Source organism: Leucoraja erinacea, chromosome 12 (assembly GCF_028641065.1).
Source record: "Leucoraja erinacea ecotype New England chromosome 12, Leri_hhj_1, whole genome shotgun sequence".
In the NCBI taxonomy this organism is placed as follows: domain Eukaryota; kingdom Metazoa; phylum Chordata; class Chondrichthyes; order Rajiformes; family Rajidae; genus Leucoraja; species Leucoraja erinaceus.
This window is the reverse complement of record NC_073388.1, coordinates 42483201-42627379: the sequence shown is the minus strand read 5'-3', so window position 1 is coordinate 42627379 and position 144179 is coordinate 42483201. Positions and strand designations below refer to the sequence as shown.

The 144179-nt window shown below is 43.1% G+C and overlaps 2 protein-coding genes across 3 annotated transcripts; one reads left to right on the top strand and one right to left on the bottom strand.

The window, feature by feature from the left end:
* Positions 1–60293: 60293 nt before the first annotated feature.
* fam199x (family with sequence similarity 199, X-linked) lies at positions 60294–76600 on the bottom strand. Its single transcript, XM_055644010.1, has 7 exons — positions 76543–76600; positions 74645–74841; positions 68279–68507; positions 67174–67326; positions 64058–64219; positions 63189–63443; positions 60294–62253 (listed from the first exon to the last, which is right to left on the bottom strand). The coding sequence occupies exons 2-7, from the start codon at positions 74809–74811 to the stop codon at positions 62083–62085; spliced, it is 1137 nt and encodes a 378-aa protein (XP_055499985.1). The 5' UTR covers positions 74812–74841; positions 76543–76600; the 3' UTR covers positions 60294–62082.
* A 637-nt stretch (positions 76601–77237) lies between these two features.
* commd5 (COMM domain containing 5) lies at positions 77238–139625 on the top strand. 2 transcript variants are annotated; one of them, XM_055644007.1, is made up of 8 exons: positions 77238–77302; positions 90415–90524; positions 90976–91136; positions 92474–92502; positions 106791–106841; positions 112961–113056; positions 116989–117064; positions 138849–139625. In XM_055644007.1, the coding sequence occupies exons 2-8, from the start codon at positions 90416–90418 to the stop codon at positions 138948–138950; spliced, it is 624 nt and encodes a 207-aa protein (XP_055499982.1). In that variant the 5' UTR covers positions 77238–77302; position 90415; the 3' UTR covers positions 138951–139625. The 2 variants fall into 2 exon arrangements, with proteins under 2 accessions (XP_055499982.1, XP_055499984.1); XM_055644009.1 differs by lacking the exon at positions 77238–77302 and adding an exon at positions 83115–83184.
* Positions 139626–144179: the final 4554 nt, after the last annotated feature.

Below are 144179 nucleotides of genomic sequence, written 5' to 3'. Positions count from 1 at the left end.
ACAATTCTAACGCACGTATGGTTCATACAAATAGAACATAGAACAGTACAGAGGAACAGGTAATTCCGCCCACAACGTCCATGCAGACATGATGTCAAGGTAAACTAATCTCCTTTGCCTGCATGCGGTCCATATCACTCCATCCCTTGAATATCCATGTGCCTAACTAAAAGCCTCTTAATTGTTGCTATCATATCTGCCTCCACCACCACTGGCTGCGTGTTCCAAGCACCACTCTCTGGATAAAAAAGTTTCCTCGAGCATCTCCTTCAAACTTTACCCCTCTCATTTTAAAGCTATGCCCTCTATGGGGAAAAAAGCTTTGACCCCATCAAGCCAAAAGGCTTTGAACGTGCAAACTCCATACAGACAGTACTCGAGGTCAGGAATGAAACCTGGGTCTCTGGCGCCGTGAGGCAGTGGCTCTACTAGATGCGCCACTGTGCCACCAGATGAAATATGAATTAAAAGATGTTCATTACAGACTGAAGACTTTCCATATTTTTGACGTAAGTGGTGATGAAGTTGATTAAAATCTTATGAGAGTCTCTCTTTATACCCAACATCCAAAATGTTTCCATGACTGGGTGAATACAACATCTTCCTGATTGAAGGGATTTGATGTTGTTCAGAGGGGAACATTTGATTCTCCTGATGGATAACAATCAGTTTTCTAGTATCATACTGCATAGTAGTGCACCAAATCCTCATTCGGGACCCCAGCATTACACCACCTAACCAACAGTTGGTTGGAGAAAGTTTAGTTTGGTTTAGTTTAGCTTAGTGTAATGTCGTGTCACACGAACCTTTGTTGCGTGCTAACCATTCAACAGAAAGGCTATACATGATTACAATCGAGTCATCCACAGTGTACAGATATATGATAAAGGAAATACGTTCAGTGCAAGTCTTGTGTCGAAGAGTCACTGATCATAGAACAGGCCCTTTGGCTGAGTCCACATAGACAATCAACCACCCATTTATACAAATTCCATCTCAAGCCCATTTTGTTCTCCCACATTGTCTCTAATAACTCTTGCACACTTCCACAGATGCACCACGGAAAGCTGGTTGCATCATGGCTGAGTCTGGCGACAGCTCTGGCCAAGTCCACAAGAAATTGCTGAGAGTTGTGGATGTAGCCCAGTCCATCACACAGACCAGACTCTCTGTTGACTCCATGTACACCATGCGGACTCGGAAAAGTACCCAGCATAATTAAAGACTTTTCCCACAGCTCAGTCATTCCTTCTTCTCCTCACTCCCATCAGGCAGAAGATATAAAAGCATGACAGTGCACACCACCAGTCTCAGGAACAGCTCCTTCAACTCTTATCTGGCTTCTGAACGATCCTTCCATAAGTCAGGGTACTATCCAATTCACTTTTACCTCATGGTGGACATTGGAATTTGTCTATGGAACTGGTGTGCTACAATGCTGAGAACTATATTCTGTATATTTCCCTTTGTCCTACTATTGTACGAGTTTGGCTTGATTGTAACGATCTGTTTTAATTGGCCAGCAATCAAAACAAAGCTTTCTACATACCTGCATAACCTAAACTTAGCTTACCCCGAATCTTACCGATCCCAACATACGAGTGGTAATTTACACAGGTCGATTAACCTACCAACCCACATATCTTTGTGATGCGGGAGAAAACCAGAACACCTGGAGAAGCCCACAGTGAGAACTTGCAAACTCCACACAAACATTGGAGATTAGAGTGAAACACCAACTGCTGGAGGAGATCGGTTGATCAGGCAGCATCTGTGGAGGGAATGAACATGCTTTGGGTTGTCGCATCTACAATTCCTCGTATTGTCACTGAAGGTTTGAGGCTGCTGTACCACCGTACCTCAGCTGACCTAAGTATCCCACGATGCTCCATCGCAGAAGCTTTCTGGCTGATTTCTATTCCTCAGGCAATGTCAATAGAACTGATTAACTGATCGTTATCATGTTCCTGCTTCTGTGCACAAATTAATTGCTGTGTTTCGTGACTAAAGCAGTGACCAAAGTCCCAAAGATACTATGAATCATTTTAAGGTAGACAAAAATGTTGGAGAAACTCAGCGGGCGATATGGAGCAAAGGAAATAGGCAACGTTTCAGGCCGAGACCCTTCATCAGACTGATGTGAGGGGGGGGGGGGGAAGAAAGGGTGGAGACGGTGAGCTGAGGGAGAGCTGAGAAGGGGAGGAGAAAGTAGGGACTACCTGAAATTAGAGAAGTCAATGTTCATACCGCTGGGGTGTAAACTGCCCAAGAGAAATATGAGGTGCTGCTCCTCCAATTTACAGTGGTCCTCACTCTGGCCATGGAAGAGGCCCAGGACAGAAAGGTCGGATTCAGAATGGGAGGGGGAGTTGAAGTGCTGAGCCACCGGGAGATCAGGTAGGTTAATGCGAACCGAGCGGAGGTGTTGGGCGAAACGATCGCCAAGCCTACGCTTGGTCTCACCGATGTAGAGCAGCTGACACCTAGAGCAGCGGATGCAATAGATGAGGTTGGAGGAGGTGCAGGTGAACCTCTGCCACACCTGGAAAGACTGCTTGGGTCCTTGAATGGTGTCAAGGGGGGAGGTAAAGCGACAAGTGTAGCATTTCCTGTGGTTGCAAGGGAAAGTGCCAGCGAGGGGGTGGTCTGGGTGGGAAGGGATGAATTGACCAGGGAGTTACGAAGGGAGCGGTCTCTGCAGAAAGCAGACAGGAGAGAAGATGGGAAGATGTTGCCGGTTGTGAGATCCCTTTGGAGGTGGCGAAAATGTTGGAGGGTTTTCTGTTGTATATGACGGCTGGTAGGGTGGAAGGTGAGGACAAGGGGCACTCTGCCCTTGTTACAAGAGGGGGGATGGTGAGTGAGAGCACAGTTACAGGGTATAGAAGAGACCCTGGTGAGAGCCTCATCTATAGTACAAGAGGGAACCCTTGTTCCCTGAAGAATGAGAACATCTCCGATGCCCTGGTGTGGAACACATCATCCTGGGAGCAGATACGACGTAGACAGAGGAATTGGGAGTAGGGGATGGAGTACTTACAGGAAGCAGGGTGGAAAGAAGTGTAGTCCAGATAGCCATGGGAGTCAGAGGGTTTTTAATGGATGTCGGTCAGTAGTCTATCACCTGTGATGGAGATAGTGAGTTCTAGAAATGGTAGGGAAATATCGGAAATGGTCCAGGTGTATTTGAGTGCCGGATGGAAGTTAGTGGTGAAATGGATGAAATCGGTGAGTTGTGTGTGGGTGCAGGAGGTAGCACCAATGCAGTCATCGATGTACCCGGATGAAAGTTAGTGGTGAAATGGATGAAGTTGACTCCATTCAAGGGCTCAAGCAGTCTTTCCAGGTGTGGCAGAGGTTCACCTGCACCTCCTCCAACCTCATCTATTGCATTCGCTGTTCTGGGTGTCATCTGCTCTACATCCGTGAGACCAAGTGTAGGCTTGGCGATCGCTTCGCCCAACATCTCCGCTCAGTTCACGTTAAACTAATTGATCTCCCGGTGGCTCAGCACTTCAACTCCCCCTCCCATTCCGAATCTAACCTTTCTGTCCTGGGCCTCCTCCATGGCCAGAGTGAGGACCACTGTAAATTGGAGGAGCAGCACCTCATATTTTGCTTGGGCAGTTTACACCCCAGCGGTATGAACATTGACTTCTCTAATTTCAGGTAGTCCCAGCTTTCTCCTCCCCTTCTCAGCTCTCCTTCAGCCCACTGACTCCGCCTCTTCCTTTTTTCTTCCCTCCCCTCCCCCTCACCCTCACATCAGTCTGATGAAGGGTTTTGGCCCGAAACGTGGCCTATTTCCTTCGCTCCGTAGATGCCGCCTCACCCGCTGAGTTTCTCCAGCATTTTTGTCTACCTTCGATTTTCCAGCATCTGCAGTTCCTTCTTAAATATGAATCATTTTAAGATACCTTATGATTGGGAATGGTGCTATAGATAGGCAAGCCTGCCTTTCAGACTTCAGACTTTAGAGATACAGTGTAGAAACAGGCCATTCGGCCCACCGAGTCCGTGCTGACCTGTGATCTCCGTACACTAGCACTATCCTACACACTAGGGACAATTTACAATTTTACCAAGGCCAATTAACCTACAGACCTGCGCATCTTTGGGACGTGGGAGGAAATCGGAGCACCCACATTAAACCCACACGGTCACAGAGAGAATGTACAACCTTTGTATAGACAGCACCTGTAGTCAGGATCAAACCCGGGTCTCTGGCTCTGTGAGGCAGCAACTCTACCGCAGCACCACCACACCCCAGTTTTGCCTTGAAGATGTTGCTGAACAACAGATAGCTTTGTGTCAGAGCCCAGAAACTGAATGGGATCAAGTCGACTGTGACGGGTGAATGAAATGAGTCCTCATCCAGTGATGCATGTGACTATTTTAAAGCAGTGGTTTGCTTAATTGAAATTTCTATCACTCATCATTAATTCCACAGTTGCCTGACTGGGAAGAAGTGCTGTTTTACAACTGCAGTGCTTGATTAATCACAATAACTAAAAATCCTAACTGAAAATTCATTTAAAATTCCAAAGTCTGAAAATCAATAGACTCTGTTTAATGCTAAATATGCAGCTGAAAATGCAACCTGATATAAAAATGAGCCCTTTGTGGTAAAACTGTAATTCTCGAGAAATGGGTAGGAAGGAACTGCAGATACTAGTTTATACAGAAGACAGACACAAAAGGTAACTCAGCGGGTCAGGCAGCATCTCTGGAGAAATATAATAGATGACGTTTTGGGTTGGAACCCTTCAGACTGAAAGATACAGGGTGGGGGGATAAACTGGAGATGAGGAAAGGCCAGTGCAAGTCAGGACCAGCAACAGATGACCTCGGGAAGGGTGGCGTCTATTATCGCCCATTGTTGGCTTGGGAAGATCTGCTAATGAGAGGGATACAAGAAAAAAAAAACAGGAGTTTCCAGATAAATGTATTACATCCCAGCTATTTAGTCCAATCCGATTGCATCTCTTTCTCCTATGCTCTAATAGTCCTAGTTTTAAGATATTTTCTTACTTCTGTAATATCTGCAATAATAATGTCAGCATTTGGCATGGTTTCCTGGACTTATTCTCCCAAACCAAGGGATTTAATTTGCTTCAAGTTGCTGGAGTAACTCAGTGGGTCAGGCAGCATCTCTGGAGAAATGGAACAGGTGAAATGAAAAGAAACTGCAGATGCTGGTTTGTATCAAAGATGGACATATAGGCGACTGCTTTGTCAAACATGCGTTCAGACCTACAAAGCCTACTGCATCTCCCGATTGCAAACCAATTTAACCACCCTTCCTATACACACACTGACATTTCTGTCCTGGGCCTTCTCCATTGCCAGAGTGAGGCCACATGCAAATTGGAGGAACAGCATCTCATGTTTCATTGGGCAGCTTACAACCCAATGGTATGAACATTGAATTCTCCAATTTTAGATAACTTCTACAAACACCTCCCTTCTTACTCCCCTTTCTTCCCTCAACACTTCCCCTGAAACTTGACTAACCTCACACCAGTTCTTCTTATCAGGTAACCTCCTCACCTGAAGTCATCTATTCCCAGCCCTGATTTGTCCTAATTTTTTATCCTTCCAGTATTTTTCCTGCTCTCCCTACTACAATCAGTCTGAAGAAGGGTCCCAACCCGAAATGTCATGTATCCATATTACCCAGAGATGCTGCCTAACCCGCAGAGTTACTCCAGCATTTTGTATCTACCTATGGATAGGTGATATTTCGGGTCGGGACCCTACATTCTAAAGAAGGGTCCCGACCCAAAACGTCACCTTTTCATATTCTCTAGAGCTGCTGTCTAACCTGCTGAGTTACTCCTGCATTTTGTGTCTTCTTTTGTAAACCAATGTCTGCAGTGCCCAATTTCTATATTTCTCTAGCTTGTTGTATGTTTCAATTACTTCTTTATATTCAACATCGGCTTGGAACTGAAAAAGACTTGGCCTAACCGATAAAGCACTTTGCAATTTTAAGTTATTCTTTGTTTTTATATCTTAACAGTGTCAATGGTACTAGTTTAAAATTAACGTGGGGTCGCTATTTTCTGCAACCTGTCAACTGATGATTATGGATCAACAACAAAAAGATGTAAACAATAATGATGAGATGACACACTATTCTTAAAAGCACTTGCTAATATTGAAATTAAAGATTCATGTTGGGTTCATCTGTATCATTCCAATTTGCGAATATACTTTGTATGCATGTTTTGTGTGCAAACAGCTGATATTAGCTAAAGGTAGATTTTTGAAAAATAATTGTGATTCATTGATAAATGTAACATAGGGGTCAAAGCAAAACAGTTAACAAGCTAAATTACTAATATGTGCTTATTAAAGCACGGTGGCATAACAGTATTGCTGCCTTACAACACCAGAGACCCGACTTTCATTCTGACTACGGATGCTGTCTGTACGGTTGACACATTCTCCCTGTGTCCGTGTGGGTTTTCTCCGGGTTTCCTCCCACATTCCAAAGACATACAGGTTTGTAGGTTAATTAACTTAGGTAAAAATTGGAAAATGTCCCTAGTGTGTAGGATAGTGTTAGTTGGCGTGGACTCAGTGGGTAGAAGGGCATGTTTCCGCACAATATCTCTGAACTAAACTAAGCTTAGTTAAACTAAACTAAAGAAGATATTGTGAGCAATTTTGGGGTTCTGGGAATGAAATTAGGCTAGTTATATCATTCCAGACTAGCTTAAGTAGATTGCTCTCTTTCTCTCTCTCTCCCTTTTTCTGTTTGTCTGTCTCTCTCTCTCTCTCGCTGTCTCTCTCTCTGTCTCTCTCTCTCTCTCTGTCTCTCTCTCTCTCTCTCTCTCTCTCTCTCTCTCTCTCTCTCTCTCTCTCTCTCTCTCTCTCTCTCTCTCTCTCTCTCTCTCTCTCTCTCTCTCTCTCTCTCTCTCTCTCTCTCTCCCTCTCTCTCTCTCTCTCTCTCTCTCGCTCTCTCTCTCTCTCTCTCTCTCTCTCTCTCTCTCTCTCTCTCTCCCTCGCTCTCTTTTCTTCTCTCTTTCTCCATTCAGCTGCAGGTCCTTGTGTATAGGTATTTAAACTCCTGAACCAGGTGCAAAGAATGCGACAGGCTCCAAATGAATGGGGTAGGAAATAAGTAGTGCCAGAGACCTGAGTTCGATCCTGACCTTAGGTGCTGCCTGTACGGAGTTTACAATACATTCTGTCTGTGACCGTGTGGGTTTCCTCCGAATGTTCCAGTTTCCTCCCATTGGGAGTGAATAAGAAAGTGGGATAACACAAAACTAATGTGAACGGGTGATCAATGGTCAGCGTGGACTTAGTGGGCTTAAGGTCCTGTTTCCATGCTGTCTATCTATACTAAATATAACAGACTCTAAATGAATGGGGTAGATATATTAGTAAACGGGTTCTCTCTGTCGAGAGTGCGTACATTCTCCCCATGATCTGTATGGGTTTTACCCGGGAAGCTCCGGTTTCTCCCCGCACACTCCAAAGATATAAAGGTTTATAGGTTTGGCTTGGCATAAGTGTAAATTGTCCCTAGTGTGTTTAGGATAGTGTTAGCGTGCAGTGATCGATGGTCGGCACAAACTCGGTGGGCTGAAGGGCCTGTTTCCACGCTGTACCTCTAAATTAAACTGAACAAGAAAGGATAAAAACAATAATAACTGCTCCAATAGCCAGCGGAAATCTTTGAACAGGAGGGGGATTTGGGTTGTGAAAAGAAGTGTAAAATAAATGGAGATAAGTGTAAGCTCCACTAAGACGTACGTTGAACAAGGGCTGTTGATGAAGAATAGGCACTAGATGATCAGTTAATATGAGTTCATAAGGTGACACAAAGTAAAACGTAAGTGCGCTATTTGAATATTGCAGTTACACTGTTCTGTGGAAGCTAATTTTAACACTATTATTCCCAAACACTTGTGCCTGGCACCTTACGTGTGAGTCTGCATTATTCCAATGCTTCATTTACCCAGTTCAGATCGTAACTGCCAGCTCAGCAGGTGGGGTGTTTAAAATAATTATCTCTTCTGCAAACCTTTATCCCATGATAACAGCTCTGATTCCTTTGAGGTCTCCCTAATCCAGCTGCAGGGCAAACTAACATGTTGTAAATACATAAATAGACTTGGAATTGAAAGAGAACAATGATCATTGTGGCAATTTAGATGGTGTTCATGAATATTGCATTAGAGATTATTTTGCAGCAAAAAGCGTCTTTAATCAATTCATTGTGCAACATATCAAGGCTTTATTTATGGAGATGTAAATTAAAATTTTTATTTCTCTTTTTCAATTGATTACACAATTACAGATAATGGACCTGATTTTCCTCTCGCTAGCTTTGATTTTGTTCCGATGTTAGAAGCCTGACTTTCAACAGAACACAAAGGGGCTAATTTATTTCCCATTCTAGCACCACATTTCCAGTGAAATGGAAAACCTTACAACTTACTGCTGCTAGGCACCGTACATCTCACAGTCGAGAAGGAGAAGGAGAAGGAGAAGTGGGGAGGTTTATTTTTTAAATTATTTTTGTGGGTGGCACAGTGGCACAGCCGGCAGAGACAGAGACCCGGGTTTGATCCTGACTTTGGGTGATGCATGTGTGGGATTTGTGCCTTTTTCCTTGTGACCGCGTGGGTATCCACTGGCTCCTCCGATTTTCCTCCCACATCCCAAAAAAAGGTGCAAGGGCCGTAGTCAGGTAGATTGGAAGAATCTTTTACCTAGAGTAGACAAATCAAGAACCAGAGGGCATCGGTTTAAGATAAGAGGAGAAGGATTTCAAAGAAACCTGCTGGGGCACCTTTTTAACTCAGAAGGTGGTGGTTAAATTGAATCAGCTGCCAGAGGAGGAGGTTGAGGCTGGCACTATGGCAACATTTAAAGGATACTAGACGAAGTATCCTCAACGCGTGGTTGGGGGGGGGGGGGGGGGGGGGGGGGGAGGGTGGGGGGGGGGGGGGGGGGGGGGTGCGGAAAAACACAGGGGAGGGCTGGTTCCTCCGCCGATACACACACTCTCTCACTAGCTCTCCCCCTTTCTCCCCTCTCCCCTCTTCACTCTCACCTCTCTCTCCTCCATCACTGGCGGGAGGGTGGGGGTCACCCACACACACACAATCTGAACCCACACCCCCCCATCCCCCCATCTCTCCCACTGTGACAGGCCACCCTCCGCCTCATCTCCCCCATGTGGACACATTTATCTGTTTTGTAGTAAATGCCTACTATTTTCTGTGTGCTTAAGCAAAGCAAGAATTTCATTGTCCTATACAGGGGACACATGACAATAAATTCACTTGAACTTGAACTTGAAAACAAATTATACATCAATTACGCATAAAATGACCCAAGGAATTCCTTAGGCAGCACAATGGCACGGTGGTAGAGCTGCTGCCTTACAGCGGCAGAGACCCGGGTTCAATCCTGACTACAAGTGCTGTCTGTACTGGTTTTGTACATTCTCCCAGTGACCACGTGGGTTTTCTCTGGGCACTCGGGTTTCCTCCCACACTCCAAAGATGTGTAGGTTTGTAGGTTAATTGGCTTCATTAAAATTATAAAGTGTCCCTAGTGTGTAGAATAGTGTTAGTGTATGGGGTGATCACTGGATGGTGCAGACTCGGTAGCCTAAAGGGCCTGTTTCCGTACTGTACCTATAAAGACCAAAATAAAGAAAGAAAACTGCATATAAAAACAAGACATTAATGCAAAAAGATAATAAGAGAGGAACCAAGTCATAGTCGTGCAAGACTGATAGTGATCAGTTGACGAGGAAAGGTTTGGGTTGTGCAAGAAGATAGACAAAAAGTGCTGGAGTATCTCAATGAGTCGGGCAACATCTCTGGAGAAAAGGATTTGGTGATATTTTAGGTCAGAACTCTTCTTCAGACTGAAAGAGTCATCTATTCTCTGCACGATGATTTGGACGAGGGGATTGAAGGCAATGTGGCCAACTTTGCGGGTGACACGGAAATAGGTGGAGGGACAGGTAGTGTAGAGAAAGCAGAAATTCTGCAGAAGGACTTGGATAGGTTGGGAGAATGAGCAGAGAAGTGGCAGATAGGATATAGTGTAGCAAAGTGTGGAGTCATACATTTTGGTAGTAGGAATAAAGGCATAGACTATTTTCTAAATGGGGAGAGAATCCAGAAATCGGAAGCGCAAAGAGTCATAGGACTTGGGAGTGCTTTTGCAGGATTCCCAAAATGTTAATCTGCAAGTCGGATTGGTAATAAAGAAAGCAAACTAATACTAGTATTGATTTCAAGAGGCCTTGTATACAAAAACAGAGATGTAATGCTGAGACTAAAAGGCACTGGTAAGGCCGCATTTGAAATATTGTGAGCAATTTAGGGTACCATATCTGAGGAAGGATGTCCTGGCTCTGGAAAGGGTCCAGATGGGGTTTACAAGAATGATCCCAGGAATGAGTAGGTTAGCCGTTGATGAGTGTTTGTCGGCACTGGGCCTATACTCGCTGGAGTTCAGAAGAATGAGGGGGGACCTCATTGAAACATATAGAACAGTGAAAGACTTGGATAGAGTGAATGTGGAGAGATGTTTCCACTAGTGGGAGAGTCTAGGACTAGAGGTCATAGCCTCAAAATTAAAGGATGTTCTTTTAAGAAGGAAATGTGAAGAAATTTATTTTGTCAGAGAGTGGTGATGCTGTGGAATTCTTTGCCACAGAGGCTGTAGGGCCGTCAGCGGATATTTTAAAGGCAGAGATAGATAGATTCTTGATTAGTACAGGTGTCATGGGTTATGGGGAGAAGACAGGAAAATGGGGTTAGGAGGGAGAGATAGATCAGCCATGATTGATTGGCGAAGTAGACTGATGGGCCGAATGGCCTAGTTATACTCCTATCATTTACGAACTTATGGCCTATTCTCTTTCCTCAGAGATGCTGCCTAACCTGCTGAGTTACTCCAGTAATTTATATCTATCTTCAATATAAACCAGCATCTGCAGTTCCTCCTTACACATTAAGGTTGAGTAAGTTGGTTCAAAAATAAGCTGTTTATCAGAAAGTAACTGTTCTTTACCCTGAAGATTGACGCAAAATGCTGGACTAACTCAGTGGTACAGGCAGCATCTCTGGAGAGAAGGAATGATGATGTTTTGGGTCAAGACCCATCCCTTCTCTCCAGAGATGCTGCCTGTCCCGCTGAGTTACTCCAGCATTTTGTGTCAATCTTTGGTTTAAACCAGGATCTGCAGTTCCTTCCTGCACATCTCTTCTGTTCCTTACCCTGATGACGTGGGACTTCAGGCTTCTGTTCCTCCTGCAAGATGGTAACAGTGAGAAGATGGTTGGGGCATCTGATGATAGATGCCACTTTCTTGAGGCAGTGCCTTAAATCGATGCTTCAATGGTGGGGAGGACTGTGCCCATGATGGTATTATTTTCTCAAGAAAAGGCAAATCCACCCTGTTCATCCTTTCCGATATATATACGTTCACATTTCTGAATAGTTTCCAGACCTGAAACTAACCATTCCCTCCACAGATGCTGCCTGACCCTCTGAGTTACTCCAGCACTTTGAGTCTAACTTAGTCCCAAAGCAATCTCCCTTTCTTCACATAAGACACATTCTCTCCAAATTTCCAGAAATAACATTCCAGAATGGAAAGAGTTTTAGATTCCCCACCAGCAATAGTTTTTAAAAAAAAATTCAATTTTAAGCCCTTTCATGTGTTTTAGGCAGTTGTTTGCAGGGGTATCAGGGCCAGTGAGAGGCTGGAAATGATTAGGCCATCATTCAGAAGGTTGTCAAGAAGACACAAGTTCAGCGCCGCTTTCCAGTAATTTCACCAATAAAACTAGTAATCTATTGTAGAGATAATAATCACTGACATGGCAGAGCCTGTGATTGTTAAGTTCTTGCTAGACTCTCAACCAGGACATTCATCTGCTTTAAAACACTTCAGTTCTGAAACGCACAGACAAAACAACGCAGGCCAACATAACTCATTACTTTTCAGTTTACGTGCTATCGATTCTGAGCTATCTCCAAGCAGCTATTACTTGCTCTCATGAAAACATATTAGCTCTGCTTGTTCCCTCCTTTCAGCCCCCCCTCCAACCCCAGGGCTGTTGCTCAATAGGAACAACTAAAGACAGAAAATGGTGGGAATAGCCAACAGATCAAGCCGTATACATGGAGGGATAAATTGAGTTAACATTCCAACTCTAACTTCAGATTTAGTTTTATTATCGTCACATGTGGTGGCACAGTGGCGCAGCGGTAGAGTTGCTGCCTTACAGCGCCAGAGACCCGGGTTTGATCCTGGCCACAGGTGCTGTCTGTGTGGAGTTTGTACAATCTCCCTGTGACTTGCATGGGTTTTCTCCGGGTGCTCCAGTTTCCTCCCACATTCCAAAGACGTGCAGGTTTGTAGGTTAATTGGCTTATGTTATATTGTAAATTAACTCCAGTGTCTAGGATAGAGCTTGTGCATGGGGTGGTCGCTGTCGGCATGGACTCGGTGGGCCGAAGGGCCCTTTTTCACGCTGTATCTCTTTTTGTTTTCACTTAAATTTTTATTGATTTTTAAGAGATATTTTCAAAACAGTGCAACACCATCACCATAAATAAAACAAAGTAAGAAAAACAGCAATCAAAATAAAAAAATTAGTAGATGGGGGGGAAAAAAAAAGTAAATAAATTAAAAAAAATTGGAATAAGACCGTGTGGTTCACTTACCAAATTAAAAAAAGAAAAAAACATTACATTGATTAGTTATCTGGAGATAATTCAACATTCATACAAACATACCATCTAGTTCTATATAACGCAATCTTCCCATATCTAGCTCGGCATTTATCTAATTGGTGTCATGGCTCAAATAAACAGTCCATTTTTCCCAGGTCTTCTCAAATGAATTCTCCTTGACTCTCAAGGAATATGTCAATTTCTCCATATTAAAGATGTCTCGCACAATTTCTAACCACTGTTCCTGTTTTGGACTTTTTTCATTAAGCCACTGCCTGGTAATGGCCTTCTTACTTGCTGCAAGCAAAACTTTAATCAAATATGTATCTTCTATTTTTACACTATCTTTAATACGCCCCAGATACATCACAGGGCAGGTATTTGGGATTTTATAACCCAAGATATTATTTACAGCTGCATTAACATTTTCCCAGTATGGCCTTATCTTTACACAGTTCCAGAAAATATGCGAGTGGTCTGCCTCCGTACTCCCACACAGCCTCCAACAGTGTTGTTGGACAGCAAGTTGTCTGCTTTTTATTTTGGGTGTTATAAAAAAGCGAGATAGATTCTTCCAGCAAAATTCTCTCCATACTAGTGAGCTTGTGGATGAACATTGTGTTTCACACATTTGATACCATTCTTCTTCTGTTATTTGGATCTTTAATTCTGCTTCCCATTTTGTTTTTTATGTAGAGCGTTGATTCTCCCCCGCTTTCCACCAGAGCTTGGTAAAAAGCAGAGATGACCCGAGATCCCTTCTGTTTGTATGCATCCACAATCACCTTGATCACATTATTTGAAGTTTCATCTAGTTCTGGCCTTATCTCTTTTATAAAGTAGTCTCTTGATTGCAAGTATCTAAAAAAATCTTTGTTTTCAAGACCATACTTTGACTTTAAATCTTGGAAGCTCATAAACTCGCCATTTTCTGAAACTGTATACATTGCCGTTATGTCTTTTTGTGCCCATTCTTTGAATTTTGAATCATACGCCCCTGGCTTAAACTTTGAGTCATATGCGAACCACTTCAATGTGTGAACCCCTCTTTTTAATTTGTATTTTTCCACTATAACATTCCATATTTCTAACGTAAATGCTACTATTGGATCCATAGCATGTCTCAAAGCCCTTCTCAGATATTTGTCTCCCACCAAAATCTGGGTCTGGTAACCCTGTATCTCCCTTTCCATTTCTTTCCATCGAGATTCATAATCAGGTCTACACCAACAAGCCAGAGGTCTGAGTTGAGCTTCATAAAAGTATTTCTTCAGATTTGGTAAAGCCATTCCACCCTTGCTTTTCGGCAGTTGAAGTGTTGATAATTTTATTCTTGGTTTTTTGCTATTCCAAATGAATCTAGAGATCATTTTATCCCAGGCTATGAATTTATCTCAGGGAACATTAATTGGGAGAGATTGGAATAAATATAGTAGTTGTATCTCTAAGGTCTAAAATGCACTGAGAAAAATGTACAGTGAAAAGCTTTGATTGGCATGCTATCCAATCAAATCAGATAATACTATACCATGCTGACAGAAGATGATGTAGCTCCTTCATCTTACTGACATTGAGGAAGAGATTGCTGTCCTGAGACCATTTTACTAAGCCCTCTATCTCCTTCCTGTACATCTGATCATTATTTGTGATCCAGCCCACCACAGTGGCAAACCTAGATGGAGCAGGAGCTGAATGTTGCCGCACAACCGTGAGTGTACAGGGAGTAAAGTAGGAGACTGAGAGCTCATCCTTGCGGGACACCAATGTTGAGGATAATTGTGGAGGATGTGTTGTTATTTGGTTCTTTAACAAAAATGCCATTTTGATTTTGCTAAATTGGCAAATGGGTGAGGTGATTTGAGCCAATGAATGACTCTAGGTCTAATTCTATTGTGCAGGATCCATAATCCGTTGTGCAACACGGGGGCTTCGATCGCCAGCTGCGGGAGAAAATGAGGGAAGACTTTATTAATTAGACTTTATTAGACTTTATTGCCTTCCTTCACAGTGAGGAATGTGGGGAATCTGCTGTGGTGGATTTTTATGTTACCTTTTATGTAGTTGTGTGTCTTGTTGCTTTTTTTTAGTATGGCTGTATGGTAATATAAATATCACTGTACCTTAATTGGTACACGTGACAATAAAAGTCCTTTGAAATCTTAATCCTGATCCATGCAACCCTCACTCGCCCACTCTCCAACTTCCCAGGGCACTAGTCTAACCTCAAGTAAGGTCCTTTGTACAGCTCCATTCATCATGGTATGAATGTTTCTCCACCTCAGTACCTCCTATCAATCTACTCCTCTTGGGAGTCGCAAAGGTCCTTCTCAGATACATGACCAAAGAAAAGCCATGCCCCAATTCCAACCATTAGCTTTATGCAGCAATCACTAAACCAGGGGATTTCACTGTAACTAATGTTTGGTGCAGTAAATCTCCAAAGATCACCACCAAATCATTTATTTTTCCACAAAAGAAATGATAATGGTGTCTATTATGTTCAGGGCAATGATCTGTTTTTTTGTGGCACGCTATTTGGAAGGAAATCAGAAAGAGAGAAGAAGCAACAACAAATAATGAGTCGCATTTGTACAAAACATCTGACTATGCCTGAAGGTCCTCAGATACTTCCGGGCAATGAAGGACTTTTGATATTTCAAAGGTCAAGAGTCAAGAGACGTGTGTTTTAGTGTCATACGTCCAAGACAGAACAATGAAAATCATATTTGCAGCAGCACCAATATGTAAATATAGAATTCTTTAAACAATATATTAAATGAGCAAAGCAAGAAAAAATATTCACTGTGTGTGAGTGTATATATATATCTATATTACTAAAAGTCTGATCTTGACCACCTCCTGTTGTTCTGTATATTGATTTTAGAAAAAACGCTGCCACTTACGACTGTGATTTTTGGCCATCTTATTCAGAGTCCCCCTCCGCTGCGCAGGACAGGAGGATTTTTCTCATTGATGAAAAATAAAAGAGTTATTAGTGTTTAAAAAATGTTGAGATTCTCACTCCTGAAGGCCACGTCCCTTCTGGAGGGACTATAAAACCCGGTAGTGTTGAGTGCCTCAGTCAGTCTCTGCAAGATGGGGGAGCGAGTGGTTCACGTCTCTCAGTCTGAGCTGTGAATAACACTGAACACATGTCCACTAAACTGTGAGTGGTTTTACTGACCTGTCAGTGCCCTTAATGTGGTTTGAAAATATAGTTTGGAAATGCTAAAGCTGTGTTGCTTTTGGTTTGGAAATGTTAAAGCTGTGTTGCCTTTGGTTTGGAAATGCTAAAGCTGTGTTGCCTTTGGTTTGGAAATGCTAAAGCTGGGTTGCCTAATTAAAGTTGCCTTGCCTAATTAAAGTTGCCTTGCCTAATTAAAGTTGCATTGCCTAATTAAAGTTGCCGTGCCTAATTAAAGTTGCCTTGCCTAATTAAAGTTGCTTTTCCTAATTAAAGTTGCCGTGCCCAATTAAAGTTGCCTTGCTTCTATATAATTAACAGTCTAATCTTCCTGTTTGTGTTTTATATTGATTTTAGAAAAAACGCTACCACGTATGGCTGTGATTTTATGCCATCTTACTCAGAGTCCCCCTCCGCTCATCAGGTGCCAAAGATTTTTCCCATCGGTGAAAAATAAAAGAGTTATTAGTGTTTTAAAAATGTTGAGACTCTCTCCTGTCAATCACACCATGAAGGCCACGCCCCTTCTGGGGGGAGGGTGGAGTGACTATAAAACCCAGAAGTGCAGGCGTGGCTCAGTCTCTGCAAGATGGAGCAGGGAGAGGGCACGACTCGTTGTCTTTAGTGGCCTTGCACCCTGCTTGAAATGGTATGAAACTGCACTTGAATATGGTGGCCTTGCACCCTGCTTGAAGTGGTAAGAAACTGCACTTGAATTTGGTGGCCTTGCACCCTGCTTCAAATGGAATTTCAAGGAATAGCCGCGAGTCAACTGCCAGACCACCAGCCGTGAGTGAGTGAGCTGCCAGCACAACAGGCTTGAGTGACTGAGCCGCCAGCCCAAGAATCCATTCGGCCCACTGTCCTTACTAGCCCTCTGGAAACCAGTCCCTTCAGCCCACAACACCCATACTAGCCCTCCAGAAACCCCCCTCCCCCACTGGCCACCAATATTGGAATTGGTGGAGAGGTGGAATATTGCATTGGGGGAACCAGCCCCCCCATGTGATGCTGGGACCCAACGGGTCCCACTTAGTCTAGTATATACATGTGTATATATATGTGTGTATATATATATGCACACACATATATATATATATATATATACACACACACACACACACATATATATATATACACACATATACACATACATATATATATATATATATACACTGTGGACGGCTTGGTTTAGCTTAGTTTATTCATTTAGTTTAATTTACAGATACAGTGCCGAAACAGGCCCTTTGGCCCACCAAGTCCGTGGTGACCAGTGATCCCCCGCACACTAATTTACAATTAGCCTACAAACCTATACATCTTTGGAGTGTGGGAGGAAACCAGAGCACCTAAAGAAAACCCACGCTGGTCACGGGGAAAACGTACAAATTCCATACAGACAGCACCTGTAGTCAAGATCGAACCCAGGTCTCTGGCGCCGTAAGGCAGTAACTCTATCAGTGTGTCACCGTGCCGCCCCATCATGCATGGTTTTCCTGTTGACTGGTTAGCACATAATAAAAAGTCTTTCACTGTACCTAGGTACCGGTATAAACTAAAATGAACTAAAACGTGGCAACAACTGGGACTAGCTTAGACGGGGCATCTTATTCGGCATGGACAAATTGGGCCGAAGGACATGTTTCGATGCTGTATGACTTTATGACTCTATTTGCACACAATGAACTAAACACACAAAAAGACATAAAGTGCTGGAGTAGCTCTGTGGGTCAGGCAGCATCTCTGGGAGACGTATAGATGACGTTGCAAGCCGGATCCTTCTTCAGACTCACAATGTAAACCGGCCTCTGAGGTAAATAAGCTCCCATAGTTTTACTTTAATATTACAGGTCGGAATAACTAACCTAGCAGCTCTGGTGAAATATTACCATAAAACAACTTTGCAAATGCACTAAAATGCTAAAGGTCAGAGATGTACCACAAAAGAGCTAATGCAAAATGATGCCCAGATTTGATTCACAACAGTTTTTGAGCTAAATTAGTTAAGTCTATGTTTGCAAAGTACAATAGAATATCACCTCCTAGATGGAAAGACAACTTAAAACGAGATGGAATGAGCCCAGGTGTCCTTTAAAGCTCAGCAAGAAATCCTAGACTGAGAAAATCTCCAGTCGCTGAGATGTATTCAAGCAGAATTTAATTTTTAGAAGTATATAGTTAGGAATCCTACTTCTTTTCAAAGCAGATTACCGAACAACTCTCTTTTCTTTCAGCAACTTGTTAAACAAAAGCAACAGTTATTGAAAATAGGCGATAAATTTGAATGCAGATCACCATAAAAAGAACCCCCATTGTGGTTTTTATACTCTGGTACTGAAGCCAAATTTATCTGCACCTGCTAGATCTATACAAGGCATTTTTAATTCCAGCAATGAATATACAGCAACAGCCAGACACATTCAGATACATGAATGGAGACAAATTGCCCACTGAATGATAGCAGTAAGAAAATCATTAAATCATTGCCAATCAGATTGCAAGTTTCACTTGATTACAGCTTTGAATTTCCTCCCATGTTAATGGAAATGACACTTGTCTGAAAATCGGATTTTTTTCCCCCAACCTGAATTTAGTTCCCGAAGTAATTCTATAGATATGGCAGAGAACCATTTTCTGCGAGGTGCGACTATAATTTGAATGCTAATGTTAGGTTTAATGTTGAGCATTTACTCAGAACATTCTGATTCAGTCACCAATAAATAGGGAGAGAAAAGAGGTCATGTTCGGAACGTAGTATTGAAAGACAAATCTGTTAATTTCCTCATTTCTTGGTTTTGTGCAGATGCTGTTTCTAGTCAGATTAAACAATTAAGTCATGTTTCAAGGGCCCATCAGCTGTTTCAGTGCGGATAGATGGTTTCTATGATTTTAAACCATATTCTCTCTCAGAACAACGAAAGACAAAATCCTTTAGCAATGTAACAAAAGAGAATGGAGACACAAGGAACTGCAGATGCTGGTCTGCAAAAAAAGACACAAATTGCTGGAGCAACTCAGCAAGTCTGGCAGCACCTCTGGAGGGCATGAAGAGGTGATGTTTCGAGTCGGGTGACACAGTGGCGCAGCAGTAGAGTTGCTGCCTTGTAGCGCCAGAGATACAGAGGTGATCCAGGCTACTGTTGCTGTTTTGTGTGGAGTTTGTACGTTCTCTCTATGACCGCATTATTTTTCTCCGGGTGCTCCGGTTTCCTCCCACATTCCAAAGACATACAGGTTTGTAGGTTAGTTGTAAGTGGTAAATTGTCCCTGATGTACAGGATAGGGTTAGTGCACAGGGTGATCACTGGTTGGCACGGGCTTGGTGGGACAAAGGGTCTGTTTCCACGCTGTATCTCTAAAGTCTAAAGTGAAGTGTGTAGGATAGAACTAGTGTCAACGTGATCGTTGGCCATCGTGGACATGTTAGACCGCAAAGCTCGTTTGTATGCTTTATCTCCAAACCAAACTAAAGAACCTTCTTCAGACTGATAGTAGTTGGGGGGGGGAGAAAGCTGGAAGAGGGGTGGGGACAAGACAAAGTCTGGGAGGTGGCAGATTGATTCATGTAAGGGAGGGTTAAATTGGCAGAAGGCTGGACAAAGACCAAAGATTTAAAAAAAAAACAGAAGTTTGTGAATGCAGCATTTCTCCCACCACCTCCCCCTCCTCCCCATTGGCTTCCAGCTATATCCCACTCCCTGGCTTCACATTTCACGCCTCTTATCTTCTTATCTCACAGCCTTCTGGCTTCTTCCCATCTCTGGCCTTTATCCACCCATCTGTCCATCAAAAACACCCCTTCTGTATCCACCTATCACTTGCCAGGCTTTGTCCTGCCCCTACCTCTCTTCCAGCATTTTTTCCCCTAATACAATGTCTGAAGAAGGGTCCTGACCCAAAACATCACCTATCCATGTTCTCCAGAGATGTTGCCTGACCCGCTGAATTACTCCAGCACTTTGTGCAGTGCTAACTATTTTGGGTTATTGTTTTGATTTCTATATAAATCCATATTGATCTTGCAAAATTGCCTAATATTGGGTCAAATCAAATCTCTATAGGGTAAGGTATAACTTCCGGCATTCATGCATTATTTTGCATGATTTCCATAGTTCAGGAGTTGTCCAAGCATCTTTCTAGATCAATATTTTCACCAAAGAAGATTGTGCTTCGATAAAACTGTCTTAGTTATATATCAGTGAACAGTGTGTGTGTGTGTGTGTGTGTGTGTGTGTGTGTGTGTGGGTGTGTGTGTGTGTGTGTGTGTGTGTGTGTGTGTGTGTGTGTGTGTGTGTGTGTGAAATTTTTGTGTGTGTTTGTGTACATGTGTATGTGTGTACATGTCTGCGTGTGCCTTGCGTATGTGTGCCTGCATTCTTGTATCTGTGTGTGTGCATGATTATGTGGGCCTGTGGCTCTGTGTTTCTGTATGTGTGTGTGCATTCTTGTTCCTCCATGTGTGCATCTGCGCATGTTTATGTGTCTGGGTGTGTTTATGTGTGTGTGGTGTGTGTGTGTGTATATATATGCATGTGCATTTGCATGTGGGTGCATGTGTGTATATATGCATGCATGTGCGTGCTTGTGTGCATGTCTGTGTGTGTGCACGTGCGTGTATGCTTGTGTATGTGTGTGTCTGTGTGCATGAATGTATGTATGTGTGTGTTTGTGCGCATGTGTGTGCTTGTGTGTGCGTTCGTGTATATGTGCATGCGTGTTCACAAAGTGTGCACAGATGAAGACTGCTCATGGCCAAAGCAACTAAATGTTTCCTCATGAACTCGTTCAGAACAAGAGGATCGTTCATATATCAAGGAAGGGAACATTTTGCCTGAATGTCATCGCTTTAGTTCTCGACCCGAAACGTTGCCTATTCCCTTCACTCCATAGACGTTGCCTTACCCGCTGAGTTTCTCTAGCATTTTTGTCTACTTTCGCTTTAGTTAGCGTTACTTTCAGTTTTGGATGTGCACTGCATGCGGAAACAACCCAGCATGAGGCCAAGATTCAAAGAATCCTTTTAAAATGATGCACTTAAGATACACAATTTCATCTTCAAATCTCGTTGAAAAAAAAAAATCCAATTGTTTTGGCTGCAAACACTTTGAACATCATTAACCTGGAGTAATCTGTTTGATGTGACAGCTGATGGAAATGTAAATCAGATATGATTAAGTTACACAAAACTGTAAAAGCATAACTTCAAAATCAAATATTTAGCAACCAAGATGCCATATTTTGTAACAAATGCCCTATTTATTCGCACTTTGGTTGCGTTTTCCACAGCGTAATATTATCACGCTCCAGCTCTTTCCTGATAGTTCTATTTGTCTGCACTGCTGGAGCTGACTTTGAGACAGGTGATTCCGTGACCAAAAGAAATTATCTAACAGCAAATTGCCCCTTATACCACTTACCTGATGCTAACAACATCCTCAGCATTTACAATATGCGCAATCAACAAAGATAAAATTGCAATTTATTTATTTGTTTTGTCCTGCATTCAGGACCTGCATACATTCCTCACTGCACATGGGTGACAAATTGGCGAGGCTGACAGAAAATGCCTCATTCATTGGTGTCCTTTTGCTAATGCATTGTGTGTTAAGATGTAGTTGATGTCAATTTGCTCAGTCATAACATATTTAATGGCTCGTCTTTTCCCAGTTGGCTGAACACTAATTTTGATAATAGGCATATTATCACCAGAGAGATCCACTTAAAAGAAGGCAAAAAAAATCCATCCTCCCTACAATCAGCACCCCTCTCGATGACCTCCACCCGGATCACAACCCAGCGCAAAATACTGCAAATACCCAGCATAGTCATAGCAACCTGGTTTAACGTTAAAATAACAACCAGCTAATTGAGAACTAAGTATAAAATTAAAATAAATCAATGTGATTTAGCACATGGCAAAAATACAAAGACAATTCAGCACTTTGGGGATATTAAGGGTATTTTAGACACTCACCACCCTCTGTAAAATACTTGCACCGCACATTTAGTGGTATGTGTGTGTGTGTGTGTGTGTGTGTGTGTGTGTGTGTGTGTGTGTGTGTGTGTGTGTGTGTGTGTGTGTGTGTGTGTGTGTGTGTGTGTGTGTGTGTGTGTGTGTGTACGTGTGTGTGTGTGTACGTGTGTGTGTATGTGTACATATGTGCATGCATGTGTGTGTGTACTTATGTGTGTGAGAGTGTGCATGTGCATGTCTGTGTGTGTGTGTGTGTGCGCACGCACATACACCATTCACACTAGTTTAGATGGTTATGGGCCAAGCATGGGCATGTGGGACTAGTGTAGGTGGGGCATGTTGATCGGCATAGGTAAATTGGAATGAAGGGCATATTTCCACTCTTTATGGCTCTATGACACATCTCCTTTAAACTAAAGAAAGAGATTGGGCAAACTTGGATTGTTTTCTTTGGAATGCCAGAGGTTGGGGAGAGACCCGATAGAGTGAATAAAATTCTGAGAGGCATAGATAGGGTAGATAATCTGAACCTTTTTCCTCAGGATGTAAATGTCTAATACTGGAGGGCTTAGCTTTAAGGTGAGAGGGGGAACATTTCAAGGAGATATACAGGTCCATTTTATTATAAAGAGGGTAATTGCTCGGAAATGTGCTCCCAGGGGTGGTGGTGGTGGAGGCAGGTACAATAGTAGCATTGAAGAGACTTTTGGATTGCAAGGAATCATAAGATATGGATTATGTGCAGGCAGATAAAAGTTTGGCATCATGTTCGGCACTGACATTATGGGCCGATACGGACTATCATGTGAGTGAAAATGCTGTCCCTGAGATTCTTCTTAAACCTTTCCCCTCACACCATAAGGCTATACCCTCTAGTTTTAGAATCTACCTCGGGGGGGGGAAAAGAATGTGGGAAATTCACTTTACTCGGTACAATTTTCCCTGCAGTTTTCTAAGTAAACTGATTTAGTTTGCAGTACAACAGATCAGCTAATAGTCGGGGAGCACTGATTACAATCTCTTCTACACAGAATGGCCTGTAGACAATAATCCTTATTGATTGATCAAAAGCAATGAGAGCAGCACAATTATAAACCACGGCTATTGATATTTGGTGAGCAAAAGGTATAAAGTTAAATAGGTTTGTGTAGGAAGGAACTGTAGATGCTGGTTTTACACAGAAGATAGTCACAAAATGCAGAAGTAACTCAGCGGGTCAGGCAGCAGCGTCTCTGGAGAATAGCAATAGGTGACGTTCCTGGACCAAGAGTCAGAGGAGAGGGAAACTGGAGGTATGAAAAGGTACCAATAACAAATGAATGAAAGGTATGATAGGAACAAATCAAAGCCAGCACCGATGATCAAGGAAAGGTGGAACCCACAATGGTCCATTGTTGGCCGTGGAAAAGGTAATAACGAAGGGATATGAACAGTGAAACCAAGCAGGACGACAGTGAAACTAGTAGTAGGATGACTAGGGTGGGGGAGGGACAGAAGTGAGAGGGAATGCAAGGGTTACTTGAAATATGAGGGACTGTTCAGGCTGGTGAACGGGGCTGTGTTGTTGTACAAAACAAATATTTTTCATGTCAATTATCGCCTTATTTTCCCCTTCATGTATCCTCAATTCCCTCTTGGGTGAGATCCCATCGATGTTGCTCACAAACTCACCTTCATCTCATCGACCGATGCAATGTTGCCAATAAATTGAACAGGACAGCACTGTGATTAAAATGAAATGTTGGGTTGTGTTTGGCATGAACGGAATCTCATCCCAAGGGAAGTTAAGGATCCTTGAGGTAAATTAATCGGGGAGAGACTAGGTATGAAATGGCACACAGTCTTGTTCACTGGCCTGAATCTATTTAGTTTCGCTCTCTGAATATCAATAAACTAGTTTCATAATTGTGTACCTGTGATTGTGTGTTTTCAATCAATCAGTGAGGCTTATTGTCGATAAGGCATTCTGTGTACTTTAAACTGCAAGATCCGCACCTCTTATAGAAGTACATAATATTACCAGAAGCATAGATAGTGTAGACTGTCAGAATATGTTTCCAATGTTGGAAATGTCAAGCACTAGAGGGCAGGGCTTCAAGGTGAGAGTGGCAAAGTTTAAAGCGGATGCGCAGGGGATTATTTAAACACAGAAGAAGGTGGTGAATGCTTGGAATGTGCTGCCCGGGGTGGTGGTGGAGGCAGATATAATAGTGACATTTAAGAGGCTTTTAGATTGACAGGAAATGCAGGGAATGGAAGGATATGGATCACGTACAGGCAGAGGAGACTAGTTTGACATATAATGTTAGGCATGAACATTGTGGGCTGAAGAGCCTGTTCTTTAACTGTACTGTTCTATCTTCACATTTCATATTTTATAATACATATTTTAGACATTATGACATTTGAGACATATTGGATCTGAGGTAGCTCCAATGGGAGTTATCCCATCAGTCCTGCACCCCTGCCCCCTCTTCCTATTTCTGTGCACCCCTGTAATATATTCTTTAGGGAATGGGGGTCCCCTCTTCTACTATAGATGAGGCACTCACCAGGGTATCCTCCATATCCCGTAGCTCCGCTCTCACTCCCCATCCCCCCCACTCGTAACAAGGACAGAGTCCCCCTTGTCCTCACCTTCAACCCTACCAGCCATCACATACAACAGATAATCTTCCAACATTTTCGGCACCTCTAATGGGAAGATGGCCACATCTTCCCATCTCCTCCCCTTTCGGCTTTCCGCAGAGACCGCTCCCTCCGTAACTCCATGGTCAATTCGTCCCTTCCCAGCCAAACCACCCCCTCTCCTGGTATTTTCCGTTGCAACCGCAGGAAATGCTACACTTGTCAATTTACCTCCCCCCTCGACTCCATCCAAGGACCCAAGCAGCCTTTCCAGGTGAGGCAGAGGTTCACCTACACCTCCTCCAACCTCATCTATTGCATCCGCTGCTCTAGGTGTCAACTGCTCTTCATCGGTGAGACCAAGTGTAGGCTTGGCAATCGTTTCGCCGAACACCTCCGCTCGGTCCGCATTAACCAACCTGATCTCCCTGTGGCTCAGCACTTCAACTCGCCCTGCCATTCCAAATCTGATCTTCTTGTCCTGGGCCTCCTCTATGGCCAGAGTGAGCACCACCGGAAATTGGAGGAGCAGCCCCTCATATTCCGCTTGGGCTGTCGGCACCCCAGCGGCTTGAACATTGACTTTTCCAATTTCCGATAGCCCTTGCTGTCTCCTCACCTTCCCAGCTCTCCCTCAGCCCTCTGGCTCCTCCTCTTCCTCTCTCTTCCCGCCCCCCCCCCCCCCCCCCCCCCCCACCCTGCATCAGTCTGAAGAAGGGTTTCGGCCTCAAACGTTGCCTATTTCCTTCGCTCCATAGATGCTGTCGCACCCGCTGAGTTCTCCAGCACTTTTATCTACCTTCGATGTTCCAGCATCTGCAGTTCCTTCTTGAACAAAACTCTGTACCTTTCCCTTAACTCTACCTATTGTACGTGAGTGACTTAATGTGGAGTATTATCTGATCTGTTTGAATAGCATGCGAAACAAAGCTTTTCACTGTACCTTGGAACGCATGGCAATAACAAACCTAAATCTAAACCTGACCAAACAGGCAATGAACAACTTCACTGAAATATGTCCAGTTTTGCAATATGACATACTTTTCAACTTCACTTCAGAGATACAGCGACAATTTAATAATTTTACCAAAGCCAATTAACCTACAAACCTGCACGTCTTTGTAATGTGGGAAGAAATCGGAGCACCCAGTGGAAACCCATGTGGCCACAGGGAAAATGTACAAAGTCCAACAGACAGCGCCTGAAGTCAGGACCGAACCCAGGTCTTTGGTGTTGTAAAGCTGCAACTCTACTGCTACGCCACTGATATCTCTACTGATTTGATTACTCTAACCTGGTTATAGAACCATACAGCTTGGAAACGGGATCTTTAGATAACCATTACACATACTCATCTACACTAACCCATTTCATTCTCCCCATATTCCATTAACCCCCAGTAAATTTTACAACTCATGCACACTAGGGGCAACTTAAGCAGCCAATTAATCAACCAACCAACATGTTTTGGGGATCAGAGAAGAAACTGGAGCACCCACAGGAAACCCATGTGGTCACAAGGAGATTGTAAGGGGAAACGGTTTCGAGGGATTTTGAGGGGGATATTTGCACCTGGTGGCCGATTGGGAAAGGGGGAGATGCAGCGAGACCTGGGTGTCATAGTACACCAGTCATTGAAGGTAGGCATGCAGGTGCAGCAGGCAGTAAAGGAAAGCGAATGGTATGTTAGCTTTCATTGCAAAAGGATTTGAGTATAGGAGCAGGGAGGTTCTACTGCAGTTGTACAGGGTCTTGGTGAGACCACACCTGGAGTATTGCGTACAGTTTTGGTCTCCAAATCTGAGGAAGGACATTATTGCCATAGAGGGAGTGCAGAGACGGTTCACCAGACTGATTCCTGGGATGTCAGGACTGTCTTATGAAGAAAGACTGGATAGACTTGGTTTATACTCTCTAGAATTTAGAAGATTGAGAGGGGATCTTATAGAAATTTACAAAATTCTTAAGGGGTTGGACAGGCTAGATGCAGGAAGATTGTTCCCGATGTTAGGGAAGTCCAGGACAAGGGGTCACAGCTTAAGGATAAGGGGGAAATCCTTTAAAACTGAGATGAGAAGAACTTTTTTCACATAGAGAGTGGTGAATCTCTGGAACTCTCTGCAACAGAGGGTAGTCGAGGCCAGTTCATTGGCTATATTTAAGAGGGAGTTAGATGTGGCCCTTGTGGCTAAGGGGATGGAGAGAAGGCAGGTACGGGATACTGAGTTGGATGATCAGCCATGATCATATTGAATGGTGGTGCAGGCTCGAAGGGCCGAATGGCCTACTCATGCACCTAATTTCTATGTTTCTATGTATGTTTCTAAATGGTGATGACCTGGAATTCACTGCCCGAGAGAGTGTGGAGAGAGTCACTGACAGCATTTAATGAGTGTATACACTTGCACATGAGGACATAGAAGGCTACAAGCCAAGTACTGGATGATGGCATAAATACAGATAGATGTCTGTAAGATAGATTTGGGGGTCACGGTGAAATAGTTGTAGAGTTGATATCTTACAGCATCAGAGTCACGGGTTCGATCCTGACTACGGGCGCTGTCAGTACAGAATTTGTACATTCTGCCCATGTACTGTGTGGGTTTTCTCCAGGTGCTCCGGTTTTCTCCCATACTCCAAAAACGTACAGGTTTGTAGGCTAATTAGCTTAGATAAAATTGCAAATTGTCCCTGTTATGCAGGATAGTGGAAGTGTATGGGGATCGCTGGTCGGCGCGGACTCGGTGGGCCAAAGAACCTGTTTCCAAGCTGTATCTCTAAACTGAAGGTAGACTTTACAAATGCTGTAAGCTTACAGATACTTTTTTAGACTTTTTAGAGCTACAGTGTAGAAACAGGTCCTTCGGTCCATCGAGTCCACGCCGACCAACGATCGGCCCTTACAATAGCACTATCCTTCACACAAGGGACGATTTACAATTTTACTGATGACAAATAACCTGTATGTCTTTGGAGTATGGGAGGAAACCAGAGCACCTGGAGAAAATCCACATGCTCACAAGGAGAATGTGCAAACTACATACAGACGATACTTGTAGTAAGGATTGAACCCAGGTCTCTGGCGCTGTAAGGCAGTAACTCTAATGCTGCACCACCATGCCGCCCTGAATAGAACACAAAGCACTGGAATAACGCAGTGGGTCATTCAGAATATCTGGAGAAAAAGAATGGCATTGGCACTATTCTTCAGACTGCACTGGGCTGGGGGGGGGTGGGGGGGGGCTGGGGGGGGGGGGGGGGGGGGGGGGGGGGGGGAGGAGAGGCCGAGGAGAAAAGGCCAGAACAAATCAGGGCCGGCAAGAGATGACCAAGGAAGGGTGGAGCCCATAATGGCTGGGGAAGAGGTGATAACAAAGAGATACAGGGATGCGAGCAGTATAACTAGTCTCTGGAGTACATGGATAGGCAATATTTCAGGTCACGACCCTTCTTCAGACATTAAACAGGTGTTTAGCCAAGGGCTTCATAGTTTTTTCCAGCCTAAAACACAATTACATTAATAAACATTGTCTGTGGGACAAAACTATTCTCCCAGTTCCATCACAACCTGATTCCCTGTGGGTACTTAACATGAAAGTAAATGTGAAAGGTTAGAGAAATGTCTTGCAAATTGGATTCATCCATAAGTCCAAGACAAAATGAGGAGGCAGCTGTTATTTAAAGTGTAAATAGTTTGGTTATTTAAAATCGCACTTAAAGGTCTATTGTTATTTCAAAGTCCAAATGTATGCGTCAAGACTTTGATTATCAGTAATGGACCTTATATTGATTCAGCAGATACTGACTCCGTTACAGATGTAGCGTCTCATAAATTGCTTCTGGAAGAAAGTCATGACCTCATTTCTTGCATGAATAACGTTATCCATTATTGAAAGCGATTCAGAAAATAGTTTCCACCACTGTAAACTGGAGCTATTAAAAGTAATAGAATCACAGGTATTCCTGATGCGATTCAGAGAGAGGTTGCAAGGTGGTGCAACTGTGGCACAGTAGTAGAGTTGCCAGATACCCGGGTTCAATCCTGACTACGGGTGCTCTCCGTACGGAGTTTGTACGTTCGCCCTGTGACCACATGGATTGTGTCTGGGTGCTCTGGTTTCCTCCCACATTCCAAAGACGTGCGGGTTTGTAGGTTAATTGGCTATTGTAAATTCCCTTTAGTGTGTAGGATGCAAAACTGGGATAAGACAGAACGAGTTTGAATGGGTGATCGTTGGTCAGCGCGGACTCAGTGGGCCGAGATGCTTGTTTCCATGCTATATCTCTAAACTAACTACAAGATTCCAAAGATGTGTAGGTTTGTAGGTTAATTGCCCTTTGTAAATTGTCCCTAGCATGTAGGGAGTGGATGAGAAAGTGAGATAATGTAGACTAGTGTGAACGGGTGATCGATGAACGGTGTGGACTTGGGCTGCTGGGCTTGTTTCCATGCTTTTTTATGTGTTGTGCTTCTACTTTTCGTGTCAAAGAAATGCATAAAAATATTGTAAAGAGCAAATTGCTGTATATGGAAATAATTAAAAATTGTTTGATGTTTGGGATCGGTGAAACATTTTTCAAGGATACCAGCAATAATTGTAATTTTTTACAATTTTTTTGTAAAAATTGTGATTTTTTTTTTTAGGGAATTCAGGTGCTGTAGGTCTTATTTAATTTAATCGCCCAGCTTTCTCCACTTTCTTGGATGCAGTTCATCCATTATAATCGCTGGGCTGTTTTGACTGCTTGTCACTTAGACCAGACACAGTGTTTGTGGTATTGAATTCACAAGCATCAGTGCCCCTGCTCCGGCTAACACGATGTTTCAATGGATGTTTTGACCTCTGACAAGGAGCTTAACGCCTTCAGTAAAGCACCTGCAAGATCTTGCCTCGTTCTACTTTGCAATGTTCCTTCCAGTCAGCGCACAGGCACAGACCGCTTTGAGATGGAGCAATGAAACGCAAAGCTTTTCAGTCGAACTGGTCACATTTATTCCTCACTGCTAATGGCCTTTTATTCAAGTGGAAATTAAAAGCAAGGAACTACTGTTTGGTATTCGGTTATGTATTGGTTTTACTGATGTGCCACCGTCCAGCTTGTCTAAAAAAGCAGTCAGAAAATCAATCCTACCTGTAAACCTGTTTTTTTAAATATCTCTTGCTTCCATCCACTGCTCTGTACAAGAACCACCAAAGGATATTCCTGACATTGTACTAAACTATTTACTTTCACAATGGGTGGCAAGATGGCACAGCCAGTGGAGCTGTTGCCTCAGAGCTCCAGTGACCCGGGTTCCATCTTGACCTCTTGTGCTGTCTTTGCGGAGTTATGGAGGCATACAGCAGGGGGAAGCAGGCCATTCGGCCCACCAAGTCCATGTTGACCAGCGGGCATTAGTTTAGTTTTGAGATGCAGTCTGAAAACAGACTCTTTGGCCCACTGATCCTGCGCCGTCCAGCGATCCCTGTACATTAGCACTATCTTACACATTGAGGACAATTTACAATGTACAATTTTACAGAAGCCAATTAGTATGTATGTCTTTAGTGTGTGGGAGGAAACTGGAGCACGGGAGAAAACCAACGCGGTCCAAGTGAGAACGTAGAAACTCTGTGCTGACAGCACGCATAGTCATGATTGAACCCGGGTCTCTGGCGTTGGAAGGCAGTATCTCTACCGTGGTGCCGCCGTGCCACCCTCACCTGTTTATTGGGATTAGGTGAGGGAAAGGGAGTGTGTAAATGCTCACATTAGCGTGATTGAACTGCCTATGACAGCACTCTATAAACTGGAATACTTGAAACCTTTATCAGTAAACAGCTGTAATGGTCGCAGCTTAAGTAATTTCTTGATGTCACAATTGTTTTTTTTTTGTGCAGATCCTTTGCAACCAGAATAATTACAAGTGCCAGTCACATGATGCCATTTATCCACACTATTACATTAATTTCAATTATATGCACTACAATGTCACTTGTCTTTGAAAAGGACTTGATTTTAATTATCTTTGCTCAGAGAGCTGTGATTTTGAAAAATGCACTTGAGCGAGATTATGGAAAGTGATTTATTCCAAGAGTGAACAGTTTAAAGACCAATTTGTGAATAAATGGGTTGGCTTTTAATGCTAACATGAATGTACTGATTTCCATCTGAAAGGCTCTTAATTATCCCCAGATTCACTCATTACAAAGAGAAATTGTGTGTTATCTTTGCAACAAATTAACACACAGTCTTTCACTTTTGTTAAATAGGTGTTGTTTTTACTCCCAAATGGCGGCTTCTCACAGTGACTGCATGGTTGCATGTAATGTAGGGGCAGCTGTCCACCATGAGCATCCCTCCATTGATGCATGGACCACATCTTTACTCTTGTGTCTGTAGCGGTTGTATCAGATGATAGTAGTTCCTCCTCTGGGACCAGCATGCAAAGGGTCGCCACTCCAGCATCATCTTGGGTGTGCAACGATACTGAGAACTACTGTATATGCTGCCTCTGAGTTGTTCTGAAACTTTTCATACCCCATAAGTTTATCCCCATGTTTCTTTTCCCTGGGACCACGTGGGTTTTCTCCGAGTGTTCCTCCTGTTTCCTTCCACATTCCAAAGACAGGCAGATTTGTAGGTTAAATGGCTTCTTTAAATTATCCCTAGTGTGTTGGATAAAATTAGTATATGGGGTGATCGTTGATCGGCGTAGACCCAGTGGTTGCCCTAAGTTAACGATATTCCAAAGACGCTTCCTTGATTATGGTTTAATAACTGCGAAAAAACTTATACTTAAATTATGGAAAAAGATAACAGTTCCCGTAGTGAAGATATGGATCACAGAAATGACCGAGATACTACATTTAGAAAAAATAAGGCTTGTTTTGTCTGACTAATCAGATCAATTTTCCAAAATATGGTCTCCTTTCATTGAATTTCCTCAACACCATAATGGTTGAACACAAATTCAAAACCAACGCTAGGGTCGGGTGAGTGGGCATAGGGAAGGGAAGTGGGATATATCTCTGTTTTTTTTCCCCCACTTCTTCGTTAGTTCAGATGTTTTTCTTTCTTCTTTTTCGTATCTTTTTCGAAATTCTTTCTTTTCTTTTTCCTTTCTTCTTCCTTTCCCTTCTTTCCTTTTTTCTTTTTGTCCGATTTACTTATTAGTTTATAAAATGTTAAAAACTGAAGCTGTACGAAAATTGTATAATTGTTATGTCGATTACTTTGTCCTTGTACAATTGCTTCTAATAAAATAAATATTTTTTTAAAAAGACCCAGTGGTTGGAGGGTTTGTTTCTTCATTGTATCTCTAAAGTAAAGTCTAAAGAGAGGTTCGATCCTGGCTACGGATTAGTTTGTACATTCTCCCTGTGACCGTGTTGGCTTTAGAAACATAGAAAATAAGTGCAGGAGTAGGCTCGAGCCATTCAATATGATCATGGGTGATCATCCAAAATCAGTACCCAATTCCCTTGATTCCATTAGCCCGAAGAGCTCTATCTAACTCTCCCTTGAAAACTTCCAGTAAATTGGCCTCCTCTGCCTTCTGTGGCAGAGAATTTCACAGATTCACAACTCTCTGTGAAAAAGTTTTTCCTCATCTCAGTCCTAAATGGCTTACCCCATATTCTTTCTCTGGGTGTGTACGATAGGTGACTCTTGTATGTAGGATAGAACTAGTGTACAGGTGATCGCTGGTTGGCACAGACTTGATGGGCCGAAAGGCCTGTTTCCATGCTAAACTGAAGATGCAGACTTGACTCACTTGCCTTGTTAGAGCACCGATCAACAAAGAACAGGGAGAACCGTTCTAATGCTCCATTCACTGCTTGGTTGCACAAATGGTTGAAGAGATATCCTGAGACAAAAAACAACACCTGCCTAAACCCTTTGAGATATTTGTTTTATTTAGTTTAGAAATACAGTGTTGAAGCAGGCCCTTTGGCCCACCGAGTCCATGCTGACCAGCGATCCCCATTCACCAACGCTATCCAACATGCACTGGGGACAATTTACAGTTTTAACAAGCTTATTAACCTACAAATCTATATGCCTGCAGTGTGTGGGGAAACCGGAGCACTCGGAGAAAAGTGAGATTTTGGCGTCATTTGCCATAAGTCCAAAGTCAAGTCCGCATGCTCAATGTACTGGAGCAGCTCCTGATCCAGGTAACCCCCGGGCTTCCTCCATCACCCTCGACCGGATCGGCCTGCAAACCAACGTCCCTCTCCTCGTCAGACTGCCTCTGTGTCCCAGGGGTCACATCCTGCTGCCGACCTTGGAGGAGTGGGAGACGATGCCCCGGCCCCTCTCCCACCGGCTCACTCCTCACTTCTGTCTTCATCAGCCGCTTCCTCCTCCTCAGTTCTCTGGTCTGCAGGGCCGAGCTCGGTGGCTTTAGGGCTTCCCCGCTGCAGGATGAGATCTGCCAGATCTTTTTTTGTGGAAACAATCCAAGCCTGCCACCCCATGACCTGCCAGTGGGGATACTTCTCCTCTGCAAGGAACTTTAGCCCTTAATCTGTTTTGACAGCTAAACAGTGACAAGTCCACCTTAACCAGAGACACATGGCCACCTCATCGGGTCTTCTGCGTCCGATCGGTGGGTCTAATTTGCTGCTTGCGGCTGTGGCTCTGGAACCCTGGCCCAGCTGGAGCCAGCAGATCTGATCCCATTGCCGACTTCCTCTGCTGACGTTGCGGGCCAGTATCTCAGACCCCCATTGGCAACGACCTTTTGCTCGCGGTTCACAGGCTCGCCAGCCGCCTGCCACTTTTGTGGGCTGGAAGTATCTGTGCACCACGTGTATATGGAGTGTGCGAGGTTGCAGCCCCTGTTCCATTATCTAAAGCGGCTGCTCCTTGGCTTCTGGCTGCATTCCTCACCGTCCATCCTTATCTTCGGACACCCTGTGCGTAGAGGAGAGGGTAGGGCCGAGGATGGCCTGGTTGGGTTGCTCCTGGACCTGGCCAATCTGGCAATCCGCGAGTCACGGCGCCAGGCAGAAGAGGGCTCTGCCCAAGCCGGCTGCCTGCCCCTTTCCTGGGGTTACATCCGTGCCTGGGTGGTGTTAGAGAGGGACAACAAGCTGTCCACGGGCACCCTGGGGAATTTCCGGGACCGCTGGGCCCCGCGGGGGTTTGAATGCATTCTTGACAAGGAGTGTAAGATAGTTGTATAATAGTTTATTGTTTATCGTGTATTTTGGTGGGTGGGTTCTGTTTTGTTTTTTACTGTACTGTATATGTTATTTTAATATTTTAAAATAAGGCCCGTTTTGTCGGTCCGGCAAAATGGATAACCCAGAAAGGCTCTGGAACCAAGGGTGGCGGACCTGTACCCTTACCTTCGTGCCTTTAATATAATTTAGTGTTATAAGACCATATTACTTATTTTAGTGAGCTGCCATGCTCCTGTTTTAGTGGACAAAACACCATATGACATGAGAAGTAGCTCTGTTCCATTGGAATGTCCATCTGACGTACCAATATGTCTAAATTATTTGGAAACACTTTATTGTGATGTCAGCTAAAGTTACTCAAACTGTCCCTTCTCATCCGTGAACTCATTCTTTTGGATGTTATCAAACTTTCATTAAAAAAATAGCACTGCGGGGGTAATGAAATCAAATTGTCATTAAATTTAGATCTCAGTTACTCTGAAAAGAAAACAGTTTGTGCAGTCATTTCACAGGGATTGAGTTACGAAGAGATCTCAGGCCTGCCTTCAAAGGTCAATTCTTTCCGAAAGAATTTTAATAAGTGAAGAAAGTGCTGAAAAGCTCAGTAAATACAAAATTATTTACTTTTCGTTGCTAGGAGATGAAGGCCCAAAGTTCGCTGAGTTTGCTCAAGTCTCTTGGACTCTCTTCAAATCTCTTTCTGTTGGCAATGTTCACACAATCAGTAACAGACAGCCAGTGCAATATTCCCCTCATAACTTTTCCCAAGAACTTGGTGAAACTGAATACTTTGTTTCCCGCCTTATTAGATTTTTTTTGTCCCCCTCCTGGTCTATTGATCTTGTCTGGACTGTGAATCAACCTTTAACTCGTTAAATGTGTAGGAAAGAACTGTAGATGCTGGTTTACACCAAAGACAGACACCAAATGCTGGAGTAACTGCGGGTCAAGCAGCATCTCTGGAGAAAAGGAATAGGTGACTTTTTGAGTCGAGACCTTTCTTCAGACGGAGAGTCAGGGGAGAGGGGAAATTGGAGGTGTGAAAAGGTTCAAAGAACAAATGAATGAAAGGTATGAAAAGAACAAATCAAAGCCAGCCAAATGTATTTAAATTAGTTGGCAAAATCATCTTAACCTTGCAAGGGTGAAAGTGTATCTCTTCTTTCTGAGCAGGTGCAACAATTTGAACCTTAGACAATAAAACTCCAAGCAAAACAATGCGGAAAGCAAGTGGCAAACCATATCTCCCCTCAGTTACCATTTCAGAGCAGCAAACAGATCAAAATGCAAATCTCTGACTTTTATTTGCTTACGAGTTTGTTCAAGATACCGAACGGCAAGTTTTTTTTCTCCTTCTGGTCGCTGGGAAGATAGGAACACTGCTGGGAAAAAGATGTATTTTTTCTGGAGTTTATAAACATCAGCCGCTGAGAGAGTAATTACGCCGAGAACGCCCATGAAAGTATTTAAAACACAACCCAATCGCCCTTCTTCAGCTCCCCGTGAGTAAGGGGGAAATAGAAAGGAGGATTAAAAGTATAATCACGTTTTGTGATCGGGATTGAAGGGGAATAGACAGGCGAAAACACAGAATCTTTTACCCAGGGCAGTAGATATCAAGAACCAGAGGGAACAGATTTTGGATGTGAGTGGAAAAATATAATAGGATCCTGAGGGCCGACATTTTCACTCAAAGAGTGTATGGAAGGAGCTGCCAGAGCAGGCAGATACTATATCAACATTTAAAAGACGCTTGGACAGGTACATGGATAAGAAAGGTTTTGAAGCATATGGTCCAAATATCGGCAAATGCGACTGGCTTAGATGGCATCTTAGTAGGCATGGACTAGTTGGACTAAAGGGCTCATTCCCGTGTTGTATGACTATGACTAGTTTGTTCTTCACATAGAGTCATAGTCATACAGTGTGAGACCGGCCCTTCAGCCCAACTTGCCTACAAATCCCATCTACGCAAGTCCCACCTACCTGTGTTTGGCCCATATCCTCCTTAACCTGTCTAAATGTCTTAAACATTGTGATAGGATATGCCTCAACCATTGGCAGTTTGTTCCATTGCATGTGTGAAAAAGTTACTCCTCCGGTTCCTATTAAATCCTTCCCCCCTCACATGAAACCTATGTCCTCTGGTTCTTGATTCGCCTACTCTGGGCAAGAGACTGTACTTTTACCCAATCTATTCTTCTCATGATTTTGTATATGTCTACAAGATAACCCATTACCCTCCTACGCTCAAAAGAAGTGGCCGTGGCCTGCTCATTAGCTATCTATAATTTAACATCCTCGTAAATCTTCTCTGCACCTTTTCCAGCAGACCTTTAATTTTCTGAATTACAATTAAAAAAAGTGAGTACAGACCCTGAATATCTGAATCATGTTGTAATAAATAAATGCATTTGTTCATTTTCTTTTCCCCAAATTAAGGAAGTAAATTGTTCATCGAAGCAATGTCGTAGACATAAAATTACATGTTTAGGATAAACAAAGAAACAGATGGAACAAATCAACATACTGAAAGTAGTTATTATTGTATTATTGTATATACTCTGCATTTGAATGCAAATGCATTATAAAATCATGTGGCTTATTGCAAATAAAACATTTTTGGAGCTCTTTACGCTGGGTGATCACAATATGAAGCACTCAGTATAAATTCAGGGTTTTCAGTAAATCACGGCAAACTATTTCCCATCCAGCACATCTTCTGATTAATGGAGACTATCGCTATTCAATGTGCTGACCCTCAGTTCAAACCAATATTATTAGTTTTTGCTGTTGCTAACAGCAACTTATCTGGTGAACATAATTGCGGCAATTTGTACAACACCATGGTGACCTGAATTACAGCTAGATAAATACTCACTCCTGTTACGGTATCATCAATTTTCGGAATAGCTGAAGTCAAAGACTGCTGGACAAATGAACAAACAATCTCTATTTGCCATTGTCTGAACAAAATGTAAAATTGATACTAACAATCAGAAAGGCAACTCACTTTGTAATGTTTACATTGATTTATTACAATTAGGAGAATCCGCAACAACTCCTCATATTTCATCTTGGAGATCAAATATCCGTACTTCAGGGCTTAGCCACCAAACTTTAACCCATTGCGTGTGTAAAGGATTTGCAGCCATGGCAGGTTGCCCACCGTCAAGTAGAGTATCACACAACAGGAGGATATTCAGCCCATAGTGAAACCTGCTGGCTTCTTCAAAGATCGATTCAATTTGATTCCATTCCATCTACGGTTTCCCCTTAGTACGGCTATTTCTTAAGATCCATCTCTTGGGAAACCACAACTGGATCTGTAATCAAAAGGACACAAAGTGCTGGAGTAACTCAACGGGTCAGGCAGCATTTCTGGAGAACATATAGAACTACATCCAAGACCGCAAGATATTGCAGAGACGTGCATGTAGCTCCGACCATCATGTAAACCTACCTCCTTTCCTTTGACACCATCTATACCATGTGACTTATCTTCTCCCCTCTCCCATCAGGCAAGAGGTACAGAAGTTTGAAAATGCATACCTCCAGATTCAGGGAGTTTCCTAGCCGTTTTCAGGCAACTAGACTTTTAACACCATTATCCCATCCAAGCTCATCAGCAAACTTGGATAGGCTGGGTGAGTGGGCAAATGTTTGGCAGATGCAGTATAATGTGGATAAATGTGAGGTTATCCATTTTGGTGGCAAAAACGGGAAAGCAGACTATTATCTAAATGGTGGCCGATTGGGAAAGGGGGAGATGCAGCGAGACCTGGGTGTCATGGTACACCAGTCATTGAAGGTAGGCATGCAGGTAGAGCAGGCAGTAAAGAAAGCGAATGGTATTAGCTTTCATTGCAAAAGGATTTGAGTATAGGAGCAGGGAGGTTCTACTGCAGTTGTACAGGGTATTGGTGAGACCACACCTGGAGTATTGCGTACAGTTTTGGTCTCCAAATCTGAGGAAGGACATTATTGCCATAGAGGGAGTGCAGAGACAGTTCACCAGACTGATTCCTGGGATGTCAGGACTGTCTTATGAAGAAAGACTGGATAGACTTGGTTTATACTCTCTAGAATTTAGGAGATTGAGAGGGGATCTTATAGAAACTTACAAAATTCTTAAGGGGTTGGACATGCTAGATGCAGGAAGATTGTTCCCGATGTTAGGGAAGTCCAGGACAAGGGGGCACAGCTTAAGGATAAGGGGGAAATCCTTTAAAACCGAGATGAGAAGAACTTTTTTCACACAGAGAGTGGTGAATCTCTGGAACTCTCTGCCACAGAGGGTAGTTGAGGCCAGTTCATTGGCTATATTTAATTGTTCATTGGCTATTTAATTGGTCCATTAATATTTAATTGTTCATTGGCTATATATATATAAGGTCAAACAAGAGGACATGACTTCAGAATTAAGGGACAGAAGTTTAGGGGTAATATGAGGGGGAACTTCTTTACGCAGAGAGTGGTGGCGGTGTGGAATGAGCTCCCAGTGGAAGTGGTGGAGGCAGGTTCATTGGTATCATTTAAAAATAAATTGGATAGGCATATGGATGAGAAGGGAATGGAGGGTTATGGTATGAGTGCAGGCAGGTGGGACTAAGGGGAAAAAAAAAAATGTTGTTCGGCATGGACTTGTAGGGCCGAGATGGCCTGTTTCCGTGCTGTAATTGTTATATGGTTATATGGTTATATTTAAGAGGGAGTTAGATGTGGCCCTTGTGGCTAAGGGGATCAGGGGTTATGGAGAGAAAGCAGTTACGGGATACTGAGTTGGATGATCAGCCATGATCATATTGAATGGCGGTGCAGGCTCGAAGGGCTGAATGGCCTACTCCTGCAGCTAATTTCTATGTTTCTATGTTTCTAACCTGTGGAACAGAGTCAACACTCATCCCTGCAACTGGATCCTCGACTTCCTGTCAACCAGACCCCAATCAATGAGAATGGTGGGCATATCAAGGTTTCAAGGTATGTTTATTGTCACATGTACCAGTAACGGTACAGTGAAACTTGAGTTACCATACAGCCACACTAAGTGAAAAGCAACAAGACACACAGCCACATAAAATAAAATTTAACATAAACATCCACCACAGCGGCTCGCCTCATTCCTCATTGTGATGGAAGGTAATAAAGTCCAATCTTCTCCCTCTTTACTCTCCTGCGGTCGGGGCTGTCAAACCATCCGCAGTTGAGGCGATCGAAACTCTCGCGGCAGGATGGTTGAAACTCTCCACAGCTTGGAGCTCCCAAATCGGTCTCTAACCAGGGACTACGGGCTCCACGGTGTTGAAGTCCACAGGCCCGCAGTTGGAGCTCTCCACAGTCGATCCCCGGCAAAGGGATCACAAGCTTCACGATGGTAAGTCCACACCGTGCCCGCGGTTGAAGCGCCGGGTCAGTCTCCAGGAAAGGCCACTATCTCCACGGTGTTAGGCCGCAGTGCGGACGGAGTTACGATTGGGAAAAAAATTGCATCTACGTCAAGGAAAGAGGTTGACAAAAAATTTCCCCAACTCCCCCTCCACCTCTAGGTCTAGTCGAAGCCAGTCGTAGTAGGTCGTGATGCTAGTTGTAGGTAGTAGAAGATGGTCGAAGGTAGTCAAAGGTAATAGCTCCGTGGTGGAAAATAGGTCAGTAGTAAAACAGGTAATTTAAACAGCAAAACGTCACCTCTGTCACCAAGGCATGTTCATTCATAGCTGTAGAGTTTTTTGGAGAGGAGACTTGTGTTTTAGGGATGGCACCAAATAGGCAGCAGAGCAGGGGGAGGGCACACACCTAAAAAAAAAAACCTGCCATGCAGGTGTTGCCCACCCAGGAGCAGGAGTGGCAGGAGGTGATGTCCCGGGAGGTGATAGTGCAGGAGGAGGTATCCCTGCATGAGAGACCCCTGGAAGAGGAGACCAGGGTGGTAGTATATGTCCCCACCACCACCCCATCCTTCACTGCCTCCTCTGAAGGCAGCAAAACAGCCCTTTCTTCTGTGTCTGACACAGCATCAAAGGCAGATGCCCCATTGGTGGTGAGGGAGGGCGGGAGGAAGTTTATGCCCTACACCTTCACCAGGCAGCAGGGGGGGGACCTTGAGGAATGGTTCCAGCAGAATGCCATCCTGTACGAAAAGGAAAATGAGGGGTACCGGGACAGGGACAAGAATGGCATGCTTGCCACCCACTGCCCCATATGTGTGCTTAAAGTTCCATCTTTTGTCAAAGCCCAGCGCCACTCTCTTCGTCATCTGGTGTACTGGGACAGTCCATCACATCATCTCCATTCACCCATTGAGACCTCCTCTTGTGCTTCCTCTTCACCCTTGCTCTCCCCCTTCTGCCTTTCGTAAAAGGCTGCTGAAGCAAAAGGGCTACTGCAAACAGAGTAGTTGTATTTTTATTAACATCCTCCAAACTAGTTCCTTCCTTGCTTGCATGGTTCAGAATTATTTTTAAAAAAACCTGGGAGACATTTTTTAGTGAGAAAAAAATGCAGACATGACATCATTTTATCAGGTGATCATTTGAGCTGTAGACACTCGTCACTGTTCGTTGTTGGTTTTCGGTGTGGTCCTCTGAGGTGGAAGGGGGTCGTGCTCATTCATGGACCAATTTGCAAGAGACCATCCTCAAGTAAAACGTACATGGTCGAAGGCACTCTTCAACATAGTCGAAGGAGGTCAAAGGAGGTCTTCTTCATAGTCAAGCGAGGTCTTCAACATAGTCTTTAAGAAGGAACTGCAAATGCTGGAAAATCGAAGGTAGACAAAAGTGCTGGAGAAACTCAGCAGGTGCAGCAGCATCTATGGAGCGAAGGAAATAGGCAACGTTTCGGGCCAAAACCCTTCTTCAGACATAGTCATAGGAAGTCGAACACATAGTAGCTGAAGGTCGCCAGAGGTCGTGGTGGAGGTCTCCGAAGTGGGACAGCCCTTTAACTGGATTAACAGGAGAGACCAGGAGAAGGTTGCCGACATCTCTCCCAATTAACTGACAAACCTACACATCTTTGGAGTGTGGGAGGAAACTGGAGCATCCGGAGAAAACCCACACAGTCGCAGGGAGAACGTACAAACTCCACACCGACAGCACAAGATCAAACCTGGGTCTCTGACACTGTAAGGCAGCAACTCTACCGCTATGCCACTGTGCGACTGTACCGCCATTGTTAACAGTATTCAGATGACAATGGCTGCTGAACAAATCGACCTGCAGCAGCGTCATGTGGTCAGGTCATGCTGAATTATGCACAGGTTGATATATTCAGGACTTCTCAGGCAGGTTAATACGCATCAGCTGTCATGCTCATGAACAAAGATTACATTTACTGTTCAGGTGAACTGTTATTAGCTGCAGTTTTTGAAAGACGAGCTTATTAGAAGTGACTTTAAATATCGCACTGACTGTTACTTGTCGAAACACTGGTTTGACTAATTAACCGTATTTGTTTTTTTCGCACCAATATCCCACATTCAAGTTTCAACATTTCTTCTGGCAGGTTAATGACACTTAAATTGAAACACTGTGAGGGACAAGATAGCAATAGCGATTAATCCGCATTGACATTAAGATCAGTTATGATGGCTGAAATGATTTTAATGTGCTCAGTTAATTCAAGGAATATTTCTTAAATTAATGGTGGGATGTGGCTATTGTTGGCATGGTCAATATTTCCTATCCATCCTGAAAAGGCTGTGCGCATTTAAGAAAAACAGCCCCTTCGGCCCACCGAATCCTTGCTGGCCATCGATCACCCGATCACACTTGTTTTATGTTGTCCCACTGTCGCGTCCATTTCTTATGTCCCTGTCCCACTTAGGAAACCTGAACGGAAACCTCTGGAGACTTTGCGCCCAACCCAAGGTTTCTGTGCGGTTCCCGGAGGTTGCAGGTGGTTGCCGGAGGTTGCATGTAGTGGAAGCAGGTAGGGAGACTGACAAAAACCTACGGGAACCTCACGGAAACCTTGGGTGGGGCGCAAAGTCTCCAGAGGTTTCTGTTCAGGTTTCCTAAGTGGGGCAGGGGCATAAACACCAGTGCAATTTTACAGAGGCCAATTTTAGTGATACACACAGTGATGCAGCGATGCAGTTGCTGCCTTACAGTGCCACAGACCTGCGTTTGATCCTGACGTTGGGTGCAATTGGTTTGGATTTTGTACATTTTCCCTGTGACCGTGTGGGTTTTCAAAGGCTCCAAAGACGTACAGGTGTTTTTGGGTTAATTGTCTTCTGGCAATTGTAAATTGTCCTTTGTGTGTAGGATAGTGTTAGTGTACAAGTCACTGGTCGGCACGGACTCAGTGGGATGAAGGGCCTGCTTCCACATTGTTTCTCTAAAGTCTAACTAACCTACAAACCTGAAGGTCTTAGGGATGTGGAAGGAGACTGGAGCACCCAAATGAAACCCAAGTGGTCACTGGGAGAGCGTACAAACTCCGCACAGACAGCACCCGAGGTCAGGATCGAACCTGGGTCTCTGGTGCTGAGAGGCAGTAGCACTACCAGCTGTGCCACTGCACCACCCATCTGAGGAAAGGTTTCTTCACTCAGAGAGGGTTGAATCTTTGCAGTTCTCCTTCCTGGAGAAAGATGGAGGATCCATCAAACAACATGGAGATCCTTACACTTCTGGATCAGGGGTCAGGCCAGGATCAAGAAGCTTGGTCGAAGATCAGCCACGACATTGTTGAATGAATGAGATGGAACCCAGGACCAAATGGCTTACATCTGCGTTGAATTCAAGGCAAGTGTATTATACATGCACAAATGCCATGAGATTCAATGAAAAGTTTGCTTGTGGCAGCAGCAGTCACATAGACTCAGACAACACCCAAAATTATTGCCAAACATATTATCTCCCCTTACCATTCCCATCCTGACGTTTCTGTCCTGGGCCTCCTCTACTGTCAGAGTGATGCCACACACAAATTGGAGTAACAGCACCTAATATTTCACTTGTGCAGCTTCGAACCCAGCAGCACAAACATTGATTTCTCTAATTTCAAGTAACTGCTGCAATCCCTTCAACTCCCACTCTCTCCTCCGCCCTCCCCATCCCCCACCTTAGTCATCCCACCAGTTTTACAGTTCACATCCTTGTATGGACCATTATGGACTCCACCCTACCTGAGGTCATCTGCTGCCAGCCCTGTTTTGCCCTGTTTTGTTCTGGCATTCCCTTGCCTCCAGTTTATTACCTCCCTCCGACTTCTACTTTCAGTCTGAAGAAGGGTTCCGATCAGAATGTCACCTATTATTTTTCTCCAGAGAAGCTGCCTAGCCCATTGAGTTACTCCAGCGTTGTGTGTCTATCGTGGGTATAAACCAGCATCTGCAATTCCTTCCTATGCAAAATGATATCTTATACATAAATTACACTTTATTCTATAAGCGAGTGAAAGGATAAAGACTGTAAACTAAACCAAGAGATAAGTGCAAACAAAGCACAATTGGAGAATAAATCCATGGTTGTGCAAAACGAGGTCTATCGGTTCTGACCTGAAATGCTGTCTGTCCATTCCCACCACAGATGCTGCCTGATCCGCTGATTTCCTCCAGCACTTTAGGTTTTGTTCAAGATTCCAGCATCTGCAGTTGTTATGATTATCTTATGTTGTTATGTTCTTGTAAATCTCCTTTAACACAGTAAAACATTCCAAAGTTTCTGTTAGGCACTTTATGCAACAAATATGGTACTGAGTCATGTATGAACTTAATGTTTCACGTATTATTTCATGTTTCAAGTATTTTGTATTTAGTGTATTTCGTGTTCTTTATGACTGTTGGCCGATCAATTTCCCTCCTGGTATAAATAAAGTTCTATTGTATCGTATCGTAAGAAGATATGTGACAGATGGGCAAAGAAGGAGCGGCAGATAATAGAGAGGGAATTGCGGAGGCTGGGACAGGAGTCAACTGAAACATTGGTGCCTTTGAGATGGCACAATGGCGCAGCAGTATTGCTACCTTGTAGTGCCAGAGACCAGGTTCAATCCTGACTAATGGTGCAGTTTGTTGGGAATTTGCACATTTTCCCTGTGACCAGGAATGTTCTCTCTCCCATGTGGGTTTTCTCCGGGTACTCAAGTTTCCTCCCACTTTCCAAAGACTTGCAGTTTGTAGGTGAATTGGCTTCGGTGCGGACTCGGTGGGCCGAAATGCCAGTTTCTACACTGTATCTTTCTAAACTAAAACAAACATTGGTGGCATGGTTATAAACAGGGATGAGGGAGGGAGGAACTGGAAGATCCAGAATATCTCAGAGGGAGATGGAGATAGGATACAAGGGGCAAGGGTACAAAAAGATTTAAAGCAAGGATGAGAATTTTTACATTGTGGACTGACGGCCCTCTTCCTGTGCTGTACTGTTTTATGTTCTGTGTTCTAGTCAAGTCGTCAAGTCAAGTTTATTCGTCACATACACATAAGAGATGTGCAGTGAAATGAAAAGTGGCAATGCTCGCGGACTTTGTGCAAAAAGACAAACAAACAAACAACAATCTATGTACGGGTGTCAGAGGTTATGGGAAGAAGGCAGGGCAATAGGGTTCGGAGGGTGAGATAGATTAGCCATGATTGAATGGCAGAGTCAGCATGATGGGCTGAATGACCTAATTCCTCTCCTATTCCTTATGACTTTCTCTGAACTACTAAACCTGGAACAGTAACTATGATGCTTCCACTACACATGTTATGAGAATATTCAAGGCTAAAAAAACACCTTGTAACAATCAAAGGCAGAGAATATGCAGAAGATAAAGAGTGCCACGTTTAGAGTTGGACTAACAGCTGAAAGTATTTGCTTGACAGCATTGCCTTTAATTTGACAGGGTATTATTTAGCTGGGTTAAGAGTCAATTATTCCAAGAAGAGAGTTGATGATGTGAAACCGTTAATGAGGTGCCATTTGAAGAGTAGCGTTTGCTCTGTGACTGTGATTAACACTTAGGTACATGGGACATTAAAGCGTTAATCTCCACAGCACGAATATCAGACTTCAAACACCTGCTTTGATAAGGCAAGTATCCACTTTGTTAAAATCCTTGCACAACCTATATTCCCCATATGTGTAAGAAGGAATTGCAGATGACTGTTTACATTAAAGGTAGATACTATCTATGGGGATTATAGACACATAATGTTGGAGTAATTCAGCGTGTCAGGCAGCATCTCCTGAGAAAGACCCAAAAAGCTGGAGTAACTCAGCGGGCCAGATAGTAACTCTGGAGAAAAGGAATAGGTGACGTTTCGGGTCGAGTCTCTTCTTCAGGGCAGCTCTGGACCCTCACTCACCCAGACCTGCAATGGACCCCAACTTTACTACATTCTACGCCAGATCCACACCCTAAAAAATAAGCATCTCTGGAGAACATGGATAGGTAACATTTTGGGTCGAGACCTGGTTGGCAAGGACTAAGTGGGATGAGGGGCCAGTTTCCATGCTGTATCTCTAAACCATACTAAATTAAATAGATTTAATCTTTACACAATTGTAGCAAAATTATAAAAAAATATCTGAGTGTAGTTTGTGTTTGTGCTTTTAATGTAATCTGATATTCAGCTAATACTAAAAATGAAATAAAGTGCTGGAGTAACTCAGCGTGACAGATAGCATTTCTGGTGCTGTTTCAGGTGAGGACCCTTCTTCAGACTGACTTGATTCGGACTGTGTCTGACGAAGGCTTGTGATCCAAAACTCCAGAGATGCTGCCTGGCTTGCAGTTACCCAGCACTTTGTGTCTTTTTTTTAATAAACCAGCATATTCAGTTCCTTGATTCTTTAGCTAATATTAGGTTTAGGTTTAAGTTTATAATTGTGGCGTAGACCGAGATCCAATGATAGCTTTGCTTAGAATGATATCCAATCAAATAAGATAATACTAAACATAAATACATTCAAGCCAAACTCAAGTACAATAGTTAAAGTAAAGGAAAATATACAGGGGGCAGAATATAGTTCTCAGCATTGTAGCATGCAGGTTATATGTAACTAAGTGGCAAGCAAACAGCATCAGGAGGGCTGGGAATGATTTAGATTGTTCTCTCTAGAATACTGGAAGTTGAGGGAAGACTAGATAAAGGCAGATAGAATTATGAGAGGCATAGAAATGGGGTAGGTAATTAGAACCTTTTCCCCATGGTGGAAATGTCAAATCACAGGGTAGAACTTTAAGGTGAGAGGGACAGAGTTTAAAGGAGGGAAACACAAAGTGCTGGAGTAACTCAGTAGGTCAGGTAGCATCTCTGGAGAAAAAGGATGGGTGACATTTTGGGTCGGGCGCCATTATTCAACCTGAAGCTGGAGGTGAGGAAAAGATCAGGGCCAATCAATGCCAGCCACAAATGACCTCGGGCAGTGGCGGACTGGCCAGGGTGTCAGCTTGCCCGATGGCAAGTGGGTCCCTGATGAAGTGATAGCAAGTGGGCCCCTATTAAATGAGAGCATTGTAGTTGTGGGTGGGGCCCCTTTGTCTCCTGGCAACCAATATGTTTTGACCCAGTCCGCCACTGACCTCGGGCAGAGCAGGGCAGTGCCTGGTAGGTCCATTGTTGGCTAGGGAAGGTGTGATCTCAAAAGAAACAATGTGTTGAACTGTAGAATTGGTTAAACAACTAGGGTAGTGGAAGGGGGAAAGGGGGGTAGGGGAAGAGGAGTGTAAGTAGAGGTTACTTATTTACTGATCACTTTTACAATGCTTTTCTGAAACTCAAAGTACTTTTCTTTCATTGGTATAATTTAAATGTAAACAGTGAAAAACATCAGAAGCAACAAGAGCGGTGGGCCGTGGCCTATAGGGGGATCCGTCGAGCCCTGCCCCTACTCATCGCCAAGGACTGGTGGACACGAGGAGCAAGGCCCAGTAGGAGAGTGAACTGGGGTCTTGCCTTCTGCATCCTCAAGGTCAGCTGCGGGAGGCATCCCCAGGGCACAAAGACTGAAGGGCGAAGAGAGGGACAACGTTTCGCTGGACGATTCAGATGGAGGCAACGGTTGAAGGGCCTGCAGTAGCCTGGGTCATGGGCAGCTCCAGAAAACCGAACACGCAGACCAGACTCGACTTTGCAAATGGCGCCAAAATCTGACAACCCTGCGGTCTCAGTGGATTATTTTAGTTGTAGTTTTGAGTTTTAGAGATACAACGCGGAAACAGTCCCTTCGCCCCACCGAGTCCGCACCGACCAGCGATCCCCGCAACCTAACGGAAGCCTACTCACACTAGAGACAATTTACACTTATACCAAGTATACAAACCCAAGCCAATTAACCTGCAAGCCTGTATGTCTTTGGAGCATGAGAGGAAACTGAAGATCTCGGAAAAAACCCATGCGGTCATGGGGAGAACGTATAAACTCCGTACCGACATCACTCATAGTCAGGATCGAATATGGGTCTGCCGCCACAAATGCTCTAAGGCAGCAACTCTACCGCTGCGCCACTGTGCCGCACACAATCTAAACACTTTGTGCTAATCGGGGATTGTGCGTATGTAAGGCAATACTTTACTGAACCGTATGAAAAAAAGAATTTCACTGTGCATTAGTGAAAGTAATAATAAAGCACCATTGACCACCCAAATAGAAATAATGTTAAGCCAATCTGTGTTTTTAAGCTAATACTCATGGATGTTGTCCAGGACTGCTGAGTGAGCGGGCAGTGGATAGAGTCCCCATTTCAATCTGCTTTATTTTCTGACAATAGACACAAAATACTGGAGTAACTCTGCAGGTCAGGCAGCATTTCTGGAGAAAAGGAATAGGTGAAGTTTCTGAAGAAGTGTTCCGACCCAAACGTCACCTGTTCTTTTTCTCCAGAGATGCTACCTGACCCGCTGTTGCTCCAGCATTTTGTGTTTATCTTTGATATAAACCAGCATCTGCAGTTCCTTTCTACATTTCTTTTCTGACATTCCTATTTCTGCTTGTTGCAGAGGCTACATTTACTAATCACAGTCTAATCAGAGGCAGGATGAAAAGATCATCAGGTTCTTTTTTCAGCTCACAAACGCCCCCTCGTGGTCAGAAAAAAGATTATGATTAACACCAGCTGTAAATATCACACCAGTGATCATCAATAGTCAAAAGTGTTTTATTGTCATGTGTCCCAGATAGAACAATGACATTCTTACTTGCTGCAGCACAACAGAATATGTAAATATAGTAAACTTTAAACAACATAATAAACGATCGACAAAAAAATGTTCATATTTACAAGTACACACATATATGTGGCCTAACAGCAAGGATCGGTGCGGCCTTTCCTGGAGACTTTCCCAGGACTTCCGCGGCGGGCGCAGCACAAACTCTCTTTGTGGAGCGGGCGAGCCCTCGCCGGGGGCCGCCAGAGGGGAGCGCTACGTTCGCTGGCCTGCGGCAGCCTGAAGCCACGGTCTGCGGAGCTCCAGCTAGCGCAGCGTCCGCAGCCTAGGGTCCCTCGCCGGGTACCCCTGGAGAGGAGCTCTGACCGCTGGCATGCGGTCAGCGGTGCTTCTGGCTGCAGCGCGGACTTTAGATCTTCCACCACCGGACTGCGGCCTACACCAACCTGAACCCATGGTCTGCGGTTGGGAGGCACCGATTCAGGACGGACGGACACACACACACACACACACACACACACACACACACACACACACACACACACACACACACACACACACACACACACACACACACACACACAAACACACACACACACACACACACACACACACACACACACACACACACAAAAAAACACACAAAAAACACGTATTGCAAGAATAATAATAATTGTAGTTCAAAGCTTATTTGTGGTAATAGTGTTTAATATCCTGATGGTGTAAATCCTGGCCAAAAAGGAGCAGGAATAGAACCAAAATTTAGCAGAGGATTCATGCATTGTAAGGCCATTTTGGTCAAGTCCGTTTTTCTGTATATAACAAGACAAGCTGCCGAATGGTGCCAGTAAGTCTAGGTCCCAGATCAGTGTTGCAGGTAAGAAATGTATGAGTATCTCTTCAATTGACAGAATGAATGAGATTTTTGCAGAGGATCTCCAAAGTAGTATATATGTATGAAGTTGATTGGATTACTGCAAAAGGATTGTAAATAATGTATCAAGACATTTACCCTGTTGTTTGTTGATTGGCCAAAGTGTTAAGCCTTGGCAGGATTGTTTGAGTTCCAGGGTAAATGTTGCATTATTTAGTTAAGTTAGCTTCCTTCCAGAAGCTTCTCCTAGAAACAATGTATGGGAGACTCTGTAATTGGTTTGGTGAACTGTCAATAATGTATTGATGTAATTAATATGTTTGATTGGATTGTAAAGAGACCACCCCTGTGTAGTTCGGCCCCTCAAGGCTCGTGGACCTATAAAAGGTGTCTCCATCTTGGATCGAGGCCGATCTTCTGGAAGTGCGCTTGGGACTGCGTGACCTTTTGGAGTGTTTCTGCTTGCACGAGGCTGAAGAGCTTCGCCAGGCAGAAACAAGGATCGAACCCGTGGTGGTTTAGGGGAATTTGCTGTTCAATCTAAACATAAAGATTAGTTGTTCCAGTGCTTGACTCAGTGGTTTTTGATTGAACTAGACTGGGGGGTAAGCTTGAGAAAAGTGTATTTATATTGGCTGGAGGGAAGAAGCTGTTCCTGAACTGGGACTTTACAGTTTTCAGGCTCCTGTACCTTCTTCCCGATGGCAGTGGCGAAATGAGTGTGTGGTCAGGATGGTGTGGGTCTCTGATGATGCTGGCTGCCTTTTTGAGGCAGTGACTCCGATAAACCTCTTCGATGGTGGGGAGGTCAGAGCCGGTGATGGACTGGGCAACATTTTGCAGTCTTTTTCACTCCTGGGCATTCAAGTTGCCGAACCAGGCCGTGATGCAACCAGTCAATGTGCTCTCTACTGTGCACCTGTAGAAGTTCAAGAGAATCGTCTCTGACATACCAAATCCCCTTAATCTTCTCAGGAAGTAGAGGCATTGATGTGCTCATTTACAAATTCATCAGTGTGTTGGGTCCAGCAAAGATCTTCGGAAATATGCACGCCCAGGAATTTGACGTTTTATGACTCTCTCCACCATAAATCTTGTTGATATAAACAATCCTGTTGATATAAACAGGATTGTGGTCATCATCCTTCCTCTTCCAGAGTCCACAATCAGTTCATTAGTTTTACTGATATTGAGAGCCAGGTTGTAGTGCTGGCACCATTTGGTCAATCGGTCGATCTCACTTCTATACTCTGACTCATCACCATCTGTAATTCGTTCAACAACGGTGGCGTCATCGGCAAACATGAAGATGGAGTTCGATACACAGTCATGAGGATAGAGTGAGTAGAGCAGGGGGCTGAGCTCGCAGCCTTGAGGTGCTCCCGTACTGATTGATAATAAGGAAGAAGTATTTCTGCTAATTCGAACAGACTGTGGTCTGTGGATGAGGAAGTCGAGGATCCAATTGCAGAGAGATGTGCAGAGACCCAGTTCCGTGAGCTTGGTAACCAGCTTTTAAAAAAAAAATATTCAAAAATATTTATTCAAATATTAAAATAATATTTACAATACAATAAAACAAAACAGAACCACCATCAGAATACAAGGCAAATGATAAATTATACAACTATCTTAAAATCCTTGTCAAGGATGCATTATGGGACCACTGCCCAGCGGTCCCGGAAATTCCCCAGGTCGCCCGTCGACAGTACAAAGTCGCTCTCCAACATCACCCGGGCATGGACATAACCCCAGATAAGGGTCAGGCAGCCAGATCGGGCAGAGCCCTCTTCCGCGGATGGCCAAGGCATCCTCGGCCCTACCCTCTCTCTCCTATGCACAGGGTGTCCGAAGATGAGGATGGTGGGTGAGAAGTGCAGTCAGACGCCAAGGAGCAGCCCCTTTAGGTATTGAAAAAGGGGCTGCAACCTCACACACTCCATATACACGTGGTACACAGACTCTTCCAGCCCGCAAAAGTGGCAGGCGGGTGGCAAGTGAATGGTAACCAGCTTTTTTTTTTAAATAGAAAAATGTATTCAATTGTCAAAAATAATATTTACACAACAATAAAACAAGCCAGAACCCACCACCATAATACAAGACAAACAAATATCCTAAATAAACTACTATACACCTATGTTACAATCCTTATTGAGGATGTATTCAACCCCCTGCGGTGCCCAGCGGTCCCAGAAATCCCACAGGGTGCCCGTGGACATGGCGTAGTCCCTTTCTAACATCACCCAGGTGCGGATGTAACCCCGGAAAAGGGGCAGGCAGCCGGCTCGGGCAGAGTCCTCTTCCGCCTGGCGCTGTGACTCGCAGGTGGCTAGCATGGCCAGCAACTCAACCAGGACATCTGGGGCCCTATCCTCTCCTCTACACACAAGGTGTCCAAAGATGAGGATGGTGGGTGAAAAATGCAGCCAGAAAGCAAGGAGCAGCCCCATTAGGTAATGGAACACTCCATATATAGGTGGTACACAAACTCTTCCAGCCTGCAAAAGTGGCAGGTGCCTGGCCAGACTGTGAATGGTAACCACATATATATATTTGTTTTTAAATCAAAAAAATCAAAAAAATTATTCAATTACTAAAAAATATATATTACTTGACAATAAAACATAGAAACATAGAAATTAGGTGCAGGAGTAGGCCATTCGGCCCTTCGAGCCTGCACCGCCATTCAATATGATCATGGCTGATCATCCAACTCAGTATCCCGTAACTGCCTTCTCTCCATATCCCCTGATCCCCTTAGCCAGAAGGGCCACATCTAACTCCCTCTTAAATATAGCCAATGAACTGGCCTCAACTACCCTCTGTGGCAGAGAGTTCCAGAGATTCACCACTCTCTGTTTTGAAAAAAAATCTTCTCATCTCGGTTTTAAAAATATTTTTACCCTACAATTAAAAGCTGTGACCCCTTGTCCTGGACTTCCCCAACATCGGGAACAATCTTCCTGCATCTAGCCTGTCCAACCCCTTAAGAATTTTGTAAGTTTCTATAAGAATTTCGTAAGTTTCTATAAAACAAACCAGAACCCACCACCATTATACAATACAAACAAATATCCTTAATAAAATACTATACAACTATGTTGCAATCCTTATTGAGGATATGGTAACCATTTTTTTTTTTTTCTAATCAAAAATTCTATTCAATTATTAAAAAATAATATTTACACTACAATAAAACAAAACAGAACCCACCACCATAATATAATACAAACATATATCCATAATAAACTACAATACAACTGTTACAATCCTTATTGAGGATACATTCAACACCATGCGGAGCCCAGCGGTCCCGGAACTATGGTAACCATTTTTTTCTAATCAAAAATGTATTCAATTATTAAAAAATAATATTTACACTACAATAAAACAAGCCAGAACCCACCACCATAATACAATACAAACATATATCCATAATAAACTATTATACAATTGCGGAGCCCAGCGGTCCTGGAACTCCCTCAGGGTGCCCGTAGACAGGGCGTATTCCCTTTCTAACCGCACGCGGGCACAGATGTATCCCCGGAAAAGGGGCAGGCAGCCGGCTCGGGTAAAGCCCTCCACCGTCTGGCGCCTTGATGGTAACCATTTTGGAGGGGATGATGGTATTGAACGCCGAGCTGTAGTCTAGAAGCAACAACAGCCTGACGTGCTGTAAGTGTTTTTATTGTCCAAGTCATCCAGTGCGGTGTGGAGAGCCAGCGAGATTGCAACTTCCATTGACCTCTTGTGACCGGAGGCGAACTGAAGTAGAATGGGGTTAGGAGGGAGAGATAGATCAGCCATAATTGAATGGCAAATTAGACTTGATGGGCCGAATGGCCTAATTCTGTTCCTATCATTTATGATCTTATTAACTTGCCCACACCCACCAACATGTCCCATCCACACTTGTCCCAATGCAGCAAGATATAATATGATTATATTTGGTTGTAGAACACTATTCCGTCTGTGTTTTGAGGGGTATGTGATAATGCACTCTGGTGATGAATCTGTTCTTGCACATGTAGAAACAAAAAATTGCAGATGCTAGTTTACAAAATAAAAGACAAATTGCTGGAGTAATTTAGCGAGTTAGTCTGTCTGAATAAAGGTCTCGACCTGAAACATCATCTAATCCTTTTCTCCAGAGATGATGCCTGACCCGCTCAGTGACTCCAGTACTTAGTGTTTTTTTTCTTTGTAAACCAGCATCTGCAGTTCCTAGCTTCTACTATATGAGTGTGCAAAGACTGATTAATCTCCCTCTTAAGACCCTTCTTAAGAAATGTCCAGATCGAAACATCACCCATCCATGTTCTCCAGAGATGCTGACTAACCCTGTGTGTAGGATGACCCAAAATATCACCCATCCATGTTCTCCAGAGATATTGCCTGAAGGGTTCTGAGCTAAAACATCACTTGTCCATGTTCTTCAGAGAAACTGACTGGCCCACTGAGTTACTCCTGCACTTTGTGTCTCTTAGTATCCTCATAGGATGTTTTTACTCTTTATATGCAGAAAATGGAGGTGTTATAGCAAAGACTTATCATTGATAAAATTAATATATAAACATCACTTTAACAACAGGGACATTGTAGCCTTTTAAACAATGGAAATAATGCATAGGAATGGACTGCAGGCGCTGGTTTAAACCGACGAAAGGGTCTCGTCCCGAAAAGTCACCTATTCTTTTTCTCCAGAAATGCTGTCTGATTCGCTGAGTTAAATCCCTGTCCCACAGTATGAGTTCATTCCAAGAGCTCTCCCGAGTTTGCCATGATTCGTTCTCGGAGGTTTACGGTAATGGCCACTCGTCGGTACTCGGGGTTCTCGTGGACATTTTTCAACATGTTGAAAAATCTTCACAAGTCTTCCCGTGCTTACCTGCCGTTAGTGAGTCTTCCCGAGTACCTGCTGTTAGCGAGTCTTCCCAAGTACCTGCCGTTAGCGAGTCTGCCGTTAGTGAGTCTTCCCGAGTACCTGCCGTTAGCGAGTCTTCCCAAGTACCTGCCGTTAGCGAGTCTTCCCGAGTACCTGCCGTTAACGTTACGAGCCGCTAAGAGACGTCCCCGAGCTCTGATGTACCCGCTACGTTCATTCTCCGTGCTTACCGCGAGTTTGATTTTTTTTAAACTCGGGAGAACTCCTGGAATGAACTCGTACTGTGGGACAGCTATTACCCCAGCTTTTTGTTATTTTCGGAAATAATGCATACTGTTTGCATATTGACTACACCATATCAATGCAGTCAAATAAATGGAGGAGAAAATGACATTGTATAATGGGACTAATAACAGGTGAGTCAGAGGTTCCAACTTAATAAAGACTGAACAACAATCAATGTTACCAAGTTACATATTAAAACCATGCTTCCATTAAGAAAACCAAATCAGATTATCAGAGCCTAAAAGAATAATGGGTTTATTCAACCTAATGTCATTTCTATCCTGCAAATCTAAACATAAACCATCAAAGTACACAGGAAATTTGTGTGCAATAAACCAAAAATAAATTACAATCCATATCTGAGCACTCTGGGCATCCATCACTGCTCTGTGCAAATACATGTATGAAATGTGTTTAAGACAAATTACATCAATTGGAAGGATAAGTTTGCTGCATATTGAAATTATCAACAGATGTGGTCAAAATAACACGTCGCCAATATGTGTTTTGCAAGGGTGATGAAACCCCAATTTAGCAATGCTTACCAATGCTTCCTGCTTTATCAGGCACTATTCCAGATTAAAATCACAGAAGAGTAAGCTCAATGGGTTGTTATAAGTGAGATAAAGACGTGTGGTAATTAACAAATCACATTGAACGCTGAGTTTCTTCAGCAATAAGTAAGTGGGTCAACAGCAGTGATATATTCCTACAAATAATCATGATAGGGCAGAGGTTTGCTGTTTTAAAAAAAACGTATTAACGAGGTTGGATCTGCTATCAATTACTTCCCACTTTACTTCTGTTTGACCTATCTAGGTGTGAGAGTTCTATAAATTATTTCTTAAAATGAACACGAATGGCTGTTGTAATATTTCCAATTGTTCAATATTTACAAAAAAGTTGCAAATCATTGACTATCAGAGGCATCATGAGTTGTAATTAGGGCGGCACGTTGGTGCAGCTAGTATAGCTCCTGACGCCAGAGACCTGGGTTCAATCCTGATCTCGGGTGCTGTGTGGAATCTGCATGTTCTCCCTGTGACAACGTGGGTTTCCTTCTTCATCCCAAAGATGTGCAGGTTTTTTTAGTTAATTGTTCCATGTAAATTGCCCCTAATGCGTAGCGAGTGGATGCAAAAATGGGATAACAGAACTAGTGTGAACGGGTGTTCAATGGTTAGCATGGACTTGATGGATCAACGGGCCTGTTTGCTGTATCTATAAACTTAACTAAACAAGCAGCATGTTTTCATATATAACAAGGCTTCTCATTTCACACAGATAAGAGGTTCACAAGATCTAATATTTCATAATCTTGAACTCACATAAAACAGATTAACTATCTAGTATATTACCATTGTTTTTACACTGTTACCATTATATTACCATTGTTTTTACATTATTGTTTTTTTTTTAAATCATTTGGCTCAATATGCGTGATTATTAAATGTTGATATGATTCACAAAGCATCACGATTGTATGAGAGCATAGGACAACATCTTTGTTCAGAGAATAGAAATAGAAAATGCTGGAATAACTCGAGTCATGCAGTATCTGTGAAGATAAAGTAACAGCAAGGAAACTGGCCCTTTGGCTCACCGTGTCCATGCTGACCACCGATCATCCATTCATACTCGTTCATTGTCATCCCACTTTCATAATTAATCTACAAACCTCTACAATGTGCAATCTCCACACAGACAGCATCCGAGGTTGTGATCGAACCAGAGTCTCTGGCGCGGTGAGGGTCTTAAGCTTGGCTGGTGAAAATGCCAGTCTGGAATCAGAAGAAATGCTTTAATTGCTATTGAAGAGCAAAGATACACCAACATGATTCTGGGTTAAACATTATGTAATTATTAATATGCAGAGGGAGGCCATTCAGCCCTACTGGGGTAATCCATTCTATCCCTTCCTCCTGCTTTGGACTTTAGAGATACAGCACAGAAAAAGGCACTTTGGCCCACCGAGTCCAGGTCGGCCAGCGATCATTGCACTCTAGCACTATCCTACATACTAGGGACGATCTACAATTTTACCAAAGCCAATTTACCTACAAACTCTTTGGAGTGTGGGAGAAAACGGGAACACCTGGAGAAAACCTATGTGGTTGCAGGGAGAACGTACAAACTCCATGCAGACAGCATCCATTGCCAGGATCGAACCCGAATATCTGGCGCTGGAAAGCAGCAACTCTACTGCTGCGCCACTGTGCCGCCCCATCCAGCTGTTTTCCCAATCCTATCATCTCTCCGGTGTAGACCCAATTACCCTGTGGATGCCAATTTCTACCATCTTCACAGACAGCAAGTTCCAAACTAAAACTAATCAAATCAAAATAAGTGGCACAGCTGTGCACCTGATAGAGCTGCAGCCTCACAGCGCCAGAGACAAGTTCGATCCTGACCTCGGGTGCTGTCTGTATGGTTTGCACATTCTCCCTGTGACTCCATGGGCTTCCTCCTACATCCCAAATACGTGCGGGTTTGTAGGTGAATTGATCTCTGCAAAATTGCCCCTAGTGTGTAGGAAGTGGACGCAAAAGTGGTATAATATAGAACTGCAAATAGGTGATCAATGATGGTCACGGATTAGGTGGACGGAGGGCATCTTTCTATGCTGCACCTCTAAACTAAACCAAGGGTCGAGTTCGGCCACCTCACCTGACCTAGGCACCACATTGTCGGGGAGATTTCAAGTGCACTCTTGTAATTTTGCATGAATTAAAGAAGGTGCCAGAAAATCTGTGATGGACCTGGACCTCAAATACCTCCTCAAAGCTCTCCTGATTCCTCTACAAGGCCACCTCTCAGCCTCCCACACACTAGGTTAAAAAAAAACATGCCCTAGTTTATCCAGTCTCTCCTTATAACTCAAGCCCTCCAGATCCAGTAACAGCCATGTGAATCTCTTTTGCTTAATGACATCCTTCCTATAGCTTGGTGACCAGAACTGCAACCAATTCTGCGTAGCTTCACAAAACATCTTGTACCTTTGTGACATGATGTCACAACATTTACACTCAGAGCTCTGAGCAATGTAACCACGGGTGTCAAACACCCTCTTCACCAACCTATCGACCAGTGTAACTATTTTCATGGACCTATGTACTTATACCCTTAGGTTTTCCTGTTCTACAACATTCCCCTGGGCTCTGCCATTTACTGTGCAAGTCCTGTTATAGTTTGACTTCCCAAATGTCTTGAATCCCTACCTCAGAAATGGTGTACTTTAAACAGGGTTAAGTTTACAACGCGGAAACGGCCCATCGGCCCACAAAGTCCACGCTGACCAGCAATCCCCATTCACTCGCACTATGCTACACAATAAGGACAATTTACAATTTTTACTGAAGCCAATTAACCTACAAAACCTGTGGGAGGAAACCGGAGTACCAAACCACTTGGCAACAGGCAAAACGAACAAACTCCCTTAGTCAAGATTAGACACAGGTCTCAGGCGTTATAAGGCAGGAACTTTACAGCTGTGTCATCGTGCCATACTTAGGGAGAACATAATAGTTGGGATATCATAGGGCAAAGAGGTTAAACTAACGTAGCATGCATTTCTAATTTTTAGAATAAACTAGACTAAGTGGGACCAGTTGGGTCCCATTCTCACACGGGAGGGCTGGTTCCCCAACGCAATATTCCACCTCTCCACCAATTCCAATATTCCACCACTCACGCATAGCCCCCAACTGCACAGACGTGGCTGACGGGTTCCCATTGTGACGCCCCTGATATTTGACTCAGCATTGCAATTTGACAAACAAGTCAATGCCGTGGTAAAAGCAAGCTTCCAGCTTCGGATGAGAGCTAAAATAAAACAATTCCTCCAGTTTGTTACCTTGAAAAGATCATCCACACTTCCCTGTCCCGACTGCAACTGGTCCAAAACGAGACTCGTGATGGGCACCCGAAAAAGGGACCACATCTCCCCGATCTTGGCCTCTCTCCACTGGCTCCCAGTGCGGTTCCGAATAAATTTCAAGATCCTTCTTTATGTTTACAAAGCCCTTAACGGGCTTGCCCCCACCTACATCAAAAGTCTGCTTACCAACCATAGGTCCCTCAGATCGGCCGACTTGGGGTTACTGAACACCCCGCGGTCTAGGCATAAGCTCAGGGGCGACCGCGCCTCTGCGGTTGCAGGTCGTAGACTGTAGAACAGCATCCCTCTTCCCATCAGAACTGCCCCCTCCATCGACTCCTTTAAGTCGAGACTTCAAACTCATCTTTACTCTCAAGCCTTTCTTGACGTCCTCTGAGTGAGGGCTATATGTATGTATTTATGTATGTACTTAATCTATGAACCAATGTTGTATAACGTTAGTATCTCTACCAGTACAAAGCATTTTGGCCACCAGGAGTCAAGTCAAGTCACTTTTATTTTTAAATGTTATATATAAATAAAAGTGACTTGACTTGACTTGTCGAGATGGCAAGTGGAAAAGGGATTTATTAAAGCTTAAAATGTGAATAACCTAAAATATAACAATAATTTAAATGTTAAAGAGATTTATTCAGTCCATTCTTTCTTGTTGCGACTGTTGTTGCGTTCTGCAGCCCGGGGAGGGGGTCGGCTTCAGGCGGTGGCTGTCGCGGGCCAGTGGGGAAGCGTCCTGCAGCCGGAGGAGGGGCACGGTTTCTGGCAGGGGCCAGATTCTGGAGGGCTAGTATGGGTGTTGTGGGCCAAAGGGGCTGGTTTCCATAGAGCAAGTATGGACATTGTGGGCTGAATGGATTCTTGGGCTAGTCTTGTAGCTAGGGACTGGGAGGCTTCAGGTCGGAGCCAGCGGGAGTGTTCTGTAGCCGGGGGAGGGGAACAGAGGGGAGGGGGTTGGAGGTGTGTGAGCGGGAGTGGTGAGCCTTCTGGACTTGCAGTTCACTCACTCACAGCTTGTGGACTCGCAGTTCACTCGGGCACAACTTATGGACTCGCAGTTCACTCAAGCACGGCTTGTGGACTAGCAGTTCACTCGGGCACGGGTTGTGGACTCGCAGTTCACCCAAGCACGGCTTGTGGACTCGCAGTTTACTCCCTCAAGGCATGTGGACTCGCAGTTCACTCCGCCACGGCTTGTGGACTCACAGTTCCGTCAGCCACGGCCTGTGGACTCGCAGCTCACTCAGCCACGGCTTGTGCACTCAGTTCACTCACTCACGGCTTGCGGACCTCCGGACTCAGCGCGACTTCCGCTCAGCACAGCTGCGGACTCAGTTCAGTCACTAACGGGGGCTTGTAGACTCACAGTTCTGCACTCAAATTTCACTCACGGCTTCCGGGCTGACTGACTCACGCCTGGCCTCCTGGGCTTTATTCTCCTCGCCCCCGGAAGGGGCATTACCTTCATGGTGACTGATAGGAGAGAAGACCAATCTGCTCATCTCAGGATTTTTTAAACCTTCATAAATTTTGGAATATTCCACCGATCAGAACATACTTGGTGCGCTTGGAACAGAGGATAACGGTAAGGTGGCGAAAAATCCCAGCAATATAGGGTACCATTTTTGTGCAAATTTAAATACAATGCTGACCAAAAGTGGTCAAGATGAGAGCTTTAGTGATAGTATAGATAGATATAGATAGAAGATAGATGGTGATTGGTTTGAAACATTAAAAAAATGTCAGAGGCTTGAGGAGATAAACGTCGAGCTGATGTTCTGCCTCGAACCAGTTATCCGTGTCAAAATAATAGATCAGAGAGATTCAGTAGAGTTGGGAATTTTCATTGAGGTTTGTCAATGGAATTCAATGGAATATGGAATTCTCAACCCAAAAAGGCCAGGGAGGCACAGAATATATTTGAAGCAGACTAATTAAAAGATATAGCATGGAAACAGACCGTTCAGCCTGTTGAATCCACACTGACCATCGATCATTCGTTCATACTAGTTCTCTTATCCCACTTTCACATGCGCTCTCACTTGGACAGAATCCGATTAAACTACAAACCCGCAATTTTTGGGGATGTGGGAGGAAACCCACTCAGTCACAAAGAGATTGTGCAAACTCCACACAGACAGCACCCGAAGTCCGGATCAAACTAGCATCTATGGCCATGTGTGGTATCAAAGATCGATAGATATCAAAAGATATGCGGATTAGAAAGTGTCAATGAATTGAAACATCAGACATGATTCTATTAAACCATAGTAGAGGCACAAGGGACTGAAAAGCCAACCTGTTATTTCCTATAATCTCATGCTCTCTATTTGAGTTGCAAACTGATTTAGAGGGTCTTCACACACTGCACTGATTGGAATGTGCAGACTGATGGACATTGCGAATTGCTGGCTCTTGCAGGAATAAGCTGCACTACTGTGCTAGCAAACACACGCACAAGTTCTTAACCTAGCAGAGACGAGTCACTTAAACCCAAACAGAATAATGCACGTACAAGCTTTGTATAATTCAACTATGCAAGGAATCACAGTAGACAAAAAAATCCATATCCAAAATCAAACTACTTTTAATGCAGATTTTGCACCTGACTGGCCAATCATCTTGTTTGGATTCAACAAGGTATCAGTTATTTGCAACAAAAGTCACAAGGCAAGATTTTAAACAATCAATGCAGGGTAAAGGAAACAGTGGTAAAGGCCACAAATATTTGCTCACTGGAGCACAGTGATTACCTTGTTAAATTAAAATCCAACATGGTCTACTGATGCTTCTACACTTATTCCTTCACACATGAAAGCAAGCAATTTTCAATTACCTTATACTCTGTTTACAAACCTTACAGGTACAGTAAAGAAATGTATACCAGCCTGTAATGTGTTAAGAACTGGACACGAATGCTCTTCAGCTCCCCCCATATTTTTTACTCTGCAGCTGACAACTCTAATTGAAAAATGAAAAGCAGAGTGCCAGTGGATGAAGGGAGTGAAGTATTCTTTGAAGAAAACTAACATTTTTTTTTAGGTTAACAATGATAATTAGGAGGGTAGGTTCATTAATTGTGTTGCAAGGATCTGCTGATGCTGGAATCTTGCATAGAACAAAGTGCTGGAGTGACTCCGGGTCAGGCAGCATATCTGATGGACGTGGAAAGGCGACATTTCGGCTTGGGGCTTTTCATCGCACCGGCGAAGGGACCCAACCCAAAATGCTGCCATTCCGTGCCCTTCAGGGATACTACCTGACCGGCTGAGTTACTCCAGCACTAATCGTTCATTAATTGAGTCTCCATTATCAGCCACTCTAGAGGCATCAAGCTACATCCATGCAAGATCCATTTGAGTTGAGACTTACAATTGTCATGAGTGTCACTCTCATATCTAAACAACAGTCCAGACTAGTGGCTTCCAAGGTGATAAGCATCAAAAACAGTTCTGTATCCACTTCCAGCACTTTGTTTCACTCAGAGCGACCCAAGTTTCTATCCATTGGTGACCACACAGATGTATTGGTCGTGAAAAAAAATCATTTTGGCGTGAGCAGTCTTGTTTTTTTCTTAAACAAAACTTTGTTCTATAACTTTCTCTTGTCAGTTCTGTTAATACATATTTTTTAAACTGCTCCTTTTGAATAAAGATAGACACACAGTGCTGGAGTAACTCAGTGGGCCAGGCAGCATCCCTGGAGTAAAAGGATGGGTGATGTTTCGGGTCAGGACCTTTTCTACAGACTCGGTCCTGATTCTTGCAAACACCATTCAACTGATCCAATTTAGATGAACACAATGGATTGTATCGATAAAAATGGCAAAAGTCAACAGCAATAATCATGCAATATGGTGATTCGGATAAGTAATTCATTACTGAGTTATTGTCAAATGGTGCCAAATTTCCAAAGATTCATAGGATTTGCAGAAAACAATTTGTAACAAAATATGAAATATCCTGATATATAATATCTATATACAGTCCACAGGCAATATTTCAAATACCACAGCAAAGCACAAAAAAATGAAATATATTTCTACTAAAATAGTGCCCACGTTAGTGTTATAGGAATATACAGGGTTTCAGAAGCATTCTGTTGTCACCAGGTCATTTGGATATCTTACAGACTGAACTACATTTAACATTTTTCTATACAAATTAGTGTTTCAGCAGCTTTAATAGAATTACCAAGATGTTTTAAAAACACAAAATAAAGTACACAATGTTAAATTGTAAACAGCAATCAGCCCCTTTTAGCTTCTGTCTCAACTTTTAGCTCCAGCGTTCCCACTGGTTGGATAATCCATTATTTTTATAATTCAATATATATAGCCAGTTTACATTTGGTCACATTAATATGTCCACATCTGCTTCGTGATCTTCCTCTGCCACCTTCACAGAGAGCACTTCTTCATTCAGAAATAGGCCGCTCAGTCTCTCTTTCCTTGCTTGGCGCTGTTCCTTCAACTGCCGTTTACGCATTGCTTTCTGTTGCAGTTTGCGCTGCTTGGATCTCTTCTGCCAAGGCATTCGGGATTAGGATTGGGATGAGGGAGCGAGAATGGTAGAAGTTACCAATTGTCACATGTTCTGAAAATGCTCATTGATCAAACAGCACGGATCAATCCAATTTGCCAATGCCGACCAAGATGCCCCTTTGACACTAGTCTCGCCTGCTCACATTTAGCCCATATCCTCATCCCACATGAGATTAAATTACCAATTGTCACGTATCAGTTTTAGAGACTTTCTGAAAACACTCATGGATCATAGAAACAGGCCCTTCAGCCCAACATTCCCATGTCGACCAAGATGCCCAATCTACATTAGACCCACCTTTAGCCTATATACCTCGAACCCTTTTCTATCCATATCTATATTGAAGACCGAGTTTATTGGTAGTAAAAGATTTAGAAATTACGCAAATCAGCACTTACCAGGCTGCAAAATCTGGAGTGTACATCCAGGAAATTTAGTATATCAAGAAAAGTGAACAATCCAATGAAACAGACATTGCCTGGACAACATAGACACAAAAAGCTGGAGTAACTCAGCGGGTCAGGCAGCATTTCTAGAGAAAAGGAATAGGTGACGTTTTGGGTCAAGACCCTTTTTCAGACTCAAGGAGGATCTCCAGAGTTGCTGCCTGACCCACTGAGTTACTCCAGTAATCTGTGTCTATCTTTGGTGTAAACCAGCATCTATAGTTCCTTCTGATGAGAGTAAATGCAATTGCTTTTTACTAATAGGCACAAAATGCTGAAGTAACTCAGCGAGACAGGCAGCACAGCATCTCTGGAGAGAAGGAATGGGTCTGGACCTGAAACATCACCCATTCATTCTCTCCAGAGATGCTTCCTGTCCCGCTGTTACTCCAACATTTTGTGTCTATCTTCAATTTATACCAGCATCTGCAGTTCCTTCCTATATGTATTTAAATAATGACGCCTTACCTTTGAGTCTCTTATCCTGTCGGCGGCACTGGTGGACAGGTTACTGTCGCTGTGTGCCCGGCTCATATTGGCACTTGAAGCGGATGCAGAGTTGCTGCCGCTGGATCCACTGCTGCTCGCCGAACTTACCAAGCTGGCGCTACTACTGCTGGCCCCACTCAAGCCGCTAAGCCCGCAGCCAGCGTGACTGCCTCTCCTCCAGCTCTCGCGCCCGCTTCGTTGGCGGACTCCATGCTCCTTAATGTAATTCCTGACCTAGAGGGGATATAAACATTCGCTGGGCTCATCATTTGTGCCTTGAGCCACAAAATTCAAAAGAGTAACCAAAACTTGGCATTCATCAAATGTAATGACGTTCCAGCCTTTATAAAGTAAAGGTAAACACATCCTTGGGGAATTGGGGGGGTGCGGACGACACACACACGACCTGGTGAGGGTGGGTGGGCCACCAAGAACGAAGGGGGTACCCAACGAGGGAGTGGTTTTTGCGAACGATGGGGGAATCAGCAGGGGGGTGGGGAGGTGGAGAGAAGGAGGCGCCGAGAACAAAGGGGGACCTGGTAGGGAAGCCGGCTGCCTGTTACCATGTGCGTAGGCAGTAGATACGAATGTCTGGTGAACTTTTGTAACTTAGTCGGCGCCAAAAGGTGGCGACACGTGTACTGCCTAGGTGAGGTCTGCTACATGATTTTAACAGGTTGTATAAAAAACAAAGCACTTCACTGCACCTGCATAGGATAGGTTTATTGGGGCGTAGACCAAATGCAGGCAGGTCGGACTCGTATAGGTGGTACATGTTGGTCGATGTGAGCCAGTTAAGCCTGCTTCCACGCTGTCTGACTCAATGACTATTATGTCTTAAGGTTTACCTGCTTTAGCTTTTCGTCCGTCAGACAGTTGAGCTCAATTATAAATTCGCTGTCCGTGGGTGAAATCTGAGCATTTGGATCAATGATTTTAATAATGTCGAGCTGCTCCCGAAGACCCATTTCTGTGCTAACTTTACGACTCAAGTATTCTATATATTCAACCTGAAACAAGTAGAAATGGCAAGCAGGTAAACATTACCGTCACATTACTGCAGCATTTGAACATGTGTTCCCCTCTATACATATAATCACAAACAATTGCATTATAGCTATTAGTTTTGCGTTTTAATTTTCATTCTGGTTATTCTCCATAAATGTGATTTTCTATCAATGCTGGGGCTTCTGGGCGTCAATTCTTAACTTTTTTCCCCCAACCAATCACAATAAATCAATCATAATAATACTTTTTATTACAAAATCAGTTTACAAAGTACTGCATTCATCAAAACTGTTATTAATGTAACTTGCAAATTGTCAGCCTTATCCACTGCACACTCCAGCGCCCACGGCAACCAGCGTTCATGGAAGGCCTCCAAAGTGTCCGTGGACACCATTGTGCTCTCTCTCCAAGGGCACACGGGCATAGTCATTAGCCCGAAGAGGGGCATGCACTCAATTCGGGTAGAACCCTCGAATGCCCGCTGCCTGGTTCTGTGAATGGCCATCTTCACCAGACCCATGAGCAAACCAACAGGGAGATTTTCCCCACCAACGCTCCGACCCTTCCTCTCCCCTCCGTATTGTTTGACCAAAGATCGAGCATGGGCTGAAATTGAGCCAAAACTTGAGTAGTAACTCCTTTAGAAATTAACTACTTCCTGAATTGAGTGACAATGTAATGCAATAAACACATTGCAAAGAGCATTGTGCAGACCACCAAATGTTTATTTTTATAAAGCCATGACCTGATTGAAGGATAAAATGTTACTCTTGTGGAATGGGCAGATTTATTTTACCTTGGAATCATGGAACTTCCAGAATCAAGATTTTCGAGTGAAATTATTATGGTTTTTAACTTATAATTCCATCTGAAAACTTGAGAGAATCATTATTCCAACAAATACAATTTAATCTGATTGAATCTTTGAGACGTGGAGAATTGTTCATTTTTGTTACAAAACTTGATGGGGCCACTTTTTTTTTGGCAGTCAGAAATACCCGAGTCTATGCCAACAATTCCGTTCTAGGTTGGCTTCAATCATATTGCCAGATAATTAGAATATTTTCGCACCATGGTTCCCCATCCGATCAAATATATTACTTTTCAATTTTCACTTATCGGATCCCAGTTTTTCGCAAAAGTGAACTTGCTATGTTTAGTTTAGAGATACAGTGTGGAAAAGAGCCCTTCGGCCCATCGAGTCTGCACTGACCACGAGCCTAGTACATTAACGCTATTCAACACACATGGGACAATTTACAATTTTGCCATAGCCAATGAACCTACAAACTACACCTCTGAAATGTGGGAGGAAACCAGAGCACCAAGCGAAAACCCAAGTGGCCAAACGGAGAATTTACAAACTCCGTACTAACAGCACCAGTAGTCAGGGTGGAACGCAGATCTCTGACGCTGTAAGGCAGCAATTCCTCAATTGCGCCACCGTGCTGTCCCATTAATAATAACGATTTTTCCAGCATAAAAATTTTCACAACACAAAAATAAAAGGATTATGTTTCTTCATGCACAGAAAAAAAAACTAGTAAGCAGGATTTCAAGCATGACTTTTAAACTAGAGGTAAATCAATCTCATTGATTCATGTCAATTGAATCGAAATCAATGACCATTTGTAACAAGAATCAGAAAACAAATCTCTTAGTAGCAATAGAGTTAGTCAAAACAAGCAGATATTCACAAGCTTTACAGAGATAATACTTTCATTACTTACACAGATACACTCATTTTTTAAATTTCAAACATACGTACATTTAAGGCGGCAATCAGGAGAGCAAAAGAGGATATGAAATGGAGCTGGCAGTCAAATTTAACTTGATTTTTGGGATGTCACAGTGAACGGTAGGCCTTTTGGTATGTTGTAGAGGGTTCCAGGAGTACAGGTATAGATCCCTGTGAGTGGCACCACAGCTAGATAGGGTGGTCAAGAACTAGCTTTGGTACATTGGTCTTCATCAGTCAGGATATAGAAGTCGGGACATTATGTTACAGTTGTCCAAGAGGTTGGTGAGGCCACACTTGGGAGTACTGGATTCAGTTTTGGTCACCCTGTCATTAACATGGAAAGAGTGCAGAGTAGATTTATGAGATTTTACCAAGACTTGGTAGAAGGGCAGGCTAGATCTTTATTCCTCGGAGCACAGCAAAACGAGGGGTGACCTTATAGAGGTGTACAAGATCATAAAGGGAATTAATAGGGTGATTGCAAAGTTTTTTTATCCAGAATAGGATGATCAAAAAGAGAACATGTTTAGGATGAGAGTGACAAAATTTAATTTGAATCTGAGGGGCACTCAGGAGCGTGGTGGGTATATGAAAAGAGCTGCAAGAGGAGGTAGTTGAGGAAGATACTAGAACAGTATTTAAAAGACATTTGGACAGGTGCATTGATAGAAAAGGTTGAGAGAGATATGGGGAAACATGGACAAATGGGAAAGATAGACACAAAGTGTTGGAATAACTCAGCGGGTCAGGCAGCATCTCTGGAGAAAAGGTATGGGTGGCGTTTTCTACTGGGAACCATCTTCCAAGTGAAAGTAGGGGGCAAATGTGACTAGTGGTATCCATTGTGGGGGGATGATTTTTGTGTGTAAGTGATTATTTCAGTTTGTGTCCAAAATGGCTGTCGGAAGGGAGAGTGTACGCTGGCGCGGTTTAGCTGCCGCTGCTCTCTCTTCACATTGTGTTTTTGATTTTTTTTGTCTTTGGATCGAATTCTGTCTTTAATTTGTGTATTGGTGATGTCTCTATTATTTATTTTACTCCGATTATATGTTTTTTACTCTTGTTAAATTCTGTAAGTTGTCCTTGAAAGGCGCCCACAAATAAAATGTATTATTATTATTATTATTATTATTAGTGTAGATGGGCATCTTGGGCGGCATGGACGAGTTGGGCGGAAGGGCCTGTTTCCATGCTGTACAACTCTATGATAAATACCTGCTCATCATTGGTCATCGCACTCCACGGAAGCTCGTCCAAAGTTCTGTGCTGCTTACTTCTTCTCTTCAGGATAGGGCATGGTGAACTCGTTACGCTGGGAACCACGTCGGACAAGACGTCGCTTCCACTTGCAAAATCGCTGCTGGCCAGCTTCAAAACACATTTTAAAGAACAGGTGATAGATTCAAAGCACTGTCTTGCAATATGACAAAGGAGCACATTTCCGATCAAGAATAGTGTTAGCATTTAACTGTAATGCACTTCACTCAACATTAATAATGCTCCTCGAAGGAGATGAGGAGTAACCTCATTAGCCAGACGGTGGTGAATCTGTGGAATTCATTGGGGAAATTCAGGTATAAAAAGCAGGAGTCAAGCCAGAACTCGCTCTCTCTTTCTGCTCTGCTGGACGGCTTGTGACCCTGCATCAATCTAGCTGTAAGTACACCAGTGACCTGGTGAAGTTCCCGAAATAGGATAGAGGTTGAGAGAAGAAGGGGAAAGGGGGGGTGTACTTGCAAGTCAAATTGTGTAAAGTAAGTTTTACGACGTGCCCGATAGTTTTCCTTCCATAGTCTTAGTTTAAAACATAAGTTTAGCCACATATTATGTAGTGTTGGTGAGATTCGATTTCTCATTGTTTAATAAATAAGCCTGTAAATTTTAGACTTGCTTTGAGTCCATCTTGGTTTTTGTTTTCTCTCATCAGCACACTCTGGTCAAGTCAACCTTTATCATATCCCACCATAATTCCGAGGTCTAGAACCCAGGGGAATCCCTTTTGTTGTATTCTCTCTCTTGGGAACCGCTCGAGTGGAGTGGTGGCCGTTTGACCCTCCGAGAAGGGAGAGAATAACTCGGGCAGCTGGAGAAAAGGGAAACCAAACCCCTACAATGGGTCATCTCTGAAAAGAAAATTAAAATCGAAAACTAAAGCATGCAGGTTTGTAGTTTAATTGGTTTGTGTAGGACAGACTAGGATAGGGTATCACTGGTCGGTGTGGACTCGGTGGGCTGAAGAGCCCGTTTAAACACTGTATCTCTAAAACCAAAACTAAATGAATTGTAATTTAGTTGCAGGGACAGGATTGTTCAAGCTCACCTGCCACTCAAACTCGCTGTCAGACCAATCCCAATAGGTGCTGATGGAGGAAGACACATCACTACACACACTACCCTCCGGAAAGAGGTCAAAGGATGCATTTTGAGTGAATTCCTGATCGTCCAGCAAGGAATAACAGTCCTCTTGATCTCCGCATGAAACCGATGAAAAGAGTTCCTCACTGCTTTCGGAGCTTGCAACACTCGTTCCACAAGAAGTCAAATTCCATCTACACTCAAACAAATAATTAAAAACATTTCAAGGAAACAGCAGAGAAAAGGCAATTTATGCAATTTTTTTTTTAAAGTACCTCAAACATATCAGCATGCTTCTGCTCAGACAAAGAGTTTCAGCCACTGAGAACGAGGAGGGCCGCAGAGAGTAACCCAGCAGGGCAGTAGAGAATGAAGTGGGAGACCCAGTGGGGGGGAACGCTGAGAATGAAGGGGGTACTCGGTGAGAGGCACCGAGAAGGGACCCGGTGGGAGGACGCATCAAGAATAAATGGGGGACCCGGCGGGGGGGGGGGGGCACCGTGAACAAAGGGGGCCCAGTGGGAGGCCGCTGTCAAGAATTAAGGCAGGACCCGGCGGGGGCGAGAAGAAAGGGGGTACCCGGCAGGAGGATACCTGCTGCCACGTGCAACGACAGGCCCAGTTTGCTGGTATGAGGAAATAAGATGGTTCAATTAACCATAAACATTGCGGACTCTTTGTGTACTGCCTAGGTGAAATCTGCTGTACGATTTTACCAGATTGTATACAAAAACAAAGAATTTCACAGTACCTAGGTCTCAATAAAAAAAAACACATTTTTTTTTTCAAATGATACAAAATATTGTCTGTTTCCCCACTTCATATTCACAGTAAACACCAAAAACACTTCTCACTGGATTATGGGGGTTCCAGGGATAACTTGGGACACTGGCAGTGGCTTCAAAGAAAGTATAACAGAGGTGATATTGAGGTAGTGCCATGGTACACATGATAGAGCTGCCGCCAGCAGTTCCAGTGACCTGCAATCAATCCTGCTCTCTATACAGTCTCAATACAAACAGCACCATCCTCCTGAAGGGCATGGGTTTCCTCCGAGTGCTACCACATCTCAAAGATGTACAGGTTAGTAGGTTTATTGGCCCTGGTGTATAGGATGAATCTGCGTGGAGTTTGTGGGAACTTCAGGAGAATAAAAAGGGAATGAGTGTAGGTTTGATGTCAAATCGCCATCGTGAACTCTGTGAACTCTAGGCCTGTTTTTGTGCTGTATCACTATATTTTGCTATTTTTCAGCGAAAAAGAGCTGAAGAAATGTGTACGGTGTTGGTCTGTTGAGATACTAATTTAAGTAACAGCATCACTTAGTGAGGAAGCATAAAAACCTGGTACTAATCGCACTTTATATGCACTTGCCATCAGCTGATCACACTTCAGACATGCTGTAAAACACCTCCACTTTAGATGGCACAGTATAAAGTACAGATGGGAATAGAGAGTTGCAAGGGCTGAAGTGAGCAAACCTGTAGAAGAAACGTGGTCAACTGTGGTCATCTGTCTGGGTTGCTAGATCAGAATGCATTCTACATATAGGAGGTAGTTGAATCTGGTATTGTAACAACATTTAAAAGACATTTGGACGGGTACATGGATAGGGATGGTTTAGAGAGATATGGGTCAAATTCTGGCAGGTTGTCGGACTAGTGCAGTTGGGGTATCACGTTCTGCATGGGCAAATTGGGCTGAAGGGTCTGTTTCTGTGCTGTGTGACTCTCTAAATGGCAAGATGAGAACTGTGCAGAAGACTTGGATTTACCGTGAATAGAAACAGTATAAAGGGCACAAACAAACAAAGTTATTGACTATAATGATGAATACTGGCCTTTATCTCAACGTGGTTGGAAAACAGGTCAGGAAGGAAAGAATGGTAGAGGACCAGTAAAGGTTCACCACTTATTATAATAGGGCTAAGAGTTAAAAGTGTAGAAACAAGCCGATGATGTAGGTATGTTGCAAAGCGTACCTGAATCATGGTTGAGAATCTGCCCCACCCTGTGTGCGTGATTTTGGCGCTGTTTAGAGGGGGCGATTTAAAACGCGGTTTTTACTAGGCTGGTGCAATCGAAAATGTTCAGCCTAGTAAATAATTAACGAAAAATCGCTGAAAGACCCCGTCGCAAAAGGTATTATTAGTTTTTATGGCCTTGTATAATAGTTATAGTAGTTTAAAAATCACTCTCTAAACCCGCGACCTCTCGTAGCCCCAGGGTTTTATAAAGCAAACAATTAAAGGTATGTACCTTATTTTTACATTAAAAGGGGCTTCTTAAGAACCCTGTTATATTAAGTTTTCTATAGCGAGTAGCTCATTTTGGGCTCTTTATATCCCGCAGTATTTTTCTGGGCATTTGGGGCACAAATCCAGCGCAATGTGAACGTTCTAAACCAGCGCGTTCACAGGAACCCACTAGAAAGCTGATTTTAAAATGGACTTTAATTTACAGCAATTGAACACTAAATTCCTTCCATTTGGCCTGTAAATTAATGTAAATGAGATTTTAAAATCATGTTTTATTGTGAATTATTTATGAATATTATTTGGACACTTGGGCTATTTAAAAACGTTAATCATTTATTAAGAAATGGATAGATGTTTAGATCTAGTAATTGAAGTTTGAAATTTGCTACACTTGGGTAACTAACTAATTATTTAATTATTTAATGATTTAATGATTTACTAGGCTGAACATTTTCGATTGCAACAGCCTAGTAAAAATCGCGTTTTAAATGTTTTAATTTCAGGTCATCCAAGTTAGATTATTTTATGTTTGTTTCAGAATGGTTCAATCTACGATAACTGAAAATTTCATTCAGTTCTCTTCATTTTTAAGAAGGTTATGGCCTTTTGACAGCACACGATCACAGCTTTTTTGTCTTGTCCATAGAAAATCAATAGGGAACAAGATGCTAATTTCCGAATATGAAAATGGCCATAACTTTTTAAATACTATGAAAGTGAATTAGGTGTCAAATTAAACTTCTTTTTATGCTTTATCTGATGGGATGAATTAGAGACTTGATATTTTAAATCTCAAAATTTTGTAACATTGCTAGATGGCCTCCAGGACGCTGTAAGTAACTCAGCAACAACTCTGGAGAACGGATACTCTTGGGTCACCACCTGTAAAACGTACCATAGAAAAGAAAAGTTCACAATGGGCATATGGAACCAGCTGCCAGGGGAGGTAGTTGATGCAGGGATTATCGCAACATTTAAGAATTTAAACAAGTAGATGGATAGGATAGGTTTAGAGGGATAAGGGCCAAAAGGCAGGTGGGACGAGTGTGGGCAAGTTGGGCTGAAGGGCCTGGTCTCACGCTGTAAGACTCTATGACTAAGAAAGACAACACCCGACAAAAGACAATACCACTAAATGCACAACTGAACAGAAGCACGCCACTCATATGGGCAATCCAAGTTCCACTGGAGCAATTAGAGGTAAATAAATTGCACAGCTTTCCAGAGAGACATCTTCTCACAAACTCAAACAACATAATCATTTGTCAGTGCAAATAATAGATCAGGACCAAATTGCAAGAAATTACAGAGTTGTGGTTGTAGCCCAAACCATCACGCAAACCAATCTCCCTTCCATTGACTCCATCTACACATGATGCTGCCCCAGTAAAGCCGTCAGCATAAACAAGGACCAGTCTCACCCTGGTCACTCCCTCTGGAGGTACAGTTGGAAACGCATACCTCCAGATTCATGGAGTTTCTTCCCAAGTGTTATCAGGCAAATGAATGGACCTCTTATTAGCTAGAGTGTGGTCCTGACCTCTCATCTACCTCATTGGAGACCCTTGAACTATCTGTACTTGGACTTTATCTTGCACTATATCAAGGTTGTACCCTTTAACCTTTGTCTGCACAGAGTGGATGGCTGGTTGTAATAATGCATTTTTTTCCCTTTGACTAAATTACACGCAAACAAAAGCTTTTTACTGTACTCAGTATACATAGTAATAAACTAAACTGATAATATAAGTTGCAGAACTGAAGATAGGCTGTTTATTTCAGAAACCAAGGACCGTCCAAACCAACAAACTGATATTTTACTGCAGGCTTGTGCTACCCAGTTACAGGCTTAAGATACACTGGCAACACAATCTGCTGGCAGAAGCTCATCATATGATCTTTGATGGTGGGCCATCCACAACCTCAAACAATATTTGAGTTGGACACACTGATGTGGTTCCAATTCAGTAAATGGGCAAAAGCCAAATAATTGTTGCCATTTTTCTTTTTATTGATTTTCTAAACAGCGAATATGCATCTCAGGGTCCAGCATATGTAGGAAAATAAACTTGTGAAAAGACATTCAGAGAAATCTGTTTAATGTTGCAGTATTAAGCAACCTACAACAATTGCTTTAGTGTGAATTAAATGTGATTTGAGTATAGGAGCAGGGAGGTTCTACTGCAGTTGTACAGGGTCTTGGTGAGACCACACCTGGAGTATTGCGTACAGTTTTGGTCTCCAAATCTGAGGAAGGACATTATTGCCATAGAGGGAGTGCATAGAAGGTTCACCAGACTGATTCCTGGGATGTCAGGACTTTCATATGAAGAAAGACTGGATAGACTTGGCTTATACTTGCTAGAATTTAGGAGATTAAGGGGGGATCTTATAGAAACTTACAAAATTCTTAAGGGGTTGGACAGGCTAGATACAGGAAGATTGTTCCCGATGTTGGGGAAGTCCAGGACAAGGGGTCACAGCTTAAGGGTAAGGGGGAAATCCTTTAAGACCGAGATGAGAAAAAAAATGTTCACACAAAGAGTGGTGAATCTCTGGAACTCTGCCACAGAGATTGGTTGAGGCCAGTTCATTGGCTATATTTAAGAGGGAGTTAGATGTGGCCCTTGTGGCTAAAGGGGTCAGGGGGTATGGAGAGAAGGCAGGTACGGGATACTGAGTTGGATGATCAGCCATGAACATATTGAATGGCGGTGCAGGCTCGAAGGGCCGAATGGCCTACTCCTGCACCTATTTTCTATGTATCTATGTTTCTATGTGTAGCTTTCCTGCTTTCTCTGCCAAAAGTCACTCTTTCCAACGGTTTAAACAGCATCAAATTCAGACTTGAATTCTCACTGTCAAACAGTGGATCAGAAAAACATTGCCTATTACAACCAAAGGATATAAAAACAAGGTAGACAAAAAATGTTGGAGAAACTCACGGGGTGAGGCAGCATCTATGGAGAGAAGGAATTGGGGACTTTTCGGGTCGAGACCCTTCTTCGGCCAATTCCTTCTCTCCATAGATGCTGCCTCACCCCCTGAGTTTCTCCAACATTTTTTGTCTACCTTCGATTTTTCCAGCATCTGCAGTTCTTTCTCAAACATGATATAGAAACAAGGCTGGTTTATAAAAGACACAGATTGCTGGAGTAGCTCAGCGGGTTAGGCAGCATCTTAGAACATGCATAGACGAAAAGGACAATGTTAGGAGAACATGGATAGTTCTGTCTGCATAGAGTTTGCACATTCTCACTGTCACTGTGGAGCTTTCCTCCGGGTGCTCCAGTTTCTTCCCACATCCTAAAGGCTTTGGGTTTGTAGTTAGATCAGTCTCATTTATGAAATTGTCAATTGTTCTTCTACTGATGTTCCAGATTTTGGCTCCTTATTGCATAAACACGTGCTTCCTGATACCTTCTCCGGTCAACCACCCAGCAGAAGAAAATTATTTATTTGAACTACGTTATAAAATCTTTGAATTCATGTTACCATCTTGTTTACATAATTTGTAATCTACACTCCCAGTACTAGAAACCAGTTTTATGCAACATGTTTGAGGCCGCATTTAACTCTTGGCCTTCTGTTTGATGCAACCTGTTTGGTACAATCTTCAACTCTTGGCCTTATTATAAAGTGGTAAACCTATACCGTTCCTCTGTCACCTATCCATGTTCTCCTGAGATGCTGCCTGATCTGCTGAGTTACTCTGTGTCTTCCAAAGGATACAGAATATATCTTTATATTGGGGCAGCACAGTAGCGCAGTGGCAGAGCTGCTGCCTTACAGCACCAGACACTCGGGTTCGATCCTAACCTCGGGTGCCTTCTGTACAGAGTTTGCACATTTTCTCCGTGACCACGTGGATTTTCTCTGGGCACTCCAGTTTCCTCCCACATTCCAAAGATGTGCAGGCTTGTAGGATAATTAGCTTCTGTAAATTGTCCCTAGTGTGTAGGATAGAACCAGTGTATGGGTGATTGTTGGTTGGTTCCTCTGTGGGCGGAAGGGCCTGTTTCTCTGTATTTCTAAACTAAATAAAACCAATATGATTTGACTGCTATTGCTGACCTGTTGGTGTGGAGTCTGTGCAGTGGGTCAGTCCTATGGCACGATGAAAGCTGGCATCCAAAGTCACTGACATCAAGGCTGGCGACATCACTGTTGTGCCCCCTCTGTAGCAACAAGGGAAATGGCTCATCCGGTGCCAGGAACTTGCCATACAAATCATCCGACATGTTCGGTTAAATGGACGACGGGCATAAATCCTGTCAAAAAAATAATTATCGATTGTAATGATAGCATAAAAAAATGTTGCCATTTTGAATCCAAAAACCCACAAAGACTTAATTTAATTTATCTCTCACTATAACATTCACACATTAAGTAAACAGGATCTTCGGTTAGTCAAGATTTCTTTAGAAAAAGTGTTTCCTCGTCTCCGTTCTAAATGGCTTACCTGTTATTTTTAAACTGTGGCCCCTGCCTCTAGCGTGTCAAAACCCTTAATAATCTTATATGTTTCAATAAGATACCCTCTCGTCCTTCTAAACTCCAGAGTAAGCCCGGCCACTCCATTCTCTCAGCATATGACAGACCCGCCAGCCCGGGAATTAACCTTGTAAACCTACGCTACACTCCTTCAATAGCAAGAATGTCCTTCCTCAAATTAGGGGACCAAAACTGCACACAATACTCCAGGTGTGGTCTCACTAGGGCCCTATACAACTGCAGAAGGACCTCTTTGCTTCTATACTCAACTCCTGTTGTTATCAAGGCCAACATGCCATTTTCTTTCTTCATTGCCTGCTGTACCTGCATGCTCACTTTAATTGACTGATGAAGGACCCTCAGATCCCGTGTACTTCCCCTTTTCCTAACTTGACACCATTTAGATAGTAATCTGCCTATCTGTTTTTGCTACCAAAGTGGATAACCTCACATTTATCTACATTCAACTGCATTTGCCCACTCCCCCAACCTGTCTGTCACCCTGCATTCTCATAGCATCCTCCTCACAGTTCACACCACAACCCAGCTTTGTGTCATCTGCAAATTTGCTAATGTTACTTTGAATCCCTTCATCTAAATCTAACTCCATACAGAAAGCATTCGTAATCAGGATGGAACCCAGGTCTTTGGCGCTGTAAGGCAGCAACTCTACTGTTGTGCCACTGTGCCGCTCAGACAACTCCAGGGAAAAAAGTAGAGCCGCTGCCTTTCAGCGCTAGAGTCCCTGGTTCAATCCTGACCTTGGGTGTTGTCTGTAGAGAGATTGCACGTTCTCCCTGTCACCGTGTTAGTTTTCTCCGGATTCTCTGGTTTCTTCCCACGTCCTAAAGAATTGCAGGTCTGTAGATTAATCGACCCTTTGTAAATTGCCCCTAGTTGGGAGCGGATGCGAAAATGGTATGTAATTTACTGTCAGGTACTGTGAAAAGCATAACATACTGTATATTATATACATCCACACACACGTGTATATCTACACATACACACACGTGTATATCTACACATACACACATGTGTATATCTACACATACACACGTGTATATCTACACATACACACATGGATATCAACACATACACACGTGTATATCTACATATGCAAATACACAGATATACACAAATATATACGCACATATGTGTATGTACTCGTTTTAGTCATTTATTACATTGTTTGTTTACATATTCTGTTGTGCTGCTGCAAGTAAGAATGTCATTGTCTATCTGGGACACAGGACAATAAAACACTCTTGGCTCAGTTTAACGAGGCATCGTGTTCGGCACGGACATTGTGGGCCGAAGGGCCTCCTGCTGTTCTATGGAGGGGGCGGGGATCTTCCCCTGGGGGTCGGGGGTGGAGACAGTGATCTCGGGGCCGGGAGGGGGGAGGGGGGGACCCTCGCCTCGCTTCTCCCCGGTGATGCGCCACCATTGCCCTTCCTCCCTCCCTCACACACACTCACCGTGTCCTCGCCGCCGCCGCCGTCCTCCCACCCCCTCCAGTGACCTCACTTCCGCCCCGCCGCTGCCTTGCCGTCACTTCCGGCCCAGCCTCGCCCCGCCCCCCGCGATTCCATACGAGCTCTCAGCCAATGAGCGAGCAGGGATCTGCACGTACACATACATGTAAACATTCACAGTGTTTTTAAATGCTGTAATAAATGGCATATTCTGGTTCCATTCATTCATATCCTACAGTCAGGAGTCACCAGACTAGGAAAAAAGCAGCACATTTCCTTTGCTTTCCCCTCCAGGAAAGTTTATAACTAGAATCCAAAGATAGACATAGTGTTGAAGCTACTCAGCGGGTACATCACTGGAAAACAATGAATAGGTGGCATTACGGTTCAGGACCCTTTCTAAAAGGCACACAAAAATGCTGGAGAAACTCAGCAGCTGCACCCGCATTTTTGTGTACCTTCGATCTCCAGCATCTGCAGTTCCTTCTTGAACATTCCGCTATAGGATCTTTGGTGGGGTGTGCGGGGCGGAAGTGGGTCTGGGTGTGCGGGGCGGAAGTGGGACTGGGTGTGCGGGGCGGAAGTGGGACTGGGTGTGCGGGGCGGGTGTGCGGGGCGGAAGTGGGTCTGGGTGTGCGGGGCGGAAGTGGGTCTGGGTGTGCGGGGCGGAAGTGGGACTGGGTGTGCGGGGCGGAAGTGGGTGGGTGTGCGGGGCGGAAGTGGGATGCGGTTGCGAGGGGGATCGCCGAGAAACGCAGCGCAGGTGAGCGGCGATTCTTCGTTAAGCTGCGTGCTTTGCAGCCCGGTTGCCGGAGGGCTGGAGCGGGGGAATGCCAGTCCCCCCCATGTGTCAGTGCCCGGTGACCCCGCTCTTTTCTGGGCCCTGGGATCTTGCTGTGCACGGAATGGCCGCGTCCTGACCCCTCGATACCCCCAGCAGGGCCACTGCCCCAGGGAAGCTTCCTGCCCTCTCAACCCCTCGGGGTTGTCCCAGGCAACGACTGCGCCGCATCGCTGCTATTTTATCCCTAGGACGGATTCAATGGGCCGAAGGGCGTGTCCTGCTCTGAGTGGCCCATGGGACAAACTGTTGGTCACCTTCCCAAATATACTATCCAAAGTGAAAGCTGTGGAGACTTGGCACAGGGGAGGAGTTGAGGGTTGGGGGTATATAGGCCCTGATCTTATTGACTGGAGTATAGCTGTAGTTCTAGCTATAAGAGAGATGTGGAGGCTTTGGAGATGGGTTACCAGAATACTAAAGATGGACACAAAATGCTGGAGTAACTTAGCCTGTCAGGCAGCATCTCTGGACAAAACAGATTGGTGATGTTTTGGGTCGGGACTCTTCTTCAGACAGAAACCTAAGGTTCTAAACCCAAAATGTCACCCATCATTTTTTCTCCAGAGATCCTGTCTGACCTTCTAAGTTACTCTAGCACTTTGTGTCCATCTTTGGTATAAATCAGCTCCTGCAGTTCTTTGTTTCCACATTTTACCAAAATGATGCCTGGATTAAAGGATATTGGCTGCAAGGAAAATTTGGACAAACTAGGACTGTTTTCACTGAGGCTTCAGCAGCTGAGAGGAGGGGAGGAGAGAGGGGGGGAGAGAGGAGAGGGGGGGGGGAGGGGGAGGGGGGGGGGGAGAGGGAGGAGAGAGGGAGGGGGAAGGAGAGAGGGGAAGGAGAGGGGGGGAGAGGGAGAGAGGGGGTAGAGACAGAGAGGGAGAGAGGGGGGGGGGGAGAAAAAGAGGGTAGAGAGAGGGAGAGGAGAAAAGGGGGGAGAACCTAAAAATCATTTTAGAACCAAAAAAGACACATTCTGCAAGCATTGTAGAACCAAAAGAGACACCTTTTGCAAATATTTTAGAACCAATAAACATTTTTTGCAAACATTTTTGAACCAATAGACACATTCTGCAAGCTTTTAGAACCACTAAGGACAGTTACATTTGAGTAGACATGTGTTCAGTGTTATTCACAGCTCAGAGAAACGTGACCCTCTGCCTTCATCCAGCTTGCAGACACTGATTGAGGCACACCACTTCCTGGTTTTATAGTCCCTCCCCCCTGCCGCCAGCAGGGGCAACAGAGAGAATGGGGAATTTTGTAAAATCATTAACATCTCTGTCATATTTCATCGACGGGAAAAATCAGTACACATACGGCGGAGGGGGGCTCTGAGCAAGGTGGCCAAAAATGATGGCCGTAGGTGGCGGCGTTCCCTCGGAAATTGCAGCACAGATCGCCAAAACCGGTCAAGAACAGAGTTTTAGTAATATAGATAGATATAAAGATAGATAGATGATGGGTGCTTGAAACTGCTGCCAGGGGTGGTGTTGGAGGCAGTTGTGATAGTGGCTTAAGAGGTTTTTAGATAAGCACATATATGCAGGCAATGTAGGGTTATGGATCACTTGCAGGCGGAGGAGAATAGTTCAACCTGATGTGTCGACACAGACATTGTGGGCTGAAGGGTCTGTTCCTCTGCTGTACCAGTTCTATGTTCCAAGTTGCCTCTCAAGAACCTGTGCTGCCCTTCAATACAACCATCACTGTTGGTTAAGTTTATCTAGCCTTTATCGTATCTGTGCTATAGTTTTTTAATTGATCACAAGCCTCATACATATTGATGTTTTCTGGACAGTGTCATGATGTAAAAATCTTGTTATTTTCGGGTAACTGCTGCTCTCACATGCCAAACAGTAGCAATATATTTGGATAATAGAATCTGCAGATGCTGGATCTGTCTTCACTGTCTTGATATCGGGGGAGTCCAGAACCAGGGGCCATAGTTTAAGAATAAGGGGTAAGCCATTTAGAATGGAGATTAGGGAAAACCTTTACACTCAGAGGGTTGTGAATCTGTGGAATTCTCTGCCTCAGAAGGCAATGGAGGCCAATTCTCTGGATGCTTTTAAGAGAGAGTTAGGTGGCGCCATGCTGGACTAACAGTAGCAACTTTTAGCTCCGATCCTGTAAAATCGCGATTTTCCGCGTTAAAATCGGGTCTGGAGGTCGGGACCGATTCAAAAACTCACCGGAGCCCCGGGATGTAGCGCTGATGACGTCATCAGTAAGTGCTGCGATTTAAAACGGAGGATAAAGGATTTTAAATGAAAAAAACGTCTTCAGCTCAGAGCCCTCAGAGAACAGCCTCAAAACTGCTGAAAACACAGAAAACTGAAGAACAGACCTCTGAAGTGGATTCTGGAATGGCTACAAGGGCCAAGACTGAGATGGCTACTAAGGAGAAAAATGAAATGGAGGAGATAAAGAACTCGGTAAGAGAACTGAGAAAGGACATTGAGGCTGGAAACTCAAAAATGATGGAAAATATTAATGTTAAATTGATGGAAAATATGTCGAACATTAATGCTGGTAATCAAAAAGTTATTGACTGCATTGGCATTATACAAAAACAAATTGAGGATGTGCATGAAGAGCTAATGGGGAGAATTAATAAAGGGGTAGAAGAATCTAAGAAGAAGTTTGAGGCTGTGCATGTAATTGTTTCTTCACAAGTAACTGCAATGAAAGACATGGAAACAGTTGTTGATCAAATGGCTGAAGATATGCAGGGAATGAAGCTAGAATTAGACAGCCTCAAGAGTCAACTGGCGAAAGTCTCAGATAAATGTCTTGATCTCGAAGCTCGCTCAAGGCGCCAACATTTATGACTACTGGGAGTAACTGAAGGAGCAGAGGGAAATAACGCCCGTGAGTTCACTGCCAACTTAATCAAAAAGGTACTCAATTTACCTGTGGAACCGGAAATTGAAGTGGCACATCGAATACCTAGATTTAAGCCAAGATCACAAGCAGATCCAGCCTACCCACGACAGATCATAGTCAAACCGGGACATTTCAGCATTGGAAGAGCTGATGAAAAAAATAAAATATGGAGTGAAGATGACTTTGGAAACGACACTATCAAACTCCTCCGGGATTATCCCTATGAGATTGTGCAAAAGAGAAGAAAGTTCGCACAGACAATACAGATTCTCCATGGAGTTAAAGATGTCAGATGTGCCGTTTTTTATCCGGCCAGGATGCGCATTACTTTCAAGGGAAAAGAGAAAACTTTCACTAATTCGGACGCATCTTATAAATATGCCCAAGAGATTGTGGCAGAAACAGAAGATTAATCAAGGCAGCGGGCCGATATGGACAATTTCTTTCCTTTTATTACTTCACAGAGAACACCTGAAGATAAGGGAAGAAACAGAAATGACAGAAATATTTCAAATGTCATTAGAAACGGGAATAGTGCCGGAGGATTGGCGTACTGCGCATGTTGTTCCATTGTTTAAAAAGGGGTCTAAGAGTAAACCTAGCAATTATAGAACTGTTAGTTTGACGTCAGTGGTGGGCAAATTAATGGAAAGGATACTTAGAGATAATATATATAAGCATCTGGATAAACAGGGTCTGATTAGGAACAGTCAACATGGATTTGTGCCTGGAAGGTCATGTTTGACTAATCTTCTTGAATTTTTTGAAGAGGTTACTCGGGAAATTGATGAGGGTAAAGCAGTGGATGTTGTATACATGGACTTCAGTAAGGCATTTGACAAGGTTACTCACGGAAGGTTGGTTAAGAAGGTTCAATGGTTGGGGATTAATGGAGGAGTAGCAAGATGGATTCAACAGTGGCTGAATGGGAGATGCCAGAGAGTAATGGTGGATGGTTGTTTGTCGGGTTGGAGGCCAGTGACTAGTGGGGTGCCACAGGGATCTGTGTTGGGTCCACTGTTGTTTGTCATGTACATCAATGATCTGGATGATGGTGTGGTAAATTGGATTAGTAAGTATGCAGATGATACTAAGATAGGTGGGGTTGTGGATAATGAAGTAGATTTTCAAAGTCTACAGAGAGATTTATGCCAGTTGGAAGAGTGGGCTGAAAGATGGCAGATGGAGTTTAATGCTGATAAGTGTGAGGTGCTACATCTTGGCAGGACAAATCAAAATAGGACGTACATGGTAAATGGTAGGGAATTGAAGAATGCAGGTGAACAGAGTGATCTGGGAATAACTGTGCACAGTTCCCTGAAAGTGGAATCTCATGTAGATAGGGTGGTAAAGAAAGCTTTTGGTGTGCTGGCCTTTATAAATCAGAGCATTGAGTATAGAAGTTGGGATGTAATGTTAAAATTGTACAAGGCATTGGTGAGGCCAATTTGGAGTATGGTGTACAATTTTGGTCGCCTAATTATAGGAAGGATGTCAACAAAATAGAGAGAGTACAGAGGAGATTTACTAGAATGTTGCCTGGGTTTCAGCAACTAAGTTACAGAGAAAGGTTGAACAAGTTAGGGCTTTATTCTTTGGAGCGCAGAAGGTTAAGGGGGGACTTGATAGAGGTCTATAAAATGATGAGAGGGATAGACAGAGTTGACGTGGATAAGCTTTTCCCACTGAGAGTAGGGAAGATTCAAACAAGGGGACATGACTTTTGAGAATTAAGGGACAGAAGTTTAGGGGTAACATGAGGGGGAACTTCTTTACTCAGAGAGTGGTGGCTGTGTGGAATGAGCTTCCAGTGAAGGTGGTGGAGGCAGGTTCGTTTTTATCATTTAAAAATAAATTGGATAGTTATATGGACGGGAAAGGTTTGGATGGTTATGGTCTGAACGCAGGTGTATGGGACATGGGGAGAATATGTGTTCGGCACGGACTAGAAGGGTCAAGATGGCCTGTTTCCGTGCTGTAATTGTTATATGGTTATATGGTTAAACAATATTCTCTAAAAGTTTAAAATGGAAGAGCATTTCCACGTGCGCCGGTCTAGACACCTTATCTCCTTTGGACGCTTTGGAATTCAACTCAAGGACATTCTTTGTTCAAAATGAAGGAAAGACTGATAAGCAACGCAGAGACGAACAGCAGAGCCGAATGTGGAAAACATCACAAGGACAAATGGCAGTTTAAGATCTTAAAACAGCTTTACAAAATATAGAGAATTAACAATAATTAACAATACTAATATAGAAATATGAATGGAAACTAACCTGAACTATATAATGGGCAAAATGTATTAATGTGCTAAAAAGACTGACTAGCGCGTATATAGAGATAACAAATTTTAGAATTAAAGTAGATAATACTGAATGTTTAAGTGTTATGTAGTTTGTGTGGGGAAGGGAGGAGACCCAGGCACCTGGCATAATTTTAGGAGCCTGTTTCTGGTTAACCCTTACAGCTAACAGCTTACTATTATCAAAAGTATAATTAATTATAAATAATTAGTAGATGAAAGTGTTAGATAAATACATTTCACAGTAGCTGAACACAGATCTGATATCTGAATGAAATATATATATATATATATATATAGTGTAATTGGGTGAAATATAATTGATTTTGAAATGGTACCGCCCTCCTAGGTTTAGAGTAATAAAAGGAGCGGAGCTGATTGTACAACATCAACTTCGGAAGTCGAATAGATGTCGAATCCCACAAACGCGTGGGACATGCACTACAGTGTCGAATACTTCAGACACTGTAATTTTACTTGTTCAATTTTTTTTTTAATCACAATATGTCACTACTATGTGTTTTTTTTTCCAAGGAAAATCGCAAAAGGGATCTACCAAGGAAGTTAGTAATATAAACGCCCCCCAAATATCCAGGGTCCTGAGGTATGGATGCACCGTAATAAATAAGGGTATTAAAATCAGAGAAAATGCAAGATGATAAACAAAAGAAAATGGGAGGAATCACTGTGTAGCTGGAATATAAGGGGTATTAATGAACCAATTAAAAGGGGCAAAATACTAGCTCAGTTGAAATCATATAACACCGACATTACTTTTCTACAAGAAACGCACCTTAAACATCAAGATCAGATGAGATTGAGGGCGAATTGGATAGGCCAAACATTTCACTCCTCATATACTTCGAAATCCAGAGGCACCGCAATCATTATTCGCAAAGGAATACCATTCAAATCTAAGAACATTATATCAGATAAGGAAGGGAGATATCTTATAGTTACAGGAGAGATCCATGCTACGCCAATCACCTTGGTAAACATATATGCGCCCAATTTTGATAATCCTCAATTTTTTAATAAAATCCTGAATACAATCCCAAAATTTAACTACTAAAATGTTATAATTGGAGGAGACTTCAACTGTGTTTTAGATCCGTACTTAGATAAATCGATGCAAAAACAAAGAGGTAATATGAAATCTAAAACTAGTGAACTCTTAAATACATATATAAAAAAATACAAATATAGCAGACGTCCGGAGGATTGCGAATCCGACTGGAAGGGAATACCCGTTTTATTCAATGGTACACAAAACATACTCACGTATAGACTACTACCTAGTGGATACAAAACTAATCCCTTATACTAAACCATAAATATCACACCAATACGATTTCAGATCACTCCCTGCTAACTTTCGTTCTAAAATTAGAAGGAATGTCTACGAACAAATCGTTCTGGAGGCTTAACTCGCAAATTTTGAAAGACCCACAAGGGAGTATATATCTAAAAAAAACAGATGGACCTATTTTTTGAGACAAACGATACACCAGATATATCGCCCACTTTATTATGGGAATCCTTCAAAGCATTTATTAGAGGAGTCATTATCTCGTATCAAGCTTTTCAAAACAAAAAGAATAAGAATGAACAAAAACAATTAGATGAACAAATCAGACAACTAGATATAGATAATGCTAAAGATCCAACTATGGATAAACATAATAAAATTGTAATACTGAAATTTAAGCGAAATCAAAGAAGAAGAAGAAGAAGGTTATAAGATTATTCCAAATTACAAAACAAGAACATTTCGAATTTGGGGATAAACCCCCTATAAACTTTTGGCACGCCACACTGAAAAAACGGGAAAAACACCAGGACTAGGTAAAGAATGAATTTTATTAATTTTTTACGACATAGTTACACCACGTCTACAGAAAATGATAAAACCTGAAACACTAGCAGAATCAACGATCACATTAATACTTAAAAAAATAAAGATATAGAGCTATTGCTTTGTTAAATACGGATCAAAAAATATTAGCGAAAACACTAGCTAGAAGACTGTCAATAGTATGTTAGTAAATTAAACGCTGTAAATGAGGATCAAACCCTAAGAGATTCATTTAATAACTGAGACGAATTGACGCAGAAAAAGCATTTGATCAAGTAAATGGGATTAAATGATTAAAGTAGCATAGAGGGCATGAATTATTATACACTACCTAATGAAATATCAATAAAATGTTCATTTGCTCAATTTTTACAAGAATTTATACACATCGAAAACGCTAATAGACAATAATAAAGTTTCAGAATTTTTTTTTTTGACAATTGTAACCTTCCAAAACTAGAACTGAAGGAAACAAGAGGAACTGGGAGCACAAATGACAGCTAAGGAAATAGAAGACACAATAAACAAAAAAACACTTAAGAAATGGAAAAAGGAATCACCAGGACTAGACGGATTCAGTAATTTTTTTTGCTAATTTTATAAAATGTTTTTCAATTTATTCCCCTCTTCCACGACATAGTTACACCACGTCTACAGAAAATGTATACATACGCTTTTAAAGAACAAATCTTACCTTAAACACTAGCAGAATCAACGATCACATTTAATAATTCTTAAAAAAATAAGAGATATAGAAGAACCAGGCTCATATAGAGCTGTTGCTTTGTTAAATACGGATCAAAAAATATTAGCGAAAACACTAGCTAGAAGACTGTCAATATGTTAGTAAATTAATATAAATGAGGAATATCAAACGGGATTTATACCTAGATTTCTTAATTTTAAAGATAGAATTCTTATTGTACATTCATTTAATAATTTTTATCCTGAGACCTCTCTGCTTAACATAATGCACTCTCAAGTTTATTTAATAAAGGTATGAAATTAGCAAAATACCTCAAAAGAACAAGAGTTATCTATCATTTCATTGGACGCAGAAAAAAAATTCGTTTGATCAAGTAGAATGGGATTAAATGATTAAAGTATTGCAAAAGATTTTATTTCAAAAGTGAGAGAACTTCATCGCATGGATAAATTATTATTATATAACAAAAATTCTTGCCACCCACGGCTAGAATATTAACTAATAATAATAGTATCTTTTAGGTTATCTACGAAATTCCAAATAGCAGGGGTGATAGTGCTTCCCTGCTTGAAATTTTTTGAGATAACATGTTATCTTTAAAATTCTTCCATCGGTTTATCATATAATATATTTACCCATGTTAAAATTCTCTCTCCCTATTAAATTTTTGTAGTACTTTATATTAACTCTACCTGATCAAATGCTCTCTGCATCCAAAGAAATAATTGATAATCTCTTCCTCTACTTTATTGCGAGTTTAACAAGGGGCAATAGACAAGGATGTTCATTATCACCGCTGTTATTCGCTCTGGTAATTGAACCTTTAGCTGGGAAAATTAGAACACACCCGGATATTTACGGTTTTATAATACGAAATATTCAAAACCCCTGGTCAGTATACCAAATTTTTCAGCGATATTAAATTGTAATTGTATTTACGGACTTTGGATCTTTCTCTTAGGATACAGAATAGTATACTGGAAATCAAACGGACTTTGAATCTTTTTCATGTCGATGAAATTATGTCGATAAAACCGAAAGACTAAACACATCTCTTGAAATTCCCCTTTAAAATAGCCACAGAAAAATTTAAATATTTAGGAATTGAAATCACTAGAAACTATCACGCTATGTTTAACGCCAATTATAGCCCCTTACTTAAGAAACTAAATAATCTAATCAAATTCTGTAAAACGCTCCTGATATCTTTAATAGGTTGAATAAATGCTATAAAAATGATCTTTTTACCACAAATCCTATATTTATTTCAATCAATTCCAATATATCTTCCAAAAAAGTTTTTCAAAAAACTAGACTCAGACATTACAAATTTTATATGGGATTATAAATCCCACAGAATACAAAGAGCACACCTTAGTAAACCAAAAGAGATGGGTGGTCTAGCGCTCCCTAACTTTATGCACTATAATTGGGCAGTAAATATTAAAAATATGATTCACCTGCTGGACAACTCTGCCCAGCAGGTGGACTGGATTGTAATGGAGAGAGAGGACTGCTCTCCGTGTAATACAGGAGCGACTCTCCTCTCACCAATGAATCTGAATAACAAAAATTATAATAAAAATCCAATGATACATAGCACAATTAGAACTTGGAAACAAATAAAACAGAATCTAAAATTAAGAAATCTATCTCTTTTAATGCCAATAGTCAATAACCCGTCGTTTAAACCTTCAATTATAGATAAATCATTTACACAATGGGAAAGAATGGGAATCAAAATGCTCGGAGACGTATGAATTAGGAAAATTATTATCATTTCAACAATTACAACTGAAATATAATTTGAAAAATAATCAATATTTTAAATATCTTCAAATCCGTGACTATCTGAAAAAATACACAAAAGACTATCATAACATGTCCCCAGACTTATTGGATGAAGCCATGAAGACAAAGGCTGAATCAGCAAATCTAATATCATACTTATACAACATTATTTTAAATATAGAAATACCTACAACCGATGGTATTAGAAGAGACTGGGAACAAGAACTAGCTATAAAAATTTCAAAAGAGAGCTGGGATATACACTTACTATATGTGCATAAATGCTCGATCAACGTACGACATACTCTAATTCAATATAAAACATTACATAGACTATATTATTCAAAAACTAAAATAAATAAACTTTTCCCCAATGTCTCACCCATTTGTGATAAGTGTCAGTCTCAAGAAGCTACCATAGCGCACTCTTTTGTTTTTTGTATAAAAATCCAAAAATTCTGGAACAAAATATTTGAAATCTTCACAAAATTATTTAAAATAAAACTTGTACCAAAAGCAGAATGGATCATTTTTGGAATATCGGAAGGTAACCCCGAATTAAACATGTTTCAAAAGAACTTACTTAATTACGGGCTAATAATGGGAAAAAAGCTTATACTCAAATTTTGGAAAAATGCTCCAATACCAAAAATAAAAATGTGGATTTAAAACATGTTCGAAACACTACACTTGGAAGAGATGAGACTCCTCCTAGCAGGCAAAGCAGACCACTTCCAAAAGACATGGTCTGCATTTATGGAACTATTACAAGCATAAGGTGCAATAGTAATTTAAAATATAAATGGTACCAGAATCTGGTAACGGGGTATAAAATATATATTTTTTAAAAACACGGTTGGTATAACCTTTTTTTGCGAGTTTTGTGTTACAATAGAGCGATTGTTTTTCCTTTTTTTTCTTTTCTTTCTAGGGTCTTATTTCCTTTCTTTACTTCCTTCTCTAACTTCTTCCCTAAGGGGCTTTCTTTTCCCAACACTTTCCTGCACCTTCACGATTCTTGCTCACTTTCCTTACTTCTTTTATTTCTATCTTTTTTAAAGCTCGAAAAACGAAGTGGTACAACAAATGTAATAAGATATATCGGATGTGTATTATTGTAATTTACTGTACTAAAAAAAAAATTTTTAAAATTAAAATAATAATAAAACATATTTTTTTAAAAGAGAGAGTTAGGTAGAGCTCTTAAAGGGCGAATGGCCTACTGCACCTATTGTCTATTGTTTACAAATCAAGGCCCAAAGTCCTGGAGTAACGCAGTGGGTCAGGCAGCTTCTCTGGAACATGGATAGGTGATGTTTTAGGTCAGAACTTTCAGACTAATTGAGGGGGTGAGGAAGGAAACCTGGAAGATACACAGGGCAGGACAGAGGGTGTTGGATAATAGGTTGATACCGGTGGGGGAGTGAGGGGTTTTGGTCAATGGTGGACAAAGGCCAGAGGTGGATAAACAGAAGATGTGAGATTTTGCTAATTAAATAAAACATAGATTGCTACAGCACAGGAACAGGCCCTTTGGCTCACCATGTCTGTGTTGAACGTAATGCCAATGCAATTCATTACTTCTACCTTGCACATGTTCCATATCCCTCAATTCTCTGCATATCCCTGGGTCGATCTGAAAACCTCTTAACTGCCATTATTGTATCAGGTTCCACCAACACCTTTAGCAGCGCGTACCAGGCACCCACCACTCTGTGTAGAAAGAAACTTGCCCTGCACAATCCTTTAGACTGCCCCCTCTAACCTTATAGCTATTCCCATTAATATTTGATACTTTCATCTTGGGTAAAGAGCTCTCACTGTTGACCCTATCTATGCCTCTCTTAATTTTATAAACTTCCATCAGACGTCTCCTCAGCCTCTGATGAACAACAGTGTTGATCATGAAGCCTAAATGATGCAGACTTCATTTCCACTTGTATGGATATTGAACTGCTATTAAAACCATAGCTTTGAACTCAAACAGGAATTAGTTGAACCAGGCTTTTAGCGCAGTGAATTGGCGTGAATCCATTTGTAAGTTGGGAAGGTTACATAATGAAGACAGGTTGTATTCGGGAAGCATCACAGCATGGTTTGGGAACAGCAAGAAACATCCAAGACAGCAAGAAATTGCAGAGAATTGTGGACACAGCCCAGACCATCACACAAACCAACCTCCCCTCCATTGATTCCATCCTCTTGCTGCCTCGGCAAGGCCACCAGCATAATCAAGAACGATTCGCACTCCGGTTACTCCCTCTTCTCCCTTCTCTCATCAGGCAGGCGGTATAGAAGTGTAAAAATGTACACCTCCAGATTCAGGGACAGTTTCTTCCCAGCTCTTATCAGGCAACTGAACCATACTACCAACAATTAGAGAGCAGTCCTGAGCTATTATCTACCTCATTGGAGACCCTCGGACTATCTTTGATTGGCCTTAACTGGACTTTATCTTGCACTAAATGTTATTCACATTATTCCCATAATCATGTATCTGTTAATTGTGGATGGCCGATTGTAATCATGTATAGTCTTTCTGCTGAGTGGAGAGCACACAAAAGCTTTTCACTGTACCTCAGTATGTGACAATCAACTGAACTATTGAATTTATTGAATCTGAGCGATAAAAGAATGATCTGTTTGAGCACTTTTTTTTACATTGGTTGATAACAAAAAAAACGACGAATTGATAGTGTTTTCCATTAGTTTAAGATGAGCGGTAATACAATCCACATAAGCATCCCTTCCAGTAAATGGAGTTTTGATGCAGATTATCTTCATTACACCAAATATGTATTAGGTTCCCGTCTTGAATAATTTTGTAAGACAAAAATATCATTCCAAAATCTATAAAGTTTTATGCAGGAAACTAAGGAGTGGAGTAACTTGCAGACCCAATAGTCATCCTACCGGTTCCCCATTTACTAGTTGTGTCATTGTATCCCTCTTGTTAACACACTTTCCCCAGTCAACAATGGGCCATTATGTCCACCACCCTTCCTGAGGTCATCTGTGACCGGCTCTGATTCGTTGTGCTCTTTTATCGCCTACAGTTTATTTCCCATCCGCATCCCCACCCACACTTTGAGCCTGAAGAAGGGTTCTGACCCGAAATATGACCTATTCTTTTTCTCCAGAGATGCTGCCTGAGTTTCTCAAGCTTTTTATGTCTATCTTTGGAGAACATCGATAGGTGACGTTTTGGGTCCAGACCCTTCTTCAGACTCGAAACGTCACCTATCCATGTTCTCCAGAGATGTTGCCTAACTTGCTGAGTTACTCCTGCACTTTATGACCTGTTGTGTATTAGCCAGCATCTGCAGTTCCTTGTTTCTTGGGTAATCTATGTTGCTATCGAGTAGTAGCAGAGCTTGGAGTGGCTAAATTGCTGGCTGCAATTCCCCTTCCCAACATTGTGCTCATGGATTGATAGAAAGCGATCTTGTTCAATACATGCTCTTTATTTTTGTTCATTCCAGAATGTCGCACAGGAGTTGTTTTCTTGGAGCAAGAACACCGCTGGAAGTGGAGCTGATGGTGAAACAGCTGAAAGATTTAGACAGAGAAATCTTCCGAAAAATACTCAAGAGTAAGTGTGAGCGTTTATATGCAAGGGGATGCATGTTCATGTTCTAGTTTAATTCCTGATATTTTACATGATTTGAGATAGGTAATTAGGTTCATCCTGAAAGTGATTAAGGATCTCAAGAAGGGTCTCCAACCGAAACGTCGCCTATCCATGTTCTCCAGAGGTGCTGCCTGACCCGCTGAGTTACAGACCAGCACTGTGTGTCCTATAAGTGACAATTGATTGAAAGTTACAGCATGGAAACAGACCCTTCGGCCCATCGAGTCTATTCCGACCATTGATCATGTGTTCACACTAGTTCTATGTTATCCCAATTTCACATCCCTACAATGAACCTGAAGCTAGTTCATAAAATTCAAATTATTTTTTTAAATCAATAACTAAACAGAGATGTGAAATGGGTGATTTGCTTATGTAAGAGTGCTGTAAAAAGCATGATTATCTGTTGCAGCCGTCGTAAACGCACTCGAAGGAAAAGATTCCAGAGATGCTGTAAGGAGTATCGCGGAGACAGAGAGCCTGTCAGAGGAGAGGTTAAGTCACATCTTAGCTGGCATGTACACACTGCTACAAGAAGCTCTACGGCTGCCACCATCTTCCCTTAAGCAAGAGGTGAGTGGAGTTACAGAGGACAGGGCTGGAGGTGAACCAGTTGTGCAAAATAATTTGTTGGGTTTGAAATGAACACAGTGCAACTAATATGCGGAATATAAGTGAAAATAATGGGCTTTTTAAAAAAAAGAAGCAAGTAATTCCACTCAATTGCAGATGAAGTAAGGGTCATCAGGGTTGTTTAATCATCAAATATATTGAATTATTGAAAGCTATAGCATGTAAACAATCCATCTGAGTCCACGCCGCCCATTGAACACCCATTCACAATTGTTCTATGTTATTCCACTTTTGCATCCACTCTCTACACTGTAGGAGCATATTTACGGAGGTCAATTAACTCACAAACCTGCACGTCTTTGGGATGTGTGAGGAAACCGGGAACCCTGCGGAAGCCCACGTGGTCACAGGGAAAACATGTAAATACCACGCAGGCAGCACCTGAGGTCAGAATCGAACCTGGTTCTCTGGCGCTTTGAGGCAGCAGCTCTACCATCTGCGCTACTGTGCCACCCATGGCAGATAGGACAATCTGTACATGTAATCTACAGTTTTCATTCCGTAGAGTCAATCCATCGCTTCTCACATCAGTTGTCCTTCCGTGCCCTGTGCTCTACACCCACTGCCAATGTGAAAAAGGGTCCCAACCCGAAACGTCAACCATTGTTTTTCTTCAGAGGTGCAGCCTGACCTGCTGAGTTACTCCAGCAATTTGTGTCTATCTCAAGTAATAAAAATGCTGGTCGTTATGAGTCTCGGGATTTTCTAATTGTGAGTGTATTTGTACAATTACGAGTGTATCTGTGCAGTTCCACAGCAATCCTCTATACATCTCCAAACCCCCTTGAATTTTCCTCAAGCCCCATGGTGGATGAATACCTGATGTAAGAGGCACACCCCTTGCCTTAAGAGGTTGGCAGGAGGTCCAGTGCATCTTCTGTCCTTTTTGCTTTGCCTCCAACTTTAAGGCAGCAACTGTACCTCTGCTCTACCTTGCCACCCATTTCATGAGAATATTTGCATATTATAAAGATTTTGCCAGCATTCTTCAAGCATTTCCTTTATCCTGTAGAACATTTACAATGATTCAATGATACTTTATTGTCACATGTACCTAGGTTCAGTGTAATACTTGGTTTTGCATCTAACCCAGTTAAAATCATATAGCAGACCTCACAGAGGCAGTACATAGGTGTTTCTACGTTTCTGGTGCTGACAAAGTTATAAAAGTTCACCAAAACATTGTCCTTGAAACATTGCTTATAAGTTTATAACTTTGAAACATTGTTATTTTAAGGAACATAAAATCTGATCAAAGTTTTATTTCATTTATTTAGGTTTTTAAGGAAGATTTACGAGATATAAGGTAATTCTCAATATTTCATCTATTTTTAATGAAGCTCAATTTTACATTGTTTTACGGAGTTTATTCCTATCAGTGGTTTGAAAAGTGAATTTAACAAAGAAAGAGATTTGCATGTTTAATGGTTTTTATAAACAATCCAACATATTTATGCAATGCAACATGGACAATTTGACAAGTGAAACACAAAATGTTGGAGTAATTCAGAGGGTCAGGCAGCATCTCTGAAGAAAATGGGTAGTTGAAGTTTTAGGCCGGGAATAGCCCTGACCCGAAACATGTGTCCATCTTTGGTATAAACCAGCATCTATAGTTCCTATTAATCACATATTGACTCTTTGAGTTGTTTGTTATGAACTCTTTTCAATCGCATATCTACACAAAGTATTGAGAAAGAAGTAACCAGATCCTGGTTTAAAGGTTTTCCCTTAAGTAGGATGAATATAAACAAAAGGAAAAGAAAACTTCGTAGAGGGTGCAGAAGGTTACACTTTAGGTGCAAAATCATCCTTAGACCAAAGGCACGGGAGAATTATGTCTACCTAAGAGGTCAATCTCTTAGGTAGGCATAATTCTCCATGTCTTTCATGCGCAGTACATGTAATACGGGAAAGTGTGTGCAGCCCACGTGCCGTGGACGCTGCTTCAAGCCGTGAATTTCAAGCAGAGCTGAAGGCAGCTGAAATTCTGCCTTTGCAGCGTGGATTGTGTACTGTGAAGGTGCGCTGCTGTGGGGGGGGGGGGGGGGGGGGGGGGGGGGGCGGGGGGAGAGTTCCTTTGGGGGGGGGGGGGGGGTGAGTTCCTTTGACAGAGTGTGGGTAGTCTGTCCAGGGGTAAAGTTGCGGGAGGGCAGGAGCGTTGAGAACGAGGGGGTCGGGTATCATGCCAGCAACCAGGTGAAGAGTGCCTCAGCGCGCGATGGATAACAGGACAGCGGGCGGTGGCGGTTACTCCATGTGTCAATGAGAGAAACCTCAATTGGTCCCTTGTTCGCGCTGACACAGGAGTAAGCTCCACCGCCCGCTGTCCTGTTATCCATCGCCCGCTGACCCGCTCCGCTCTATGATCTTTGCTCTTGAGCTGGTCCCCTCACTGTTCAGAAGGAGAGCACTGCCAGAGGTGAGCGGGCCGGCAGAAGGCTCTGAGATCCAGCGGCCGTTTGCAGCCACCCGAGCTGCTTCCCTCCCCGGCCACAATGCTGTGGCTCTGCACCCGGAGTGCCGCGGCAGCGGTATGTAAGTGAGTTGTTGGCATGATCCCCGACCCCTGCCTTCTCAACGCTCCTGCTGTCCCCACAACTTTACCCCTGGCCAGACTCACCACGTGCTGTGACAGGAACTCTCCCTCCCAATTGGTCCCTTGAACTAGTATTGTCATTCAATAAGATCACAACTGATTCAACTTGTTCCGGTGTGCTCCCATTTTTCCCACCATTTCTCCACCTGCCATCACCCTCCACCCCCACCCGTTCAGTAATTCAGAATGAAGGAGATTTGGAAGCCTTGGGCAAATTGAATTGTTACTTTCTTTATTTTTACAGAGAGGAGAACAATCTGCACATGCGCAGTTTAAGATTTTTTTAAAAGCCGACTGACTGCCTACCCTGAGTAATTACTCACGGCATGTGCCAGCTTTGGAGGTGGGAGGAAACTGGTGCACCCGGAAAAAACCCACGCAGTCACAGGGAGAAAGTACAAACTCTGTATAGACAGCATCCATAGTCAGGATCAGACCGGTGTCTGTGGCACTGTAAGGCAGCAACCCCACCTCTGTGGTACTGTACGCCGCTGTTTGGCATGTTTCTGGTTTGATCATCCTTTGTGATATTGCATGGTGAAGAAGATCAGTTTCACCTCTTGACTGGATTTTGTTCTTCACTGGCCTTTCAAGTCCTTTCTTCATCATGGGTCTAAACTCCAGACATTCACCTGTCCATTCCCAGAGGGTCTTTGCATTAACATTGCATTAGTTAATTTTCTAGACTATGAAATAAAAAGTTTTGCATTTAAATGCAAAGCTTTTTGATACATAAGTTAGTGGTTTTGCAGATAGTGAAGATGGTTGTGAACGATTGCAGCAGGATCTGGATCGATTGGCCTGGTGGTTGATGGAATTTAATACAGAGAAGTGTGAGGTGTTGCATTTTGGGACGTCGAGCGAGGGCAGGACCTACACAGTAAATGGTAGGCCTCTGGGAAGTTTTGTAAAGCAGAGGGATCTAGGAGTACAGGTGCATGGTTCCTTGAAGGTCGAGTCGCGGGTAGATAACGTGGCCAAAAAGGCTTTTGGCACTTTGGCCTTCATCAGTCAGAGTATTGAGTATAGAAGTTGGGAGGTCATGCTGCAGTTGTAAAAGACGTTGGTGAGCCCTCATTTAGAATATTGAGTTCAGTTCTGGGCACCATGTTATAGGAAAGATATTGTCAAGCTTGAAAGGATTCTGAAAAGATTTATGAGAATGTTGCCAGGACTAGATGGTGTGAGCTATAAGGAGAGGTTGAATAGGCTGGGTCTTTATTCCATCGAGCGCTGGTGGATGAGGGGAGATCTTATTGAGGTATACAAAATCATGAGAGGAATAGATCGGGTAGATGCAGTCTTTTGCCCAGAGTAGGGGAATCGAGGACCAGAGGACATAGGTTTAAGCTGAAGGGGAAAATATTTAATAGGAATCTGTGGGGTAACCTTTTCACACAAAGGGTGGTGGGTGTATGGAACAACCTGCCAGAGGAGGTAGTTGAGGCTGGGACTATCCCATCATTTAAGAAACAGTTAGACAGGTACATGGATAGGAAAGGTTTGGAGGGATATGGACCAAGCGCAGGCAAGTGGGTCTGGGATAGCTGGGACATTGTTGGCCGTTGTGGACGAGTTGGGCCGAAGGGACAGTTTCCACACTGTATCATTAAATGACTAAATAGCAAAAGACACCAATGAACCAATGACTGGCATTCAAATTTCATTAAACAGGGATGGACTTTAAAATCAGCAAATTAAATAAATAAAGTACAAATGGTTCACATCAGTGTTGATGACTGTGAGCCTGTTGATTACCATGAAAACCAAATAAATTATTCACTTTTTGAGGGGAAAAAAAATCTGCCATCCATATTAATTTGGCCTATGTGTACTCAAATTAGGAAAATGTGATTGGACACTCAACTGCTTTCTGAAGTGGCTTTGAAAGCCATATCATTATTGGAAAGGCAATTAATGACCCACTACATATACACCAATATGGGCATTAAATGCTGACCTCTCTTTTGCTGTTTACAGCTCATGATTATTTTTAAAATTTAAACAAAATGAAAGCGTAGAGAGTTGGTATCTCAGAGTTTAAGAGTTTTCAGCGCACTGTGGTTTAGAAAAGAATGAGTTAATGTTTAAAATTCAGGACTGAAGGGTTTGCAATTTTTTTAATTGGAATCTGCAGTGAAAGGAAAGGAACAACAGGTAAGAAATGTATCCCAAAACGACTGTTTATTTTACTGAGTAGTTCTTTGCAATATGCTGGAGAAGCCAGCAGGTGCCAGAGGAACTTTGTGTTCTGTAGCTGCTTCAGTGCTCAAGGGTGGAATATGTTGTGTTGAAGAAACTAAATAATGTTATGCAAATAGTTGTGCTACTGTGACTGGCAAGATTTTATAATGCTAATATTCTCTCCTTTGGCGATTACTTTTGTCTTTCTTCCAAAACCTCTCAGTCTTCAAAAAATAATCGGAATTTCCACGTTATACTGTACATTCAGACAGTACAGCAGTTGGCCAGTTTGTCCGCCATTCCTTTGCCATCTCTACGATAGAGCTACAATTGCTTGTTCCTTTCCCCTGCAACATATTTCCTTTCAACAATTACAATTTACATTTATATAACACCTTTAACAAAGTAGGATGTCTCTAATGTGTTCACAGCAATGAGAAAGTAAGCAACATTTGATGCTGTTATTTTGTTGGAACACATGGGAAGTGCTTGTGAGAGAGGTTATGAGGTGGATCTAAAGGGGAATGTTTAGAAGTTTAGTTCAGAGATACAGCGTTGAAACAGGCCCTTCGGCCTACCGAGCCAATGCCGACCAGCGATCACTAATACACTAGTTCTATCCGACACAGTAAGAACAATTTCATAGCAGCCAATTAACCTACAAAACCTGTACATCTTTGGAATGTGGGAGGAAACCAGAGCACCTGGAGAAAGCCCACACGGTCACAAGGAAAACGTATAAACTCCATGCAGACAGTACCCGTGATCAAAACGAACCTGAGCCTCTGATGCTGTCAGGCAGCAGCTCTACCGCTGTTCCACTGTCACTCCAATAATTAGAGTTTAAATGGGAGAGTTCGGGTTGCCAGTAACAGGGCAATTCAAAAAGGAGAGTTGTAAGCAGAGCACTTATCCAACTCTTATGAAGCATTTTCTTTGAGTTTAATTTGGTAGACAGGAGCGATTAGCGGAATGACGTTTAAGTGTTTAATCCTCTTTCAACCGCACGGTGATTAGCCTGGATATATTCATGATTGGTATCTTGTGCAAATGTGACTGTTCTGCTCTACCTACCTCTCTGTCCCATCAATGCAACTAGTGATACCTGCATGACAAAGGGCTTTCTGGAGTGCTAGTATGGGTGTTTTGGGCCAAAGGGACTGGTTTCCAGAGGGCTAGTATGACATTGTGGGCCGAATGGATTCTTGGGCTGGCGGCTCAGTCACTCAAGCCTGGTGGGCTGGCAGTTGACTCACGGCTATTCCCTGAAGTGCCACTTCAAGCAGGGTGCAAGGCCACCAAATTCTAGTATAGTGTCATACCGTTTCAAGTAGGGTGCAAGGCCACCAAATTCGAGTGTAGTGTCATACCACTTCAAGCTGGGTGCAAGGGCACCAAATTCGAGTGCAGTTTCATACCACTTCAAGCAGGGTGCAAGGCCACCAAATTCGAGTGCAGTTTCCTACCACTTCAAGCAGGGTGCAAGGCCACCAAATTTGAGTGCAGTTTCCTACCATTTCAAGCAGGGTGCAAGGCCACCAAATTCAAGTGCAGTTTCATATCATTTCAAGCAGGGTACAAGGCCACCAAATTCAAATGCAGTTTCATACCATTTCAAGCAGGGTGCAATGGCAGCTAAAGACAGAGAGTCGTGACCTCTCCCTCCCCCTTCTTGCAGAGACTGAGCCACGCCCACACTTCCAGGTTATATAGTCCTTCCCACCAGAAGGGGCGTGCCGGGGGATAGACAGGATAGAGAATCTCAACATTTTTTAAACACCAATAACTCTTTTATTTTTCATTGAAAGGAAAAATCCCCGGCACCTGACGAGTGGAGGGGGACGCTGAGTAAGACGGCCAAAAATCACAGCTGTATGTGGTAGCATTTTTCCTAAAATCAATATACAGCACAAACAGGAAGTGGTCAAGATTAGACTTTTAATTATATAGACGGCAATGCAACTTTTGCATTCTCAAAACAACTTTCCAATTAGGCAAGGTAACTTTAGCATTCTCAAACCAACTTTTCAATTAGGCAAGGCAACTTTAGCATTTTCAAACCAAAGGCAACGCAGCTATGCAGTGCAACAGGAAGTGGTCAAGGTCAGACTTTTAATTATATAGATGGAGCAGACATGAAATGTTTGACGCTGCATGCAGAGAAATCTAATCTGTTGTGTGCAGATTTTTAAGCATGCAGCATCAAACCATGAATGTGTGTAACGATAACAAATAGATATAGGAATAAGCCTGATGTACAAGGGTGGCTCAGTGGCGTAGCGGTAGAGTTGCTGCTTTACAGCGCCAGATCCCTGGATTCGATCCGGACTACGGTTGCTGGCTGCATGGAGTTTACACGTTCTCCCTGTGACCGCGTGGGTTTTCTCTGGGTGGGGTGCTCCAGTTTCTTTCCACATTCCAAAGACGTGCAGGTTTGTAGGTTGATTGGCTTCTGTAACATTGCAGGACAGTGCGAGTGTACGAGTGATCGCTGGTCGGCACGGACCCGTTGGACGCTGTATCTCTAAACTAAACAGACCTTAATGAGATCATCCATGATTTTTAACGCTGCTCCACTTTTCTTACACTAATCTCACATCCCTTGATTTCTTTAGCATTCAAAAATCATTTGATCTGTCTTGAATATATTCAGCAACTGAACCTTCACCACCCTCTGGGGGATCAGTTCATAGCTTCACTGCATGAAGAAATGTCATCATATTTTTGTCCTGAAGAGCTGAACCTTTGTTTGTCAGATAGTGACCTCTAGTTATAAACACCCCAGATGAGGGAAACATCAACTCTGTCGGTAACGCATCTTGTCCCATAAGAGATTTGCACATTTCAATTAGATCAACTTTCGGTTTGCTGAACTCATGACTCTTGATTTATACCTATCTTGCTTTATACTAATTAGTATGGAGAAGGGTCCTGACCCAAAACGCTGCCTTTCCTTTCCCTCCACAGATGTTACCTGACTTGTTGAGGTCCTCCTGTATAGAGTCATAGAGTCATGTAGCACAGAAACAGTCCCTTTGGTCCAACTTATTCATGCTGACCAAGATGTCCCATCTACACTAGTCCCACCTGCCTGTGTTTGGCCCATATCCCTCTCAACCTTTTTTATCCAAGTACTTGTCCATCACTTTTAAATGTTTGTTACGGTACCTGCCCTAACTACCCCCTCTGGCAGCTCGTTCCATCCTCAGTGGAAAAAGATGCCTCTCGGGTCCCTATAAAATCTTTCCCCTCTAACCTAAACCCATGTCCTCTGGTTCTTGATTCCCATATTCTAGATAAAAAAGTCTCTATGCATCAGTACTATGTGTTTTGCTCAGATGCAGTTCCTTGTGACTTCAGTGTATGAGCTTGGTTTGCTTGTAGTCTCCACAATGGATAATGAATCGCTTGAAGTACACAAAAAATGCTGGAGTAACTCAGCAGGGCAGGCAGCATTTCTGGAGCGAAGGAATGGGTGACGTTTTGGGTCGAGACCCTTCTTCAGACTTAAATTTACATTTAAACCAGCATCTGCCGTTCTTTCCTACTCATGAATTGCATGAATTGATCTGCCGAACTTTTGTTGTACTCCACGTATCACAGAAATGCTCTTTGTCGAGAATCCAGAAATGTCACCAATATTCCAGGTATGTACTGTATAATTGAGTGCAAGACTTCTGACCTATTGCAATAAAGGTCAGCATACTAAAAGGCTACAAAGTGTTGGAGTGGGCACAACACTTGAGTGACTCAGTGGGTCAGGTAACATCTCTAGAGAACATTGATAGGTGTCAATTAGCATTGGGACATTTCCTCATGCCTGAAGAAGGGTCCAGCCCTGAAACATCACCTCTCCATGTTCTCCAGAGATGCTGCCTGACCCATGAGTTACTGCAGCATTTTCTGTCCTGTTGTGAAATCCAGCATCTGTATTTCCTTGTTTCTACTTAGGTCAGCATGCCGTTTGTCTTCCTAATTGCTTGTTCTGCCTCCATGTTAACATTCAGTGATTTGTTTACAAAGCCACCCGGGTTCCTCTGATCATCAACACTGTGGCACAGTGGCGCAGCGGGAGAGTTGCTGCATTACAGCGCCAGAGACCTAGGTTTGATCTTGACTACTTGTGCTGTCTGTATGGAGCTTGTACGTTCTCCCCGTGACTGCATGGGTTTTCTCCAGGTGCTCCGGTTTCGTCCCACGTCTCACAGATGTGCAGGTTTGTAGGTTAATTGGCTTCTGCAAATTGTAAATTGTTCCCAGTGTGTAGGATAGTGCTAGTGTATGTGTGATCACTGGTCAGTGTGGACTCGTTGGGCCGAAGGGCCTGTTTCCACGCTGGAGTCTAAAGTAAAGAGACCTAGAATTACTTTCCAAATTCTCACCACCCACTGTACCTTTCCGCTATTTGCTGCCAAAGTGGATGACCTCACATTTTTCCATAATATATTCCATCTGCCAAGTCCTTGTCCATTCACGTAATTTATAGGAATTCCCCCTGACTTCTCTCGCAATGCGGCAGTGACACAACACAGCGGGTCAGGCAACATCTCTGGAGGAAATGTGTAGGAAGGAACTGCAGATGCTGGTTTAAAACCAAAGATAGACGAAGAATAACTCAGCAGGACAAGCAGCAACTCGGGAGAGAAGGAATGGGTGACGTTTCGGGTCAAGACCCTTCTTCGGATTTCAGAAGCAGGGAATATATTTTTTCTACCAGAGATGTTGCCTGACGCGCTGAATTACACCAGCACTTTTAGACTTTAGAGATCAGAAAACAGGCCCATCGAGTCCGCGCCGACCAGCGATCACCCCACCACCAGCACTCTAAGACAATTTACAATGAACAGAAACCAATTATCCTACAAACCTGTTAGTATTTGTAGTGTGGAAGGAAACCGGAGCACTCGGAGAAAACACACATGGTCACAGGGAGAACGTATAAACTCCGTACATACAGCACCCGTAGTTAGGATCAGACCTGGGTCAATGGCGCTGTGAGGCAGCAACTCTATCGCTGCGCCACCGTGCCGTCTTGTGTTCTATGCAAGATTGCAGCATCTGCAGTGTGTGTGGTGCGAGTCTGGTTGAAATTTTAAGACAGCTCTGTGGAACGTTTTATTAGGCCAATATTTATTAGTAACACGAGAAAAAAGTGCAGTATTTTTGTCAGTTTGTGAGTTCTTGCTCTTAGCGAATTAGTTGTTATTTTTCTGACATTACAGCTTTGGGATGTTCTGAGTTTTCATACAAGTTTCTTTACCTTTTATTGTTCACTGAAGTAATATTCAGTGAAATGTGCAGCACTTGGTACTTTATAAATCATTGCCAAATTTAACGTGTCAGTCACGAATCATTGGCTTTGTTGCTGAAACCCCTAAGCCGTGTGCCTTTTTAATAAATGATGTATGAGCTATTAACTGGATTGTCTCGGCCTCCAAGCTCATTAAGTTGTACCTTTTTTAGCATAAAAAGTTGCATGAATAATGCATAATGTGATTTTGTCCTGTTTTATGTCCAGTCACTGGCACATCCCTGAAGTTATTTTCCTTGATTTTATTTTAGTGTAGTTTGGAATCAGTTTCCTTTTGAATTAGAAGCTGTTAGATTTTTAACCATCACAACATGAAATATTTTACTTCTTGGACCTGCATGGTGGCACAAATCTGTTGAGACCTTTGTCGCATTTATAAGTAGTGATTTATGGACATAAACAACTTTGCCTTTGGGATGTGGGAGGAAACCAGAGCAAACACGTGTGGTCATAGGGAGAACATGCAAACTCCACACAGACAGCAGTGCTGTCCTTCTAGAGCCTTTTATTTCCCTGTTTGATTCTCGTTAATCACCCATCATCATTCATCTACTTACCAAGCTACATTGGCTCCCATTTAAGTAATGCCTTGAATTTAAGTTGCCCACCCTTGTTTACAAACACCTTTCAAGTTTCAACCCTCCCTATCTATATAATCCTCTTCCCCATCACATTATCATCCGTTGGGATCAAAGATCCTATAGCAGAGCTCTGCTATAGGATCTTTGGTTGGGATATCAATGCCCCACCAGTTTTGGTCATCTGTTTATGCCTGAGGTAATAGTGATGCCTTCAGCTTCCTGGACACAACATAGACCATAGGACATAGAAAGGTTCAGCACAGAAACAGGCCCTTTAGTCACAGGGAGGTCAAGCAAACTCATCACAGACAGCAGTTGAGGTCAAGATTGAACCTGGGTCTCTGGCGCAGTGAGGAAGCAGCTCCACCAGCTGCGCTGCCATGCCATCCCTATTGAATGTTTTCTCAAGAGCTCCTCTGGATAAATATTATGCTCATTTAATGAGCTGGAGTAGATTCAGCAGTCCATTGGGTTAACTTTTACATGGAGTCACTTATTTTTGAGAACTCATTATTTTTGTCCAATGGAACGATAATCAGATTAAATGCTCATTCATCTCATTGTCTTTTGCTGAGTGAAGATTAACTGCTGAGTGTGTTTACTTGAGTAGTGACTGCCTATGATTAGCATTGATAATGAAGTGTTTAGGACATTCTGAGAACAAGAAAGATTCTATATAAATGCAGGTTAATTCTTTAATGCACATTCAGCGTAAAATTTGTTGAAAATGCTTCAGATTTTGCAGAAAGGTAGCACTTAAAAAAAAATTTGTGACGTGTGTTTGAGATGTGAATTTTAATGGACCAACCTGGAAAAAGGCCCTTTGGCCCACCTAGTACATGTTAACCATTGATCACCTACTCAAACTAGTTCTATGTTATGCCACTTTCTCATTCACGCCCTACAGACTAGGGACAATTTACAGGGAGCCAATTTGCTTACAAGCCCACACATCTTTGGGATGTGGGAGGAAACCCATGCAGTCACAAGGATAGCATTCAAACTCCACACAGACAAAGTAAGGATTGCACCAGGGTTTCTGGCACTTTAATAGCGGCACAGTGGTGCAGCTGGTAGACCTACTGCCTCAAGATGCCATAGATCTGGGTTCTTTCCTTTATAGTCATGTGGAAAAGAACAAATTTTTAAAGAAATGTCCTTGTTTATTTGGGTCTTAAACCTATGACATCTGGCTATTGAATTGCATGTCAGTGGAAACATTTTTTCCATAGTTATTCTATCAATGCCCTGCATAATAGTGGATGCTTTCACTAAATCTACACTGAACTGCTGTCCTGTAACTTCAGAAATTCCATATACTGAGCCAATGGAAAATCCAGTTTTGTTTGTGGGGAAACATAGGGCTTTAAAAATAAATTAGCAAGTGGAGTATTACTGCAGAAAGATAAGTGCAACAGATTTTCTCATTTCTCTCTCTGGGAAAAGTAATTGATCTGTTGTTGAAAATTCATTTGATTTACCTGTAATCAGGAGCTTACTGCGTGGGATTGCAAAGCCAAGTTCACTTGCCGTGTCAAGAACAGCCGGTCAATGTTAGTGGAGTCAGAATGTTGGCACTTCACTTTAAAAATACATTAAATATTAATACAAATGAGGTGCAGTTGTAGAAGAGGACTCTGTGTACTTCTGACTGGTTTATCAATGCTAATCTGTGCACTGATCACAGTACTGCTTAATTTGCTTAAAACCATTCATTTATCTGAATTTGGAAAACAAATAAAATTGCGGATGCTGGAATTCGAAACAAAAACAAAATGCTTAACTAGCAGCACAGTGGTGCAGCCGATAGGGCTGCTGCCTCACAGCGCCAGAGACCCAGATTAGATCCTGACTACGGGTGTTGTCCTTGTGGCGTTTGTACATTCTTGCTGTGACCGCGTGGGTTTTCTCTGGATGCTCCACTTTCCTCACACATCGTAAGCGTAGACTTGTCAATCATTTCGCTGAACACACACTCAATTCGCCTTGGCCTACATGATCTTCTGGTTTCCAAACATTTTAACTCCCCTTCCTATTCCCATACTGACATTTCATAGAAACATAGAACAATAGGTGCAGGAGTAGCCCATTTGTCCCTTCGAGCCAACACTGCCATTCAATATGATCATGGCTGATCATCTAAAATCAGTACCCCGTTCCTGCTTTTTCCCCCATATCCCTTGAATCCTTAACAGGTAAATCTAACTCTCTCTTGAAAACATCCAGTGAATTGGCCTCCACTGTCTTCTGTGGCAAAGAATTCCACAGATTCACAACTCTCTGGGTGAAGAAGCTTTTCCTCATCTCAGTCCTTAATGGCTTACCCCTTATTCTTAAACTATGACCCCTGTTTCTGGACTCCCCCAACATCAGGAACATTTTTCCTGCATTTACCCTGTCCAATTCTTTAAGAATTTAATATGTTTCTATAAGATACCCTCTCATCCTTATGAATTCAATTGAATACAAGTCCAGTCGACCCATTCATTCATCACATGTCAATCCCGCCATCCCGGGAATTAACCCGGTGAACCTACGCAGCACTCCCTCAATAGCAATAATGTCCTTCCTCAAATTAGGAGACCAAAATTGCACACAATACTCCAGATGCGGTCTCACCAGGGCCCTGTACAACTGCAGTAGTAGGACCCCCTTGCTCCTAAACTCAAATCCTCTCGCAATGAAGGTCAACATGCCATTAGCTCTCTTCACTGCCTACTGTACCTGCATTCTTACTTTCAGTGACTGATGTACAAGCACACTCAGGCCTCATTGCACCTCCCCTTTCCTAATCTGACATGATTCAGATAATAATCTGCCTTCCTGTTCTTGCCACCAAAGTGGATAACCTCACATTTATCCACATTATACTGCATTCGCCCACTCACCTAACCTATCCAAGTCACCCTGCAGCCTCATAGCATCCTCATCGCAGCTCATACTGCTACCCAGCTTTGTGTCATCGGCAAACTTGGAGATGTCACATTTAATTCCCTCATCTAAATCATTAATATATCTTGTAAATAACTGGGGTCCAGCACCGAGCCTAGCGGCACCCCACTACTCACTGCCTACCATTCTGAAAAGGACCCGTTAATTCTATACTGTGCTTCCTGTCTGTCAACCAGTTCTCTATCCATCCATACCCTATCCCCAATACCATGTACTCTAATTTTACACACTAATCTCTTGTGTGGGACCTTGTCAAAGGCTTTTTGAAAGTCCAGATACACCACATGCACTGGCTCTCCCATATCCATTCTTCAATTCAATTCAATTCAATTCAACTTTAATGTCATCGCACAAATACAAGTATGAGTACAACAAAATGCAGTTTTGCGTCAGTCCGTAGTAGTTGTGCATAAAGAAATAACAAAAATAGAAAGAGAGAAGATACAGAATAATCAAAAAATACAGAATAATTAAACAATGGGGACGGAGGGACCGGAGAAATCTATCGGCGGGACTCCGAGTTCAGCAATGTGATTGTATTATTGTAGAAGCTGTTCCTCATCCTACTAGTACGTGACCTGAGGTTCCTGTACCGCCTCCCTGATGGGAGGAGAACAATTCTACTTGTTACATCCTCTAAAAATTCCAGACGATTAGTCAAGCATGATTTCCCCTTCGTAAATCCATGCTGACTGATCCTGTCACTGCTTTCCAAATGCTCTGCTATAACATCTTTAATAATCGACTCTAGGGCCACCACCCTGAGTACTCTGGGATGCAGACTATCAAGCCCTGGGGTTTATCTGCCTCCAGTCCCATCAGCTACCTAACACAATTTCTTGACGAATATGGATTCCCTTCGGTTTCTCCCACTAGATCCTTGGTCCCCTCGTATTTCTGGGAGATTGTTTGTGTCTTCCTTAGTGAAGTACTCATTTAACTGTTCTGCGATTTCTTTGTTTCCCATTATAAATTCACCTATCTCTGATTGTAAGGGACCTACATTTGTCTTCACTAATCTTTGGATTTTTACAAATTTAAAGAAACATTTACACAGTTTTTATATTCCCTGCAAGCTTCCTTTCATGCTCTTTTCCCCCTCTTAATTAACACTTTTGTCCTCCTCTGTTGAGTTCTAAATTTCTCCCAGTCCACCGATTTGCTGCTTCCTCATGCCAATTTATATGCCTTTTCCTTGAATTTAAAACAATCCTTGATTTCCCTCGTTAGCCACGGTTGAGCCACCTTCCTGGTTTTATTTTTTTGCGAGACAGGGATAAACAAATTTTGGAGTTCATCCATTCGGTCTTTAAATGTTTGCCATTACATCTCCACCGTCAACCCTTGAAGTATAATCTATCCTAGCCAATTCCCGTCTCATACCTTCAAAGTCTCCTTTCTTTAAGTTCAAGACCCTAGTCTCTGAGTTAACCGTGCCACTTTCCATCCTAATGCAGAATTCCACCATATTATGGTCACTGTTGCCCAAGGGGCTTTGCACAACAAGATCACTAACTAATCCTTCCTCATTACACAATACCCAGTCTAAGATGGCATGTCCTCTAGTTGGTTCTTCTACATATTGGTTTAAAAAATCATCCCGTATACATTCCAGGAAATCTTCTCCTCAGCGCTGCTACCAATTTGTTTGGCCCAATCTATATGTTCATTAAAGTCACCCATTTCTGTCTTGGTGCTCATCCACTGCCACAGTGAAGCCAAATTGGAGGAACAGTACCTCATATTTCGATTGGACAGCTTACAACCCAGAGGTGGGAACGTTGACTTCTCTGGTACTGACCAGAAACGTCATCTATTTTTTTTCTCCAGAGATGCAGTCTGTGTTACTCCAGTATTTTGTAACTATCTTCGTTATAATCCAGCATCTGCAGTTCCTTCCTACATTTGTTTTGAATTGTGCTCTTCTGATTAACATAATACTTTCCTTTAATTTTTATCTGTTTCAGAATTCCAGAGGAGCTTATTTCAGACTTTGCAAGTGTTGTATTTGGTAGCAGGTGGGTTTATCACTTTTGCTTCTTCAAAGAGTATCAGTAATATGGGTTACAACAGCTGATAACATCCAGAAAACTCCAGACAAAAGTGGCCAAAATTAACTACTTTGATTTATTATTGCCTTCTGAAACAAAATGTTGTAACTTGGGAAGTATTAAGCATGCTGTACTGTTCCTACACATTCAGTTAAATGCGTGAAGAGGTATTGCAACATACTTGAAAACATAGAGCCATACAGCATGGAAACAGGCCATTCAGCTCAACGTTAATGCCGACCAAGATGCCCCATGTAAATTGGTTCCATTTGCCCTATTTTAGCCCATATTCATCTAAACCTTTCCTGTCCATGGACAGGTCCAAGTGTCTTTTAAATGTCAAGGGCATTGATGCACTTCTTTAAAATAAAACAAGGAAACAAGACAGAGAGCAGATGACGGGGAGAGCTGATAATGGATATAAAGGAGCAAGAGGTAATAATAATAATAATAATCTTTTATTGTCAATGCACGTCAGTGCAACGAGATTTAGTATGCAGCTTCCAACCAGATGTAAAAGAAGAGTAAAATAAATAAATAAGCTGTGTGACGTGACCATCCGAGGGAGACAGTCCAGGGGAGATGGGGGGTACTCAGCAGGGCCGGTTCAGAGCCGCTATAACTCTGGGAATCAAGCTGTTTCTGAGTCTGGAGGTGCGGGCGTAGAACGCCTTATAACATCTGCCGGAGGGAAGTAGTTCGAACAGTCCGTTACAAGGGTGTGATGAGTCATTATGGATGCTGACGGCCTTCCTGAGGCACCGTGTGTGGTAGATGCCCTCCAAGGCTGGTAGCTGTGTCCCAATGATCCTCTGCGCTCTGCGGACGACGCGCTGAAGAGCTCTCCTCTCCGCCTCCGTGCAGCTGAGATACCACACAGAGATGCCATACGTTAATATGCTCTCTGGTGCAGTGGTAGAAGGTTGTCAGCAGCTGTTGGGGCAGACCAGTCTTTTTTAATCTCCTCAGGAAGAACAGTCGTTGCTGTGTTGGTGGACCATGTGAGGTCCTCAGAAATGTGAGTGCCCAGAAACTTAAAGCTGGACACTCTCTCCACAATTTACCCGTAAATGGAGATTGGGGCGTATTCTCCATTATGGGACCTCCTGAAGTCAATAATCAGCTCCTTTGTCTTGGAGGTGTTTAGTGACAAGTTGTTACGTGCGCACCAGTCCGCCAGGTTCTGCACCTCCGCTCTGTATTTTGTTTCATCACCGTTGGTGATCAGCCCAATCACTGTTGTGTCGTCTGCAAACTTCACGATGGTGTTGGTGTCAAATGCAGGAACACAGTCGTGAGTGAAGAGGGAGTAGAGCATGGGGCTTAGTACACAGCCCTGTGGTGATAGTGGAGGACAGGTGCGGGCCCAGTCTCACTGCCTGCGGTCGCTCCGTCAGAAAGTTCAGGATCCAATCGCATATCGGCGAGCTGAGGCCTAGCTGGTGGAGTTTGGTGGTGAGCTTGGTGGGGACCGTATTGAATGCAGAGCTATAGTAACAGGATTCACAGGAATTCTAGGTGTGTCAGCATGGGAAGGCAATGAGTTTGGATGGAACGGATGGATGGGTTAGACAGACTAAATACAGATGACCCGTTTTTTCTTTAGCAGAGGGAACCGTGGACATGGATTTAATTCATTAGAGGCCCTCGGACTATCTTTATCTGACTTTACTGGATTTTATCTTGGACTAAACGTTATTCCCTTTATCATCTGTACACTATGTATGGCATGTTTGTCATCATCTCTCCGCTGGTCCCCCTTATCTTGGACTCCCTAGAACGGCCTTCTACCCTCTCTAGATCTCTTCATTTCTAACTTCCGGCGTGACATCAACCGTCTCAACTTTTCCACTCCCCTTACCTACTCCAACCTCACCCCCCTCTGAACGTACAACCCTCCGCTCAATCTGCAGCAACCCTGGCATAATCAAAGCTGCCGACAAGGGAGGTGCTGTGGTTTTTTGGCGCGCTGACCTCTACCGGGCTGAGGCCAGGCGACAACTCTCAGACACCTCCTCCTACTTATCCTTGGACCATGATCCGTCAGATGAGCACCAGGCCTGAATCTTAAACACCATTACTGATTTCATCATCTCTGGCTGTCTGCCTTCCACAGCTTCCAACCTTACCGTTACCCAGCCCCATACAGCCCGTTTTTACCTTCCCCCCAAAATCCACAAACACAACTGCCCTGGCAGAACCCTGCCTGCTCCTATCCCATTGAAATTATTTCCTCATAGGTCGACTCCATCCTATCCCCCCTGGTCCAATCTCTCCAGACCTATGTCCAAGATACCTCACATACCCTTTGTTTCTTTAATGACTTCCGTTTTCCGAGCTCCCACTCACTCATCTTTACTGTGGACGTTCAGTCAATCTACACCTCCACCGTCCCCCGTTCCCCCCCCCCCCTCCCCCCCCCCCCCCCCCCCCCCCCACCAGGAAGGCCTTAAAGCCCTCAGTTTCTTCTTCGACTGCAGAACCATCCAATTTCCCTCTACTAACACTACGCCTAGCGGAACTGGTCCTCACCCTCAACAACTTCTCCTTTGACTCCTCCCACTTCCTCCAAGTCCAAGGTATAGCTATGGGCACCCGCATGGGCTCCAGCTTTGTCTGCCTCTCTGTAGGGTACGTTGAACAATCCCTGTTCCAGGCATACACTGGCCCTATCCTCGAACTCTATCTCCGTTACATTGATGACTGCATCGATCCTACCTCCTGCAACCATGCGGAACTCATGGACTTCATCAACTTCACCACCAATTTTCATCCTGCATTCACATTTACTTGAACCATCTCCGACACCTCCTTCCCCTTTCTTGATCTCACAGTCTCCATCACAGGAAATAACCTATTGACTGATGTCTAAAACCCACTGACTCGCACAACTATCTTGGCTACACATATTCCCACCCTGCTTCCTGTAAAGACTCTATCCCCAACTCCCAATTCCTCCGTCTACGCTGCATCTGCGCCCAAGATGAGGTATTCGATACTAGAACATCCGAGATGTCCACATTTTTGAGAGAATGGGGTTCCCCTCTCCCATCGTTGACGAGGCCCTCACTCGTGTCTCCTCAGTACCCTGCAGCTCAGCCCTTGCTCCCCGGCCCCCTAGTCCTTACCTGCCACCCCATCAACCGTCGCATACCACACTTAATTTCTGCCACCTCCAGCGGGATCCCACCACTAGCCACATTTTCCCATCTCCACCTTCCGCAGAGACCGTTCCCTCTGCAACTCCCTGGTTAACTCATCCCTTCCCAACAAAACCACTCCCTCCCCAGGTAACTGCCCCTGGAACTGCATAAGATGCAACACCTGTCGCTATACCTCCTCCCTCGACTCTGTCCAGGGACTGCGACAGTCCTTTCAGGTTAGGCAGAGGTTCACTTGCACCTTCTCCAACCTCATCTGTATCTGTTGTTCAAGACGTGGACTCTTATACACCGGCGAGACCAAACGCAGAGTGGGCGGACGTTTCACAGAAAACCTTCGCTCAGCCCGCCTGAACCAACCTGATCACTTTAATTCTTCTTCCCATTCCAACACAGACCTTTCTGTCCTCAGTCTCCTCCATTGTCAGGGTGAGGCTACGTGCAAATTGGAGGAACATCATCTCATTTTTTGCTAGGGCAGCTTACAACCCAGTGTTATGAATATAGATTTATCTCACTTCAGGTAGCCCCGGCATTCCCTCTCTATCCCTCCCCAACTCAAGTCGCACTAGCTTCTCATTTTCACCCTATAAACAGCTTACATTGGCCTGTTTCCTTTATCATCGTTACTTTTTTACATATCTTTCATTCATTGTTCTTTATCTCTCCACATCATTTGTCTATATCTTTCGCTTCCCTTATCCCAAACCAGTCTGAAGAAGGGTCTCGACCCGAAACGTGACCCATTCCTTCTCTCCAGAGATGCCGCCTGTCCCGCTGAGTTACTTCAGCTTTATGTGTCTATCGTTGGCTGTAATCATGCATAGTCTTTCCACTGACTGGTTAGCACACAACAAAAGCTTTTGTCACCTCAGTACATGTGATAATAAACTAAATTAAACTAACTAAAGGAGTTTGTAAAAGGATTTGAGGGAAAGTTGAAAAAAAGTCAAATAAACGTTGTTGGGGATTGCCTGAGGGAGAGGTGAACACACAAAGGCTAGGTACTTTTAAGATGTACTTGGTTACACACTTGAAGAACAGTGAGCAGAAGACCTGGTATTGGAAGAATTTGGCTGGTGAGCTCATTCTTTGACAAACTCAACCATATTGGGCTGAATGGCCTTCTGTACCATTAATTTTCTATGATTATGTAATCTGGATTTCACCATTCTTAAATTCATAAATTATAGGCCAACCGGCCCATCAAGGTACTCCATTCAATCAACTCTGATCTATAGGTACACATAGAACATAAAGATGATTTTCCGGCATCTGCAGTTCCTTCTTAAACACATCTCTGATCTATCTTTCCCTCTCAACCCTATTCTCCTGCCTTCTCCCCATAACTGCTGGTACTCGTAGTAATCAACCTACCCGATACTGACAATTTCTTAAATGTCTCTAATGGATTACAGCAAATCACCTGATAGCGATTAGTTTTGGCAATGTGATCAGTACTGTAAACACCGTAATGGGTGTGTACTTTTGTGTTTATTGATATTGCTGTCTGATATGAAATCTGCTGCCAAAGAACACATTGACCTAGCAAATCTTTGGCTCTGCTGCAGATGGGTTAAGTGTATTTATGTGGCGCAACAGTGCCTGTTTATGGTCATTAGTCAGCTTTGTGAAACTTCGGCAGTGCCTGAGGCCCATGGTGTTTTGTGCTACTAAATGACCATTGCACACACGGTTCCTTATGACCTAGAAGGAGACTATTAGGCCCATTGAGTCTATGCTGGCATTTAGAACATAAAATGTAGACATGTACAGCTTTGGAACAGGGCTTTCAGCCCACAATGTCTGTGCCAAATATGATACCAAGATAAACTAATCTCATCTGCCTGTACGTGATCCATACCCCTCCATTCCTGGCATATCCATGTGTCTATTTAAAAGCCTTAAAAATTCCTGGCAAAGCATTCACCACGCTCTGTAAAAAAAAAAACTTGTCCCCAACATATCTCCTTTGAACTTTCCACATTTCACATTAAGGCTATGCTCTCTAGTCTTTTACATTTCCACCTTTGGAAAAGGTTATGACTGCCTACCCTATCCATGTCTCATCATTTTATTTACTTCTATCAGGTCTCCCCTCAGCCTCTGCTGTTCCAGAGAAAACAATCCGTGTCTTACAGCTAGTCCCCTTACAGCTAGTTTCCTCGAAGCAAGCAGTATTCTGGTAAACCTCTTCTGCACCCGCTCCAAAGCCTCGGCATCCATCCTTCCTGTGATAGGACGGCCAGAGCTGTGCACAATGCAGTCAAACCAAAGTTCTGGAAAGCTGCATCATGACTTCCTGATTTGCACTTAATGTTTCGACCAATAACGGCAAGCAAACCACATGCTAATTTTCTCTGCTAATTTTCCCTATAAACTATTCTCCTCAGATAATACCATTCACCTACCTTACCAACCTGTACCTCTTTGAAATGTGGGGAATTCCACATGGTCTTAGGGATAGCCAACATAATCAAGGACTAGTTCCACCCCGCTCCCGTCGGGCAGAAGATATAGAGGCCAGAAATCTTCCCAGAACAAAGCTTCCCACTGCACCTCGGTACAGTAGACAATATAAAACCTAAACCTGAACCTAAAACCATGCAAACTCCACACAGAGAGACTGGGTTGTGCTCAAATTGTGGTTTGATAGGCAGATGGTTGGACAAAGGCCAGATATGAAAATCCTAGGGGTTTTTTTTGCTTAAAGCTGTTAAATTTAAAATCTGTTGTTCATTTTTTCTTTCTTTTTTCTGACTCCATATGGACTCATTAAGCTGCCTTTTAATGGTGTGGTTTCTCTTCATTAACCAGTTATGTGCCGACATGACTTTGGAAAGGGTTGCTTTAAACCTGTATTTTGAACATTTCCAATTAGTCGTGTGTTAAAACTTACTCTGCAATGGTTTGTTTTGCTTTAAGACGCTCAGTGTTGGATGCTGCAGCCTTGCAACAAGGGAACCGGTTGCCCAGTGTTGACGATTTCAGATGGCGAGTTGACGTGGCCATTTCTTCCAGGTACAATCACGTCGCGGCGCATTCCCTTCTCTTCAATCTTATCTGGGTCTCCATTCAAAAGGCATCATTCCCTGACTTTCAAAGACGTGTCAATAATCCCCTTGCACAATCCTGGCCGTACCATGGGAGTGGCACGGCAGATTCAACAACTAATACACATAGCAACGATCAATAGTTTAATTGGTATTGTGTGCTTGAAATCATTGAAAGAAATACAGAGATATCCCAATAATTTGGCACCCTCAGGAGTTTCATAGGGATTTTCCAGAGTTTTGGATTTTACTATTAATACCCAAGCACACTTTTAGATATTACACAGTAGAGTCATTAGGTCACAGTCCTTTTGGCCCAACTCATCCACTCATTCACACAGAGAGTGGTGAATCTCTGGAATTCTCTGCCACAGAAGGTAGTTGAGGCCAGTTCATTGGCTATATTTAAGAGGGAGTTAGATGTGCTCCTTGTGGATAAAGGGATCAGGGGGTATGGAGAGAAGGCAGGTACAGGATACTGAGTTGAATGATCAGCCATGATCATATTGAATGACGGTGCAGGCTTGAAGGGGCGAATGGCCTACTCCTGCACCTATTTTCAATGTTTCTATGCTGACCACGATGCCCCAACTAAGCTAGTCTCATCTGCCCTCTTTTGGCCCACATCCCTCTCAGCCTTTCCTATCCATGTACCTGTCCAATTGTCTCTTAAAGTTGTTATTGTACCTGCCTCAACTATTTCTTCTGGCAGCTCAATCCACGGTCTGTGTGAAAAAGGTTCCCTGTTAACTCTTTCCCCTCTCGGCTTACTATATCCTGTGGTTTTTGATTCCTCTACTTTGGGGAAAAAGACTGTGCATTCACCCTATCTATTCCTCTCATGATTTTATACACCTCTATAAGATCACCCCTCAGCCTCCTAAATTCCAAGGAACAGCCTCCTAAATTCCTAGCCTGCTCAACCTCTTCCCATAGCTCAGCCCTTCATGGTCACAGGGCGAACGTGCAAACTCCTCACAGACAGCAGCTGAGTAATTTCTGCCATCCAGTAAGATTTTGGCAAATCTGCATCTCTGCTCATTCATCTGGCTCTTCCACTGGTCCCCACAAGCAACAAGAATCTGTCTTGATGGCAATTTGAAGCCATTAGAATCTAGACTTTTGGAGGATAGGAATCATTTTATTTTTGTTGTGATAGCACGTGGAGACGTTTTATTTCATTCTTATCACTTTTGGGTTACGTTTTTTATTGTCATGTATACCGAGGTACATGAAAAGCTTTTGTTTGCTTGCTATCCAATCAAAGCAAATAATACTATACATGAATACATTTACGCCAAACTTAAGTACAAAAGGTGGAACGATGAGAATGGTACAGAGTGCAGAATATAGTTCCCAGCATTGTGGCGTAATAGTCCTAGGGAAAAGTCCATTGTTTGCAATGAGGTAGGTTGAAGAATCGGGATAATAACCTCACTTCTGGAAGGACCGTTCAGAAGCCCAAAAACAGAGAGGAAGAAGCTGTTCCTGGGACTGGTGGTACTCACATTCAACCTTCTGTGTTTGCCCGTCAGGGTGGGCAAGGTAGGCAGTGCCTAACCTGACTAAAATTATAAAATGGTAATTATTAAATATAAATAGTAAAGGCACGGGAGAATTATGCCTACCTAAGAGATCGATTTCTTAGGTAGGCATAATTCTCCCGTGCCTTTCATCTGCAGTACATGTAATACGCAAAAGTATGTGCAGTTCACGTGCCGTCGACTATGCTTCAAGCCTTCAATGACAAGGGGAGCTGAAGGCAGCTGAAATTCTGCCTTTGCACCATGGACAGCGTGCACGTGCTGTGCAGCACAAGTTTCATGGCGGGTTTTTCAAACATGGATTGTCATTATCTTAAGAAACAAAGACAGAATAATGGAGTTCCTCAATTGTAACCTCAATTGGTCCCTTGATCGTGCTGACACAGGAGTAAGCTCCACCGCCTGCTGTCCTGTTATCCATTGCCCGCTGACCCGCTCTTGAGCTGGTCTCCTCACTGTCCGGTCTACATTGAAAGACACAGACCGGGCAGTGAATGCCATGTAGTGTCACCCAACAAGTGAAGCCATGTCCTGCTCCCGGCGGCAGTCGGAATTTAAGGATTTGCGGGAAGCGGCTGACATGAGCGAGGCCGGTGAGCGTCAGGAGAGAGGTGTTCAGATGGAGAGCACTGTCAGAGGTGAGCGGGCCGGCAGAAGGCGCTGAGATCCCGGCGTCTGCTCACAGCCACCCGAGCTACTTCCCTCCCTAGCCACAACGCGGTGGCTCCACGCCCGGGGCGCCGCGGCCACAGTGAGTGAGTGAGTGAGTTACTGGCATGATCCTCGACCCCCTCCTTCTCAACGCTCTTGCCCGCACTGACCAGGGCCAGACTCCCCACATGCTGTGAAAGGAACTCCCGGCGAGAGGGCCTGAAATATTCGGGCTGCCCATAGCGACTGTGGAGGCCTCAAAGGCCCTGGTGAACACGAGGAAGAGGACTGAATTTTAATGCCTTCCCTCACAGTGGGAAACGTTGGTTCATGTTAAATTCTATTGTGTTCTTTTTATTTGTATGGCTGTATGGTAATTCAGATCTCACTATACCAATTAGTACATGTAATAATAAATGTCTCTTGAACTCTTGGGTTCGGTGCTAGTTACTGTTTGTCATTTACATTAATGATTTGGATGAGAACATTCGTGGCAAGATTAGCATGTTTGCTGATGATACAAAAGTGGGTGGTTTTGCAGATAGTGAAGATGGTTGTGAAAGATTTCAGGATCTGGATCGATTGGCAAGATGGGCTGAGGAATGGTTGATGGAATTTAATACAGAGAAATGTGAGGTGTTGCATTTTGGAAAGTCTTACATGGGCAGGACCTACATAGTGAATGGTAGGTTACCTGGGGGGTGTTGTAGAGGAGAGGGATTATGGAGTGCAGGTGCATGGCTCCTTGAAGGTAGAGTCGCAGGTAGATAAGGTGGTCAAAAAGACTTGGCACATTGGCTTTCATCAGTCAGGGTATTGAGTATAGAGGTTGGGAGGTCATGTAGTTGTACGATACGTTGGTGAGTCCTCATTTAGAGTATTGTGTTCATTTTTGGGCACCATGTTATAGAAAATATGTTGTCAAGCTGTAAAGGGTACAGAGAAGATTTATGAGGCTGTTGTCAGGACTGGAGGGTGTGAGATATAGGGAGAGGTTGAGTAGGCTGGGACTCTATTGGACGCATGAGGATGAGGGGAGATCTTATAGAGGTGTAAACAATCATGAGAGGAATAGATTGGATCGATGCACAGAGTCTCTTGCCCAGAGTAAGTGAATCGAAGACCAGAGGACATAGGTTTAAGGTGCAGGGGAAATTATTGATTTAATCGGAATCTGAGGGGTAACTTTTTCACACAAAGAGTGGTGAGTGTATGGACCAGCTGCCAGAGGACATGGTTGAGGCTGAGTATCCCAATGTTCAAGAAACAGCTAGACAGGTACATGGATTGGGCAGGTTTGGAGGGATATGGACCAAGCACAGGTAGGTGGGACAAGTGTAGCTGGGATATGTTGGCCGGTGTGGGCCTGTGGGCCGAAGGGCCTGTTTCCACATTGTATCACTCTATGACTCTATGGCACTTATCTTGGCCTTAAAGCCCCGTGGCACTAGGCCGAGGTTGCAAAGGACGGCCTGGCCTGGCAATACTGTTAATGTCCTCCGCCGCTCAGTACCGCTGCAGACCGCGTCCGATCTGTGCGCTTGTTTGACCTCTGTGGGGTCTTCAGCAGTGCCCGGTCCCTGCGATCCCCACCGGCTGCTGCAGGGTCTCCAGCGGCCCACCCCACCCACACCCTGACCCACGAACGTGCCGTCTCCTCCAGCGTGTTCTCACTTTGCTACTGACTCTGATTCTATGTTTACAGTTCCTTAACCCGTGCACTGCAACCAGCCGTACTGATGCAGTTGAAGTTGTCAGATGGAAACACTCATCGTTTTGAGGTGAGTACTCGTGGGAGCCAAATTATTTTGGGTACAATGTTTCTGCTGATGTAAGACAATAAACCTCTTCACGGCCAGGTCCTGCACAGGCCCACTTCTGTTTTGGGCCCCATATCTGAGGAGGGATGTATTGGTATTGAAGAGGGTTGAGAGGAGGTTTACGTGAATGGTATCAAGAGGGACGAAAGGAGTGCTGGTGCAGGATTCCCAAAAGGTTAATTTGCAAGTTGAATCAGTAGTAAGAAAGGCTAATACAATGTTTGTATTAATTTCAAGAGGATTATAATATAAAAAACTGGGATGCAATGCTGAGGCTTTATAAGGCCATTTGGAGTATTATGAGCAGTCTTGGACCCCATATCTAAGGAAGGATGTGCTGGCTCTGGAGAGGTTCCAGAGGAGGTTTACGAGAATGATCCCAGGAATGAATAGGTTAACATGATGACCATTTAATGGCACTGGACCTGTACTCGCTGGAGATTATAAGAATGCAGGGGATCTCATTGAAATCTACTGGACAATGAAAGGCCTGGATAGAATGGACATAGAAATGATATTTCCAGTAGTGGGTGAGTCCAGTACCAGCAGGCACAGTCTCAGACGTACCTTTAGAATCAACTCTATTTTTGTGGCCAGAGGATGGTGAATCTGTGGAGTTCATTGCCACAGAAAGCTGTGGAGATCATCATTGGATATTTTTAAATGGGAGGTTGCCAGATTCTTGATTAGTAAGGCTGTCAGAGATTACAGGGAGAAGGCAGGAGAATGTGGTTAAGAGGGAAAAATAGATCAGCCGTAATTGAATGGCGGAGTAAGCAATGGGCCAAATAGCCTAATTCTGTCCCTAATTCTGTCTTTTCTAATCTTATGGTCTTATGAACTTGATTTCAACAAGATTCTGGAATCTTGAGCACTAAAAAGTGCACAAAGAGCTCAAGCAGCATCTAGCGAGGAAATGGCCTAATTCTGCTCCTATGTCTTATGGTCATATAGTCTTATGGCACTGGATGACAAAACCACAGCTGAAGCATTTAAGAACGTGCGACACTTTACAGCTTGTAGTGCTGACTGCAGCAACACATTGTGTAACAGCACGTCCCTGGCTCCATGCCTCGAAGATGGGTGAGAGCTGGTTAATAGAAAACATTGATGCTGCAGTTAGATCTTTTAGTGCTTCATGAGATCAATTCGATAGAGCTGTAGAATGTCATTGCACTTGATTGATTCAGGGTTGTAATCCAATGCGGAACCGTAGAAGGGCATTTCCATGATTTGGAACACCAGCAACTAAAGATAGACACAAAAAGCTGGAGTAACTTAGCGGGACAGGCAGCATCTCAGCGGAAAGGAATGGGTGATGTTTCGGGTCGAGACCCTTCTCCAGACCAGTAACTAAAGTTAGTTTAGTTTGAAACAGACCTTTCAGTCGAGTCCACACCCGACCATCGATCACTCATTCGCATCAGTTCTACGTTATCTCACTTCCGCATCCACTGCCTACACACCAGAGGTAATTTAGAGGCCAATTGACCTACAAAACCCGCACATCGCTGGGATGTGGGAGAAAGCCAGCTCGGCTGGAAGAAAGCCAGATAGTGACAAGATTATTTAGATACCTGAAGTTAAATTCCGAGTTACTGGAATTAATCCCAATAAAATTCCCAGTTCCCAATTATAATGTTTGAACTTTATTAGTCCTTTGATCAACTGTCAAGGTCCCTGCACTATTATCCCAGTTACTAAACTATTACTCTCTCTTCTCAACTGTGTTGAAAAGGTTTCTTGTCTACATTCTTTAGTGATTGATTATTGGACTCTACCCACAGAGTTCGAGGAATAGATCATCATGTACTGCCAAAGATCCATCTAGCCTAAAAATATAACCACCAATAGAAATGAAGCATAACTGCGTGCAGCGAAACGTTTCAGGGACTTTCGAAATTATTCACCTCAGCTTGTGAGTGTTGGGTTTCTTTTACACAAGGGTTATAAACCTGAAGATCTGTGCAATGAGTAAGTTGCCTAGATACAGTCTAAGCTGCTAATTGGTGCAGGACTCTTGCACACTGGTGGTAAGAGCTACCCGCAGTTTGAGTTGCCCAATAGACATTGAGAGGGGTCAGTGTAGAAAATTAATGGCAACTAGAACTTGAGATGCATCAAACTTATATAAGGATGCAATGCTGCCAATAATAGACTTTATATAACCATTTGGTCAGCTGCCATTGCTGAGCTGACTTTTAGTTTAGTTTAGAGATACAGCTCGGTACCTTCGGCCCACCGAGTCCGTGCCGACCAGCAATCCCCGCGCAATAAACATACACTAGGGATAATTTACAATTTTGCAGAAGCCAATTAACCACAAAATGACAGCAGAACTATTTAATCTTGTAAAACTTGTTGTGTGAAGTTGAATCTAGATATGAACTTTTCTCCATTAAATTATATGTACAGTCAAGGACTCCATATTTCACCATTCTGATTGCCCCTTGATAGATCATCTGTTCTCATTATTCCGTGATCCCATTTAAAACCCTGGTGTCAATATCCGATCTCCAACCAAATTCATTCCATGCCAGATTTATTTGTACTCCCAGTGACCTTACAACCCAAGTTTAAAATTCTTAGCATGATTAAATCTATTCATGACATCATTTCTCTTGCTCTTTGTAACATTTTCCAGCCCTACAATCGACACAACCTCGCCAAAGTCTCTGTTCTTTTGCATTTCCGTTACGAGGCAAATTTTGTATCGCACTATGTTTTATCTATAGTGACATGCTCTGAGACTGTGCTGGTTACATTTTCTTCACTTAAAGCTGGATAAACGTTTTTGATCTTATACCGCCTCGCTTTCTTTATAATTCACATTGAGTACGGATGTCAGCTTACAAAATTTCTGCCTTCAATTAGAGTTGGGCACCGTGGCTTCAGCTGCCTAGGTCCAGTATTGATTCCTGTTTAATTGTAGTTCCAAAGAAAAATCAACTTTTGCTTGCAGCGAAATAAAATACCTATATTAAACTCAGATTCAGATTCAGATTCAATCTTTATTGTCATTGTGCAGTGTACAGTACAGAGACAATGAAATGCAGTTAGCATCTCACCCAGTAGAGCAAACATAGAATAATGGAACAGCAAAATATATATATGTACATACATTAGCAATAGTGCCATATTTCTGAGGGAAGGAGTGTCCGGGGGGGGGGGGGGGGGGGGGGGGGGACTGGCAATCTCCAAGATGCAGAGTTAAGTTGTGTAACAGCCGCAGGGAAGAAGCTGTTCCTGAACCTGCTGGTCCGGCAACGGAGAGACCCAAGAGACTCAGACCCAAGATTTAGGGGTTTAACAACTGCTCAACTTCAGCTTCTGAGTTTTGCTTTGTTTTATCAAGGGTTAAAACAACTGAAGATCTGGAATCCCTGAATAACTTGCTAAGATATAACTTAAGTTCTTAGTTTACTGTAGGTGTTAAACTTGTTGCATAATGACTAAGAACTGATTGCAGCTTGGGTTACTCATTGTACACTGAGATGGGTCAGTGCGGAAATTAATGATTAGAATTTGAGAAACATTAAACTTGTATTAAGTAAGTACGTTTATTGGCCAAGTATTCACATACAAGGAATTTGCCTTGGTGCTCCGCTCACAAGTAACAACATGCGCTACAGTGACAGTTACGAATGACTCAGAAAACACTAAACATTAATAATAATAAAACATTAATGATAAAACACCATTGATCAAGCATGTGAACCAATAAAATACCAGATCAAAGGGAGGCTACAGATTTTTGGCTGTTGAGTAGAGCAACTATTTGTGGATATAAACTGTTTTTATGTCTGGCTGTGGCAGCTTTGCCAGTCCAGAATCGCCTTCCAGAGGGAAGTGATTCAAAGAGTTTGTGGCCAGGGTGAGAGGGGGTCAGAGATGATCGTGCCCGCTCGCTTCCTGGCCCTTTCAGTGTACAGTTCATCAATGGAGGAAAGGTTGCAGCCAATAACCTTCTCTGCTGGTTGGACGATTCGCTGCAGCCTCCAGGTGTCGTGCTTGGTGGCTGAGCCAAACCAGACCATGATGGAGAAGGTGAGAACAGACTCTACGATAGCCGTGTAGAATTGGACCATCATTGCCTGTGGCAGATTGTGCTTCCTCAGCTGCCATAGGAAGTACATCCTCTGTTGGGCCTTTTTGACTGTGGAGTCGATGGTAGCCCCCCACTTAAGGTCCTTGGAGATGATGGTTCCCAGGAACTTAAAAGACTCCACAGATGTGACGGGGGTGTTGTTGATGGTGAGTGGGGTGAGGGTAGGGGGAGCTCTCCTAAAGTCTACAATCAATTCCACTGTCTTAAGAGCATTGAGCTCCAGGTTGTTGAGGTGGCACCAGGACGCCAGCTGTGACACTTCCTGTCTGCAGGCGGATTCCTCCCCATCCTGGATCAGTCCAATCAGGGATGTTTGATCCGCAAAATTAAGAAGCTTGACGGTGGAGTCAGTGGAGGTGCAGTCATTGGTGTAGAGGAGAGGGGAGAGTACGCAGCCTTGCGGTGCTCCTATGCTGAGGGTTTGCGGGTCAGAGATGTGCTTACCCAGCCTCACATGTTGCTTCCTGTCTGTCAGGAAGCTGGTGATCCACCGACAGAGGGCTTCAGGCACAGTCAACTCGGAAAGTTTGGAGTGTAGTAGCTCTGGCACAATGGTGTTGAATGCAGAGCTAAAATCAACAAACAAAATCCTCACATAGGTCCCCTGGCGGTCTAGGTGCTGGAGGATGAATTGCAGGCCGAGGTTGACTGCATCATCCACAGATCTATTGACCCGATATGCAAACTGCAGAGGGTCCAGTACGCAGTTCGTGATATTTTTCAGTTTGGCCAGCACAAGCCTTTCAAGGGTCTTCATGACTACAGAGATGAATGCAACAGGCCTGTAGTCATTAAGACAAGTAATCCTTGCCTTTTTGGGTACAGACAATAATGGAGACTTTGAAGCAGGCAGGGACAGTAGAGGTTTGCAGGGACTGGTTGAAAATGTATATGAAGACCGGTGCCAGTTGTTTGGCACAAAGCTTGGGAGTAGAGGGGAAAACATTGTCTGGTCCTGGAGATTTTAGACTGTCGGAGTTGTCTGAGTTCTGCAGTAAACCAGCGCTTGTTGTTGTTGAACCAGGTCCGGGCTGGTTGGAATGCAACTGTTCTCACAAAAGCTGACGTATGATAATACAGTGTCTGTATACTCATCGAGGCTTGTGGTTGCTTCCCTGAACACATTCCAAACCGTGCAGTCAAGGCAGGATTGTAGGTTCTCGATGCCCTCACTTCTCCACGTTGTTCTGACCACAGGCTTAGCAGCTTTTTGTTTCTGCTTGTAGGTCGGAATAAGGTGAACTAGACAATGATCAGAGAGACCCAGACCCGCCCGGGGAACAGAGCGATATGCGTAACAGTGGTCAAGTGTTGTCTCCCCTCTGGTGGGGCAGGTAACATGAAGTTTGTACTTTGGAAGGTCACGGCTGAGGTTAGCTTTGTTAAAGTTCCCCAAAACAATGACCATGGAGTCCGGGAAGTCTCTCTCTACCCTCAATACTTGGTCAGCGAGTTGCATTTGCGCCTCACGTACGCAGGCTTGGGGGGGAATGTTAACTCCAGCGAGAATAAAGGAGTTAAATTCCCTCGGAGAGTAGAAGGGTTTGCAGTTTATAAAGAGGCTTGGGAGAGCAGAAATTTGACAGTACCGTGATGTCGCTGCACCAATCCTGGTTGGTATAGAAACATATTCCACCGCCTCATGATTTCTCCACTGCCTCCACTTCGCGGTCCACTCTGTGAAGTTGGAAGCCAGCCAGTTGCAGCGCGCTGTCCGGGCTCGACTCACACAACCAGGTCTCGGTGAAACACAGGGCAGCATCTCGAGAGAAGTCCTTGTTTGTCCGGCGCAGGAGTCGCAGTTCGTCCACTTTGTTCTTGAGAGACCGTACGTTTGCCAGGAATATGCTCGGGAGTGGTGTGCGTGATCCTCGTTGGCAGAATTGGGTGAGTGCTCCAGAGCGCTTCCCACGGGTCCTCCTCCGTCTCAAGACCTTGAACGTAGCCACAGCCCCGCCGACGAGTATGTCCAAATAATCCAGCGAGTGAGAGAAATCCAGAACGATGTTTGGAGGTACCGTATGTTCGATGTTTATGATCACCTCTCTCGTGAAAGTAATCTTTGTAAGGTTTTCACAGACGGCACAAACAAACAAACACATACAAAACAGCAAGGAGCAGTACATCGCGGCCGCCATCGCCGGCGCCAGCAGATGCCATGAACCTGGAGGTCACTGTTTTCAGTCTTGTATCTTCTTCGAGATAGGAGGAGTAAAACGAGAGAGTAGCCAGGGTGGTGTGGGTCTTTGATGAAGCTGGCTGTTGATGCTGGCTGTCTAGAGTTGCCTATAGATCATTTTGATGGTGGGTACACAGTTCATCAGTCACACTGGCCATTGGCAAACATTGCAAATTCTGCAGATATTAGCATACTCCATTTAGCATTTAGGATATCTGTTCTAAATCAAGAAAAGATTAGATGACATTTATTCAAAACACCGTCAGTTGTATTTGAGGTTATTCTGGCCACTGCAGTGAAGTTCACAATAATTACACACGAGCACAAAGATCAGCACAAATCTTTATCCACAGTTTAACCACAATGTCAGGTCAAAGTAACGAGAACTTCAATGTGCCAAAGAAATATCACACTTCAAAATCGTTTAACCTGATCCTGGGACAGTTGAGACAACCGTACAATCTGAATGCTACTTTTTATGACAATCTGTTTAATAAGTAATTCCTTATGTAACAAAGCCGATGCTATAAATTGTTGACCTTTAGATTTTTTTGCACAATTAATTCATCTCAAAATGTAAATGAAATGTTCAGTCTCCTGTTACTTGCGCATTGGCTGTTCTTGCTGAATAATGACTTGCATTTCCTTCTGATCTTGCTCATCTGCAACCAAATAAATAACGTACATCTACACCATGGCAATGTTTCACCCTAACCAATTCCGTTCATCTCACTTACAAAATCACGCGATAACCTCTAAAGAATCCTGGCGACTGCGCAGGACTGGCAGCTTTCCGTAGACCTGGTGAAACAGCTGAAGTTCCCATGGCACATTGCCACGACCACCCTGAGGCCAGATATCCTCCTGGTCTCAGAGGCGACCAAAAACATCGTCTTGTTGGAACTGACAGTGCCGTGGGAGGACCGGCTGGAGGAGGCCCACGAGAGGAAGATGGCCAAGTATGAAGAGCTGGTCATAGACTGCCGCAAGCAGGGCTGGAAGGCAAGATGTATGCCCATCGAGGTTGGCTTCAGAGGTTTTGCAGGGCAATCACTCTACAAAGCCTTGGGCATCAACAGAGTGGCGAGGAGAAGGGCCATCAAGAACACCACAGAGGCAGCGGAGAAGGCCTCGAGATGGCTCTGGATCAGAAGAGGAGGTCCATGGGGAGGAGCGAATGTCACCTGAACACAAGTCGTAGTCTGGTCAACCACGGCTGGGTCGCCTGGGTGAGGGTGTCTGATGTTGAAAGACCCGAAACACCCAATGACCCCAGGTTACATCACTGACGATGTGTTCAGGAGCATCTATCGATGTATTTGTATCAATAGCAGAATTTATTTTCAGATTATAGGCCATCCCTGGGTAATGAATAGGTTCCAATTTTACATTTTTCTCAATGTCGATGTCCATAAGTTGGAAAGTACACAGTAATCACTCAATATGTTAGCCATACCTTCACAGTTTTGTAATGAACAGATTTAATAACATGTAGGGTAGAAAGGAACAACTATTAATAGTGGCGAGAGAAAACACCAGTCCTGCTGCTCATATGAATGAATGTACATCATTTTTTTTTAATTTAATAATATTATGGGAGCTTGTCTGTATGTAGTGGTGTCCGTAAATTCAATGTTCGTGACCCAGGAACAGCCAGCATCGCAAATGTCATATCTTCCATCTCTTTGTGCATTGCTTTAGAGCATATGTTTTGTGTCATCAACAGTATTCTCTGAGGTCTAATTTAGTATTTTGAGAACTATTTGGTTAATCTGTTCCAACATTCACCATTTGCCATCTACAGATATATATCTACAGATATATAATTCAACCATGTTGATGATGACACAATTGCCAAGAGCTTCGGCTTGCTTTGTGCGTATCTCTTCGCTGTTTTTAATATCCTTGATGCACAGGGACATTGTCCATGTGCCTCAATGTTGCCCCAGATTCCTGAGATGCACGATACAAAATAATCTCCCACTTGAGGTCATCTATCCAAGAATGATGAAGGGGCAGCCGTTAATAATAAACAATTAAAGTAAAACTTCTTGGCATTTTCCCCCAAAACTAATTTCCATTTCTCCATGTAATTCTCAGAGGAGCTTCAAGTCTTTAGATGAATGACACTTAAGCTGGTATCAAATGTGTCCTAGTAATTAGATGCCTGTCACGTCTATTGGTGTTGGGATCTCCAAATATGGTTTCATTTTGGCTGGCTCTGGATCGAGTCCCTGGTATTATGTACAAACATAATAAAAAGGAACTGCAGATGCTGGCTTATACCAAAGATCAACATAAAATGATGGACTAACTCAGCGGGTCGGACAGCATCTCTGGATAAAATGGATAGATTATATTTCTGGTTGGGACCCTTCTTCAGACTCTCTTCAGTCTGAAGAAGGGTCCCGATTCGAAACGTCACCTATCCATGTTCTCCAGAGATGCTGCCTGACCTGCTGAATTACTTTAGCATTTTAATGGTTCAACTAACTGCTTTTTATTGTCACATGTACCTATATACAGTAAAATTCTTTTGTATGCACAAAATTCAGTAAGATTTTACTATACATAAGCACAATCATACCCAAGTACAAGAGTGTAAGACTGTTCCCGATGTTAGGGAAGTCCAGGACAAGGGGTCACAGCTTAAGGATAAGGGGGAAATCCTTTAAAACCGAGATGAGAAGAACTTTTTTCACACAGAGAGTGGTGAATCTCTGGAACTCTCTGCCACAGAGGGTAGTTGAGGCCAGTTCATTGGCTATATTTAAGAGGGAGTTAGATGTGGCCCTTGTGGCTAAGGGGATCAGGGGGTATGGAGAGAAGGCAGGTACGGGATACTGAGTTGGATGATCAGCCATGATCATATTGAATGGCGGTGCAGGCTCGAAGGGCGGAATGGCCTACTCCTGCACCTAATTTCTATGTTTCTATGTAAGGTTACACTGACGAAGAACACAAGTCCCCATGTTTCCTGTACCATCTTGTATCCTTAAAAATGTCTTATTTTGGCCTTGAAGTCCCGTTGGCCTGGAGGTGTACCTCGGTCAGAGTTGCTGGGGTCGGCCTGGCCTGGTGATGCTGTTAGTGTTCTCCACCGCTGCCAATCTCCACATGTTGTGTCTATCCCTGGTTTTTGTTACGTGTCCAGTAATGCCCTGACTCGAAAGCTTGGTTTTTATTTTTCTAGACACTATTCCAAAGTTACTTACACTACCATGGGCTTGTTTTTCTAACATTTATACACAAAGAATTGCAGATATTGGTTTAGAAAAAAAAAGGCACAAAGTGCTGGATTTACTCAGTGGGGCAGGCAGCATCTCAGGAGGATGAAGGCCAAATAAATAAATCTTCTGCCTTTGTCCACCTATCTAAAAATAAAAAATTATGGGATTGGGGGTAATATATTAGCATGGGTAGAGGATTGGCTAACAAATAGGAAGCAGAGAGTGGGGATAAATGGTTCATACTCGGGATGGCAACCGGTAACTAGCGGGGTTCCGCAAGGGTCGGTGCTGGGACCCCAGTTGTTCACAATTTATATAAATGATTTGGAGGAGGGAACCAAGTGTAATATATCAAAATTTGCGGACGATACAAAAATGGGAGGAAAAGTAGGGGATGAGGAGGATAGGAAGAGTCTGCAAAAGGATATAGATAAGCTAGGTGAGTGGGCAACAACTTGGCAGATGAAATTTAATACTAATAAATGTGAAGTCATTCACTTTGGGAAAAAAGATGATAGGGCAAGTTATTTTCTAAATGAGGAGGAGCTGCGTTGTAATGCAACGCAAAGGGATCTAGGGGTATTAGTACATGAATCACTGAAAGTTAGTATGCAGGTGCAGCAAGCAATTAGGAAGGCCAATGGAGTTTTGGCCTTTATTGCTAGGGGGATTGAGTATAAAAACACGGAGGTCTTGCTGCAGCTGTACACAGTATTAGTGAGACCACATTTGGAATACTGTGTACAGTTCTGGGGTCCATACTTAAGAAAGGATGTACTAGCCCTGGAGGCAGTGCAGCGAAGGTTTACAAGATTAATTCCTGCAATGAGGGGATTGACATATGAGGAAAGGTTAAGTAGGCTGGAACTCTACTCTTTGGAGTTTAGAAGAATGAGAGGCGATCTCATTGAAACATATAAGATCGTGAGGGGCCTTGATCGGGTGGATGCACCGAGGATGTTCCCAATGATCGCGGAAACTAGAGCTAGGGGACATAGTTTGCAGAATAAGGGGGGGCTCTTTTAAAACTGAGATGAGGGAGAACGTCTTCAACCAGAGGGTGGTTAATTTATGGAATTCACTGCCCCAGGGAGCAGTGGAAGCAGAAACTTTAAATATATTTAAGACTAAAATAGATGTTTTTTTAGCTGCCAAGGGGATAAGGGGCTACGGGGAGAGGGCAGGGATATGGACCTAGGTATGGTTAGTATAGTAAGACCTGAGTGATCTCCTGGACAAGTGTCGATCGCCTGGATTGGGGTCGGAGAGGAATTTCCCGTTTTTTTTTCCCGAATTGGACCTGGGTTTTTATCCGTTTTTTTGCGTCCCCCAGGAGATCACGAGGTTCTTGGGGTGGAGAGGGGTGATAGAGGTATAAAGGGGAGGGTAGTGTCTTGTGTTCTGTGTCTTGTGTCTACTGTTTGTGGGTAAGTGTGTCTGTTTAGTGTTCAGCCATGAGCGAATGGCGGTGCGGGCTCGACGGACCTGGTGGTCTACTCTCGCACCTACTTTCTATGTTTCTATGTTTCTATCTGCCTATCACCCCCACGCCCCTCGCCTGTTTCCACAAATCACTTGCCAGGCTTTGTTCCCCCTCTCCTTCCACCTCTTTTCCAGTTTTCTCTCCACCTCAATTAGTCTGAAGGGTCCCCATCCAAAACCTCAAGCAGTCACAGGTTAGGTTCGCACCTAGGTCTCTGGTGCTGTGAGGCAGCTGTAATACCCAGTTGCACCACCTTGCCCGCACATGCTGTGACAATGTGCAGTTATATTGTTCATCATTGACAGAGGATAGTGCTGTTTTTAATGATTTTATGCAGGTCATTCGGACCCAAGCATAAACATGGTCATCTAACCAACCTAGCCTTTACACAATTGGTAGATTCAGGCAGTCAATGTTGTTGCCAGAACTGGAATATCTTGACTAACCAGATCTGGTGTTTCATTCAGCTTATCTGATTTGGTCACAGAGACCAACAAAGAACATATTACAATGTATCTACTGTTTCATTAATTCTGATTCATTGCTGTCCATTGAGTTGTTCAATTCCATCACACAATATTTTTACTGGCTAAATGTATTTTAAGATATATATCATAACTCTCGTGAATGGTGTGCTTTCAGATGTATCATTATCATTGCACTTAATATTACCCTTGTCATACACACCTCTTGTCCCAGTGGAGATCTAACAGTCCAACCTGTATTTTTAGTCAGCACAAGCCAAGATTAGGGCAGCACAGTGGTACATCTGGTAAAGTTGCTGCTCATAGTGCTAGAGATTCAGTTTTGATCCTGACCTCGGGTGCTGTCTATCTGGAGATTACTCATTCTCCCTGTGACTATATGAGTTTCTTCCAGGTGCTCTGGTTTCCTCCCACGTCCCAAGCATGTGCGGGTTTGTAGGTTAATTGATCTCCTTAATTTCCCCTTAAGTTGTGTAGGGAGTGGATGAGAGAGTGGGATAACAGAACTAGTGTAAATGGATGATCAGAGGTCAGGTACTCGGTGGGCTGCCGAGCCTGTTTCCATGCTGTATCTCTAAATTGAACTAAACATTTAACCAATACTTACATTTATCATCCAGTAGGAAAAGATACTGCTGTAGATTCTGGCTGCCCCATTACAGGAAGGATGTGGCTTCTTTGGAGAGGGCACAGAAGAGGTTTACCAGAATGCTGCTTATATTGGAGGGTATTATCTGTGAGAGGTTGGACAAACTTAGATTGTTTTCTCTGGAGTATTGGAGCTGAGGGGCGACGTGATAATATCTAAACGTCTGAGAGGCACGGATAGGGTAGAGAGTCAAAACATTTTCCCCAAAAGTGGAAATGTTGGGGATTAGAGGACAGCTCTAAGGTGAGAGTGGCAAAGTTTAAAAATGACCAGGGCAAATTTTTTACACAGAGAGTGTTGCATTCCTGGAACATGCTGCTGGGAGTAATGGTAGAGGCAAATGCGATAGTGGACTTTAAGATGCTGTAAGATGAGTAGAAACAAAGAACTGCAGATGCTGGTTTATACTAACGATAGACGCAAAGCACTGGAGTAACTCAGCGGGTTACATTCTAATGAAGGGTCCCAACCCGAATCGCCACCCTTCCTTTTTGGATGCTGTCTGACCCGTTGAGTTACTCCATAGAAACATAGAAAATAGGTGCATTCGGCCCTTCGAGCCTGCACTGCCATTCAATATGATCATGGCTGATCATCCAACTCAGTATCCTGTATCTTCCTTCTCTCCATACCCCCTGATACCATTAGCCACAAGGGCCACATCTAACTCCATCTTAAATATAGCTTCTCCAGCACTTTGTGTCTATCTGTTAGATAAGTACATGGATATGCAGGGATTAAGGCATACGGATCATGTGCAGGCAGAGATGAATAACGTGACATCGTGTTCGGCACGGATATTAGTGGCTGAAGGGTCTGTACCTGTGATGTACGGCTCTCTGTTGTATAAGATATAATTGCAGATTTAAAGTTTAAAATCTTTGGTGGCTTTCTTATATAAGTGTATTGGAGTAATGCTGTATTAGGCTCTTGCAACTGTCAAGAACTGTTTCAATTTCTCAATGTAACATACTGCTAACCACTAGTCTTAGTAACTATAAATACTGTTGTTCCTAACACCTCATCAATTGTTCACGCAGCTTGATGATTTTCTATGACGAAGGGGAAATCATGCTTGACTAATCTCCTGGAATTTTTTGAGGATGTAACTAAGAAAATGGACAAGGGAGAACCAGTGGATGTAGTACACCTGGACTTTCAGAAAGCCTTTGATAAGGTCCCACATAGGAAATTAGTGGGCAAAATTAGAACACATGGTATTGGGATAGGTTACTGACATGGATAGAAAATTAGTTGGCAGACGGGAAACAAAGAGTAGGGATTAAGGGGTATCTTTCAGAATGGCAGGCAGTGACTAGTTGGGTACTGCAAGGCTTGGTGCTGGGACCGCTGCTATGTACAATATACATGAATGATTTATTTGAAGGGATTAAAAGTAACATGAGCAAATTTACAGATGACACATGTCTGGGTGGCAGTGTGAACCGTGCGGAGGATGCTATGAGAATGATGGGTGACTTGGACAGGCTGGGCGAGTGGGCAGATGCAGTTTAATGTGGATAATGTGAGGTTATCCACTTGGTGGCAAGAACAGGAAGATAGATTATTATCTGAATGGTGTTCAATTAGGAAAAGGGAAAGTACAATGAGATCCTTCTGCAGTTGTACAGGGTCCTGGTGAGACCACACCTGGAGTATTGTGTGCAGTTTTGGTCTCCAAATTTGAGGAAGGATATTCTTGCTGTTGAGGGAGTGCAGGTTTCTTAGGGTTAGACAGCATCCCCAAAGAACATGGATAGGCAACGTTTCGGATCGGGACAGTAGGTCGGTCTGAAGAAGGGTCCTGACCCAGAATGTCACCTACCCATGTTCTCTAGCGATGCTGCCGGAACCCGCTGAGTTACTCCAGCACTTTGTGTCAATCTTCAGTATAAACCAGCATCTGCAGTTCCTTCCTACACGCTAAGAACGCTTCCTTCTGGAGAAGATAGATGAGATTAGTTACGTGGCGTGAAGTAATTTTTGAGTCAACGGGGCAGAAGGTGAGAGCTGACTGTGAACATATATTACATACACATAAACATAAATTACACAAGATAGCGGAAAAAAATGACTATGCAAATAACGAAACAAAAAATTAGAAAAACAAGGCACAAAGTGCTGGAGTTACTCAGCGGGTCAGGCAGCGTCTCTAGAGAGCATGGATAGATGAGCTTTTGGATGGGGACCCTTCAGACTAATTGAGGTAAGGGAGAGAAAACTGGAAAAGAGGTGGAGGGAGAGGGGGAAACAAAGCCTGGCACGTGGTTTGTGGAAATGGGCGAGAGGGGTGTGGGTGATAGGCAGAAGATTTATTTATTTCGCCTTCATCCTTCTGAGATGCTGACTGACCCACTGAGTAACTCCAGCACTTTGTGTCTTTTTTTCTAAACCAGTATCTGCAATTCTTTTTGTATAAATTTTAGAATAACAAGCCCATGGTAGTGCAAGTTACTTTGAAAAACATGATATTTTTGTGAACAATCGAAAGAACAGGATATTTTGCATTGGATAACCAAAGATTTGATCACATTTGGGACTTCATATGAGCAGAATCAGGCCATTTGGCCGATTGTGTCTGGTCTGTCATTCGATCATGGCTGATCTATCTTTTCCTCTCAATCCCATTCTCCTTCCTTCCCTCCGTAACCTTTGAACACCCTTACTAATTCAGAACCTGTCCATCTCTGCCTTAAAAATAACCAATGACTGAGCCTCCACCGCCATCTGTGGCAATGAATTCAACAGATGCCTTTTGTAAAGTTTAGTACAATCCAGGAAGATATTCCAAGAAGAAATGATAGATATGTTGCGGAGTAGAGAAGGATACTGCAGTGATCTTGGAATGATAATGCCAGGGAGGATAACATGGAATGAATGTGGGTATAAGCGTGGAAACCTTTTATGTCAACGTGCTGTAGAACTTTTCCCAGTACTGCCAACCACAAAGTAACAAGCTCTTTCCTTCAAGGAGACTAAATTCAATAGAAGACCAGATTCTAGCAAGTCATATGATTAGTACAAAACAGTGCTGTGAAAGAGAATTAAACGTTGTGAGTTCAATGCCGTGCTTATTTTGTGGAAGAAAAGATTCTGATGCAGATGATTAATAAACACACATGTCACATGGCTGGAAAACAAAATAATACCATTTGATTTAGTTTAGAGATACAGCACGTAAACAGGCCCTTTGGTCCATCGAGTCGACACCGACCAACGATCCCCGTACATCCTACACACGAGGGACAATTTACTATTTTTATCTAAGCCAATTAATGTACAAACCTGTAAGTCTTTGGAATGTGAGAGGAAACCGGAACACCCAGGGAAAACCCACATGATCATAGGGAGAATGTACAAACTTCATACAGACAGCACCCATAGTCAGGATTGAACCTGGGACTCTGGCGCAGTAAGGCAGCAACTCTAACGCCGTGCCATCGGGCTGATTTATATACAAACACAAATGAAGCACTGAACTCTGCCTCTGAAGTTTATGCCTGTTGACCAGTAGAACCAAATTTCAGGCTAGATCACCTCCATGCGTTCTGAATGTGCTATCTTGGCCAAATTACAGTCCCGGAGGCTTTAAAAAAATGAGATACAAGCAATTACAAATAACTTGTCTTCTGTAACCTTTAATAGCTGGGAGATTGGAAGTCACCATTTCTCTAAGATTACCAATACTCTTTTAGACTTTAGAGATAGTGTTGAAACAGGCCTTTTGGCCCACAGAGTCCACACCAACCTGCGATCATCCCGCATACAGGTACTAACACTATCCCACACGCTAGGGACAATTTACAATTTTTAAAGAAGCCAATTAACCTACAAACCTGCACATCTTTGGATTGTGAGAGGAAACCGAAGCACCAAGAAAAAACCAACGCGGTAATGGGGAGAACGTACAAACTCCATGTAGACACCTGTTGTCAGGATTGAACCCGGGTCTCTGGCGTTGTGAGGCTGCAAATCTACCCCTGTGCTCTATTAAATATCATGGGTTTTTTTAATTATGTCTCTGTGAGGTACTTGGGAATTATTTTGGTGTTAAAGATGATTATGTAAGTGCAGATTATGTTTATGCAGGCAACACCCATTTTATGGCTGCTCAGGGAATGGAAATTCACCCTGACAGAATTCACAAACCACCACCCAAAAATTTGAGATATGCAATGAAATTCACTCACACAAAATTTAAGTGAGAAAAAGTGCAGAGGAGATTTACGAGAGTGTGTGGCAATTAATTCCACAGATTCACCATCCTCTGACTAATAAATTCTTTCTCATCTTCTATATAAAAGTATGTCCTTTGTTCTGAGACTGTGCCCTCTGGTCCTAGACTCTCCCATTAGTGGAAACATGCTTTCAAAATCAATATCCAGGGCTTTTACTATTCTGTAACTTTCACTAAGGTCCCCCTTTTCTTAAGAACATTTTACCATATTAGAACAGGAAAGACAAATAACGGTGGAGCAAGTATGGGACTGGGATTAATTGGATAGCTCTTTCACATAAATGCCGCATTTATAGCAAGCTAACGGCCCCCTTCTAGGTTTATTCATTTGAACATAATTGCAAATTGCAAGAACATTTGAATGGTCAGTTTCAACGTGCATGGAAGTGGCTCTCCTATCCTCACTTCTCACTTCAGTCATGTTAGATCAGCACAGCTCGGATCCTGTCTGCGGAGTTTGCACGTTCTCCCTGTGACCCCATGGGTTTCTTTCGGTATCCTCCACATCCCAAAGATGTGAGTTTGCAGGTTAATTGGCCTCTGTATATCCCTCCAAGTATGTAGCGTGTGGATAAGAAAGTGGGATAACATAGAACCAGTGTGAACGGGTGATCGATGGTCAACTTCGACTCTGTGCCCAAGGGCCTGTTTTCATGCTGTATCTTTGAATCAATTCAATATACCCGTACTAGTTATGAATTAGGACTAAATGGTATCAAATAATATGAAAGGAATAGAATAGTTTGTGTTTGTGTCCGGCATCTAAGTGTTCAGCATATTAGAACATTCAGATTAGCACTAGGATGTTGAATTTTGTCCATGGGTGATCATGCTTCCAGAGATTTATTGAGCAAAGTTATTCTTTCATAACCATTCTAATGATTGTTTTACATTTTGTTTGCTGTTCTGAATGTAAATAATAGTATGTTTGCGCCTGAGTGCTCCTCACCTGAATGTCTTAAAGGAACCATTCACTAATTGAAAATCCTCTTCCACCTAGATTAGCTGTCACCTTCCCATTTGAGCTCAGAGGTAGAAATATATACCTTGTAAACCGGCAATGTAAAACCTACGTACATTGAACTTTGCCTCTGAAGTTTCTGCCTGGTGACTTCACTGGATCTGAATGTCAGGCTAGATCACCTCCATGCGTTCTGAATGTGCTATCTTGGCCAAATTCCAGTCCCGGAGGCTTTAAAAAAAATGAGATTCGAGCAATTACAAATAACTTGTCTTCTGTAACCTTTAACGGCTGGGAGATTGGGAGTCACCATTTCTCGTCATCTAAGATTACCAATACTCTTTTAGATTTTAGAGATACAGTGTTGAAACAAGCTTCGGCTCACAGAGTCCACGCCAACCAGCGATAACCCCATACAGTTGTGCTATACTACACACTGGGGCCAATTTACAATTTACAAAAGCCAATTAACCCACAAATCTGCATGTCTTTGGAGTGTGGGAGGAAACCGGAGTACCAGAATAAAACCCACGCAGTTATAGGAAGAACCTTCAAACTCTGCACAGTCAGCACGATTGAACCTTGATCTCTGACATTGCAAATCAGCGCCTCTACTGATCCACTGTATTCTCTCAGACTCCATTTAGCCATTTTGTCATGCGAAAGATGCACTTTTGTATAGAATCTGTGAATAGATCTCCAAGGTAAATGGGTCAATGGTACTTTATTCACCTCTATACCTAAGTACAGTGAAGTTATTTGTTTCCATACAATTCAGTGACATTGGTTAATACATTAAGCACAGTCGTGCTAAGTACAAGAGTGTAAGGCACTCTAGTTACTCCCGCATCTCCCTGTGACTGCGTGAGTTTTCTCCGGGTTCTCCGCTTTCCTCTCACATCACAAAGGTGTGCAGGTTTGTACTGTGCCTGCAGTGTTCTGTTGTGCTGAAGCAAAGCAAGAACTTCATTGTCCTATCAGGCACACATGACAATAAACTCTCTTGAATCTTGAATCTTGCACCCACTCCAAAGCCCTCACATCTTGTCTGTAATGGGGCGACCAGAACTGCATGGAATACTCCAAATGCGGTCTGACCAAAGTCATGTAGAGCTGTATCATGACTTCCTGTCCATTATACTCAACGCTCCTAGCAATGATGCAAGTATACCATACGCCTTTGTTACCACCTTATCTACGTGTGCTGCCACCTTCGAGGCGCCATGAAGTTGGACACCAAGATCCCCCCTGGATATCAATGCTGCCCAGGCTCTTACCATGATAGATGGTCGGCATGAGCCGAAGGGCTTGTGTCTGTGTTCAACACAGTAAGGTACAATAAGGAACATTGTTGACTTCTCAAGCTGTTTCTTCCTGACCCTTCTTTCAAATACAACCCTCCCGAATCGATGAGCCATCAAGACTGGATGAGAGGTTAGCTTTGCCAATTGGCCCCAGTAAGTACTGCCGTTGATACTTCCTTCAGCTGTATTTCACCAAACATCACACATTGTGACAGGGTTGGGGACTTTTATGAACTTTTATGAACGTTTCCGCTGCAACCCCACAGCAGTAGAGCGCCAACTGTATATATCTATCGCACATAGTTATCACCATTATCGCTAGGACTCCTCATCTATTCTAGCTAGTCAACAGTCGGGATCACTCTCCCAACTACCAGTGCAACCTGGTGAGTAGGAATAGGTTTAAATTCTTACATTCCAAAGGAATTAAGTGATGAATGCACCTCGCAGGGCAACTCACAGTTGCAACAAAGAACATGCTCAGGTTAAGAGATTCATGGACAAAAATTTAAACCCCAGAGCCCATTCTGACCAAATTTCACAGATTAGAGAAAGTGAACTTTGTACTAAACTTGTCACATATTAATGATGGAACTTTTAAACATTTAGCTTCAATGGGATTCTGTGGTAAGCCAATTTTATGTATATACTAGACCAAGTGCAGACCCGTTGGGTCTGCTCCCCCAATGGTGTGATCCCCCAACCCAATATTCCACCATGCACCCGTCTCCTCCAATGGAACTGAAGCCGTTCTCAAAAGTAAGATTCCACCACTGCCCTGCCTCTTTAAAAAAAAATCCCTGCCTGCTGCAGCAGTGAAAAGTTCAGTGTTCCTGTCTTGCAACATTGTTTCGAAGTGTGTTGGAAGCTGAGGAAGGAGCAGCCGTCAACGAATCAAAAGACAGGAAGGGATCCGTACTGCAGGCGGACGGATTTGAGTTTTATAGATAGATAGATAGATAGATAGATAGATAGATAGATAGATAGATAGATAGATAGATAGATAGATAGATAGATAGATAGATAGATAGATAGATAGATAGATAGATAGATAGATAGATAGATAGATAGATAGATAGATAGATAGATATAGATAGATATCTTAATTTCATTCAACCATATACTTGGTTGAATATGTGGCATTATTTTTGTCTTGTTTCCATAGTCAAAGGGTAAGGTTGATTCATTTATTTTTGCAGTTATGGAAGTCTGACTCCTCTTGCTTTGTTTCTAGGGTTTTTTTCTATATACATATATGCATAATAGCATGAATTTAAATCTGATTTCCATACATGAATATACAACGTCAGTCATGTGCTGCACCTGTTCATCAGAGCCTGGCTCTACTGTGGAATGTAATTAGGAATGTAATTTAGCCTAACCTTATTCATACCTAATGCAATTTAAAGCATAAATGTTGCATTCATGTGTAAGTTAAAAGAGTCGCTACAGTATGCACCAGATTGCACAATTTCAAGCTGAAAAATGCAAAAGCAACCCCTACCCACACCCTCAACACCCTGTTATACTTTCTTTGAAACTTATTGAAAATGCTAGAAATACATGGAATGAACCACCAGGCTCAAATAGGCCACACAGCCTGAATACTCATTTCATTCTATTCTGTCTAACTTTATTACCAAATTTTTATTCTCCTTTACCTTTCAGTGCATCTACTGTGTGTGCAATAGTAAGGTCAATATCCTTATCACTGTGTGGGTCAAGGAGTTCCTCTGAAATTCCCTTCAGTATCAGTAATGATAATGATTTAATTTTCTAGCTCTGGTTCCCACAAAAAAAAAGGATTTTGTGAGTCACTTCTATTTTATCATTCCTAGAGAAACATGGGGCAGCACAGTGTCACAGTGTTTCTGCCTCAGGTCCAGACACCTGGGTGTGAGCCTGATCTCGGGTGCTGTCTGTGTGGAGTTTGCACGTTTTCCCTGTTACCGCATCGATTTTCTCCGGGTGCTCCGGTTTCCTCCCACACTCCAAAGACGTTGCAGGTTTGTAGGTTAATTAGTTCCATAAATTGCCCCTAGTGTTTAGGATTTGATACTCACACTGGGATAACGTAGAATTATTCCACACTGTATGTCTAAACTAAACTAAAGAAAAGACTCATAAACTTTACAAGTCTCCACTTAGGTATAATCTTCAAGAGCCAAAAGGATTTAATTGTCACATGTATCAACAACAAAACAAAGAAATTCTTACTTGTGGCAGCAAAACAGGCCGATAAACATAATACAAATAGATAATATATAATAAACAAAATTCAATAAATTAATAACCACAATACTAATGTAAAAAATCCCCAAAGTCCTTAGTGCAACCAAGACAGCCCCTAAAGGTTCATAGAGAGGTTACTATTATGTAGTGTTTAAGAGGCTGATGGTTATTGGGAAGAAGCTTTTCGTGAATCTGATGGTCACCATTTCCTGATGGCAGGAGTGAAATGAGAGTGTGGCCAGGGTGTTGTGGGACTCTGCTGATATTGGTTGCCTGTTTGAGGCAGCTCCTCCAATAGCTGCCAGTGATGGTGGTGAGGTAAGTAGCTGTGACGGGCCGGGCAGCATCTACCATTCTCTGTGGTCCCCTTTGTTCCAGTGATCTGCTTTGAACCTCAGCTCTTTCAGCTTTACAGATGTCAAACGTGGTGCAGAAGTGGAGCCGCTGCCTCACACCGCCGGAGACCCGTGTTCGATCCTGACTGCGCGTGCTGTCTTTATGGAGTTTGCATGTTCTCCCTGTGACCTTGTGGGTTCCTCTGGGTATTCTGGTTTCCCCCCACATTCCAAAGACGTGTGGTTAATTGTCCTCTGTAAATTGCCCCTCTTGTGTAGGATAGAACCAGGTGATTGCTGGTCTGCATGGACTCAGTGGGCTGAAAGGCCTGTTCCCGGACTGTAACTCTAAACAACCTCTTTTTAGAAAAAAGTCAAGGTTTGAGGGAAGACCTGAAATTATTTAAGGAAAGTACTGTGAATACTTGAAATCCAAAATAAAAAAAAGTTGTAATATCATTGTATGACAAGTTGGCTTTGGTGATTTGCCCATTTTACAAACATATTCAGTCCCTTATTGCTTATTCTTTTCTTCCTTTCAGCTACCTGTTGCCAAGTTCCAGGAATTACGTTACAATGTTGCCCTGATATTGAAGGAAATAAATAATTTGGAGAAAAAAAGTATTCTCAGGATTCAAGATTAGTATATTTCACCTGGTATCATAAAAAACAAACTGGAAATGAACTGGTGTGACAGGAATTTGCCTGCCGTCATCTTCAGCAGACAATTTAGCTTTGTACAACGCCCAGAGAACTGCTGCATTATTTCTAGTTTGTATACAGAGGAGCTAATTCATGACGTGTGATTTGAGATTATTGATGCATGGCAGGCTTGAATGGGTTCCCAGTATTCAAAATGTCAAGCCTTACAAAACAAACCAGTGTGTCGATCGTTGCTGGAGTAACTCAGCGGGTCAGGCAGCATCTTTGGCGAGCATGGATAGGCGACGTCTTTGGTCAAGACCCTCTTGACACGAAATGCCAGCTGTCCGTGTTCAATTGATGTTGATTAATAGTGTTGCAACTGGCTTGATAGGTCAACTCAAACTCCATTGTTGGTTTCCAGCAGTTCATTTAAAATGGTAGATGACGTGAGAGAGAAAACAAAACCTGGAAAAATAGATGCCGTAACCTCAGTAAACAATTAAGTAAACAAGGGACATGATAAAATGTGAATAAGACCAATCTTTGCATTCATATTCCCAATTTGATAAAATATTTTTTGTTAAGTTCAATCACATTTAAGTTAATGTGTGGTAAAAGATTGTATCAATTGTTGTACTGAATATGTAATAAAACCTGTATTTGCCTTTCCTATAGTTTTAGACTTGACTTTAGACTTTATAGATACAGTGCAGAAACAGGCCCTTGGCCCACCGAGTCAACCAGCGATCACCCCGTACTCTTAACACTATCCTACACACTACGGACAATTTACAATTTTACAGATGCCTTTTAACCTACAAACCTGCATGTATTAGAGTGTGGGAGGAAACCGGAGCTCCCAGAGAAAATCCACGTGGTCACAGGGAGAAAGTACAAACTCCGTACAGTCAGCACCTGTGGTCAGGACTGAACCCGGGTCTCTGGTGCTGCAAGGCAGCAACTACCGCTGATCATTCTGCATATTCACCTCGACGCTATACTGCCTATCAAAAATATTTCTGCTTGCCCAATATGGAGTATGCACTTTATCTTCACAAGGAACTATTCCATTAATCCTTACAGATTTTTAATTCAGATTGATAGAAGACCGTGCTTAAAAGGCAGTGGCACCAAATCCTTAATAAGTCTAAGAGAAATTCTCAGTATTTAGGTGCGGAAAATAATAGTGTAATAATGGAAAATAATGAAGTCTTTAAACACGTTCATAACACATACGAACAGAATTAGGCCATTCAGCCCATTAAACCTACTCCACCATTCAATCATGGCTGATCTAATTTTCCCTCTCAACCGCATTTTCCTGCCTTCTCCCGGTAACTTTTGACACCGTTACCAATCAAGGGCCTGTCAATCTCCCCTTTTAATCTTTCTAAACTCCAGCAAGTACAGACCCAGAGCCGTCATCATACGTTAATCCAGCCAATTTAGTCTGGGTTTTTTTTTCCCTCCTACTCTCTATGTCCCTTCTTGCACTTATTAGTTCCAGTCCAACTCTTGTGACCTTCATCCTGTGACATTTATCATATGAACAATGACTTGCAGATTTCCTGCAGAGTACATCGCCACTTAGGATGATTAAATTTTCACTTAGTTGGTGCTGCCAACAGAGGTTCTGGTGCCAAGATCAACTGTGATCTGGAACTATTTTGGACATTAAGACAATTCACAGGTTAAAAGTTCAAGTGTGAATTAATCACACTTTGTATAATGCCCCAAAACATTTATAATGCCCAAATACTATTTAGCACCATATGATTTTTCCCTGATCAGTCTCCAAAGTTCTGCATACATAACAACAACATTACATAATCATCGAAATATCAGGCTGATTCATTTTGGGAACATTCACACTTCTGATTCAGAGGCTGTAATAGTTCAAGCAGTCTTTAGGCTTTAGCGGTACAGCTTGAAAACAGGCCCTTCGGCCCACCAAGCGAGCACCAATGACCACCCTGTACACTAGCACTATCCTACACACTAGGGACAATTTACAATTTTACTAAGGCCAATTAACTTACATGCCTTTGGAGTGTTTGAGGAAACTGGAGCACCTGGAGAAAACCCACACAATTACAGGGAGAAAGTATAAACTTCATACAGACAGCTCCCGAGGTCAGGATCGAACCCGAGTCTCCCGCGCTGTAAAGCAGCAACTCTACCACTGCCACACGGTGCCACTCCGATGTCGGATTCAGCCTGCCTCTTCAAAGCTTGTCGGAGGTCGTTGTGCACTGTAGGCACCAGCAAAATAACTATTTCTTTGGCGTTCTGGCTAAGGTCTCCCCTTTGATCAGCATCATTGAAAACAGATTAAGCTGTCATTCATTTAATCTGCTGTTTTTGCACAAATTGGTTGTCATGTTTACCCACTGGAATAGAATGTTAACCTGGCTAACTGGCGTGCTTTCAAACATTCTGAGATGTAAGGGATGCACTGATGCATGTTCTTTTTTAGCCTAGCCAACCGTTGCTTATTGAGCGTCTCCTTTCAATGATGTCTTGAACTCCATCTCAAACCTGTAAATCTAATACATTTTTTTTTAAAGCAAAGTCTTTGTTTTGGACATGGCCATTTTAATTATTCACAGCCCCAACAAGTTCATCCCATTCAAAGCATTAAACAAAGTAATGGTAGGCACAAGGACCAGCAGATACAGTTACAATGAAAAAACAAAGTGCTGGAGTAACTTAGTGGGTCAACAGTATCTCTGGAAGACAATTTTGGCACAGACATGGTGGGCCGAAGGGCCTGTTCTTGCACTGTACTGATCTATGTTCGAAGGCCTTCTACGCCTGAACCTCCAGACTCAGGAACAGCTTCATTCCCAGAGCTATAGCGGCTCTGAACAGGCCCTGCTGAGTGCCCCCCACCCCCCATGGGCTGTCTCCCTCGGATGGTCACGTCGCACAGACACATCTGCACTTTAGTCTGTTTGAACTGTTTTGACTATTTTACTGTTCTATTTACAAACCATGTTCTCGGGGTATCTAAATCTAAATTTTAATAGTTATTTAAGTTATGATATCGGATGAAAGCTGCATACCAAATCTCGTTGCGCTTATGTGCAATGACAATAAAAGATATTATTATTATTATTATTATTATTATTATTATTATTATTAAGACATGGATAGATGAAGTTTTAGCTCGGGATCCAAATTCGGACAGATTGTAGTACGGTAAAAGCTGTAAAGGGGGAGGTGGGACAGGACAACCCTTGGTGAATGATAGGTGGATACAGGTGAAGGTTTTGTTTTTATTGGCAGATGGGTGGACCAAGATTAGAGATTTAAAAGGAGACAACAGGCTATAAGGTAAAGAGCGAAGAGGAGTGAAATGTGAAGCCAGAGGGTGAGGTGTAAACATAGAAACATAGAAATTAGGTGCAGGAGTAGGCCATTCGGCCATTCGAGCCTGCACCGCCATTCAATATGATCATAGCTGATAATCCAACTCAGTATACCGTACCTGCCTTCTCTCCATACCCCCTGATCCCCTTAGCCACAAGGGCCACATCTAACTCCCTCTTAAATATAACCAATGACTGGCCTCAACTACCCTCTGTAGTAGAGAGTTCCAGAGATTCACCACTGTCTGTGTGAAAAAAGTTTTTCTCATCTCGGTTTTAAAGGATTTCCCCCTTATCCTTAAGCTGTGACCCCCTGTCCTGGACTTCCCCAACATCGGGAACAATCTTCCTGCATCTAGCCTGTCTAACCCCTTAAGAATTTTGTAAGTTTCTATAAGATCCCCTCTCAATCTCCTAAATTCTAGAGAGTATAAACCAAGTCTATCCAGTCTTTCGTCATAAGACAGTCCTGACATCCCAGGAATTAGTCTGGCGAACCTTCTCTGCACTCCCTCTATGGCAATAATGTCCTTCCTCAGATTTGGAGACCAAAACTGCACGCAATACTCCAGGTGTGGTCTCACCAAGACCCTGTACAACTGCAGTAGAACCTCGCTGCTCCTATACTCAAATCTTTTTGTTATGAAAGCTAACATACCATTCGCATTCTTCACTGCCTGCTGCACCTGCATGCCTACTTTCAATGACTGGTGTACCATGACACCCAGGTCTCATTGCATCTCCCCTTTTCCTAATTGGCCACCATTCAGAAAATAGTCTGCTTTCCTGTTTTTGCCACCAAAATGGATAACCTCACATTTATCCACATTATACTGCATTTGCCGTGCATTTGCCCACTCACCCAACCTATCCAAGTCACCTTGCAGCCTCCTAGCATCCTCCTCACAACTAACACTGCCCCCCAGCTTAGTGTCATCCGCAAACTTGGAGATATTGCCTTCAATTCCCTCATCCAGATCATTAATATATATCGTAAATAGTTGTGGTCCCAGCACTGAGCCTTGCGGTACCCCACTAGTCACTGCCCGCCATTGTGAAAAGGACCCGTTTACTCCTACTCTTTGCTTCCTGTTTGCCAGCCAGTTCTCTATCCACATCAATACTGAACCCCCAATGCCGTGTGCTTTAAGTTTGTATACTAATCTCTTATGTGGGACCTTGTCGAAAGCCTTCTGGAAGTCCAGATACACCACATCCACTGGTTCTCCCCTATCCACGCTACTAGTTACATCCTCGAAAAATTCTATAAGATTCGTCAGACATGATTTACCTTTCGTAAATCCATGCTGACTTTGTCCAATGATTTCACCACTTTCCAAAAGTGCTGCTATCCCATCTTTAATAACTGACTAGCAGTTTCCCCACTACCGATGTTAGACTAACTGGTCTGTAATTCCCCTTTTTTTCTCTCCATCCCTTCTTAAAAAGTGGGGTTACGTTTGCTACCCGCCAATCCTCAGGAACTACTCCAGAATCTAAAGAGATCTGAAAGATTATTACTAATGCATCCACTATTTCTGGAGCTACTTCCTTAAGTACTCTGGGATGCAGCCTATCTGGCCCTGGGGATTTATCGGCCTTTAATCCATTCAATTTACCCAACACCACTTCCCAACTAACCTGGATTTCACTCAATTCCTCCAACTCCTTTGACCCGCGGTCCCCTGCTATTTCCGGCAGATTATTTATCTCTTCATTAGTGAATACGGAACCAAAGTAGTTATTCAATTGGTCCGCCATATCCTTGTTCCCCATGATCAACTCACCTGTTTCTAACTGCAAGGGACCAATTTTTGTTTTAACTAATCTCTTTCTTTTCACATATCTATAAAAACG

Bases quoted from the DNA above. Each gene is read 5' to 3' on its own strand.
- fam199x (XM_055644010.1), bottom strand. From the start codon at position 74,811: ATGTCGGATGATTTGTATGGCAAGTTCCTGGCACCGGATGAGCCATTT. The intron at 64,220-67,173 runs GTATTTATCATA...TACTTGTTTCAG, and splicing joins CGATGACCAATGATGAGCAG to GTTGAATATATAGAATACTT. The intron at 62,254-63,188 runs GTAAGGCGTCAT...ATGCCTTGGCAG, and splicing joins ACAGGATAAGAGACTCAAAG to AAGAGATCCAAGCAGCGCAA.
- commd5 (XM_055644007.1), top strand. From the start codon at position 90,416: ATGTCGCACAGGAGTTGTTTTCTTGGAGCAAGAACACCGCTGGAAGTG. The intron at 90,525-90,975 runs GTAAGTGTGAGC...TATCTGTTGCAG, and splicing joins CTTCCGAAAAATACTCAAGA to CCGTCGTAAACGCACTCGAA. The intron at 113,057-116,988 runs GTACAATCACGT...CTATGTTTACAG, and splicing joins GACGTGGCCATTTCTTCCAG to TTCCTTAACCCGTGCACTGC.